At 47.5% G+C, this 144,179-nt stretch overlaps 1 protein-coding gene and 1 long non-coding RNA gene across 2 annotated transcripts; both read right to left on the bottom strand.

Annotated features, from left to right (window-relative positions):
* Positions 1-63,500: 63,500 nt before the first annotated feature.
* Positions 63,501-138,413, bottom strand: TRIM16 (tripartite motif containing 16). The gene is given in 9 exon segments (XM_072881521.1): positions 63,501-63,768; positions 63,770-63,993; positions 63,996-64,129; positions 64,977-65,069; positions 66,186-66,217; positions 66,743-66,828; positions 67,476-67,548; positions 67,656-67,741; positions 138,119-138,413. Coding segments are annotated over 9 exon segments (1,137 nt in total). The 5' UTR covers positions 138,410-138,413; the 3' UTR covers positions 63,501-63,650.
* Positions 113,861-117,597, bottom strand: LOC140660295 (uncharacterized). The gene is made up of 3 exons (XR_012045377.1): positions 117,493-117,597; positions 116,347-116,676; positions 113,861-113,953 (listed from the first exon to the last, which is right to left on the bottom strand). It is a non-coding gene; the product is annotated as an uncharacterized lncRNA (long non-coding RNA).
* Positions 138,414-144,179: the final 5,766 nt, after the last annotated feature.

The raw sequence follows: 144,179 nt of genomic DNA, 5'->3' as shown, positions 1-144,179 counted from the left end.
GCATGCACAGTTCAACACTTCAAAGCAAGTCTATAATAACAGAGTAGCACACCCATCGTGTCAGCAGCAATACAGCAAGCCACTCCAACAAAAAAAAAATCCCTAAGGACTAGAATATCACTTCTACTGTCCAGGGGCTTATAAAATATCAGTAATGGTGGAGAAATGGCTTTACAGATAGAGAAAATTGCTGGATTCATTTCTCCGCAAGCATTTACCACAATTCTTACTGAAAAATTTTATTTTCATAGATCCATGTTATTACAAGTATTTGGCACAGAGCAAAATGCCAGTGAAGTTGTTTCCCTTTTCCTCCCCTTTGAATAACCGAGCAGAAGCTTTGCTGCTCCAGAGGCCAGCAGAGCCAATACCCCTCAGCGACAATCTGCCACAGATAAATACTTAGGAAGGTCTCGTGCCACTTAGCTACACGCACACCTAGCCTTCATGTTAGCTGCACATCAGAAATACATAAATCAGCAGCAACAAACTTCCCAGGACCAACAAATCAGTGCGAGGAAAAAGAGACACCACCAAATTCCACCACGCAGGAAGATTTCTGAATCTGCCTCGAGTTTTGTGTTATTCTTTGGTTATACTGACATCTAAAGGTCATCATTTTAACTGTGTTAAACTTCCTGGCGTGATTTTTTCTGCTTCTTTTTCCCTTATCTGATCTCTTCTCTAAAAATCAATGAACGTTTGCTACATAGTTAAGAAAAATGGAAAACTGGTAACATATTAAAGACTTTCACTGGTTCAGTTTTTAAATAAAAGACATGGAAAAAAATAAAAAGCGGTCTAAGTCTATTGGTACAAATATATCTGAAGGATCAAGAAGGTAACATGGTCTATCATACATCAAAATAGTGGACCTGATCCTAGATTTACCCCTCTGTTACACCATTGTCTTCTAAGAAGAAACTCCAGGTATTCAGCAATACAAGGAAGAATGAATCTGGCCCGTAAATCATAACTTTCAGCAGTAGATGTTCCTGTTATAACAATTCCTGAAGTCTGGGCTCACGTAGACAGCTAGACCAGGATACTTCAAGAGGTCCAAAAGTGATATCTGTACCTCATACGCTGAGGAGCCAAACTGTGACAGAGATCCCTCCATGCCAGGCAGTTTACAAAACATTTCCACAAAGCTCCTGGAGCACCAGGTGAGGAGCTGAGCCAGGGATCCCATCCTGGTCAGAAAATAGGTGTCTTCACAAGCATGATGGCTTACACAGACACAGCTCACTGTAAAACTTCAGAGCAAACAGTAATCTTAACAGCCAAACCTCCCTCCATGTCACAGGAGTAACACATGCACAATGCCCTGCCCTCACTGGGGTTTGCACATGTATTTGCTACCAGCCGTGAATAATTACCCTTCTTAGCAAGAATAAAGCTCTGCCCTAAGCAGGTGATCACGGACGGCAGACACGGCACAAGAGGGCACAGAGGTTTGTCCGCACACACTGAAATCCCATTTCGCATCCAGGTGACAGGCCCTGCCATCTCTCCTGATGCCCTACTCAGTGTTACCAGCCTGCAGGGAAAGAAATGGGAAATCAAAGAGCATTTGTCTAAACCGGCCAATCACACAGGCAGGGATTAGCCAAGCTTTGTGCACATACGCTGACTGGTATCACACATCCATCAGCTCAGAGCAGCAGCAGCCCAAACCTGGATGGCTGAGCTGGGACACCCCAGCACCTATGATGGGTACAAAGCAGCTCTGCAACCAACTGGAGCAACAACAACTTGTACTGGTGGGGCCAGGAACCAGCTCTCCAGAGAGGGAGGTAAGTGGATAAAGTCACTGCCCCATCTTGGTCAGCTCAGCGTCCCTCCACAAGCAAACAACCTAGAAAATCAGGCAAATCCCCGAGGACACTTCAAAAAGAAAGGCAGGTCTCAAAAAGGGTTAAACAGAGGGCAACAAACTTATTCATACATAATGTTTCCAAAGGGGGACATCCAAATGAAACAAGCCATTCACTCAGCCTTAACCCTCCCGCCGCTCCACCGAAGCAAAACGACACCCAAGTTTCCCTTCTACAGCCAAAGCAGAGCCAAGAGCTCAGACAAAGCCATGCAGCCCAGGAGCCCCAGCCTTTGCCCGCAAGGGCTTTGAACCTGTATTATCATTATTCATAATCCCACACACGTGGACACAAAGAAGCCGTCGGCTTCCCAGAGCCAGCTCCCTTGATAAGCACCCCACACTCGAAGGGTAAACACTGGCTCTTGAGCTCCCGCAAACCAGGCTGCCCTAAGCAGACTGGCACTGAATTAGTCACTAATCGGATTAGGATAAATTGCTTTAAACTGACATTCAGGAGTGAAAGGCCCCCACCTCCTCTACAGGGGCAGAGCCCAGGGCTTTAAGCAAGCCTGACTGCTGCAGCTTCACACCCAAAGCATGAAGTATTTGCCTTATTCCAGCCAGCAGTTTTATTGTCTTAATTGTGGATTAAACAACTGTATTTGGGGCCTGAGGAAGGGGAGAGATGGGGGTTAACCAGGCAGAGCAAACGATGCTGCTCTCTCTCACAAGCAAAACACAGCATGGCTGGGGAAAATGCCCACAGTATTGAGGTGGCAGAAGGTGGAGGGGTCTGAGGGCAGCCAGGCTGAGCAGCGGTGAGGATGCCCTCAGCCCTGAAGCGCACGTATTGGAGTGGGCAGAGGAAGGCAGGGTCAGCAGCACACATGGTGGGACCTCATAGATGTTCAGCAATACCCAGCACGGAGAGCAGATGTCAGACCCTGCAAACCCAAGCAGAGATGGCCAAAGGACTGCACGTCTTGCTGCCGGGCTGTCTGAACAGCTGCCTCAGCCCTCTTGAACTTTGCTTCACACACACATATATTATTTGAGAGCAAAACCAGCAAAGCTTAGTATCCTACAGATCTGTTTCCCCCTGTATATTCTCTGATGCTTATTAAAGCCTGAACACACACCGCATTTCCTCCCTGCAGTCGCATCTTTCCACTACCCCATCACCTGCTTTAGTCAAAGAGCCATGAGCCCGACAGCTCTGGGACCTTGCTCCCTCCATCAAATCTTGTTGCAATCAGTCTGGGGTTCAAAGGCTATTTTAGAGGGCTGCAAATAGATAGCAGCAGACTTGCAAACACACAACTACATAACCTTTGTTTCCTTTGGGGACAAAACAAAAAGAATGGCAAAAGATGAAAGCAAAGAGCACAGCTGCTTTGTCCCCAGTTACACTCAAACCCAGCAACAGTCCTGCAACAATCCTGGAGAATTAAAGCCTCAATGCTGCAAAAATGTAGTTGGGTATTGTGACTCCACAGGTATATCCACCCCAAACTCCAAGACCAGAGCAGAGAGGCTGCTACAGGACAGACACCTGTTACTCCCCCAAACCATCACCCAAATAGTTAAAACAAGCAAGTGACAGGCAAAAACAGCACATCCTTTTTATTTATAAATGCCAATCCTCCAGAGACTGTACCCTTCACAAAATACAGAGGCCCAATCCTGAAGCAGTTCAGTCATTGGTAATGAGGCAAAATGTTTAGTGAGGATCACTGGGATTTTTGCCTGAGTAACACCTACAGGATTGTGCTCCAGCTGTTTTGACTTCCCTGGCAGAGACTGACATCATTGGCACAATAAAACAAGGGCTTGAGTTGCTTTCCTCGCCACGACCTCCCTTCACAGAATTAGGTGGTTTATTTGTTCTAAGATAAAGTATGGTGACACATTAAAGATGCCCCCATTTTCCCTCTTAGATCAGCTTGACATCTGGTTCAAAAATGTTATGAAACACTCTCTGAACCTGCTGTGGAATTGGATATTATGATATTTCACCAAGACGTGGTTTGAGTGAACTTTCACCTCCAAGTGAAAGTTTGAGTGTTGAAAGTGAAAACAGACCATTCGGAGCCTTTCACTGGGACAGACCTTTCAGTGACACTGGATGTAGGGAAATAATTGCAGATGGTATTGTTGTGGGGGAAATATCACCTGCCATGAAATCTCACCCTGAGCGAGCATTCAGTTGTTATAAGATCATATCATTGTGCTGCTTCGTGGTAACACATTCAGGCTGCAGACTTGAGCAAGGTCATTCCACAGGAAACCCACACACAACAACAGGGTTTTGTTCATTGTGGTTAACGATACTAGAACAGGGCGTGGAAAAAAAGAAAGCCTATCAAAATATTTTTGCTACAGATAAAACAGCTTTCAGTGAAAGGGATTGCTTTTTTCATATCCATTTACATGAAGAAATTTCATGTTGCCAATGGAGAAACAAAAGCAGCAAAAATGTGATATTCACTGAAAATGAGAGAGGGAGCTTTCTAACAAACAACTGAAAAACTTGGTATATAATTAATCAAAAAAGGAGAATGCTTGTCATCTTTGTTGAGTTTTCTCACACATAACAAACCAAGAATTTCTATGTTCCTTGCAAAAATAGCTTGCTCAAAGCCCCTGGCTGATGCAAGATTTCCACCTCTTCTTCTGTGGAAAGGAATCTGGAAAGTATGTTTTATCCATGTAGATGTGTTATAACAGAAGAGTGTTGCTTATGAAAACCACACAGGTCTGAGCTCTGCAACCTGCTGCCTTTGCAGATTTTATAGCGCTGAGAAGAAATCTTCACATAACTACAAGGCAAACCCTCTTTCCCCTCAGGTAAGGAAGCAACTTGACATGGGAAAATCAATATAGGGGAAAATTAGAACCAGGCCATCCCCTAAGCCTTGCTTCTGCTACATGTGCATTTGCAAGTCCTATTTTCATAACCCAAAAAGATTGAAGCCACCTGCTTTCCAGGTGCTGGAGGTAGAAACCCTGAGACAGAGTAACTTGTGAAAGACACTGAATGGCATCCCCTGCCAGAGCTCACCATCCTGGGATGTGGCACACACTGCAGGGGCTGAGCAGCCTCTCCTGAGACGGCCCCACAGCTAGAAGAGCAGATAAGCCAGCGATTACCTGAGCTGCATTGTCAGCAGGGACCTAGATGCATGCATGGAAAGCAAGAGGACGCTGGGGATATTTTGGTGGCCTGGAGAATGAGCAGAGAAAACTTGTAGTCCACCATGAGTGCAAAATAGAGGGTACCATGAGGCTCGTCCATGATCAAAGCCACTGCATGCAAACTCCACTTTGGACTGAGACGAGCACAATAGAAGCAAAGAGTTTGTTCAAGTCCTTGCTTCCATAACCACTAAATCTTCCTTCAAATTTCTTTTTTTAATTAAAAACACCTTTTTCTTTTTTAACAGCCTAACTAGTAATACCCCCCCAAAAAAAATTCTTAAAAATGTTTTACAATCTGTTAACAGCTAAAGAAACAGCCCAAAACAATGTCTCCACAAATGCAGACGACTATGCTTTTAATTAAGATTCACAACTTTTTTTATTAAGGCGGTCAACTATAATGAGTTCATTCATTCACAGGAGTTTGCTCAACCTGTGCTGCCTCCATCATCTAACCTCCCTGGGATAATAACGACACCGTTCACACCTCACCGCCTTCCGCTGCACAGCATCATGCAGCCCCGTAGCGAGGAGGGGTGAAGCCCTGGACGGCCTCGTACGAGCCAGCGGTGGAGCTAAGCGACACCGGGAAACATTTTTGTGACTACAGCATCGTCCCTAAGTTTGAGTCTCTTGCTCTGCATGGGAGTGTGAGAAATACCAAACTGCCCCCAAAGGAGTTGTAACATGGGATAACAAATCCTCCAACAGTCCCCGTCTGCATCTTTGAAATGAGCAGGCACCCCGGGCACATCCCTTGGGGACAGGAGCACACATGAAAACGATGGGAAAGCTGAAAAAGTGCCCCTCCCTCTCACTCACCCTCACTGGGGAGCATTAAATGCCTCTTGCTATTGCTTTTTAAATTTGTGGGTGAGTTTAATGGCCACAGGAGGAGAAGGCTGGACAAAGGCACCTCCCTGACATCACATCAGTCCTCGCTCCAGTGTCTCAGCTCATCCACGCCAACACCCTGCCCCTCTGAAGCCTCCTCCCAGGGTCCTCACATGGCTCTGGGAGATAAAACACCTTCAGATCAGCCCAGAAGCAGAGACAAACAATTGCTGACATGGTACAGATCCTAAACAAGAAGATGGAGAACAAAAGCGTTAACGTGGGGCGTTACACATGACATTACACATGAACCTCCTAAACTGAGGATAGTCTCAGGTCCTCTGAACACTGTCTGCAAATTTAGCCTATCAGTTATTGAGACCAGAAGGCTCTTCAGCCCCTCTGAGCCCTTTCCAGGCCTAAAACAACATGATCAAGTTGATGCACATTGACCTCTGCAGTCACGTATCACTGGCTTTATAAGGATGGGTATGTCTTTCTTAACGTAGTGCAGTTGCAGCCATTCAGCCTAATGATACAAGGCAAGTAATAGCTCTACAGGAGGGTTTGCAGGCACGAAAGCTTGTCTGTGTTTTCCAGCTACGTCAGGTGGACAAATAAAGCATTACCTGTGCCTCCAGCCTGAGTTTGGCCTGACCAGTAAGTCAGCAGTCTTCTTCCTGCCTACCTTCTTCTCTATCTTCTCCCTATAGTGGCTGGAAAGCATCTCTGTACATGGTGGTGTTCATGCAGAAGGAAAGAGTTTCAAATAAAAAAAGATACTAGACTCTTCTACAGCCAAAAACTCAAAGAGTCTGTATATGAAGTGTCCTGACAAGCCTTGAAAAACTAGCATTTACAGGAGCACATTTCACAGACAGCGTCCTGATTAAGACTGAAAGCTTCTAGAGTTTAAACACATGAGCAATAGAGCCTGAATTAAAACTTCCTAAGTAAGGCTGTAATGGACACAAAAATTCCCCTGAGCTCAGGTGAGACTGGGATCTGCAGTACCAAACGGGTTAGAGCTGCATTTCCGTGTCAGAGCAACAGTCAATCTGGTGGCTACCTACTGCTCCATCTCCAGTACTCACCAAGGTCAAGTATTTGAAGGAAGCTAAAAAGGTTCCTGAAATGCCACCTATGCAGGAGCAATCTGCAAATCTCTCAATTTCTAACCAGAGCAAAAGACAACTGCCAGCCACAAGAGATACACAACACATGGGCAAATCCCGAGGGAAAGAGCTGGTATGTCATCATAGCAAAGTTGGTGAGCCCTCTTCGTTGGAAAAGCCAGCACCGTGGCATCACAATTATATTGCACTTTATCAGAACTAAACCACTTGGACAGAGAGGAGGAGAAAGAAAAAAAGACTCAGTGCCTGAGCCTCCTGCAGGTGTGATTTGTGCCTAGGAAGCCAAGCAAGAAGCATACGGGTTTGCTGTGTTACGTAGCCAAGGCAAACAAGACATAGCAAGGTCCAATTCTGGCCCCCTCGGGATCCATAAACCAGCCTCTGGGAGCTGTGGGGGGCACGTTAGCCCTAATTGTGTCTTGTTTAACTTGGCTCTTCAAACAGCAAAGCTTTTGCTGTCTTGGCTAGAGTCACCCATCTCACACCTTGGTGGGACTTACCTCTTTTCTTGGATTGGCAATTAAAAAAAATCCCTAATGTTGATACATGTTAAATGGTTTTGATCAAAACCCACTTATTTTTACAAGAAATAGTTAGGATGACGTGCTGAGAACCTCTGCCCAACACATCAGGGAGAAGCACACTCTACTCACAGAGGGCGAGATCCTCCCTTTCATACTCCTTTAAAGTTTCACTGATTGCCATCACCTTTCTCTGGATTTTCCCCTCCTAACTAGCAGCAGAACAGACTTACACCCAGCAGAGGTGATGTACAAACCTCTGCAAACACAGGTATAAATCCAAACCCAAGAGGATAAGCCCCACAGAAGAACTTCCTTCTATTTGCTTGCCACCAACCATGTCAACAAGCCCAGGGATGCGGAAGCCTCAAGACCAGACAGCCTCCACAGCAGCCTGGAAGCTCTGTGAAAGTACATGAAGCTCCTGGCAGTGGGTATCTTCCAGATCAGCCTTTCCCTCTGGTTTCCCTCCACATTTCTTATTTTGGCCCAATGGGGAACACAACTGTGTTTGCTCATGCAGAACTGGTCCAAGCTCAAGAAACAGAGGATGAGGTGTGATATTGTCAAGCTTCCAAAAAGCTTGAAGGATTTGTTAGTTTGGTACAGAGATGAAGAAAACTGAGGTGGAAAAGAGAAACCAGGAGTTCAGTCCTTCCTCCCACAAACTTAATGTTAAAACCATGACATTCAAAGAGAAGTTCACTTCATGGCAACCTCTGGGCTGGGACAGGATGGCTCTTGCTGTCCCACCTCCAGCTCTGCTCATTCTAGAAATGACTCCGGTGTTACTGCCCTGCCCTGATGGGCTGGCTGCAACGTTCACAAGCAGGCAGGGGCTAGAGATCTCTTTCAGTGTGGCACCTCATCTACATTTTAGTCTATTACTGACAAGATTAAAGCTGATTTGATGGCCTTGAGGTCTACTGCTCCCCTTCTCCCAGACCCTTAATGGCTGTGTAACCCTATTCCCCCCGACCTGCAGGTTACCCAACCAAATCACATCCCTCCTGCCTAGGGGAGCTTCTTCACCCATCCCTCTCCTCTTTCTGCAGGAGCCAACCCTCCCAGCCTGCCACAATTTACCTTTGCAGTTCTACTCAACACCTGCCTGGTTTAGAAGACAGGAACTGGGGATAAACACTCCCTTTCATTCCTATAGCGAGACAAACTGTCACCTGCTTAGTTTGTGGTGTGCTGCATGCAGAGGAAGTTAAAAAATGCACTGTTTTTCCCTAAAATAACAAAAACACACCACAAAAAACACCAGCTGCTTAGTGCATTGCAGGTTCCTATCTGATCTGCTCAAAACTTTTCAGACCTGCCAACTCTCAAGCATCTTCCTCTGGCATGTGTGTCTTGGATTATCATTTCACAAGGGAGTTCACTGCTTTTTTCTAGTTTCCACCTCCTTTTCTTATTTCTGTTATGTATTTCCAGCACCTTTTGATCAGTTAATACACTGAACACAAGAAATGGCAACTGGATAAATCAGCAGCACACCTTGTCCAGTTACCCCCCATTATAACCATGTCCAGATGCTTCACTGGAAGTTGCCAGAAAGTCCACTGGGGATAGTTATCAAATTTAAAACATATCCATTCCACTCCCCCTGTTATCAAGTTGTAATATTTCCCCTTTTAACATCAAATACGTATGTAATTTGCAATACACATCGCCCTCATCCCAAAACAGCAGGGAAGATGCAGAGTTGGACATTTACAGTATCTACAGACCAGACATGACACAAAGCTAGGGCAAAAACACAAGAAAACCTGTGGCATGAGAGAATGCAAGACCTCGTCCACATAAAATAACCCTGTTCCTAATCTTTTCCAGCACCCAGATTTCTCTGGACCTGCTCCACTGGGGTTTTTTCTTTTTTGAAAGTTTGCGAGCAGAACTACACATGGGATTCCCAGATCGCATGGCCACCGTGTACATTAGTGCTTTCTTGTCGCTGCTGGTGATAGCCTGCATACTGCATTTCTGGTTATGTCGGTGTTTTGAAAGCATCTGTGATTTACACAGACAGTTCCTTCACTTCTGTCATTGACAGCCAGTGAGCCTCCAATTTACAGCAAAAATTCCTGATCTTAATCCATAAATTCATCACCTTGCACGTAAGTGTCAAACCACTTCTATTGCTCCACTTCTCCAATCCTCCTCCTCTGTTGATGCCTCCCAACAGTGCATCATCAGCATGCTCCTTCTCTCTGCAACAACTTCACTAATGGAAATATTTAATAAAATCAGCCATAAAACCCACTTCACAAGACTTCACCTTACAACATCTTTTGTCCTGACAGCTCTCCTATCAACAAAATCTGTCACGTGCCCTTTAAGCAATTCTCTTTAGACCAACTTTAAAATCTTGCCTTAATCCCTATCTTCTATGGCTAAACTAATAATTTCGCATGTGGTGCAATAACAAATACTTGGACAACCATGGATAAGATACCTGCCTTTTTCTAGATAGAGGAAAGATAGCATAGCTTACAAAGGTGTCATATTTAACCAATCCAATGCACCTAAATTGAAGCTGCATCCCATCCCACTTTCCCTGCCCCTATGTCTTTAACAATCTGTTCTCCAAGATCCATCGCAAAGCTTTTCCTGCTATTCAGGTCAGACCCGAAGGTCTATAGTTACCCATTACCGCTAAGTCTTTTGTTACAGTCACTATAAAAACACAATTAAAGCTGGATTATGGTATGCTTATGCGGAACAGTATCTTAATCCACAAATGGTCCTGTGGAAGCCACATTTGGAGTCAGATCCTAGCTGGTGCAAATAAGAAAACTGGAATCGAGCCCAGAGGAGATTAATACAACAGTACCTCACTAATTCACACTAAAGGCGAGGAAACCACATTGAATATTTCAGACTAAAAGGAGTAAGAGAAGTACAACTAAATGCATCACAAAATACTCTCCTTTTCAATTTCAAGTAGCTATCTCTGAGCAAACATCATGGTGCACTGAAATGAGAGGAGCATGCTATATATAGCTAATGAGATCTTGCTAACATTAGACATGGCTACAGCATCTGTTACTAAATCTTTGCTGGGGAGCATAGATAGACCACCAGGTTTCTAGAGAGCTTTAAGAAAAGCAATTTATTGAAGTGAAGCTTTGTCAGCTTCTATTGTACATAAATACAAAATTAAATTGATGCTTAATATTTACTGCTGTGTCATCTCAGCAGGCAACTATCATCAGTGCCTGAGGCCAGATCCTCAGGTGATGTAAAATACTAGAGCACCAGTGATCTCACTGACTGCCCTCTTCAGAAAATTTTCAATCAACACAAAGGAAATTATGCCCAAGGCACAGCTGCGAGGCTCAGACCTGCTCTCATGAACTCAGTCGGCATCCACAGGATGGCCTGTTTGAGGAGATTTTCACCTTAAAAACACTTCAGCATCTTCTGCACACTGAGCATCAATCCCAGAGACCTAGTTTGCTGGAGCGTCTTGCTGCCCATGCCCCATACACTCACTGCCCATGATCTAAAGCAAAGTTTTACAGGTGCAGGAGGAAATACCCTGCAGCAGGGCAGTAACTCTCTCCCACAAAATGTGACAGCTTTTCCTTGAGCTGTAGGTCCTCCAGGCCCGGTACACAGGGAAAACAGAGAAAGGTTGATTGTGTTTCCTCACGACCAGTGGGGATCTGCTGATTCAGTGCTACTGTCTCCACACTCTGCTGAGGACCTCACTCAAATATTAACCTTGGCCTCTGTTGAAGGCCAAACCCCTGCCCACCCCAGGCAGGCTCAGCCATTCACCTTCTTTGGGTTCGTTTTCCATGGGAGTTTACCTCTCCAGCAGGCAGGGAGGGGAGGAAGGCATTTTGCCCCAAGGATGACTTTTGCCAGCTCTGCATCCTGCAGCAACAGCCAGTCCCTGCACACAACAGGCTCTGCCCCACTCCGACATCCCAGCGCCCAGACGCCTTCGCTGCAGCCCCTCCAAATCTGTAAACCCATCTCATGACATTAGGAGAGGATGAAGGAAGAGGAAAGCAAAGTGAGAGAAAACAGAGGTCCCTGAGGATGGATGCTCCCTTGTCTCTAATGGGTAGCAAGTGCCTTTGAACAATGTATTACCTTAAAAGGGATCGGATTACTGTACATCACCCTCTTTTCCTTTCTCCACGAGGCAGGGGGGAATAACGGTGTGAAGGGGGATGGAGATCACTGGCACTGCTCTCTGGAAACATTAGCATTTGGTCTGCAGACTCCAGAGGTCGCAGGGCCAGCGGGAGGGAGCCTGCCTTGACATGATTTAAGTTGATGGCTCCAGGCTGAGCATGTTCAAGCAGCCTCCCTGCCGGGTGGGAACATTCGATGCCCTCCTGCTCCTTAAAGCCACCTCTGACCAAAACGAGCCTTGCAAAGTAGGAGGAAAGCAGCCTCCTGCTCACGTGGCAGAAATCAGATCTTTAGTGGCAGCGCTGAGGGAGGAAGAGAGTGCCGGGACAGAGCAAACTGCTGGTACTGCCCACGGGGTTTTGGGACCTCTCCACCCTGCAGCTCCTGGGCAGCCCAGCCAGACTAACTCGGGTTGCAGGAGTCATACAGCAGTGCTGGTTAGGCAGCCCTGACGGGAGATCACATTGCACAATACAGCAACATTACTTCCAGCACCCCCAGCAGCATCTGTGCACAGCCCCAGCCTGCTCCGATGGATGCCCTGCTCACCCCAGGTCTCCAGTACAGCCTCACACTCCCCCACGCAGGAACAGCTTTAACGCCTGTGGTGTGCAGCATCAGCTGCAGTGTTCAAAGAATTCTCAATCCCTGCTCAGCTTCCCAGTCCTCAAAGGCCTCCAGAAACTATATTTTTGCCACAATAAAGCCCTCAAACAAAGTTTCCACCAACAAACATAAGCAAAAATGCCCAGGTCTGGAAGCCAAGCACAGGTCAGGCCAAAACCTACCTACAATGACTCTTCATATAACAAATCCCCCCCAGAGAAAACCCTAAAGCCAGTGATCTATCCTGTAGCTGTAGGGTTTCAACACCCATGGGAGCAAGGTGGCTACAGCCCTACTCCGAGTTCCTCACTACTGGTGCAAACCCACACCAAGAGGTCAGCCCAGGAGAGCAGCCAAGGTGCAGGGAGGAGCCCTCCCCAGCACTGCAGCAACAGGACAGACACTACATCATGCCAAAAAATTATGCTCTGAGTTTAGACCGTTTTGGGGACAGAGAGGGAGGCTGTAAGATGACGTGGAGCAGAGCTGGGGACTTTGCACCTCGGACTATCCCAGCACAAAGCAGCACAGGTGACTTCCCAGCAAGAATCAGCCAGACCCTCCTACCACAAAAGGACTATCTTTGCGCAGCTAAGAGCATTAGCTCAAACCGAGCACAGCATTCATTTCTGAGGCTGATTCTTGCCTTGCCAAGCCTTATACAAGAGAAGCAAGAAAACCAAGGCCACAGGTAGGTTGTTGCATCCACTCAGGCACAAAGCCAGCAGTGGTATTCATTTAATGCAGGAGGCCCACAGCAAAATATCTAGTCCCTGACAATACCTTCTAGGTACCTAACTATCTTTCATCATCATGGCGTTGAGCAATAACAGTCAATAACTTCCTGGCATCTTGGAGAATATCCATCTGCACTTTGCTTTCTAGTGACTCGCAGCAAATTTCTGCCTCGCAAGACCCTGTCCATTTCTTGTGCCGGTTCTCCCTTCAATTTCACACTTAATTAAGTCCCTGGATCAAGTCTCAGGATGGATTGCTCACTAGACCAGCAGCCAGAATTGATGTCATATCTAAATGATGGGGCCTGAGGAAAAAAAAAATAGCAGGAGCGATAACAAGAGAGAGGGAAGGAGAAGAGGGAAAGCTGCTTTTATTTCAGGGTTAAAAGCTTAATCTTCTACTAAAACGGTATCACATGAGAGGGAAAGAGTCTCTTATCCATGTGATACTGCTGACCCAGGCTTGGTTTAGAAGCTGTAATATCATTCCAAGGGAAGATTATGTCAGCAAGTAACTTTTCTTCAGAGGCAATTAAAAGGAAACAGGACTCAGAAGGAAGACAGCACAGGATGGAAAAGGGGGGCTGAACAGTGCTCATTTGTGGAGGAGACATGCTGAGCCTCTGATGAGGAACACTGTATAACCAGACATCAGTAATGGGAGAGCCTACAAGGGCTCAGTGTGATGAAGTGCTCAAAAGCTTGGGTGTTTCCTCTGAACTTTCTCCAAACTCCTTGATTTAGGCTGAACAGGGCTGCAAACCTCATGAGCTAAACCCTTCTCAGGAGATTTCTGGAAGTTCCTGTTCTTCTTGGAAGTATCACAAGAGGGCTTAGTTTTATTGCTGCTATTTGGCATTTCAATTTCCAGTATGGTCAAACCCAGGAAGGCCAAAGGCAATGAAAGAGCAGAGCTAACAACATTTTTTGAGCATCGTAAAAGGCTGAATTCAGGTTCACACTATTAGTATTTCAGGTCAGTCTTATTCTGGGCTCATACAAGCAGGTCTTCACAGTAAGAAAAAGATTAAGTCCTCTCTTAAGACACTTCAGCCAAATAATAAGGCATCTTCCAACATATCTCAAAGACCCTCGTAGCTTATTGATGGATTGATGATGATTGATAGCAAGAGAGGACTGTATGGGTTTCCAAAGTCCTTTGTTGATTATTTATACAAACTTGTATGTATGCACTGTCTGGGACAATTTAACATCAGGCCATCATTTATATTCAAGTTAACTGGAACAAAGTACTACAACAGCTGACTGAAGAAGTTCCTCCACTAACAATTCACAACCCCCTCTCTGCCTTTCATTTATTTACTCAGCTCCCCCCTAACATGCTAGATAACGTAGATGGGATAACACATGCTAGGTGCTGCAAACACTAATCACCATCCATTACACATTACCTGCTTTTTCATCCTTTGTGACTTTGTTTTCTTCATCTATTGAAACGTCACAACACTGAATTGAGTCCTTTGGCATAAAAGGTTTGCTCGTTTGACACATGGCCAGAGCACATTCCTGGCCTCAAAGTAAGGCTACAGACTCTGGTACTAGCCACCTGTCCAGAAAAGTGAAAAGTCTTATTCATTAAAAGTAATGAGGTGGATTTAAGCTAGCCACCTGCCCTAGAGCTATAAAGGGGCTTTTTGGTTTGGTATTTCTGAATTAACAAGCAGAGAAAGAGAGGACAGATTAGAAACAGTTAGTGATAAATGTGGCCCTTCAAACAGGTTTTGCTATCAAGCCTTTGCAGTGGTATCTTTCTATCTGGTCCTATAGTTATCTGTCCATCCTTAGCCACACAGAGAGGTGGTATCTCAGCATATATGAAGGGTTAAGCCATGACTTTCTCAATGTGGCCACCATGAGGTACACCTTCCATCCCATAACTCCCTGATACCCAGAAATCTAACACTGCCAGAGCAGAGCAGATTTCTAATACAAGAATGCTGTAAAATGTTGACAGCAAAGCACCTATCCAAACTCAAAAATTCACAGTATCTGGGAGGGCTAGAAAAGGCCGTGAAAACTCACTCATAATTACTTCGGGAATTAAAGGTTCATTTTCTTGGTTTTGAAGCAAATACAGTGACAAAGAACATTTAATACCTAAGGCACACTTATCAGAATCCACTGGTTCAATGCAAATTCTGTTGATTCCAAGGAATCTTATTCCACGCTTCACTAAACCGAGGTGACAGATGCGACGGACTGAGGTGGCCAGAATGGCACGGGTGGTCAGGGTGACCCATGGACAGACTCCTTGCTCCCTTCTTTGTCCAGCTGTCTCCATTCAAGTAGTTCCTACTTCCCATGGAGGGACACAGTCAGAGATGTGCAGGCCACATACAGATGATTGTGAGAAAAAGAAGAGAGCTGCTTGTTTTCACATGTACTGAGACCAGCTGCCCAAAGCAAGTCCAGATCCCAGACGTCAGCTGGTGCAACAGCCACGCTCCATCATCTGTCTCCTCTGCCACAGCCCAGGCTCCTGCAGAAGCTGTACATTGGAGCTGTTTTATCACATGTTGTAAAAGCCTTGGGCAGCATCTAGATATTTGTCTTTCTTGAAAACAGGGAAGCCTAGAAATATACCCAACAAAAACCACAAATCTGTCCCCAAACTGGGGAAGATTAATATTCTGTGCAGTTCCCATATGAAGACAACTAGTAGGAGTCCCCAGCACAGATTACACCCAGGGGATAATTCTAGCACTGAGCAAACCCCATCACAGCTATTATTCAGGAGAAATGCTCTGATCCCAGCAACATGAGTTATTTACACAACAGCTGAAGAACACAACATGAACTGCACACAGTCCCTGTGTTAACACCACAGCATTTTGACTGGTAACTGTGGATAAACCAGGTAATAACTCACCACAAAGCTACTACAATTCTTTGCAAGAGGCCCGAGTATGGCCTCACATCACCACTCTGTCGGGGGCAAACAGGCATCGATTAGTGCCACACAGGCCAGATCCCCTGAAGCTACAGCAAGAATTTGATGCTGCATGAGATTTCCCTACAATATGCTGCTCTTTACATGCACTCACATATACAGGGAGCTGTGTGCTTATTATTTCATTTGCTTGCCTGTTTCTAGAGGAAGGGGGAAGCTTCCCTGCAAGCCATCACCTTTATCCTGACATTTGGCTTTTGTGAAAGCCATTTTGGATTGAGCCTCGAACAATGATTCTCACCGTTACGCTTGCTCTTTTGTCTCCTTGGACACATTGGCAAATTCGCTTCAAGCTAAGGCATGAATTTAGCAGGGTATGAAGGGAGCAGTTAGTGCAGTGAGACAGCTGGAGATGGAAAGCATACAGTGTGTCACAGTTTTTAATTGTTTCTGCTGTCAGAAAACAACCCAAGTACAGTAGCTCATAATATTTCCTGCGCAAAATCCTAATCACTGCCTGCATGGGATCCATCCACTGGCAAAGCAAAGACTTTCCCAAATTCTGTATTAGATTGAAAGTAAGCATCCATAGGATTTTGTCTTGTCCCACCTGCCTGCATGGAAAGCTTTCACTCAGCCACTCTGTTCTTTGTATCAAGAATTCACAACTCATGCCAACCTGCCTTCAGAAAAGAAACATTTCTAAGATCCCAAAATAAGCTTTTTTTTTGTTTTTAGACTGTAACACTTTGCACTGCCATAGCAATTCTAACCAGAAGATAAGAGCATCTACTTTGCACTTACAGAGCACTTCACATTTTCGGTGTAAATTACTGCAAGGACACCTGCTTACATCCTTGGGTATATACCTCTCTCTTCAGTACGAACCTAAATTTAAGAACATGCAAGTAAGACTTTCCACATTTTCTGAAAAACTTGGACCCAATGCAGGCACCTAAATATTGTGGCGACAAGGTTGCCCCAGCTGTGGAAGAAATAGGCTTGAATCTCCTCTGGTGGAGAAATGGATAGAACAGACCTCCCTGAACTCCGCGGACACTGGGTATGAAGGAAACATGCTTCAGCAGAGTTGCAGAAAAGCAAGGATGAATCTACAGGGAGGCTGAGAGCAAATCATGAGCAGCTATTTTCAAAAGGTAAATCTGGGCTGGGAACCATACACAGGACCCATCTAACCACAGGGCTCAGTCCCACCCAGGGGACCAGAAGCACTGACTCCATATATCTGATATCTAATTTGTTCTGGTTCCAGGGAGCACTTGAAGAAGTGAAGAGTCCCGATGTGCAGCCCTTTGGCTGCAAAGCCCACATCTAAGGCTCAGCACAGCTTACTGTCTTACACAGGCTCATTTCAACCCCAGGCTGTGCAGGAGACTGTTGTGAAGCCAAGAGTACAATCAAAACTACCAACATACAATGGTGCAAACCTGCCCTAACACAAGCAAAACTCAGTCTGGAAGTGAGAGCTGAGCCACAGGACTCTGGGGAGCTACTGCTGTTCAGTGTACTTGAATGGGAACAGCACCACTATAGGCAGAAATCTCTGCTGAACTTAAACACAAGCAGAAGACTACAGGGGTCACATTGGGTATATTATTCCATTTGGTATTCTGAGAACTGAAAATCTGACAGCAAAGTATACATACAAGAATCAATCGCAGCCACAAATCCAAGCATTTGAACTTATAACCAGCTTTTTTTGTGTTCATAAATCAAGCAGGGAGAAGTAAAATCTTTGAAGATTTTCACAGAAAATGTTATTATGGGTTCAAAAAAAGACAGAGCAAATTTCGTGGCTGGAATTGAACTTCGTGAACATACGCTGACGCAAAGGATGGGAACAATCTTTCAGTTTTCATGATTTTACCCAGCCAGCCATTTCACAGAACTGATGCAGGGAAATATAGAAGGTGGCCTGTGAGCCCCTGAAGAATGAAGAACCATGGAAGGGTTTGAAGAACTCTCCTTAGCACAGACTGGGAAACGGCCATGTCCTTCAGCTTCACAATTTAAAAAAGTAGGATCTCACAGTAAGACTAATGGACTTTAACATCAGTGGTGTGTTCTCTCTCCGAACATTTGCTCCTGTTGCTATATACGTTTGAATGCAAGAAACCCACTTGTTATCTAAGTACTTGGCCACCACATCCCAGGGGAGAGGGCAGTGCCACACTCAGCAAGAGTCACAGGAGTGGGCAACCAAGGTCCAGAAAGCACCAGTGTTATGGGAGACTCCCTCCCTGGGCAGGCAATCACACAAGACTCACAGCACTGCACAGGGAGATGCTCACCCGTCACGATAACTGCAACTCCACAGAGTCAACTCGTCTACTTTCTGGTGAGGCTCCTCCTGTTCTCCACTGACAGTCCCCTTCCCTGCTGATGGCAATAAAGCTAACAAGGAAATCTATTCCATATTTCAAAATATATTCACTTCAGTCAAGTTTTTTCCCCAGCAAGAAAAGAAAACATCCTGGGGTTTGTTCCAACACCTTAAGAGAAGCAATTCAACTCCCTGTATTTTCATGCTAATAGACTTTTTTTTGCTTCAAAAATGTTAATCTATTTAAAAGGTCACTTTTATTTAAAAAAATTCTTCATGAAAGGTTTCAGAGTGCCTTTGACACTGGATTACATCATGTTTCCTCTGACATCTGAGTCACAAAATGCTCAGAGCAGGATTTCCAAGGCTTCCCTTTATTTTCTGTTCCCATGAATTCCACTCCCACTGCGATCAATAGGATTATTGCCACAGGCTTCAAGAGGAGAAGGGCTGGCAAATACTGAACACATTTGAAGGCTATAACCTCAAAGTCAATATTTTCCAGTCAAGAAAACAGCACTTCGGTTATCAATGAATATGTCAAACAAGAGGGCCATTATGAACAAAGCAGGCTGATAAATGATCCCAAAAGAAAAAAGAAAAGAAATAATACTATAATGTAACATGTTCCCTACAGCCTATGGCAGTTCATTGTGATTAATTTGAGCTGGTTTAAGGTGCCTGTTAAGTGAATCAAGAATTAAAGCAGTATTTCTGAGTATCTATGGAAGAAGGATGAAAGGGATGCCATAAGGCTGTCGTAGTCTCCTGCTTGTACCCCAAAGCAGGATCAATTCTGCCTATGTCTCTCCTGCTACATGTTTCCCAAGCAATTATTAAACACCTTCACTTGTTCCATGCCTCTTCCAAACCTCTCCAGAGCTTTGCTACCTTCACGGCTAGACACTCCTCTCCTAAAACCTACCAGTTACAGCCCCTGCTGTAATGCAAACCTAGGGCGACACTATTAAGAAGTTCTCCTAATCCTCTTTACAACAGCTTTTACACTGATGAAGTCTGTTCCTCCTGTCTCCTCTTAGTCTTCTCATCTCTAAATTGAAACACCAGAACTCCTTCTCTTTTATAGGTCACATTTTCCTAGGTCTTTCTAAGCACTCACCTGCAGACTCTTCTGGAGGACCAGGCCTTTCTTGAATCCCTGACCATCAACCCTTGCTCGAAAAAACACTCCAGTGTTCAAAGCCAACAAACTCCTTACACCAGCATTTCCCTTGATTTTCAGGGTTCAGCCCAATCCTTGAACTAAAATCTCAGCATGATCCCTCTCACAGTAATCTCACTATTTTCTCCTTCAGTTTTGACTACAACTGGGACATCTACTCTTTGAACTGTTTCAAAGAAGATGGGTCTGTCTAGAGCAGTACCTGCAGTTTCATGATTTCATCTAAAATAGCAAGGACACTTCTGATGCAATTTGGATGTCTCACATGATTGCATAAAACTTTTTGGTCAGCACAAAACCAGCCAGGCCTGGAAGAGTGCAGTGGCAGCAGGATCAGTGCTCTTGCAGCTTAAAGCCCAGTGCTGTATGCTGTTACTCAAATGGAAGATTCTTTCAGAGCAGTATTAAGGTTTAGGACTTATAACTGAAGAACTCTAATCCTTTCCAGTAGAGGCCAATGGTGCATGTAAGAGTATTAAACTTAGTATACATTAAATCCTAAACATTTCTAAGTTGCAAGCAGAAATAGATCACAATCAAAGCCTGCAATTCAAATATGCGTACTTGAATGAGCTCAAAATCCAGGGTCCGATTTCAGCAGAACTCTTCTCCATACATCGTGAGCTCCAGATCTGGACTGAAGATATTAAATAGCAGTCTCAGTCTGTATCTTTAGCCCATCTGAAGATCAAAGAGGACAGGAAACAAAAGCATTCCAAGGCATTGAAGTGATACATTTGTAATGAGTTTCTCCTATTATTCCACACAGTTGGGATTTTTTGGGGGGAAGGAAGGAGATTTTGACAGCCAGTTAAGAAGCAAGGATGGAAACGCATTTTAACACATTTTAATACTAATTTCCTTCCCTCCTCTCCCACTTTCTGCTCAACAAAACCACTGAACAGATCCATGAAATTACAGGAGATACAAATCCTTTATCCACAGTTTGCAGTTGTTGGCATGCAAGACCCTTAATATGTAAATAAGTTGGACTGGGCATTTTTTTTCTTGTCAAAGCAGCATTGCTCAGCAGATAAACAGCAACAATGCAGCCTGTGTGATGGCCCAAATAATTAGTTCCTGCAACCAGGGTTTCTTCTTGAAGGACCTCTTCACATCTAACTGATGGGGAGCAAGAGGGAAGGGGCTGCTCCTCAGCTGTAGGCGAGACAGTGACATGGCTGAGAATGAAATTCAACTTCAAATCATCTGCCATTTTGAAAATGATGTCCCTTGATCATGAATTAGTGTCAAGGAAGATGATAAGGGATGAAGCAAGGAATGAATGAGCAAAAGAGAGCAGAGAGAGGGAGAGAGAAAAGGAGAGAGAGAAACAAGGAGATTCTCCAGAGGCTTATGAGAATCATGCCAGTGAAGAGACTGTGCACACAAGCCATCTCCTTCTCAAAGTCTGCGTTTTGCCAAAAAAATAAAAAGACCCTGATCCCTAGAAATGTTCCTGTCTGCTGGCTCCTAGAGATAAGGAAGCGATATTTCACAGTCTGACACTAATCATATTTGGGCATATTAAGTAAGGACGGTCCAGGGGCTTTCTTTGCAGCATACATATTGCAAGTTCAAAGCGAGAGCTCGTTACTGTGCCTAAAAAAATCCTCTTAACTCAGAAACACAAGACAAAGAGGGAAGAGAAAAAAGAAAGGGAAGGAGGTGCTTGGCAGGGGGGGGAGAAATGTCATTATCTTTGTATTATTCTCCCTACCCAGCCCCATCAGTGACGTCTGCTGCAATATTTTATGACGGTGGGACGCTCCCCTCTTTTCCCTCCCTTCCATGAAAACGGAAGAGGAGACTTGCTAATACACTATTCTACGGCTGTGACTTACACATCCCAGACTTCACTCCATCTAAAGGTACAACAGCCACTACGGAGCCAGCTCCTGGGGTGAAATCAGTGGAATTATCCCCATCAGAAACCTAGCCCTGTTTGCTCCTACAGCAGGAAATTTCTCACCTGGGTCTGCTGCTCCCCCTGAGCAGAAGTCACTGTCTGCCTCTCTGGCCTTGGCTCCTCATTCCAGTCTGCTGCCCAAGGCAAAAAAAAAAAAAACAATAAAACACCAAAACAAAAAAAACCCTACCCACACCAAAAAACCTTCACTAAAGCTTGAAACAGGTGGCCTCCTTTACAGGGACCTGGAAGCCAAAGTACAGCTAAAGGCAGACTGGGATGGAGAGCCAGAAGAAAACATGTCCCAGTGTGGACCAGCACTCAGGTCCCTCCATAGCACAGCCCATCCCATGATCAACCAACCCTCAGCTTCTCCCCCAGGCTGCTTCACTCCATTTCAGCTTTGGCTCACAGGGTATGAAGTCTACCAAAAAGAAAACACCTTTAACAGCTCTAGTTAGCAGAGGAAGGCTTTATCAAATGTAGCCCTCTCTAAACTAACAGTCCTTACTATGCTCAGCCCATTATTTTGTGCTGCATCTCAGTTGGCTCAGCTAGGTCCCATCTGCAGGGCTCAGCAACGGATGGGCCAGGGCAGACCAAAATGATAAAGTTTCAGCAAATAGTATATTAAAAAAGTGAATCAGTTTGGAGAAGAGCCAGGAAGGTCACTGTGTTGAATCTCAACATTATCCAGAATGAATGTTTCAACTCCCTTTTTGCCAAATTATACTTTTAGTTGGAGACTAACCTACTTCTAATGAAGAGAATGAAACAACCCCCATATGAACTTCAATTCGTTCCACCAATGATAATTCCCACATATTTCATTTTTTATTCTGCCATGCAAGCAAAAAATAAAACCCAGACTGCTGCTTACAGCATGAGGTGAAGCTACCACAAGAAAAGGACTTGCCACAAGCCTTTTCCATACCTCCCAAGCTCTTCTGAACACCTCAGACTAGGTCCTTCAGACTGATTCAATTGTGGAATAGCTCTGCTAAACTTGGAGTTGCTCAAAGAACTTATTCAATTCACTGAGATTAAACAGCTACAACTAACCATTTTAGGAGCAGCACAGTTGGTCTGTGATTCTCAAATAGCGGATTATTAAAGAGAAGAAAACTGATTAGGATTGAAGCTGAGGTAAAAATCCCACTGGTCTCTGGGGAGCTATACAGGGAAATGGCGAGAGGTGGAGGTGGATTTTTTTTTTTATTACAATAGCTGTCTTTGAAGCATTCACACGACACCACCCATCACAGTGTCTTAACAGAAGCATCAGAGCTTGCTGCCACATGCTAAACCTCAAGGGGGTTTCATCTGAACCACCACCTAGGAGCTGGTTCTGCTCACTAGGGTAGACTTGTACCACAGCCTTCGCCCCGCTCCTAAATGAAAACTAACTTGGACGTTAGTGGCTATACATCAGGATTTAACATATTCCCCGGTCAAGTCTAGGCTAATCCAGCAACACAACATCCTTCAGGGTGCCCACACTGCTCATTCCCATAAATCTGGGTGTGTAGTAAAGCACTCTGAAAGACACAACCTAATTTTTTTTTTTTCCAATGGGAAAACCCCCCACTACCCTAGGTTTATTATATTGTACAGTGCCACCCACCCACTGATCGCTCTCATTCGAACGGTCAGAATTTCCCACATCAGCTCCCCCCATTCCAAAGATCTCAGGAACTGGAAATTTTCAGGTTAGGGATGACTTTGGTTTTGTGTTTTCACTTCCCAGAGAAAAAGCCTTATGCCTTACCATGCTAAAATAAAATCATCATCTAGAGTGGTATTCCTCTACAGAAGACATGCCCTCAGCTGACTACTGGCCAGGTCAAAAGCTATAGGAACAACAGGGAGTATTACTAAACCTGATGGGAGATTTTGAAAAATTTTGGGGGACTGCAGTTACAGAAGACACCACCAATTTCACGTGGTCACATACCAGAAGGCCATAAGTGGCCCCTTGGTCTAATACCACAGGGAAAAGAGTACTCCTGTTTCCTTCTATTTAAAAGCCTACTACCTGAAATTCACTTCCTAACAAGGTAAGCCTGGACATAGCCATTCCTGTACCCTGAAGCTACATCAGCAGGCTGGACCTGGGCTATAGCCCTGCTCCTTGCTTCTTCCTTGCTCATGCAGCAAACACTGCAACAAACCTACTGTGCCCTACAGTGAGCTGTGAGCACCTTCTGAGCTCCTTTACAATTCTGCTCATCAACTAGAAAAATCAGTTTTACTGAAACCTAGCCTAACAGCTACACGGAACGCAAGGAATGAGATTAAAAGGGATTATGCATTTCTTGCAAGCAATGAGGCTTGACAGCTCAGACAGGCATCGCCTTAACACATCCTCCACTTTGTTTGAATAGTTATTACGCCCCAGCTCTTTGAGTACGAAGGTTTGTAGGGATGAGCCATATGCCATGCAATTAGGATTTCATTTCCGCTTATTGTTCACACAATTTGGAATGGTCTTTTGGATGTTCGCAGGCTGCTGACATTTTTCTGTATCTTCAGGCAACACTACATGTTTAGTAGTAAACATCCTGGAGGGGAAAGGAAAGCCTTGGATCCGAGTGGAATGGATGCTGAATCCAAACTTCCCCCCAATTTAAGCAGGGAAAATTTTCAGAATTAGGTTATCCATTACTATAACATAGTTCCAGGCAAAGGCCATTCACAAGGTCCAGATGCCCTCAAAAATGCGACACAGGCTTTTGGTTCAGACTTTCTAGTCATTTTGGATTCAATGTTCACCTGCATTGCAACAGGATCCATGTGGTTAATAAATATAACCAGTTGAACCAAATAAAATACATGTATTTTATGAGATGTCAGAGGAACAGGTCTTTTTCAGGGGGCTGTTCCAGTGACTCCTACTTGAGCAGAGACTTGAGGAATCCACAGCCAGCCATCCCCTGACACCCCACCAAGGTATCTGCATGACTGACTGCTCCACACCAGTGAAAAATGCCTGGAAGCATATACAAATACACAAGCCTTGAAAGGACCTGATCCCAGCACTTCATCTTATTGGTGATCTTCATCTTATTCTAGAATTTTAGCTGGAATGGATGCCTCTGCTCTCCAGCCTGGGGATGCAGCATTATCTCACCTTTCTGCTGGAAACACTTCTCATTTCGCACTTCTCATATCCTGGAGATACATGGCCATGATGTATGTTCTGGGATCCAAAAAACAGAAATGTTATTTTTAAAAGCAATATTTGCAGTGGCAGAACCAGAGACACCAGAAGCCTTGGCCACTTCAAACACCGCAGAATATCTGTGCACTCACAAGCACCCCATGTCCCACCTTCTCATGTTATCTCCACCACAGCGAGGCATCAAATCCAGCCAAAGCTTCCTTTTCTTCCCTTCAACAGAGGAATGCTGGAAAGGTACAATCCTTGCAATGGATGGATTGACACAATCAGAAGTAATTTAATTCACGTTTAATCTGCAGCTAATGACTGCAGGTTCCCTCCAACTCTCAGTCCCCTTCCAATTTTTCACTGGTAAATTGCTACGGTTTGCAGTTGAAGCTCTTCACAGTAGATTAGTTAACATTATGTTTTTATTAAAGCCGAAGTTAATATCCTTATTCTCTGAAGGGGACCACTGGGGCTGTTGGAATTATTTTTCCCCCTTCAGTTTTTTACTGAGAGCCTTCTCTGCTAAGTTAGAAACACAGAGCCTGCAGACCCCCAGCTGAAAGCTTAAGGGAGCCCCAAACAGTTACCTCTTAAATGATTATTTACATTGGAATATAAAAATCACTCTGCTGAATCAGACCAGGGGCCTGTCTACCCAGTATCCTGTCTCTGATGGTGGCCAGCTGCTCTAGAGCAGGGCTGGTCATAAGTTTTCTGTCAGAGCTTTACCGATAGATACATTTTTTTCATTACATAACATTCTGCACAAAAAAGCAGCCTGCTGCCTACAGAAAATGTTGACTTTGCAACAAAAGCAACAGAGGTCTCTAACCTGAATGATTTTGTATTTTGGTCATAAAGCTTTCCATTTCCTGATAAAAGATAACTGCTTTGCAGTGAAGAGTCAGAATTTACTGGGAAAAAGATGTTATATGAAATTATGTTCATATTCATCAGTATTTTCCATTAAAATATTCCCAGTTTATAAAATATTCCAAAAAATCTCTTTATGAAAATATCTTCAGCTCTGATCTGAAGAAATCCTCAAGAACTGTCAGACAGAAAATTATGGTACAAGTTTCTCCATAGAAGTTTCTCCTAAACTCCACAAGGCCAATGGCTACAATGCAACAAAGAAGGATGTTTTCTGTGTATTATTGGCCTTTTCTAAACTGACTCAAACTCATTCAAAGATGTCACGGGACCCAGTGGAGTGCTGTTGGCCAAGCAACAGAAGGTGGGGATACCTGACAGACACAGCTAAGGAGGGGGTTAACATCTCTGCCACAGGCCATCCCCTAGACAAGCAGTTTTGAACCAGCCTGTGAATAACAAGGGCTCCGAGTTACTGACCTCTCACAGGCAGCTCCAGGTGCCCAGTCAGGGCTAAAGCTCTGCTTCTTCCATGCCATTTTCAGAGCCTTCCCCCTGCTCCTTTCACGCTTTCCTTCCCCATCGCTGCTCATGGCAGGACTGATGCTTCCAAGTCCCATGTTACATCCTGCTCTGTTCACCCCTGTGCTGCAGACCAGTACTGCAAACCGTTCAGAAGTGTAGCTCAAATCAACAAATGGCTGTTTTGAAGCGATTTTATCTATGGAGGATTTCCATCCCATGCCAAGAACTCCTCAAGAGCTTCCTGCCTTCCCTTCCCGCTCTTCACACACAACTTTTGTGACACAAGAATTAGAATCCAGCTGTTCAAATATCTGGTGTCCTTTACACTGGTATAAATCACAAAAAACTCCTATAGCACCAGCCACACCACTCTGATGTGAACCCCGAACCAACATATAGCATGCCCAGTCACCCATCCCTCATGGCTTCTTCTTCAGCTGCTGGAGTTCCTTTACCCTTAGTTAAATGTTACACAGATCAATGAATTGCCTCTGACAACTGGCTGCACAGATTTAACCCCCAGCCCATCCCTGGCAAACAGGAGGGGTGTCAGGACCATCTTTCTGTCCTGGGACACCACACAGGGAAACATATTAATGAACAGTCAGAGTCCATCTAGGAGAAGCAGCAATTGGCAACACAGCTAGAAAAAAGGATTCCCTCGGAGAAAAGAGAGCAGAGCCATTATCATCTGGGGAGATTTAGGAGACAGCTCTAAATCCCACAGGGAGCATATATTCAAGTTCATCTCTTCAATCAGGAGAGCTAGAAATTGCCTTTTAAAAAAAAAATTAATGCTGAACTGTCAAATAAGCATGAGATGAGGCTTGAAGAAAAAGCCTAATTTTTCTGAGCTCTCTGTGAAAGGAAGAGAAGCTGCCACACCACACCAGAACACTTGGGAGCATGCTTCCTGCAGAGACATGGGGCTAACCTGTGGGTGTGCAGGGACCAGGGCTTGCCAAAAGGTGGTGGAAAATCTCTCACCAGGATGGACTTTGATAGAGAAAAATAGCATTTTTCAACCCTAAAGTTCATTTTTACAGAACTTCTTTCAGTTTAATCAAAACAACCAGGGGGAATGGATCAGTTCTACAAATTCTTAAATGTTTGTGGGGTTTTTTTTCCTCTGGTCCAATACTCGAACTCTGAGATGCTGAAACCTGAACAATACTTGTTCACCAGTGAAAACTGCAGAAATTGCACAGAAAAGAGTACGGTGACAGGCTCAGGTCTCAGATCGCTTCCCACCTCCGCAACCACAGCTACCAAGACAGGGAGGGCTCCTCTTTGCAGCCCAGCCTGGCCACAACTTCTAGACTTGCTCTTGCCATCCACAGGCACAAGCCCCGTGCTGAGGTTCACACATCGTCCCACGGCCCAGCTGCAGAGCTGACTCACGGTCCAAGCCCCAGGCTGCAAGAGGACCACTAGGAATCGGTGAGTTATGCCAGCAATACACAGGTTTTCTGCCTCCGAGCCCACATAGGATGCAAATCACAGCACTAGCCAAACCCCAGGATCTGCCTCTCTCCAACCTGACACTCCTGTACACTGTGTTTTTTTTAATTAACCTTGGAACAGGAAAGGGTCTTTTTTTTTTTTTTTTACCAAACACAGCCATATTTTACAGGGATGGTGACAAGCTAATTAACTTAATTCTTATGACACCTCTCTGTGAGATGAGGCTAAGGTTGGCTAGCTCTGCAATGCAGTGTTGGGCTAATTAAAAAATAATTACTACTTCACCAAGGACAAGAACAAGAAGTTAATTAAAAGAATGAGGTGTAGCCTTAATGAAACTCATCAGATTGTATTCATTCAGATGTCCCACAGCCAAATTCCCCCCCATTAGAATATAAATCCACCTTGTCTCCTTCTTCACAAGTGTTTGCAAATGGGCTCCCCTCTCCCCCTCCTCCCTTTAGCCTTTCCCTGGCAGAAATGATACGAGTTATTTCAGGAGCAAGACAGTAAATTTGGGCAGAGATTTCACATGCCCTCAGGGGCTGAAGGATAAGATATGGATCTCCGAATACTATCTGGGACTATTTGGAGTACCTCAAAAGCCATGTGCTGCATGGGGGCTATACCATTTGTTTTTACCGAAGTCCTGTGGATAATTTGGGAGCACAATGGCCCTCCACTACTGCAGCCAGGCAGAGTATGCCTCCTTCCAGACAGCATCCCGAAACACTGGGAGAATCATGCAGAATAGGAGATCTCCTTGGGGAAAATGAGTTTTTACCCAAGTAAAATTGACCCATGGTCCAGATTCAGACCTCTTGCTACGTCACTGGACAAGCTGGTATAGTAACCAAGCGAGCAAGCTTTAGCTAGGGATGAAATCCTGCTCATAAACGGTTTGGTGTTTCAGGTTGACTTAAGCCCTTCACAAGTTCAGGTCAAGTGCCTCTAATGCTTCCGTCAAGGGAAAATCCTGAAAAAAATTTCAAATGGTTATTCACTTCTAAATGAGGGGCAGGTGCCCAGAGTTGAACTATGCCAAATTTTCCAGAGGTAACTTCATTCTTTTAAATATATTTTTTAAACCAGTGTTTCACCAGGCATTAAATTAAAACGTGCTTGGCAAGAATATTTACTTTTTTGATAAGGACAAAAAACCACTGGGGTCAGACCAAAACAAAGAGTTTTCCCCATATTTTGGTGCCATCACTAACACAAAAATAAATTTTGCAAATCACAAACTACATCCCCATTTATATACAAAGGCACTGTCCCTACATATGTGCCTCGTCTTAGACATATACCAGCTCATCTCCCTTCTGGCAGGCAAACCCCAGAGGCCTCCCGCAGCACCCACTCCCAGTCCAGCTGAAGCGAGTGAAAAGTCCAAGGGATGCTCAGATTTCTCAGCACTTGGTGCATCCCCTCAGGGATGACTGATCACTGCTGGGAAGCTGCGATGATGTGAGTGATCCCAAGCACTAGCTAGATGCAGTGGAGCAGGTCTGCTCAAGCAGTATTTCAAGAGTTTGCTGGGCTTGAGAAAATTCAAAGTTTGGAAATGATGGGGGCATGACAATAACATTCCTTGGCTGATCCCCGGGACAGCACAAGTTTCCTCACACGTGCCACTGCCATCTGAAAGAGTAACCAAGGGGAAAAAAAATATAAAAAGAAGCAGACAAAAGCCAAAGTTTCCTGGCCCTGTTGTTACCCACCAATTGACAGCAGTGGGACTGGCTGCACTCACAACCCTGAGCACAGGAGTCACATGCACAAGGCACAGTGCTTCCTCCAGGACAGATCCAGTAGTCCTCAGTAAAAGAGAGAACAAGACAAAGACACAACCAGACTGGCCGTGCTACTTAATGAGAAATTAGGAGGACCTTCAAGCCACACATTAACAAATGAGACATGACACCGAGCAGACCAGCACATGAGGCGTTGACATGGAACAAGCCTGTTCAGGTGACAGCTCTCACCGAGAACCAGGGGAGAAACTTCATCTGCTGGTGGGATCTGTTACCTGAGCACATTTAACTGCTGAAAATCCCAAAGGAAGAAACAACAGGGTAAAGGGGAGAGGTGGGGGGGAATGGAGGGGTCCTTACACTGACGGCATCATCTTCCTGCACACAAGACACCATGGCTGCAGCAGACACAAGGTGCCCTTATCCAGCCTATGCTCCTTTTCAATTTTCAGGGTCCAGCAAGCATACCAAACGCTCAGCCCTCAGCAGGTAGCAGGCATAGCCCTGCCCGGAGCCCAGCAGGTATCTCCATCACTTTCAAACATCTGCAAGGCCCATACAAGGACCAGAGGGAGATCAGTAACTTCTTGCTGAAGCCATTGAACAACAAGAGCTGAGCAATCTCACTAATTTACATCATTACAAAAGGGAGTCTATTCAGATTCAATGAATATTATACCATCAGTGCTTGGTCTAGGCTTTCTGGACCTGCAGTGGAAGTATTCCCTGTGGCAATCCTGCTTCTTGTCTGTCCAGAGCTTTCCCTGAAGAGTGAAATTTCATATTCAGGCCAATTGACTCATACAGACACTGTCTGCTTCTTACCACTTCTATATTCCTCAACAAATTTCTTCTCTCCCATCTAACACCCTTTGCTCCCTGGAAAGAAGCACAACTATAAAAGCAGTAGTTTTGCCGCTACAGACATGCAGGTGCCTGGACATGCATCCACATGGTCTGACAGACATATATGCATGTAGTATGTGGATATGTGTTCAGATGCATGAAGGTATGCATGCGCCTACACAAGGAGGTGGGTCTAAGTAACATCTTTATGCTTTCAGCTGTACCAGTCTCCTCCAAAGGAGGTCAGCTAAGCCCACCCTCTTCTTCGGGTCCCCCTCAGAGAAGGCTTTTTGCTAGAGGAAACACTAATTTCTAACCCTGTTCATTTTGGGCACTTGCTGATTACTTATATTTCTTTAAAAGGGCTTTCACTTCAATAGCTCCAGAAACCAAGGAAGATGAAACAAGTTTCCCAAGGTCATTCAGCCAGTGTCCTCCAAGCTGCAGGGCTGCTGAAACCCAGTTTAGGATGCTATCAAAGAGCTCAGACCCACAGGGGTCCTAGACTTTTTGAAAGGTTCATCCACAGATCATTCCTCATTTCAGGCTGTTTCAATGCAGCATTCCTCATTTCAGGCTGTTTCAATTACTGGCTTCAGCCGACTTACCAGAGTTACATTAGTACAAGCAGGAGCAAAACTATTTGCATCACTCCGCCACAACAGGCTCACAGGAGGCTGAGCACCTGAGGTCTGAGCAGCATGGCCCAGTGGGTAGAGAGTTAGGACATGGGAAGACTCTTCCCTGTTCTCTGAGGGTTCACTCTCTGGCCTCTGCAAAGCACCTCTCTATGTCCCTAGTTAGTGTCTGTGAAATAGAGCCCACAGCATTTGATTTTTGAGATCTCCAAGGAAAGGCTGCCCTAAAGCATCACTATCAGCACAAGCAAAACACCACAGGATATGCGGCTTTGCCCTTCTATTGTCTTCGGCGTGCAGTTCAGAACTGCTCAAGCCTACAAATTCAACAGGTCAAAAAACAGCCCGTTTGAAGTCACAGCATCAGCTGAGGAATAGGAAGCTTAAGTGCACACCTCAGTACAGTTCAAGAAATTAATATTTCATTGCACTTCAAATGGGATGACGATGCAAGGAGAAGTCAGCCAAAGCTCCTTGGAAAAGCCCAGTGGTGATTATGCGAAGGGTAGAAAAAGGCTGCACAACTTTCAGTTTGCTTCAGCACTGGGTGGGAAAATCCCCAATTAAACCAGAAACACAGTACCTGTAATCATCAGGGGAGAGAAACAATAGCCAGGAATGCAAGTAGAGGAAATTGATTCTTGTTGCAATCAAGTGTCTTCCTTCTTCCACTTCCCTGCTCAAATATGATTTTTTTTTTTTTTAATTCAAGTTCACTGCAGCTTGTAAAATCTCTCAGCAGACCTGGTTTGTACTGTCCCATTTGGACTGAGGACATCAGCAAGAAAACTCAGTTCACAGAAGGCAAAGAAAGAATCAGTTTGAAATCAAACCCTTCATCCTAAAAAGGAGCATCAAAGCAATTCAACATCAGAACACCAGAGTCTAAGCATCAGCTGCTAGATGAAGAGATTTCTATCCCATTTCTACTCCATGACAGTACTAAGGGGAAGGCTGCTGTTGCTTTGGACAAGCTTTTTGTGTCTCTGCTCTTCCAGTGAGCAGAGAGCAGCAGTGGCTCCCAGCAGAAGTCGTCCTCTGCAAGTCCACTGCCCATCTGCTGCAGTTTGTCACGTCCCAGACAGACCAGGTCTCCATTTTGTTCTTTCTGGCTATCAGTATTTATTTCTGGAAAGGGTGCAAGAAGGCCTGTACTACACTCGTTCCTAATCCTGATCAACCAGGGGTTGCTTCATGCTCTGAAGAACAAGGGCTTGTGCCATTCATAACTGCTTACGTTGGGAATACTTTTATTATCCACCCAGATGTGAATACTATTGAACTAGGACTCAACCTGCCCCTTAGCTGTGCAATCACCTGGGTACCAGGCAGGGTCAAGGTAAGCAGACCTTAAGGGGTTAATCCCAATGCAGTATCAAGGTAAACACAAGGGCTTCACATGAGGGAGTCAACTGAAATTCTATTATAAATAAAAATAATAATCCTCAAATAAGCTGTTGCCAAAGAGGCTAAGCTTCTGCATCCAATTTGTATCACATTCAGACAAGTGATGTTACAAAGCTGTGTCCATATATTATACAATTACAGGAATGTGGCTTTCATTATGTGATTAAAGCACTCCTTGTTATGACACAGTCCATACTATCAACAGATGTTGGGCCAGCACATACCACGGTCCTCCACTCTTTGGGTGCCAGGTTGCTTCTGCTAATAGAGGCCACAGAAGGTCAGCGGGAAGCGCCTGCAGGCCCCCCGGCGTGTTGCTGATTGGGCTTAGCTTACACGAGGAACGGGACTCCTGCAAGACCTTTCCTCCCCAGCACTTCCAAAATGTTCTTCTCCTTGTCGGCAGGAGCAAAGCAAACATAAACCAGATGGTCAAGCGGGTATTCCCAGCAAGGAAGAGAACACATTCGCATAGGATGTAAATGAAAAGGAGCCCATATCACACAGGCTAGGCAATCATTTCCGTGTTTCCAGGAAATATCCTGTGCTCTGTGGACACATTGCTCCTCTCCCAGTCACTGACCAGAGTCAGAGATAACTATACTGAAATAACAGAAATTTGTGGTTTTGTTAAGTTATCCAATAGAATAAAAGACCACGATTGAAGCTTCAGTAGTAGAAACAGGACCTAGCTGAAATGTTGGCTTTTCCTTCCAAGAAAAGAGCTGGACCAAAAGCAGTTAAAAGTGAAATCCAAATTGCACTCAAAACTGTTTTCATGTCAATATGTTGTAAGTTACACAATTCCACTTTTCCCCAAAAGTTCTTATTTAGTATGTATTAAAAATACCCAAAATATTAAGAGGATTACAGCCCAATTTATAGGTTACATGACAGGTAAATAGTCATTTCAATATTGTTTAGATGGTTCAGATACAACCTGATTTTTTTATTTTAACTAGGCATTGCAAATGAAAATGTATTTGTAAGCAGTAATTTCCATTCAAGTAAAAAGCCATTTTTCAACAGCCTGAAAGATTGTTTGGTTTTTCCCACACACACACTTCAAAACACTAATTGGGTATTATAGATGAAGGCAAGGTTCAAAACTGAGCAGAGGCAGAGGTTGGGGTTATACAAACTTGGAGACAGCCTGCGCTTCCTGCGATATCAGAACAATGTCACGAAACTCCTGGAAAGTTCATGCAACAGGAACCATTTGGCATCCTTCCACAGCAAGGAGCAGTAAAGGACATGCTTGGATTTATACATATGCTAGATGGAGCCCTAACAGATGCCATGACCTGGAGCCATAGCCATGCACTAGCAGCCATACCTCTGCATATCATATCCAATTATACTCATAGCCCCCCTTTTCCTGCCCCAGCATGCTTCAAGCCTTCCAACCCTCTCTGGCTCTTCTCCACTTTCATCTTCACGCTCTTCTCCACTTCCACAAAAGTCCCTTTTCGTCTTCCTGGCCCATGCTGTTCCTCCACCAGCCCTTCAAATCCCCTCTCTACAGGGCTTTCTCCCTGCTACTCTACACCCCAAAGGCATCTCTGCGGGCTCCCACTAAATGCCAAGGCTTCTCTAAAGTGAAGACAAGTTTTTAAGCAATCAGAGGAGCCAATTTACAAGTCATCATATCCTTCAGTTGTCATTTATGCCCCTCCCCAGCTGCTCCAGCAAACAGCCCTTGTTGGTTGTGTTTTATTTTTGTGGTGCTCATTTAGCAGCCGCATTCAGTATCTCTCCACAAAATTACACTCATTTAATTTCCCATGTGAATCTGTTGACTGTTTGCAGGAGTTCAAAACAGCAGCACTTCTACATAGTTCATGAGCGCTTTATAACACATCTGTTGGGCACTGATGGGAAAGTTGCATCTGAACCACAGGCCCTTAAGCCTTCCAGAGAGTTCAGCTCGTACAAAGAATTCATTTTTTGTTGAAATCTGCCCTAAGGAGAGGGACTGGAGAAAAGGAACAGGATTCACCATTGCCAAAATGCCTGATGTGTTAACTGCCAGCCAAAGTTAATCCAGAATCAGAGATCATTATATTTCTAATACAATCCCCTGATGAGTTCCCTCCATTTGGGCCACTAGACAGCCCCAGCTCCTCACCACAGCACTGGGCCCAGATCCAGCTCAGGTTTCCAACTCCCATCGAAATATTTGTGTGATCCTGGGCTTTATTATTTTAGCTTAAGCTGCACAGACTGTACAATCAGCTGTACAAGTCCCATTTTCAAATCCTATTCACCAGCACCTGAAACTGGCTCTTGATCAAAACACAACCCAAGCCCAGGGTCTCACTTTTACACTGCCTTTCCCAGCAGGCAGCCAATACTCCCCTCTTCAAAAGCCATTTAATCTTTCTCCAATTCTAAGCTTAACCTAAGATTTCTTCACTTAGGAGAATTAAATAAGTATAAAACTCATACTAACTGAACAAGGATGTGCCTACCTCAAAACCATTCAGGCACCCAGCCCTGAACATGAGCTTAGACAAGCCTGGCAACGCTATCATGGAAATTCCTCTGTTAAGACATACCTGCAGGATATACACTGAAAGAAAAGGTATTTTATTCATTTGTCCAAACAGTTATTGTCTCCAGGCCAACAAGCAAGCAGCACTTTGTAAGGACAGATTAGGTGGTACTTTTATACTGTAACTGAAAAAAATAAGCTCAGTACTTTATTTCCACATGACTGCTTTTAAAACATATATTTATTTTTTCAAATGAGGGACAGAAATAGGTTAGCACACCACAATGTATGCTAAATGACAACTATGTCCCGTGAAAGCACATGTGATCATGTATGAGATCTGCACCAATACAGATACAGAAAAGAACTGAGGATGCGTACTGTAAGAAAAGGGAGGGCGAAGGGTGTGTATAATAATTCATTTAACATTCCATCCATTCAAGGCAGTTAGAGACACACGCCATTTGACAAGCTCCCTGACAGCACTCTTAATCCAAGAGCTGACTGACCAGTGCGTTCCTCCAGTTCCGATTGCCCAGACAGACACCTGAAAGGGGCCCAACGTTCAAAGGGCAAGAGCTCAGTGCTTTGCAATAAACAGCCCCGTCTAAAATGTGTTGAATGAGGCATCAAAGCTGAGGCACACAACATCACTAATTGCTTGTGAAAATCTAAGCTTCAGTGCCTGCAAACACTTAAGCACGTGTATAATAGAGTCCTCCTGTTGACTCTGTGGTTGGCCTTGCTTGCATATGCTGGGAAGTTGCTGCAAATGTACATGCTTGGGATGGGGGAGTGCTATTAATAACAATAATATTGAGATCTTACATAGCCTGGGGCACATCGGAGCTAGATAATTATACAGGAAGGTGAGTCAGGAGAAAATAACAACCTCCCTCTTTTATAAAGAGCAAATTTCACCCTGACAAATACAGCGTAGTAAAAAACAGAGGAAGTAAACAAGTCCTGAACAAATTATATCAGAAAAACTGCAGTCATTGAGGGCAGCTCGGGGCGGGGGGGGGAACAACACACAAACCACTGCCCAGTGGTAAAAATAAGCAAACTAAAGGCAAATACTGTGAAATCCAAGCAAGAGCAGCACTAAGTCATAAGATGCACTCTTGTGTACACCCTGCCCTGGTGCAATACCGCGTCTGCACCATTTCAGCCAAAGCAGAAAGGGAACAGGCAGATTCAGAAACAACTCCTGGCTAACGGGCATGAACGATTTTAGGTCTGGTGAGATCATCACACAAACAGACATCACAAAAATCAGGATTCTTTCATTTCAATTTCCTACAGTTACGAAACAGCTTAAAAGCAATACACAGAATGATGCATAGCAAAGGTGAATCCCATATCCTATTTGAATTTTGTCATTATACAAAAATGGGCCTTTTAGAGGAACTGAGGCATGACACATCTAGAAGAGCAGCTCTGAAACCAAATTCACCAACTATCCCCAGTGCTCAACCTCAGAAGCACAGCCAGGGCTTGGATCAGGGATTAACAAATAAAATACCAGGGAAAAAGCTCTTAGAACATCCTCTCATGAGCAGGGTAGATGGACCAGACACAAGAAGAGCATTTCCTACCCTGCAAAACCTTCATGAGAAAGAATTGTCTTGTTTGTGACTATTTTCACTGCCTCCTTGTAATAAATGGGAGGCAAGTTCCCAACTGCCTTGAAGCTATCAGATTTGCCCCAAATTATAGAAGATGGCTGTTGCATAAGAAACAGAGCAACAGTCCTGGGCAATAGCCACTGGATCACTTCCCCTCCCAATCTTAAAGCCCTCACAGTAAGATGAAATCATCTGTAGGTGAGTATGTCCCTCCATAGCTAAGAACTTGGAAGGATGCTATGACAGAAGTGTCAACCCTCATGGGCAGAAAAAGGTCACTAGCATTCCTCATGCCCTAGCTTTAGTACTTATCTTTAGACAACATTAAGGCTTTTCTAATCAAATCAATAACAAGCCTTAATATATCTTAATATATCTAATCACCCTTAGAATGGGGTGAATTGCCTTCCGGAGACTCCTGTGTCTCTCCCCACTAACAAGGAAGTCCACAAGACCAGGCAGCAATTTCTACATGGCTAAGATCAGCTGCATTTAAGTCCTTCCTAAATGATGAAAGTTAGCAAAATTAAGCATTCTCTGCAGACACATTACTGCAAACATTCCTCCACTAACAACTCTTTTTGGTCTTTTCTCTACAGCATCTGGTTCTGGCCACCGCTAGCAGCAAAGTGCTAGATACTGTGGAAATCAGATTTGACCAAGCATGGGAATTCCTGTGTACCAATAAGTTATCCTTTGATTCGTGGCATATTTCAGATTAAAGTTCCAAGGAGCTACAAGGGGAGAGGGAATTCTCCATTTCAGTCCTGAGGGCTGCACTGATTTATTATTTCTGGCACCATATAGTGCATTGTTTGGTTGAGATTGGCTGTTAAAATCCATACTTACAAAATGTAATGTTCCTCTGGAAATGTCCCATTCTGATTCTTTTTTTAAATGGTATTTTAATTTGGAGGAAGGGGCAGGAATGGTGGAATTAACCTAGTAATGATGTTCTAAACCATTTCAGCTGGTAAACTCAGGTAGACTAATATTTTATTTCCATTTGGCCACTTATTTCTTTAACCAAAACCGAGACGAGACCCTTGTGAGAATTCTGGCAGAATAATTAAGGAGACATGGCTGCACCTCTTCCTAATAAATTGAAGGTAAAAATGCCAAAGGAGTGGAACATGGCTCACTCCTCAGTGTCTTCTCACATTAGCACTGCTCAATAGCTAAATAAGGGTAGCTAAATAAGAGACAATCTGTACTCCAGTATGCGAGTGAGCCAGACAGAGGTTCACAACCACAGGCCCCTCCAGTGAACAGATCAGTCCAGAGCCATCTCTCCACTGGCTCAGAGGAGACCTTGGCAGATTACGCAGGCATAGGGCCACCGAAAAGTAACTGCAGAGGTTGACAGACAGCAGAACGGTGTAAAACCAGAGTTTTCCCGAGCTGTGTGCCATACCTCCATCCTGGTTGATCGCCTGCAAATCACACTCATTGCTAAGTTATTAATAACTCCTTGATTTAATTCACAGAGGCCAGATCTTCAGCTCATACTAATTGGTGTCACTTTACTGCAGTTAACAGAGGGGATGGAGCTTGCCACAGGTGAGATCCAACCCCCCGCTTACCGACAGCAACCACTGTCTGGGAAATCCAGGCAGGACTTTGCAGTATGGGTAAAAGGCAATTTTTAGGAATTGGCCTCCTTTCCCTTCAGGAGGATTTACCCTCTGTTTCCCCAGGGCGACCAGAGGGCTCCACCCTCCCGCTGTGAATCACAGGGGAAAAGGAGCTACGGACAAGCAGAGAGCAGTGACAGCCTGCTCTAAACCTGAGCTCGCTTTCTGCTTATCCAACATTACAGCCCCTACACTAAAGTATTTTCAGAAAGCAGAGAAATGCATCTCCTGAGAACAGCACTGAGAACAGGCCCCCCCCACCGGTAACTCCCCACGCCCCGGGCTGCGGGAAGCAGCGCTGCGCTCCGCTGCGGCCCCTGGGGCTGGTGACAGCTCGGGGAGCCACAGGACTGCCACCAGGCTTCAGCCAGCACAAGCGTGAGCCTCTTCTGACACCTAGTGCCCAGAGTGCTCAGAGCCTGGGCCAGGGCAGCGCCAGTCTCGAACCCCACCAGGCTGGGACACGTCCCCTGCACAGCACCCTGGCAGCCACAGGCACCAGTGACACGGGCAAACCATGTCACCTTCGTGTGCTGTGTTTCAGGGCAGTGTCAGGTCTGCAGGGTCAACCTAAATACATGCTTCAGGCTACTCAAAGCAGCGTCCGTACAGAATCTGCTTAAAAACCATGACTCCACAGAAGTGAACTTTGCTTTTGGTTTTAGCAGGGTCCAGGAACACACCTTTTCATTGTCACTCTTGCAGGATTCTCTGGGTGTAAATACTTAATGGAAATGTTCCTGGGATCACATTACCATGAAAAAGCATGATCCCAGAAACATTTGCATGAGACAACAGTCTGTAGCTTTGCAGCATCCAAATCCAGATGTTTCTGGTGAGAAAGAAATAGATGACCTGAGAATTAAACCCAGGCCCCTTGGCTCCCCTCCAGATGCTCTACCAGCTGCTCACACCAAGTCCCCTCTGGTCAATTACTTTACTTGATGCTTCTAATCAACAATATTATATATGTGATGCTATAAACTTTTGTATTTAATATTAGCTCATAACTCAGCATCCAAAACCAGATGTTTTTGGTGAGAAAGAAATTGATGACTTATCAGAGGACTGAACCCAGGCCCCTTGGCTCCCTTCCAGACAGCCTACCAGCTGAGCTGCAAAGCTAACCAGTTACCTCCCGCTCCCCCCACACCGCTTCTTTTCATGAAAGGAAAAGGAAAAGGATTTCACATCTCCCAGTGCAATGTGCAGGAATATGTGAAAGATGTTTTTATAAACACTTTTAAAACAGTATAACGCAATGTTGCTTTGAGTCAGGAGAACACACTTTTTCCCAGAGAAGGGCTTTGTAGACAAGCTCCTTTCTTTCCTAATAGCCAGTCCTTGTTGAAGGCTCATGTACAACCGCATGCAGAAGCAGCATAATAGATGACTAATTTAAATCTGAACTTCTTCAGCTTCCCCGTGCTCTGTTGAAGATGATTATGAGACACTGTCTGCAAGGCTGCCTTCAGGACAGCTCACTGGGTCATATGATATAGCAAAATGCATATATTAAAGGACTTAAAACAGATTTCTGCAGGGCTGAAAGGTGGAATGCAGTCATTTCTGATTTATGGAAATTTTATATGTTCCAACCACGCAAAGCAGTTAAGGAAGTGCTTTACTTCAAATACGTAGTAGATGCGTTGAATTCAGTGCAACTACTCATATGTCTGAAGTTAAGCACATACTTAAGTGCTGCCCTGTACAAGGCTATACTTGGGGAACCCACAGCAGAGAACAGTACTGTTCTGCTGTTAAGCTTAACCACTCAGGATGCTCTATCACAGCAATCATGTATTTATTTATTAAAGGATAGAGCATCAATTTTGTAAGTATGTATTCACAGGGTTTTGCTCTTAAATTATAGCTATATAAGACATGATGAAAAGCAACTTCCATGAAAACCCAAAGTCCACAGTCTTAAGAGCTTTGCTGAGGATTAGACAACATCTACTACAGAGAGCATACAGATCTACAAATATTTGCCCACAATTGTCAGAAACAACTGTTAAAATATTATTGCAACTGAAGGGAATCTGAAAGTAAAACCAGCATGCTATGAAAATCCATTCAAGAATGTTTTCCAAAGAAGCAATTCCAGCTTCCCTAACCAATGAAGATAGTATGCCTTTTCCAAGGAGAAAGTACTTTTTAAGAAAAGAAAACATGACCGCAAACATGCAGAGAACTGGCAGTGGTGTTCAGAGAATTCAATTCTTCTTGTTAGTTAACTTGACTAGATTTTAAGACCAAGGTCTTGCCTTAAGTTAACTTAATTATAACAATGTTGTGATTTTGCAAACTTCAGTAAGATACAGTATTCATTTGCTAGGGCATCTCAGGGTACCCAGAAAATGAAATTAGGCAAAAGTTCAGATAAATCCTATAAATGCTGGAAAAATAAATCTCATCCTCAGTGAAACAGATTTCTAAATTTGACTCTGTTCTACTCTGAAGACTCAGCATTATCTTGCCAACGTTTTCACTATAATGAAAGCAGATGAAATCAAAGCTCAAATAAAACATTCTGACAAAACTCAATGGCATAGATAACTTTCCATTCAAGAACTGATACCTGAAACAGTGCAATTCCATTGAGTCATCTTTTACCAAAAATTTCACATCTCTCTGGTCAAATTACTTCCCCAGTTAGCTTCAAGTTATTTAGGAGCATATATTATACCAAGGCTGTTTAGCTTGAAGAGCAGGAAAAGAGAATCTGCATGGTGGGAGGTGACAAAGAAAAGAAGAAACAAAGATGGAAAAAACCCAGGCTGAGAGAGCTTAACGGGCCAGGAGGCTAGAGGCAGACACAGGGGCAGGACCAGCAGGTCAGGGAGAAGTCCAGGGAGACCACATGTCTGGAATCACACTCAGTCAGCATCTGGAGTTGACCAAATCACAGCACATGCAAGAGAAGTGCCGAGAGCTGCAGAGGATCACAAACATTTCATTTTCAATAGCTGGTACAAATCATGTTGGGCTTGACCTCAGTGAGACACGAAGACCTGCAGAAGCTGATGAGAGACAAGGGCACTCAGTGTCCTCTTGGATGCTGTGCATTTAGCAGGATTGGGCCCAAACAAGAGCACTGTCCAAACAACTAAACTAAACCCCCGTGACAAGAACATCGTTAATATATTTACAAAGACCAATATATTAGTGCCTGATGCACTGCTGGGGGCAAAACCACTAACTGCAGCACCATGGGAAAAGGAGGAAGGTATGTGGCACAGGCAGAACACAGAAAATGATGAGCCACTGAGATGGAGCCTGAAGGCACAGGTCTCCAGGACCAGCCACACAGCACAAAGCATGTGTGGCCTCTGAAGACACAACTCACTCATCTAGCCTTCTGCAGAGGAAGCAACATTTCAAAGCTCTCAGTGTCTCAGCTCTCCTCACACTTACTTCCCAATGGTAGTTACCCAGCATATCTCATTGGCACAGAATGAGCTTTAAGTCAGTAGCCTTCAGCTAAGCACTGCAGTGCATTAGTATTCTCTTGCACCTTTTAATCCCCAAAGCAGCTGTTTCAAAGTATTGGTGTGACTGACTCTGACAGACTCAACCTGTCCTAAGCAATACCAAAAATTACAACACCTTTCCAGAGTTTCCAACCTTTTAACTGACAGATTAATAGACACAGATATATAAATATATATGTTTAAAAAAAGATAATTACATCAATGGCAGATCACAGAGTCTGTCCATCCTGGTTGAATGGCTACTGCAAAGGAGAGAAGACTTAGACACTTGGCCCTCATTTGGTGGTCTGAGTGTTGCAATACCCATCACCTGTGGGAACTGGGACATACATAACTGCAAGAAGCCCTTTGGGGGCTCTGAAACACCCAACCATATCTGCATGAGGAGCAAGCAAACTGGTGGATTGTAAATGCTGTTTTTCACTGGGTGCTCCTGCAAGTTTTTCCTCTCATTCAGCTGGCACAGCAACACACCATCCTGTATGCAGGCATCATCTTTCCTCTTCAGCCACATGCCAAAAGGCAAGACAGCCAAGGGGTGAGAACCTGCATCCTGTGACAGCCCAAAGACATGCAAACCAACATGACTAGGTATCATCCAGACTATGCTGTCGACTTCCAAGTCCAAAAAAAATCCAAGACCAAATGGCAAGAAACACTGCTCTTCCTTAAGATCAAACTTCAAGGTGTATGGAGGAAGGGCTAATGAAGTGCAAAACAGAAACAAGCACAGTCATCTACAAGTTGGGAAAGAACAGCGTTTCCTATTTCCTCCTTAGGTGACTGCATTTTCAATATCAGCACAGGCTGCCTTTAATTAACCATGATTGCACTGAGCCATAATTTGCAAGTTGTCAGTAGCAGCACTCATTCACAGAAAATCTACACTGCCCTCCCATCCCTTTCACAAGCCTACCTTGACTCCCAGATCATCCAGGGCTTCAGAAAGCCAATTCCAGGTCTTGAACCAGATCTGGAAGCAAAATAAAAATGTCTGGTTGTAAAAAATGAAGCTTTCCAAGGATTTGGGGGGGGGGGGGGGGGGGGGTGTGCATAATAAACCGATACACAACATTTTGCAACAGTGTATGAATATAACTCATTTTCATCTTTGCCATACATTATAGATTTTAGAGCATTGAAACATGGTCTAAAATACTTCCCTTAAAGTCTCCTCTCCTCCTCCCAGTCTGGTATCTGTGAATACAACATGGACCAAGTGATCAAATCTGCTTGTTGCTTCTTCTTTTTTTTTTAATAATTCACAGACAGGACACTGTCCAGGAAAGAGCAGCTGGAATCACAGCTGCAAAGCTCTTACTAATGTGACACCACATAATCATACTTGATAGCAGAAGAGTTCTTTGGAGGAGGAAATCACTTCAGGAGATGTGCTGTAATTGAGTGGGGCTCCACCAGCCTTCTGGCATTTGAGAATTTTTGTGCTTGGCAAGCTTTTGTTGAGAACAAAATACAGAATCTTCTACCCAGACAAATGCACTGAACTGACAGATATTTTAAACAAAAAAATAAAACAAAGTACATGCAGGTATAAAGCTGGAAGGCAGACAGAAAGTCTTGAAAGAGCAGCTTTGCTGCTAGTCTAAGTGGAGTTACTGCAGTCTCCAAAGGAGATTTACCCCTTTTCACCAGGAACTAAGTTGGCCTACTCTTAGGTTTGTGTGCCAGCCACTTACACACAAAACCCACCAAAACTGAGACAGTTACTTGCATCCAGACCCATGCCCAAACCTTGCAGCCTGCATCAACAGCTTCCCTGGGTCCTCAAGGAAAACATGCAATTTGCACATAGCTTACATAGGTGCATTTACCCCAAACAGACACAATCTCTGTATTTACTTGCAACCAGACTCCCTGGAACAGAAAAAACAACCAAGAAAACCAGAATTTTTGCAAACTTGATCTTTCAGGAAGGGAGAAAAGGAGGACAGCAGCACCTGGGTCTCAGGGCTTTGCAGCTCTCTTACCAGCATTTTGCTGGAACTTCAGCATGGAAAATGCCACGGGCAGCCGTGGTCTAGTCAAACAGAGGGCTACCCCCAGCCCTGCACAGCCTCAGAAAGCTCCCAAGTCTCCCAGCCATTCTGGGGGGGGGGGACACGACTGATCCCGCCCTTTCCTTTAAAGCTTGCAGAGCCCTGCGCTGGTTAAGCAGCCCCTTAACCCCTACCTGCCTGGTCGACAGCCCTGCCATCTCAGTTGGGGATGCTCCCAAGGGGCAAGTGAAGGCAGATCCTCCATCATTGCACTCTTTGGGGTATGGTCCTGGCTGGTATAGCCTAAATTCAGGGTGTTATCTGCTGCAAGTTGGGGGGTTTGAGCTGTATTCTCCCTGAAGCTGAGGCTGTCTGTGGTTATATGTGATCCTGCCTAACTATGGGAGAGGGAGGTTTTTAATGATCTGATGTTTGAGGACCCCTCCCAGCCTAAGATTTCAACAGTATCTATAAAAATGTAGGAAATTGCAAAACGGGGACCGAAGGACAAAGTTAGGGCCCAGGCAGGTACATGTAGTTTATAGCATTACACACATATGGAGCAACCAGAGAGAATCCTGAAGTACCTGAATGTCAGTCAGTGTGTGACACCCCACAGCTTGGGGACATAACAAGTGGTACCTGTTGGGTGCAACAGAGGGTCACAGTGGCCCTGAACATGAGAAGAACAGACCCAGGGCATGTGACAAGGGGACTAAACTGGTGCCCAAACCCTACATGACTGAGGCAGGTGACAGCCTCCCCAGGGAATTGCCACACCAGCGGTGGGAGCTTTCTGCAGCATCAGGGCCCCTTGGGGAAGGGAGATCCGGCGGTGTCCTATGGAGGGGAGGCAGACAGGAAATGCATACATTTCACGTTGGCAGGATAAGACTTACCCCTCCGTGTCTGGCTCTTTTAAGTGGCTTCGAGGTGCTTGAATAGGATGCTCATAGGACAGGCTGTCTGAAGAAGGCTGTTGTTCCCTCCCTGCAAGATGAGCCCACGCTGCAGTAAGAGCACCTGGAATTTTACTGGGACACCAGCAGAACCCGAAGTTGCAGTTGCAGTCAGCTCATTCACCTAATCCACAGTCACAGCCACACTGCAGCTTAATACCTGACAACCAGAACAGAAGACAGCAGATTAATTACGACAAGATAAGAGGGATATGCTCCAACTCACTGTTCCCCAAATCAAAAGAGCAAACACCGCTAAGAATACTGGCTTTGCTTCTCAGGAGAACAAGGGAAACCAAGGTAAAAGTTAGCTTGTGTGGGAATAAAACCCTCCTGTGACAGCCTGTCCTGAGGACCATATGCGGCATAGGAATGGAGGGGGGGACAGGGAGAAGAGGAGGGAAGATGTGTAGCGCCAGCCCCGAAGAGGGGTTCATCCCTGTTGTCCCAAAGGACTCTGGCTAGCACCATTCCTGTGAGACTGTGGCCTCTCTTCTGCTTACCCAGTGTCTGTGCCGAGTTAGGATTTTATTTTAAAGTTATTCCACACTCTGGCAGGGATGATGCAGTCTTTCTCAGCAAAGGTTTGTATGCAGCAAGGTGAAGTGTCTATAAGCAATGAGACGAGATGCCTATGAGATATTGTTTCTTTTCCATTATTGCTTCTTTCAACCTGGGCTGCAAAGCTGAACTACAGATAGAAAGCATAGAGCAAAGCATGAGTGGGTGGAGGAGCAGAAGGAAGAACACTGAAGCCTGTCCAGCAAGCACAGCGCCACACTAATGCATCTTTCTCTGCAATCCTTTACCTCAGCACACTGCTCAAAGGTACCTGGCTGCAAACTTCAGCTGATGGACATGGAAAACGTGCACAGCAGGGCTCTGTCTGTGGCCAAAGGGGGAAATTGAGCCTGGCTGCACTGTGCTCACCGCGTGTCCCTTGTCAGCCTGTGCATTGGTGAGACAGCTCTCTGTGCTCTGCCACCACTGTTTTTTTCAACTTGTTGAAAAGCACATTTATTTCTTGAAAGTCTCTGAACATCAGATGGAACTAATTAAAACCAGGAGGGCTCAGGGCAGCTAGGGGGAAGAGGGAGACATGCAATTTGGTTTCCACTTCAAAGTGCTTTAGCAAAAGAAAAGCACTCATGCCCTCTAACACAAGTGCATGCCCATGGGGAGGGGAGAGAAGGGGGCACTCAGTGCTCTCAAGTGCCCGCTCCCCCCCCATTTTTGCTCACCAGGCTCAGAGGAGCTGTTTGGATGCTGTGCCAGCTGATTAGTCCAGGCGTCTGAGGTTAATTGCAGTGATTCCTCCTGTGCCCTCCCATCAGTTTTGCAGAGCAGGTGGCACTGCACGGGGAGGAGGTGGCATCTGTGGTCACAGGCACCCACCCACACAATCTTCCCCCTTGTCTGTAGGGGTTGGGATTGCCTTCAGACAAGACAGCAACCACCACTGTGGGGTTTCTGGGCAAGTGTGAGGAAACACAGCCACCGAGCAATGTGGCCACTGCCACAGCCTGGCTGTTTGAGGGCAGAGGTTCCCTGGGACGGGCCTGTGCAGTTCCCCATGGCCCAGCATGGAGGGACACCCTGCAGGCAACCCCACTGCTACACAGCAGCTGTGCTCCGCCACAGCCTTCCCACCGCCCCTGTGGCACTGGGGTCCCCAGTGTGGGGTCCCCACACGTCTCCCCCCCACCCCCCAGGGGGTACTGAGGCTCCCCAGCCCCTTCCCCCTGCACAGCCCCAGGGCCTCACAGCACCAACCCCCTGCCCGGCCCTGACTCCTGCGTGATGCCCCGGCCCAGCCCCAAACCCCCACGGCACTGACCCCCTTCAGGGCGACTCGAGTCCCCCCATCCCCAAGACCCCTCAGGGGTGCCCTGAACCCCCCACATCCCAGCTCCAGGACCGCCTGTGCTGTGGGCCAGGCCAGGCCCAGGGAGCTGCAGTGCTGGGGGCTGCACCAGGGCCCAAAACCCACCGGCTGACCTGGCTCGGGGCCTGCCCCCTGCCCCGCGTGGGGCTGGGGTGTCCCCCGCCAGCGGGGCTGGGCCCGGGGCCCAGCCCTCACTCCACCGGCCCACGCCCATGCCTCTGGGTTCCCTCACCCAGGCAGGGCTGGGGGCACCGGCATGGAGAAGCCACTCACCAGCCCTGCCCCCTGCGTCTGCTCCACTTGGGCCTTTTTTCGTTCTTTTTTTTAAAAAACATTTTTCACCTCTCTAAACCGACATTTTAAATCCCACTCTAAACCCTGCATTAAAGCGGGGGCTTGCACCAGGCCGGGCTGGACGGCAGCTGCAGGGCTGCGTGATCACCATCCACTACTGACAAGGACTAATGGGGCCTGTTCCCACCCCATGCCACATCTGAGCTCCTTCCTCTCCCTCTCCCTCATTTATTCAACCCTTGTTCTCACTGATGAGCATCCCGGCCTGTGTGATGGTTTATACAGCAGAAGCACTTAGACCCACAGCCGGGGCCAGCAGCTCATGTCGCACACGTCAGCAGGGAGCCGGGGGGTTAATGATGCCCAACACCCCCAGCCCCAGTTCAACCAGTGACCTGGGGTGACACGCCAAGTCTGACTGCAGTCTCTCGAGCCAGCCAATGTCTCCTGCACCCGCTTTTGTTTGTTCTTCCCTCATTTTGTGTGCCTGGGGGAATGGAAGGGGAAGGAATCAATAAAAATTAATTCTGAAAATAAATAAGGAATGAATTGGCAGCTTGCAAGTGGCAACAGATAAAGTGCCCCGTGATGGCCCCATAAAACATCTCTCCACACACTGTTTATCACCAAGCCAGTATGTCTTAGCATCAAGCTTAATTTACTCCATATTAAAAGACATAAACCCGGCCTTGCAAATTTGGGAAGAAGAGTTTCATGGCAATTAAGATTTTAATGTGCCTGATGCTAACGTGCCTGTGCTTGGGGTTTTCTGTTGCTGGGGGCTGGGGTGGCTTTTGGCTGTGCTGAACTGTTGGGATGGGTCACTCAGGGGTTTAGGCTCCCTGGCACCTTACATTTGGTTGCAAAACCTGAAGACCTCTGCAGACCTGACCATCTCATGCCCGGGATACTGGGAAAGAGCGATTAGACTCGCTGCTGCGTCCGACGCCCTTGGCAGCCTCCAGCTGCTGCAGCCCCCCTGGATGCACTTGCCTGCGGCTCCGGCTCGCTGCGGCTGTAGTGCTGCAGTCGCTGCCGTATGAAGGGAAGCTTTCTCCATCCCCTGTCTGCCACAGAGAGCTATTGTGAGCGACAAATTACCGCCCCGTTGGAGCCTCCTTGGCTGCAGCACAAGAAGCGAGGATGCTGGCCCTTGAGTAAAGCTGACTGGATTTTATTCAGTTGCTTTTCTTTTAAAAAGTTTGTAATACACTGCCCAAGACATAGTACAAGCTCTGTATGAGACATGAATAACATTCACTCATGTGACTGTTTGTACAACCGAGGGCATTACAGGTCAGGCTGAGAAGTGTAAGAATGATGCAAGGCCCCCAGCCTAGACAAGCAGGGAGCATGGCAAAGTAAGATAAAGAGGCATTCACAGGGCTGTGTGGGGTCCAACACACAGAAGCTGAAGGCCCAATAGGTCACAATTTCAATACATGTTCTTGGGGCTACCCATGGGGAAACGGGGCTCTTTTCTGGCTGCACATAATGTCATTATCAAACTCACCTTTGTGAGCCAGAGCGAGACCCCCATCAGCCCTGCAGAGGCAATGAGCCTGACTTATGGAGAGGAAATAAAACAATTACATGATACACATGGCAGGGAAAACAGCTGAACCACCTCTGAAACCCTAGCTAGCCATAGACATGGCTTGTGCTTCAGTGTCCCTGCTGTATCCCCTCACACCCGCTGCCTCACCATGCACCTTCGCAGCCTCCTCGCAGGGACTAGGCTCTCCTGCACCACTCGAGTCCATCTTCACAGCCTTCTGGTGGGCTCTCTACGTCCTCAGCTGCTCCTAGTCACCTCCTCATTACCTCTTTCCTTGGCATCAAGCACCCTAGGGAGAAAAGACCACTGAAGACAGATGCAAGGAAAGGTTTATTCCAGCTTTCGACAAAGAGCCTACATCAGGTAGCCGTTGTTTTGCTTGTAATTCACAGTAAGGAGAGGAAGAAGTGGCTTTTCCCTCCCTCCACTGAAACATTTCAGTGCACATATTTTGGAGGTAGCATTTTGGCAACTAAAAAGCCCAACAGCAATACACACAGTGCAGCATAGGGGCTGTTTTCCTTTAGTACTCATTCCTGAGAGCCACTGCTGCTAGTTGGCAATTGTACAGACTCACACTCTTTATTTTTTTCCTCCCGGACCCAGTCCCTCGGTTCCTTCTGCCACCCCGCACACCCAGCCTGCCCCTTTACATTCAGCCCCCCGCTCCCCCTTCCCTCAGCATTTCTACACACAGCGGTGTTGTTCTGGTAACCCAATCCACCCCAGCAAAAACAACTTGGCTTTGGGGGTGGGGTGGGCCTTCTCCTTAATTTATGTAGGGTCAACCTCATAATTGTACCCCTTTTTTTATCCCTTCCTCCATATAAATCATGTATGTGACATTTTAGCGGAATGCCAACAAATTGAGCATGATGTTCTTATCACCAGCTTAATAATTTAATTCAAAAGGGCTTTGCATCATTGCACACCGGGATCAAGATAAAGTAAAATAAGGCCATCCCTGTGCAGCAGAGCTGCTCCAAGCTGGGCCAGCATGTCACACAACCCTGCATTCCCAGGCTGGTTTTCTTTCATTTAAAGTTTTATTTGGACTCTGGGAAGAGCCAGCTGAGTGCCCGAGCAGAAGCAAAGGCTGTTCAGCCAAGCAGTGGAGCTAATGGGCTCTGCAGTGCTGGAAGCTGCTGAAATGTCCATGAAAGTCAATAAAAAGGCATTTTTAAGCAATACCTGCAGCTCAGAGGAAGAATGGCCTTTGCACACAGTGCCCAGGCTTTGCCCATTGCCTGGTCAGAGCCGTGCAGGTATGGAAGGTGATCAGCGGAGCAGGAGGGGAGAGTCAGATTGTGTCTGCAAGTCCCTGGGTCCTTCTTTCTCACACCAAGCAATACCCATCCAACCCAGAGCAATGCTTTACCTCCCATTTGCAGGCACCTGGCCAGCAGAAGGTCACAAAAAAAACAAAAAGAAACCCCCAAAAACCCACCACCCAAAAAAAAAAGCAGGAGATTTGTTTTCAGGAGATGAAAACTGTCCATCTTTGATCTCAGGGCCTCTTCCTGTGCTCACCATTTCTGGCAAGAGACTGAGGAAAAATAACGAAGCTAAAACCAGGAGGAGTTTTGGAACTGAGACAAGCAGAGCCATGTGTGAAGGCACACGCTGAGCCGCACGGTGCAGTCGTATCAGCACGCCCCACCTCACGTGTGGTAGCATGCCTATCTGCAGGTGTTTGCCCTGGTACCAGATGAACACCCTACGTACCCCAGCCTGCCTCCCTGCCCAGGGTTTGTGCCAGCTCCCAGACTGCCGGCAGACTCACTCCACTCGTTTCCAGCCAAACAAGCCAGGCTCAGTCTATCCCTGCTGGGGAACAGGCACGAGAGCAGCTCAGCAGGAGCAGAAAGGGCACGATAAAGCGATATGGCTCTCCCCAGCATAGCTGCAGCTGGGAAAGGACAGCATGTGTGTCTCTGCATGCTCCAAGGGATGCTCCATGCGTCCTGCTTTCCTTAGGCATCATTGCTGGAGATGAGGTGACCTACAGTTGGAAATGAGACAGATTTGATTGATTACTTGGTGGGAGCTGGGCTATGAAAGTAGAAGCCCCACCAGCATGGCTGTCAGCAAAGCTGGATTTGGGCATCTGCTGGGTAAAATGGTCTAATCAACAAGGTGAGATCATTTTTAAATGGCCTTCATAGCATTTAGAGCATATCAAGAGCTCAGGGAAAGCAGCAAGTTCTCCAACTAACAGCCTTCACCAAACCCAGGCTCTGTTTGGGAGCCCCTGGCTCCCTCTCTATCCCCTACCTAACTGCAACACATGGAGCCAAAGCCCTCCACCCTACAGCCCAGAGTCACTGGGGGGTGATTTTCCAGCCTGCCCTGAAGGCACACATGCTCTGACGTGTCTTCATATCTCATGCAGGAGCTGAGAGCAGGCAGGGACAAGAGCCCCTCTCAGGTCCAAGTATTCATAGTTTACATTTCATGAGCCAGACAGCCTCCTGGACAGCAGCACGTCACCCACAGTGTGTGGGCTTGGAGAGCTGCTCAGCTGTGATCTGCAGACCACTGATGGTCCATGAACATCACCTGGTCCACAAAACAAACACAATCACAAAGCCACATACTTCCATTTCTGTGCAATGGAAAGGGAGGATCTGCTCCTAGTTGCTTTCTGTGCCCAGTTAAAGTGTTCGCAATTATAAAGAGTAAACTATGATTTAATAGGACAATGGAAACATACTTACCTAAGTGTTAAGTACTTTAGCACCCCATTTCCAACCCATCATTGGGGTTAGAAAGTAGATTTTTCTTTTTTTTTCTAAAAGGCTATGTGATCCTTTAAAAAGTTAAGAATTTCCAGGACACTTCCTGGGGCAAAGACATAGGTGAAAGAGGGGTAAGGATATGCCATGGGGGAGAAAAAAACAAAAACCAAAACCAACCAAACAAACAAAACCCAAAGACATTCCTCTTTCCTGCTTTGGCATTTCCTACCTCTGACCTGGAGGGCTTGTGTTGTGTTGCAAAAAAACTTATCTATTGGTGTAAAAAAGACTTTACTCCCAAACAGCCATTGTTGGTCATGTCAACGATTTCATCACACAACTATTTCAGAACCATTTGTTCCAAAAGCTGTTTGAGGAATATAGTCAGACTTCCATCAAAAGCAGAGTTTTAAGTTGAATTTTTCAAAGTGAAGAAAAGTTTCCATTGACTGCGTGTCCTGACCTGGAGCTAGTTCTGCCTTTGTTTCTCTGCTGCCAGGCCAGGCAGCATCAGGCAATCACACCCCCTCCCCACAGGCATCTCTGCTGCAACCCCAGGGAGATATCACCCCACAGCAAGCACCACACAGGTCCAGCTCCTCTGCACCCATGCCCAGACCAGCTGGGCTGGAGCTAGCTTGGACATCCTCTGTCCACTCCCCACACTGCAGTTTGATCAACTGTACCCAGTTACTGTTCCACCTTTTTTTATTCTTTTTTTTTCTAAGCTGTGCTTGTCTCCAACCACACATTCCTACATCTGCACAAAATGGTCCTGCTCTCAGCAAGTTCCCTCTGTACATGTGAACTAAACCAAGCCAGGACAAAGGCCTGCACATGAACTTGCAATCTATAGAGTTTGATTGTTTATGACATTCCTAACCACAGGTTTTGACCCATGCCAAGCAGCACCCTCCCGAACCGTGCCTGGGCATGGATCAGGGCAGAGCATGGGCCAGGAACTGTTTCCAGGCAGGAGTACGGGCAAGGTTTTATCAGGAGCACAGATACAGCCACCTGAGCCTCTGGAGTGGAAGAGTCTTAAAATCAGGGAGCTCACAGTCCACTGTGAATTTTGTATCTCTGGCAGCCCTCATACAGGTTTTGCAATCGAGACTAAAAGGGGATCAAGGCCAGCACCTTCTTGGGTGGCTGCAGGAACTTGTTCTCCGCCTCTGAGCTGCTGATGCATTTGAGTCCTGCCAGTCCCCGGGCGTAACCACACACCTTGCCCATATGTTGCTGCTGATATGTACCCATGTGCAAACTACATGGCAAGCAAGAGAGCGGCATGCATTACAAACGAGGTGAAAAAGAAACCAGAACCCACCACTGGATTCTTGTAGCCCTCTGCTAATTAGGTGAGACATGGTAAGACGAACCCCTGCTATCAGCCAAGCCAAGGGAATGTAAATATTTGCAGGTCTAGGTCACCAGATCCATTATTTACTGCTCTGTCATATGACTTAAGGTTTGACATAAGACTTGAGGTTTTGGGGGTTTTTGTTGGGTTTTTTCTTTTTGCTCTGAGCGTCCCTTGATTTCTTGCCAGCTAGGTAACTGCAAAAAGGGACGGCTGCCTTCAATATCCCACACATGCAAAACAATGATGTTACTGTGAACTTTGCCCATTAATTCCAGTTTACTGGGTGACACAAGGTGTTGGGTGCTATGAGCCAGAAAGGAACATGAGGCAGCACTCTCAGCCTCCTGTCCTGCAGACACCGGTGCCATGGCAGCCCGGTGCGGCCGTGCACGGCGAGTACTGTTTCCAGGGGGAGAAAGATACAGCCGCAGCAACAGGGACATCTGCTACAAAACCAGGCAGCTCCCACCCAAAATTTGGCCATGGGAGCCACAAACTCTCCTTTTCTCTGTTTCAGCAGGAACCTTCAATTTGCACATTTACACTGGACTCTGTCCACAGATTCCCATTCCCAATTCCTTTGCCAGAAAGTGGGGAAGGGAAATGGGTTTTTTGTATTTGAAGGGAATATTTCACATTCAAGGGGAAAAGCTGTATTAATCTACCCATATTCCCCAGCCCAGGTTTCAAAGCCTCCTGTCAGTCAGTATCAGGAGGTAATCAGTCAGTATCAGGGTAATATCTTTTCAAAGTTACTGATTAGATACAAGAATTTCAAAGGTTTATTTTCCCTCTCCCTAGTAATCTGGTTTTGCCCATTGCGGGGGATTACATCCATCTTGGTGCAGGCATTTTCCACTGAGCAGCCCCCCATTCCCCACTGCTGCCCATGACTTCAGGCTTCCCCAAACTGCAAAGGAGCTATGTATTGCTGAAGTCCTGCTCTCTGCTGTTCCCTTCTGCTTCAGCCCATCTCTGGAGATATAACGTCAATCATGGCTGGACCAGGAAGAAACAAGACCTCTGTAGCTGGTATATCACAGAGGTAAAGCCACCTACCTCTAACCCAGGTTCTGCAGTCTTACAGCAGCTTTGTGCAATCATCCAGCTTGGCCTGGGAGACTGTACGTAAAGAAAAACAGTGAAGGTCTCCCTCCTTTGGGGCAAGTTCTAAAAACATCAACTATTTTCCATTTTCACTGGAAATTCTGTATTTTCTTCCAAAATGCTAAAATGTACATTTCAGTTTCTGACGGGGGGCGGGGAGCTGACATTTCCTGCAAGACTTTCGTTTCCAGAGATGTGGTTTGCCCCTGAAAAAAGAGCTTCAATTTAAAACTTCCCACTGGTGCAGCCCCTGACACCCTCTGCTCCCCACCTGCAGGAGCTTGAGGCTGCAGCTTGGCTCAGTGTGAGTGGATTGAGCTCTTCTGCCACCAGGGACAGGAAGGGAGGGGAGAAGGAGGCAGCAGCCACCGAGTGGAAGGGATGGAGTGGGAGACCAAAAAGGATCATCTTTGAAACTCTTTGTGCTCTGCTTGATCTTTTCCATGGGTAAGAGGGGCAGATATTTGTTTGGCTGCATTTGGTTTGTGTGGTTTCACATCAGGAGTGGGGATGCTGGAGTGCCCTTCCAGTATCCCCCATGCTCAGAGCAGCTCATTGTGGGGGCTTTTGTACTCAGAAAATACCCCAAATCTCAAAGGAAGATCCTCTCCAAATTCCCCCGCCACTGGCAGCTCTCTACAGGTTCACTGGCTGAACAAGCAGGACCCATCGCACCCCACCAATCTCCTGCAAATCCAGCTGGCCAGGGTGCACTATCGCCTGCTGTCCTTGGCATGCCAGGCACATTCTAGGGTCATCTTAGCGCTGTTCATACCAAACAACATAGACACACCGCCGAGACCACATTGGGCTTCCCAGCAAAGCTCTCCTGACCTGGGGAAATGCTGACAGATGCCCCAAACTACACGGGGTCCTTTGCAAACTCTCCCAGGGACTGCGCGACCCCCAGGCTCTGCACAGCCCTGCACTGCTGCCCCAGGGTGGGCTGCCCTCGGCCATGGCTTCCCTCGGGGCATCAAAGGGGTCACCCCAAACTGGAGACAGCTCAAAACAAGCTGCCACAAACACATAAAGCTGAGAGGGCACAGCAAGCGAAGGAGAGGAGGTGGGGGAGTTTAATTTTATATAGTCTGTAAGAAAGGAGATTAAATGGGGAGTGTGATAACACTATAAATACCTCCAGGGAAATACCATCAAAGGAGAAAGGGGATTATTCAAATGATCTGGAAATGGTAAAACAAGGAGTGCTGGGGCCTGAAGCTACAAATGGAAATATTTCAGGCAAGGCATTAAGAAAAACTGTCTTAGAAGCGAGAGTGATTAGGTGCAGAAATCGGCTATCCCAGCAACGAGTCAGGGCCTTATCAGAGGTATTTGAACATGGCATAAGCATAAGTCGGGAGGAGATGCGGATGTGACCCAGGTGAAGAAGAGGGGTCAGACTAGATGACCTAAAAAAGGCAGTTTGGAGCCCCCTCACCCGGGATGCTCCCGTCTCTGAGACCTCACCATCAGCCTTGGCTGCACTGCCTTGGAGCAGAGCACTCGCCTGCAAAGAGCTGCGGACCCAAAGGCACCCACATGTGCCAGAGCTGCTCATCCCAAATGTATGCATTAGCGCATTCCCAGGCACTCACCTTCCTCTTCCCGTCCCATCTTCCAGCCTTCCTCCATTTTTTTGCATTCATTTCCCTACCCTATGACCCAGGAAAACAAAGGCTGATGGAGCCATATGCTGACTTTTCTGATCCAGGATAAAATGCCATATAAAATATTCCAGCCAGCTCACCACTGTGTAACTTGGCAGAGTAGTGTAAGTAGCTAATGAGTAAAGCTGAAGTTGGCTGTGTAATTAAAAGTGATATATTTTTATATATAAATGATGAGTTTTCCATCCCCAAAGCTGATAAATTTCTCAGGCTAAATTTCTCAAGCTAAGAGCCTTTTGTGGCCACTTTTTTACACAGCACTATTTTTTTTCTCTGCTCCCCTCCAAAAAAAATGACCAGTTTTCCCATCTACTTAATGGGCTGTAAATACTTTTCTGCTAAGATGAAAAGTCCATTTGATTTGCATTAAATCTTCATCATTACGAGCTCTCAGCTGCAGCAAGGCCCGGATACTGACACAGAATACTGTATCTTTTTTCTGGAAACCTCCCCTTAAAGATCCCAAGGGGGAAGAAAAAACAAAAAAGGGGCAGTCAAATGGAGAATGAAAGCCCATGGCACTTCTCGGTATTGAGACACAAATACTTGCTCCTGGGGTCTCCTTCACAGCCTCGGTGCTGCTGGGCTGAGATGCTGCCTGGTCCCAGAGCATCTTTGCTGCAGGAGTCCCCCAGACAACAGCACTGAGAACCCAGCAGGATCAAGCCACGATGACTGGTGCAACAGGACCCCCAGGCCACGTGAAAGGTAGGGCTGTCACACAGTTGTTTCAACCCTTAGGAGCAGAGAGGACCAAGGAAAAAGGATCTACCACCCCAGGGTAGCCCAGTGGGGACATCCGGGGAGCTGCCGCCGCTGTGCTCCCCATCCCAACATGCTCTGCTTTATAGCAAACACCCAACACTCCGCTTCCTCCTCGCTCCTCATTTCTTCTTAATGACAGAGACTTTTGCATAGAAACAGGCTCATTGGTGAGTGTTCAGAATTCAGGCTTTCCTGGTACTTTTTTCTGACCCAGCTTTAATGCCTGAAGTGGAACTGGCCAGATTTGTTCACAACTTCCAACTCTTCTGAACCATTAAAATACATTTTTTTTCAGGCAAGATTGGGGTCTTTTCAAAATGCTTAATTTCATTAAAATCATCATGTGTTCCTGAATTCTTTTTACACACTTATAGAATAGTACAACATCTTCAGTTTATCCTCATGCCCTGGACAAACAAGGCAGACTAGAAACTCTCCGGCTCCCATCCCAGTTCCAACAGAGCCAAGGCTGTCCATGCTGCCAGTTAAGCGCTAGCTCAGCCTTGTCTAAGGCTAAACTCACCCACCATCCACTCAGGAGCACGAAGGACAAGCCTTGATCTGTGCTCCAGAGCTCTTTGGAGGAAAGACCCCGAAAGCACCCAACCTCCTGCACATGGTCCCTGTGGGCCCCAGACTGCAACGCTGTGTGCACAAACCAGCACCAGCACTTGGCTCTCCCCAGGATTTTGAGCTGCGGAGAGCCCAATGGTCCTGCTGTCGTGCTGCCATTGTCCTCACCCTGCTCACTCTGAACAGCCTCTAACTGCTGGTCCCACACCAGGATTTATGAGCTTACCCACACTGCCCTCATCGCTGCCTGCTCATCTTATCAGCTCCTTATCATCCCATTGCTGCTCTTCCTCAGCAGGTCTGGATGGGACTTCTGTCCACCCCCATGCGAGTGTAAAGCAAGGGGCATTCACCAGCTTCAGGGCAATATTTTCAGAGAGGTGTGACAAGGATGTGGTCTGGGTGTGGTTTATTAATGATCATTGGTACCTCGCTCTCCAATCCGGATTTGACCTCAAATACTCTAGAAAAACATTCAGCAAATGCCTTTATCCTCACACCTGCAAAGTACTTCATTCCCCGTATCTTGTCCCAGCATCCTACACAGATTGTCACCTGCAGGTCAGCGCTTTTTGATTGAGAGACATTAAAGTACCCTAAAAACCTTATCTCACATGCAGAAGAGCTGGGTCTGCCCTGAGCACCACCATGGAGCAGGATGGAAGGTCCTGCCTCTGCTGCAGCTGTGCCGCTTATCTAATATTGCTGCTTCTCACCTCTTTGTCTCAGTCCCACGTCCTGGAGGTGCTCAGCCTGCCACTGCTTCCTTCAGCATGAGAAGCCTTGGCATCAGGTTCAAGTCCTTTTATTATTTCTCACCGACTGCACAGGACCCATGCTGCTCTCCCAGGCAGAAGTGGGATTTGAAGCCCCCCACCCCTCTGCTCTTCACCCCAGCATGGATGATGCTGTTTGCAGGATAGCACAACTGTCTCCTTTGAGGCATCGGACTGTGCACAGGAGGGTTTCTCTGCCTTTTCATGGAAAACAAACAGGCCTTTAGCTCTGAAACCTCCAGAGAAACAAGTGCTCCCCTGCACAGTGATGCTCACCCTGCTCTCTGCAGGTAGGACTAGCGTGATGGACCCATGGCCCCAAGACCCTGCTCTGCTGTGCAAAGTGCCAGACCTTGCAAGGGCTTTCCAGCCCCAGCATGGTAGCAGAGGGTTATTACTGCCCTTTTATTAATAGGTAAGTTGGTTCTTCCCGAGGTTATACACAGCCTGAAGCAGGGACAAGCCCTCAGCAGCTGGGCATCCTTCTGGAGACAAACACAGACACTCACACCTGAGCCACCTCCGTGCCACCCCAGCAGACACAAGCCATCCCTGCGCGGGGCATGGCGGTTTGTCATACCGGGACACAGCACTTGGGCAGAGCCAGCCCTGCAGCACGGGGCAAGCAGAGCCCCAACGCGCACCGGTGGGCACAGCGACATCCCTGTCGCTGCCACATTCAGCCCCGTGGGCAGAGCTCAGCTATCACAGGGCGCTGCTCTCTGCGGCACTGACCTGCAGACAGCCTGCGAATGACAGGACCATTCACTCATGGTTTTTAAATCCCCATGTCCCTCTGCAACCCTTAGTGCCTTTTAGACAGCAAAACGCTGGGACAGCCCCAGCCCTCTCCCCACGCAGCAGCACGGTCACTGCCCCGCTCGGGGCTGCTGGCCCCAGACCATTCCCAGTGAGGAGCCAGCCCGGCGGCTGAGGTAACTCCGCAATTAGGACCAGGTGAAGTCAGAATTTCTGCTCCAGGCCCACCCTTTGGATATCCTGTTGGCCCCCCCGGGAAGGCGGCTCCATGCTCCCCAGGGCGTCCCCGCAGAGCCGCAGCCCAGTGCTTGCTTTCCTCTCAAAACTCCCCCTGCAAATCAAGAGGGCAACGCTGTCAGCAGCAGGAACATGTTTATTAAGTGACAACAAGCCTGTTCCCTTCCAGCTCCACTTTTGACTCCTTTCTTGCATCTATTTTTCAAGTTCATTAGCTTTCTCATTTCTCCTTTCAGTCTTCTCCTCCCTCTTACAGTTCCACTGTCCAGTGAAGAGACAGGCAGCAACAAGAAGCTGAGTCCCCCATTTACTGCTCACCCAGGAGGAGCAGCTGCTGCACGCTCATGGCACCGGCTCCTTCCAGCCCCATGCCGGAGAAGGGCTGGTTGAGTTTTGGTGTTAGCATCAGGCTTAGACCAGGCAGGGAAAAGGAAGGACGAATGAAATCACACCAGATGATGGCTGGTGTTTTCCTAACAAGGCCAATAACCCCACCAGGCCACAGCAGAGCTGCCCAACTGGGTCCCTGCTAAGGGCCAGACAACTGGACTTTGACCAGGTCTCAGACATAAGATTTTTAGCACCTGTCTCTGCCCTAGTCCCAGCCCAACCAAGTCCCCGTTCTCTGTTGTTCTGTCTACATGTGTCAGCTGGACACGATCCCCATCACTGATTGTCATTTCCGTCCAGAGCTCTCCTGGGATGTGCCTCTGCCTGAGTGTCAGTGCCCTTCCCAGGGCACTGCTGGACATGGATGCTATCATCAGAGAAAAAATATCGCCAGGGACAGTACAGACCTCAGTGCAAACGGCAGCTTTCACTGGGGATGGGATAAATGGGAGATACTTCGGAATCTATCCGTTGGAGGAATCCATCTGTCATCTGCACTGCAATGCTCCACAGGTACAAACTGTCAGCACAGGCATTGGTCCGAGGTAAGCCAGAAGACATTAAATTCATTGATCCTCCAGCCCATGCACAAGCTTATAGTCATGTTCATTAATAGTGTGTGCATTGCTGTCCTTTTGGCCCCTACATACCATGCTAGGTAGTAGCATCTCTTTTGAACAATATTCCGCCCGTATCAATCCCAGCTTAAGCTTCCCTGAAACACAAAAGAGGACAGAAGAAAGTTTATCACCAACAGCTACACGCAAGTCTGGAGAGAACAGTCCTGCCCAGCACCAAGGCTTTTGATCTGTCCTCTAACGCGGGAACGCACATGCAGGCTCTTGAGCTGCCCTTTCAGCTTCGTGTGCAGCTATCGTCACTTCAGCCTGTGATCCTGCTAGGTCTCACTAGCTATGGATTGACCTGCATCAGTGCTTGAAAGCTGCCTGTTTTGCCTTTTTGTTCTCACCAAATTACAGATGATTTAGTACATTTTGCTGGTTTTTGACAGTGATGAAGAGTAAGGTCTCGAACCAGAGTGCTCTCCATGAACATGGTGCTGAGCTCAGCACAAGGCTTGCACTCCAGCCAGAAACCCCGTCCTGATTGTCAGCTCTTCCCTTGCAATTGTATTCAGATATTATGTTCTTCTTTGCCTCTTCTCCTGCACAGGCAGCACATAAAGGCTTCTATGAGCTGTTGAACTATTGTCATGCTGTAAACCAAGAAAGGCCACACTGCAGTTGTAAATAACATGATCCCAATGAATAAGTAATCCATGTTATGAACAGGACCACAAGCGTTAGCTATTGCTTGATAAAGATAGTCTGTGATCACAGTACTGAAGAGCAGGCACAGGAGAAGACCAGCTATGAAGCCTGACCTCCTGCAAACCAGAGCCCAGCGAGTTGCCCTGAGCCCCTGCCTTGGAGAGACTCCACTGCTCTGCCAGGACCCACCAGCAGCACCAGCTCTGGAACCTCAGCACCTCAAACCCATCACAAGGGTGCAAGAGACTTCCACTCAGGAGCTTTCAGTCTCAGTCTAGTGCTCAAAGACAAAACAACATGAGCAGGGAGGTGAGGTGGGCAGAGAAACCCTTTTCAGAAGCAGTTGATGCTCACCCTGGAAGGGGCTAACAGGCGAGTCCTTGGGCTGCCAGCACAGCATCCCCTCCCAGCCTTGGGTGCACGTACGCTCCCACCGAGGTTATTTGTTGTCTCTGCCATAAAAGAATTTCAATCAAGCTGGGACAGTAAATTCTAGTTTAAATTAAACAACCCCATTTACTCACAATGAAGGCTGTTCACAACCGAAACCCTGTCTCGGACAAGTAGTGCTTCAGAGCAGAGATTTGGCTTATAGCGTTTAAAGCAGCTGTCTTCATAAAAGCTAATAAAATACAGTTGGATAATTAAAACCTTTAATTAAAAATGCAAAGTCCAAATAGTTTCATATTAACAAGGAAACTTGTTTTGACATCTGAAATTGCTGCACAAGCTAAATTCCCATGTATTCTCTCCAGGCTATTTAGAGTTTGCTGCGTAGCTGGAAATGTCTCCTAACTCAGTCCAATCACCATGTGTTGCTGGGGACGTGCACCAAAAATTGATGCTGCTTGTTTTACAACTTCACTTTTAATTATCACAGTCTGAGGCAGCAGTGGGCTTATTTGCATGCCAATCCCTGAATGCAGCCTGGGGATGGAGCAGCTTGGCACTCTGGGGATAAAATACATAACTCCCAGGCATGGGCTGCCAAGCTAAAATGAGAGCTGAGCAGAGCAGGAGAGCCAGCTTTGGGTGGAGGTTTCTCCAGCTTTGTCCTTAGCTGTGGCACTGGGGCATGGGGCTATGCAGTGCCACCACCGTGATCCCTGCCTGTGGCTGGGAGCACCCACTACATGGGTGCTGGGAAGTGGATTTTGGTGCAGCTATGCTGGGGATGAAAGGGGAGCAGGACTGAGCCTGGATACAGGAGCTGTTTTTGCAGTCGAATGTGGGAGTTGGGTTCATGGCTGGTGCCACCTCTGCAACAGCTCAAAATGAGCAAGTGTTGTCACCGTTTCTCCTTTCTGTCCATGCCAGGGTGAACTGGAAGCACATCTCTCCTACATGAAATCTTATTTCTGGCAGGACAAGTGGGGGCATGGACACAGCCAGGGACATTCCAGGTGTGGGCGCAGCATGCTGCCAGGAGAAAGGAAACTTCAGCCTGCAAAGAGAGGAGAAGCAATGCTCTACCCCATCCCTGGGATTGCTGGAGACTCACTGAAGCCCCAGCGCTTCTCATATCCTCATTTCAAAGCCCCCTGAGGCCACACAGCCAGTGGGAAGCCTCTGCTTCAGCCACGCTGTCCCTTTTGGACCCTCTACAGTATCAGATCCTCTTCTGCCAGGGCTGATGCATGGGTGCGATTTACAGCCTCTTCGCTCTAGTTAGTGTCTTGGAACAAAATACTGTTGTAACGAGTACCGGTGAAATGGCAGTAAATCTGTCAGTGCACCCTTAGGATTACAGATCCATAAGGCTTAAAACCAACAGGGACTGATTTAATTGTGTAATTTGACATTTCTCATAACACAGACCAAAGAGCCTCTGAAAGCACCAGCTGTTACATACCCATCACCAAAGCAACTTTTCTTTTAGCTACACATCCACTCATTTAGCGGCCTTTGGACCGCCCCGGACCTGCTAAGGGCACTTGGTTGTTACTGCCCTCACTATGGAAATGGGCATCTCCTGTCCAGATGCCACTGTTTAGCTTCACCGCTGAGACACTGGATCTTGTTGGACCATTTTATGAAACACTAACTCTTGACTTATTGGGTCATAAGAAAGCAGATTTCTTTTTCCATTTCACATATTTTTATAGAGGTTAAATGAGAATAAACTTAAAACATTTTAATTTCAACAGCCAATGGCTTTGGTTTGGCCTTGTTCAATGTTTTATTTGTTTTTTTCTCCCCAGGAAAACTTTCAAAAATTAAAATCTGGCTTCTGGCCAACCCTTTGGTGAGCAGTAGAAGAACCGTGTGCAGATTCCCATGCCTTGTTGCCTTTTCTTTTCCTCCACCCTACCTTGCTACTTCTGTTTTTGTTTTGTACAGAGAGCACAATAAACTTTTATCTGTCACAGCCCCAAGGCTGAAAGTACCTGGGATAAAGGCAGTAACGCGGTGCTAACACTGCATTTGGCCCAGTGCTGACCAGGCACCCTGAGACCTAGATGCATTCCTCTGCTAGGTAACCGCTGGCAAATGGTTTCCCCAATCCCTGCCTCAGTTTCCCCACTTGCAGAATGGGGCGATGATCGACTCACCTCCTCTGCAAAGTGCTTTGTAAAATCTTCTTTCTCTTTTTCTTCTGGCTCTGCTGACTTCTGGAGGGTGGAAATTTTTAGTTTCTCAGCCATCCCCGCAGCTCCACCAGTCTGCTGCCTGCAGCTTGGCCCAGCCTGCTGAAGAGCAACGGTGTGTGCAGGGAATTTTCTGTGCTTCCCACCCATTTGTTCCCTGGCCCTGGGCGCAAGGTGGCTGCAAAGGTCACTTTGGGTCCCCAAAGGTCACTCTGCAGAGTGCACAGCTAAATTAGCCCATGATGGGACCCTCTCAGAGCAGTCCCCTCCGCTACTGTGGGGCTCCGAAAGCCGCACCCAAGAGCGAGTCACCAAGGGGGAGGGGAGCGTGGACGGGGCGCAGGGGTGCTGGGGCAGGTAAGACATCACCCAACACGAGAGCACCCCTCAGTCACCCACCTTTAACACGGGACCTCTGCGGGGTCCCACGGCAGCGAGCGAGGAGGACACGGCGGCAGGGCTGGGAGGCCGGGGGACAGGGAAGGGGAGCCCAGCGGGGCGTGCGGGTGCTGGGGGCCGCAGGGCCCGGTCCCTGCCACCGCTGCCCCGGGAGGAGGGCGAGGAGGAGGAGGGCGAGGAAGGCAGCGGAGCCAGCGGCGGGCCGAGAGCACCCTCCTGCGGGCTGCGGCTGAGCTGCTGCTGCTCTGCTGGGGAATGCACTTCCCTCCCAGCACGGAGCCCCTTCGCTGCCTCCTCCTGCTGTTTTCACGCTCCTGCAGGCTCTGCTGCTCCCGGCTCACCACCAGCGCCTCCCACCGCTTCCCCAGTTACCTCTGGAGAAGGAAGGAGGTTTGGGGCTGTTCCTGGGGGACGCGGCACGGGCTCTCTCCTGCCCAAAGCAATGCCCGCATCAGCCCAACCCATAGCTCTTTGCTCTTGGTGCAGACCTGGAGGTGGGAGGACCAAGAGGGACCTTTCACTGCCCCAGTGCCACCCTGGTCCTGAAGCCAGCTGGGAACTGAGCTGGGGGCTGAGACCTTTTATCCAGGCACAGCAGGGAAAATGGCAACGCAACCCTGGTCTGCCTGGCTTCTGTCTGCTCGCTTACACTGGCTTGGTAGGACCAACATGTCGGGGCAGTGACGCAACACCACCCTTGGGGGGGGAGGAATTAAAAAAAAAGGCTTTGACTCATACTAAACAGAGTATTAATGGATATACTGCTGGGAACAATCTGCACTGACCCCTGGACAAGCAACTGCATGAACTGTCAAGCCTTGTCCACCTCTAAAATATGGGATGCTCAGAACCACATTTGATTACAAGAGTCTTTATTGAAACATCTCTCCCTTCTTCACCCAGCTGGCATCACACCAAAAGCACTGGCATCACACCATAACCTAACCACTGGACAGTTCTTCTGACTCAGATGCTTTCAAGGGAGCTGCTCCTGAAAGGAAGGCAAGGAGGCTGGGATCTTCTCAGCGTCTTCCCCCAGTCACATTATCCTGACAGTTTCTTTCTTTAAAAGCCAAAAGTCAAGGTAGAGGGGCTCAACAAAATCATACTCAAACTGGTGCATCAAGGTCACATCATCATAGGTGACCCCATAAAAGGGTCCTGCTGGGGTAGTTCGGGTAGACCCCTATCCTACCAAACACATCCATTTTGAGGGGCATCTCCACATCACTGTGCCATGCAGAAAACCCTTTCCCATTCCGCAGGATGCTCCAGGAGAAGTTGTTCGCCGAGGTGCAGCTGTTGCTTTCTGAACCTGTTGCCTGGTCAATGCTTCTGTACATCATGCCAAGGTAAATGTCAGCCCCAGATATCTCGATATCTCAACCTCAGAATAGTAGAAGCTCAAGTACAAACTCTTGTCAGACATCACTTGGCATCTGTGTTCAAATCCTTTGGGATGATCTGGGTACAGCTGTTCCCATGGAGCAGTGTTGGTCACTTTGTCGTTGTCTCTGTCTCTGCATCACATGCTAAGGGACACAGAAAAATAGAAAACAGTGTTTTTGAAACATAAGAAAAGCCTTTTTTACTGTAAAGGTGATCAACCATTGGAAGAGGTTGCCCAGAGAGGTTGTAGAGTTTCCATCCTTGGAAATATTCAAACCCAACTGGACATGGCCCTGAGCAGCCTGCCCCAGTTGACCCTTCTCTGAGCAGGGGGGCTGGACTCAAAACCCTGCCAACCACAGCAAATCTGTGAAATGGTTTACAGGACTCATCCAGGAGCATGCTCCATCCTGATTACCCAACATATGAGCTTTGTATTTAAAGTTTGCACATAACCACAGGAGCATTTTCTGTGACTGACGGAAGCTACAGTCATGCTAGGCTTCAGCCACGCACAATAAAAGTAATTAACATGTGAAAAATCAAAGGCAAACTATGCAAGACACTCAAGAAAATTAACCTGAATTGATTTTTCAAGTGGATTAAGATAAGCCCCATTAAACTTCTTTGTACCATTTTTAGCAGAATTAAAATAACCGTGACTCAGTTTAGTTCTTCTTAAATGAATGAAAGTAAACTTAATTCCTTGTAAGGGTCTCCTACCAAGAAGTTTAATCCATAAACCTTTATTTAATTTGGATTTTCTTTCCTAAGTGTCCTTATGAGTGTAAGCCAGTCCCTAAGGCGCTCTCTGCTGTCAGTGGAAGGAGACAGAGCATCTGCACCACTGCTGAAGGAGGTATGTGTCCAAGACAGGTGAGATGGATTTCACTCTGTATCTCCAGAAATCTCTTACCAAACTCCACCTCCCCCTAAAAGGCAGGTCAGTATTAAAACCATCAAACCCAGGACTTACACTTGAGGAAATCACTCCTTGTCTTTGGTTGGGGGGCAGAGATGTGTTGGGGTGGTCCAACTGCAGGCACCATCATTTTGATCAAGCAGATCTCTTCAGCAATAAAAGGAAAGAAAGAAGTGATTGCTGCCCCAGCACTAACCATGGGCTGTGGTACCTGGGGCTCGCACGCCATGGAGACAGGGGCAATGGTCCCCAGCTGTGCAGGACCAGCTCCTCACATTGACCGGAGGATGAGGACCTGCCAGCCAGTGCTGCAGAGGTTTCATCCAAGCAGGGGATTTTGTGAGCACATGCAGCTGATTCCAGTTTCACGCTGGGCCAACCCCACATCGGCCTCTCAGCACTTCGGGACACAACCTGGGGTTCGGGGTGCTCCGCACAGCACCCCGTGCTACCTCCAGCCCATGACCACATACAACAACAAGGGACAGAGATCAGAAAGGACTCCCTGACCAGGATCTGCAAGCAGTTCATGCAGAACCAGACAAGAAGTGAGGGGCTGCGTGTCCCCCTGTGATCAGACACACTCTCTTGCCGCCTAGAGGCATTCGAGCTGTTTTGCAGGGCTGCCTCAATGGCCATTTTTATAATAAATTATTCCTGCCTGAAAACCGGAGAGAGGCCGGTTCAACACCCAAACGCGCTGCAGCCCTGGTGCTTGAGCCCCTGTCTCTGCTGACATTTGGGGTGCAAAGCACTTTTCGAGATTGACCCCAGCCAGCACAAGCCCTTCTCTTCATCGCTGCTGGCACCTGGTAGTTTTTCCTTTGCTGAGGATACTGGGCTGATATGTATAAACCGGTGGAATTTATGAGGCTCAGCCACATTACCTTGTGTGGGTACAAATTCGGCCAGTTTATATATTGCTGCTCATGAGATTTCTATGGGGGACTTAAAAGGAGCCGGGATAGGGACACCGATAAAGCTCAGGCTTTCCACATGCTAAATCATTGCTGGCTGACTGCTACTGTTTATCATTTTAAAGAAAGACCAGGACAAAGCCAAAGGAGGGAGGTAGAAACCCCTGGTCTTTCTTGCCCTCTGCTCTCGGGTGGTGTTGGAGTGAGACTCAGCATCCCTCCTGGTCTGGGGAATCCCTCCCTTCTCCCTTTGATCATCCCGCAACCTGCTAACGCCTCATCACAACCTGCCACTAAAGCCAGGCAAGAAACAGCGCTGTCAGCTCTGAAAACATCTTGTAATCACCAGCGTTCTCCCATTCCCGGTCACAATGAGACCTGAAATTTTTCACCAGAAGATAAAGCAGAGTTAGCTCCCGGCCTGACCCCGGTCTCGGGGGACTCACCGGGATGGTGGGTTCATGCATCTTGTCTTGAGTGAGATGAGCAGGGAGTTTGGTCTCTGTTGTTCACACTGTGAGTTCATGCCCTTTTTATCTGGCTGTTTCTCATTCTCTCTACATCTGACAAGAAAGTCCTTCCTGGGTTTGAAACGTTCTTAAGGGAAGTTTTATCAGGACATGTGAAAAGTTCCAGTTTCAGCAAATCAAAAAAATTCAAGAAGTTCCTGGCCTGTTGTGCTTGCTGTCACAGCAGCCATGTAATGTTGCAAATCTGAAGCAATGATCTTATCGCAGAGAAAGGGCAGTACAGTGGGCTCTAGCCTGGCTCACATGCAATTTTCTGGGCCTTTGCTTTTTCCACTTGGTGATAGCACAGAGCTGTTCATAAGCAAGCACATGCCCTCAGGTGCAGCTTTGCAAAAATAAGTACAAGCAGATATCAGGCTCCATGATGACCCACCTGCTTTGAGACAGTTTGTCCTTCAGCTCGATGTAAATGCTGGGAAGAGCATCCACCCTGGAGCTCTTCCTGAATTCACAGCACTCCTAGCCACAAAATAAACAAAAAGATTCACCTGTTTTAGGCTACGATACTGCCTGTTGGAGGCATTTTGCTGGTGGGTATGGCACCCTGCAGTGGTCAGGGCAGGCACTGCTCTCCCACCTTCACATCCCTCCAGCTACTGTAATGGGACACATCTCAAACTACCCGACTTTTAAGAGGCACTTGGTGTGAGCAGGCATCTTCTCCAGTTTGAGCTTATTCTTAATAAGGGCTCACTTGTGCTCTAAGTGGATTTTTATCCTTTCATAGCCATGCTCTCCTCCTCCAGAAAGGCCACTACCTCCTGCTGGGCTGTCCCCACTGCCACCAGCAGCAGCCTAAACCCTCCCATGCGGCTTTCCACATCTGAGATAGACGCCTGTGGGACAGAAGTCACCCACTGCACTGTCCTTCAAGTCGTCTCCTGCTGCCATTGATCCCTCTCCACCCCAGGGCACCTCCCCTGCAAACACTGGCAAATCCAGCACCTTTTTGGAAATGGAAAACTCAACAGCACAGAGGCAGTTTTGGCTGCAGTAGCTTTGAAACAAGGGACTGAGGCCGTTTGTCGAGGAGGTTTGTTACAAAGCTGGTCACACTAGGCAGGCACTGTGACTATTTTGGTCCTTATACTTCCACTGTGGCTCACACTTTGCTGAAGATGACAAGTGATGTTGTTAGGAGCTCTGCCTGTGGTTCTGTCAATGCCCCCCAGGAGCCACCTGATAGAAATTGGGCAGAATTGTGACTATCATCATTTTACAGGGAGACAGATCATCTGTGGCACCAACAGCAAGATGGGAGCAAACCCAGCTCTGTTCTGCCTTACCGTGTGCTATTCTGTAGTTTGAGAATTGCTTTCTCAAGAGACTTCAGCTTCCAGTCATACTCCAGGTGGGTCTGAAGAAGGTCATTCTGTGAACAAACCAGAGAGTCATCATTGACCCACCTTCTCTGGGGTCAGAAAACCAAGGAGAGGAAACTCTCTGATCCCTGTGGTAGGTGTTGGATGCCTGGAGCTGGAGTGGAGTCCTCTCCAGCAGAAAGGACCAGGTCACCATCAACTTGGATGACTGCACCTTTTTAACAGCACCAAAACTCATCACCCCATATTGTCCAGCTTTACTTTCTTCTCTCAAAGCTTGAGAAAGTTCTCTGCCAGCACAGGAAATAAAACATTTGTTAATAAGTGAACACAGGCAGTGTGCCCATAAGAATGCAATTCTGCCATCCATGATTTTAAAAAGTGCTGGAAGAGGAGGATAAAACAGCCACCCCATCCAGGATTTCACCTGGAGGGAGGGATTCAGACCCTCCTTCCAGCCTGAAAACAGGAGGGGGGTGGAAGAAGAGCTGCCAAGCAGTCAGTGCCCAGCCTCAGGGAACCGGTGCATGGTCCAGCCCTGCCAACTGCTCTAGAGCATCTCAGGCCAGGCACCTAAAACTGGGCAAGGAGGATCCCCGCTGGGGTAAGGTCACTGGGGTCTCTGAAGACCTGGACTCACACCTCAGGCTGTTTGACCCTCACACGTGAGCAGAGCTTTCCTGGAAGCTGGGGCGGCAGGCACAGCGTGGGATGCCCTTTGCACAGCACCAGCCACAACATCTGGTAAATGCACAGGACCAAAAGTTTTATTAAACTTCCCATGCCCACTCTGGCAACGACCACTTGGTTTGGAAGCAGAGCCCTCCTCCTCCCAGGGCAAGAAAGTAAATCCATACAGAGAAAGGACGAAGAGCATTGTTTTTCAAACCTCACTCTTTCTCACTTACATATCAATGTTGCTTCTAGGGTTACACCTGAAAATATTTACTCTTCACTTACCCAGGCTGTTCACTCATGACCAGGTTTCTGGTTATAGAGTTAAGTGCTCTAACCCACAGGTTGGCAGCTCGGTGCCCTCGGAGGGGCTGCAGGTCCAGCGGCTCCACAGCTCGCTGCTCCCCAGGGCAGCCTGGCGATGCTCTGGGCAGGCGAGGCAGGGCGTCACCACTGCCGCCTCCTTGGCCAAGCAGCAATCACAGTCAATCTCATCCTTTTTGCTCTCCTGAGCACTGGCTGCTTTCTGAGAGCTGTTCAAAACCAGCCTGCACAGGGCAAATCTGGGTGCACTATCTGCTTCGCCTTCCCCACCGACGATGTCCTCCGGGCCAGCTTTGTCCCCAGGGAAGGTGCTGCCCTCATGGCCCCACGCCGCAGGGACGGGACCCTCCGGCCACAGCTTTGGAGGCAGCTCTCCTGAGACAGGCATTTCCTAACCTCTCCCCAAAGCCTGGCAAGCTGGTGCTGTAGTCCTGGAGGCCAGGAAGGAAAGCAGAGCCACACCTGAGCTCCCCCAGCAACACTGCGGCTTAACTCTTTCTGTCCTCGCCACAGCAGGGCAGCTCTGCGAGGAATCTGCCTGCTTGGCCCCATCTGCCCCCCAAGCCATCTCAGCCTTCCCACTTCCACCTCCATCACTCTCTGTGCTTCTACCTGCAGCAGCTGGAGCATTTTTCTCCTGTTTTAACCTCACACAGAAAGTAGGAAACATAAGGGAATGGCGGCTGGAAAGTACCAAAATGGGAAAAAATAACCTCTCTTTCCTGTTGTTTCTTGCTGACATGATGTTTGGCAAAAGTTCATTTTGGCAAAAGTTCAGTTTTCAAGCAGTTTTTAAGCAAAGTTCATTCCAGCTTTGCAAAAAATAATTTTACCAGTATTAGTTTTCACCCATTACTCAGAGCAGCACGCGTGGACGGGGCTGGTCAAATGCCCTGATGTGCCCTACCTCCAGACAGCCCTGGGCCTGGGCATGGCCTCAGCAAATTCTGAGGAAGAAGGTGAGATTTGGCTTAATAATCACACTTAACACCTTTTTTTGACTTTTTAGACCTGGGCTGGTTGTAGCTGAAAGTGAGAAGCAGATGGTTTCAACTGCAGAAATAAATTACAGCCCACTCAGAGGATGCTTTTCTGCATAAATTGTTGTGAAAATTTCTGTCTCCTTTTTTTAGAGCCAAGTCCTTCCATCGCCCAGGGCACCCCAACATGATCCCACACAGTGATGCTTTTCGTTTCCTATCCCGTGCTCAAATCATCAACCCGTCCCGAGCAGAGACTTGCTGCCCAGCTGAATTTCTCCAGCAATCATTTATTCTCTCAGAAAGCCAAAGCCGAGCAAAACTGGTTCTTCTGCAAGCTCACGTAGCTAGGGAAGAGAGAAAAACATGCTGATAAGCATCTCTGATGGCTTTGGGATAAATTTATATCTTATATTTTCCCTAAGACAAAATATTTCGGTTATTTTCTCTCCTCAGCAATTGTACATTAAAATGAAAGTTAATGAGATGAGGATTAAATACCCTCAGGATGGGGAAATAAACCTTGACTTTTGGCAAGATTTGAGAGGTTTTTTACAAAATAAAGTCATGTGAACAGCAGTGTAAATGGTTCAGCATGAGATTTCCCACAGCACTTTTTATCTTAAAGCATATTTTACGTGCGAGGACAGAGAAGCACTTACCCGTCTCCGTCCTGTGATGTGACATGACTGAGCCCTGAAGCCACCGGACATCCCATAGCAGTGTTAGGATGTTTTACTGTGACCAGGCTAGAACGAGGGACCAGCACTCTCACATGGGGCAGGAGCGGGTGCCCTGGGTGGGTGCCAGTGTGCCCAGCCCCAGGGCACCTCCGCCTGTGGGTGCCGTGCTCTGTGCCAGTGATCATAGGGACAAGACCACTCAGGACACAGGGCAGGTCTGAGTCGTGGTCCCCTCTGTCCTCGATGATACTTTGGCATGTGCAGAGCTTCCCCGCCTCATCCTACAGCAACGGCCTGAGTTTGGGTAATTTTGGGTGCTCGAGACCAGCCTGTTCAATGCTAGAGGGGTGATAAAGTGATAACAGCCCTGCATGCCAAAAGCTGGGCTCCTATCACGACGTAGGAGAAACACAATGAAATGAAAAAATTTAAACTACCAGGGAGGGGAATGTACAGCGGGCAATGCTAAGGTTAGCCAGTGTCACCTGTCACCTCCAGAGGTTACCACTGTGACCCCAAGGAGCCTCCTCCAGCTCCTGGGTTCAGTGCAGCATCGGGATACGGAGCCACAGTTACCAACCCTGTGTCTGGGGCACCATCAGCGCCCTGCAGCTCCCAATGCTCTTGTGTATCGAGGCCGATGGCAAGAACGCTAGGCCAGGATATAAGTTGACATTAATAAGCATTATTCACCAGCAGACATTAAAAATTACTTATTTTAACAGGACAACTCACTGACCTGAGATAACGTTTGGAGAGCAGACCATAAGCTCCGACCAGAAGCAGAATAAGGGGGAGAGCAACAAACCCAGGGAGCCGCTGCTCCCCGTTCCCCCCTCTCCTCCCCATCCAGCAAGGACGCACAGCACCGAACCCCCTTGCAGAGCTGCCATCCCAGAGGTGGACCCTGAACGGAGGACACGTCTCCACGATGATGCAGCAGCTCCTTATTTCCACTAGCACGTTCACCACCCATCAAAACATGGTGCATTCAGCAGGAGGCTTGGATAATCATCCACTTCAAATTCCTTTTCCTGCTCCAGTTAGGATTAATTTCCAGCAGCTCTACCTGAAAATACCAGTCAGCATCAGCCTGCAGGGTCCCCCCCTCACCGGTGCTCACCTGAGTCACTGAGGCTCCCACAGAGGAACTGGGGGAAGATGCTGGTGTCTGTTTGGCCATGAACAGGGCAAGAAACAGTCCCGTTTGTCCCACATCCAAATTTCCCAACCCACTCAGCGCACTGTGTTACAGGTTTTCACACACTAGATGTCAGCAGAAGAATAAAAATAACGCAGAGAGGTGTCCGTGCACCGGCCTGAACCTGGCAGCGATTTCCACTGGGCCACTAAAACTCACACTTGTGCAACTTGACACCAATAAATCCATTTGCTGCAGCAATAACCAGACTGCACGGAGGGTGGCAGGGAAAAGCCACCCAGAAGAGACCTGGTGCCTCTCGGGGCACCTGTGCAAGTCCTGGACGGGGCAAGGTGCAAGTCCAGACTGACCCGTCCGTGTCAGCAAAACCCTGAGATACTCACAGACCAGCAAAACAGCATTTATTTTGCATGTACATTTTGGGAGGGGGGCTTGGTGGGGGATATGCTGCTGGCCCAGGGCCCAGCTTCTCCAGTACAGCCGATTTACACGCCCAGCACTGCTCCCCGCCTTCTCCTGCAGACACCCCTTTGAAGCCAGGGATTAGGCCACATGGCCCACAGGTAGGACCTGCCCCTTGCTCCACCAGCAGAAGAACAAACTACAGTATAAAACACCTTTCTGTATACCAGGAGAAACGGTCCCGTGCTATCAGCTTTTCTATCTTTATAGTTGTAGCAATAAAATCAGACTGCAGCCCTTGCAGTGGAGGGGATTGAACCTGTGTGATGACTGGCCCCAAGGCTTTACCTGCCCTTCCTGAGCTGCTGTCTTACCCTCTCCCAGCAGCTTTTACCCACTTTTTGGACAGGACTGACTGCTGAGAGGTTTGAGGTCTGTGCTGGCCTCTTTGTACAAGACCAGGAGAATGGATCACCAAGCCCTGGGAAAACCCCTGCCCTAAAATCTGTCCTCACACCCTACAGATTCAGCTGTGTACATTCATTGCTCTCTTCTTCTTTACTTTGGGCCACCTGCCCAGTCTGGGCAGCAAGCATCTTACAGCAAACCCTGCAACATCCTTGTGGGGTTCCTAAACCCAGAGGTGGCTTGCAGCCACGGGGTCCCCTTCAAGTTACACTGGTGCTTTCAGATTCCCAGTGCTTTGGGGCATTCATAGTTTTCCTTCTAGACCACACTCTTACCAATAGCAGCTAAACCAGCCAAAATAGCATTGCATGTAGGGTAGAGGCAGCCGTGCAAAGACAGAGCACCCCAACATCAAATTTGCTCTCCTCATTTGCCCCAAGCCACCTCCATCACTCTGGAAAACATGGGGCGCTACTCGCCCCCAAATTCCTCCTCCCAGCTAATGCTCTGGAGATGGATGGGCTCTGCGGGCTCTCCCACCGATACCTCTCCCAGGCAATCGGTCTCCCCTTTCCCAGGGTCTAGGATTTCAGACCCTCCCCATCCGAGCCCGAGGTGTCTCCCCACGCTGACCCTGCAGGACACAGTTCAAAGCCTCCAGCAGGAAAAACAGGAAAAGCCACCCTGGCTCTCTCCGTTGACATAGTTTCGGTCTAGTTCTTGGTGTCAAAGGAGGTATTCACCTCCGCCTCGACTCATGGGCCCTACGCGCTGCCTGGTCCCACTCGGCAGATGCCGGGAGGCCCCCGAGGGAGAACAACCACCGGCACGTTCAGGTGTGGCCACGTGTCAGGGAGCTGCTGAAATGTGCCATAAATCCCTTCTGGAGCAGGTTTGGGGGCACCAACACTCTGCCCCGCTCCGGGAAGCAAACACCGTGTTTTAATTGGGATGTGCAAGGGGAAATATTTCTTCTCCTCTCCATGACTCAGCACACCCCAAGGAGGCACCGGAGCCCATTAAGCATCCCCCGACCACCAAGGTAGCAACGAGCAAACACCGCAAGGCTGCGGGGTGTGAGACGAAACCATCTGCTGGGTTTACAGCCAGGAGATGGTGACTCAGCCCACGCAGGGCAGCAGTATTTGGGAAGCATGGAGCCTCAGTGTCTGCAGCACCGGGATGGCCTCCAGCGCCATTGCGTTGGCAGGGCCACGGCAGCACGGGGAGCCCAGGCACTTGGGCACGTCCCTGGCATGTATATGGAGAGCATAGTCCCACCACCACCAGCTTCTGGCTCTGGTGGGGAACAAGGAGGAACCCAAATCCAGGATCCTCCACCCTGCTCCATGTGGCATACGAGGTACCATGCTGCAGTTAGGCAGAAGTTTGGAAACTCCTCCTGCAAGAGGTCTGTCACCATCGAGAGTGCCATGTCCGCCCATGTCTCACCTCCTGGCTTCCTCGCTGTCAGCACTTACCATCTATTAATCTCTCCCTGGCCCAGCCCTGGCCTCAGGCCAAGAGGTGGGGAGCAGATTTCCATGACACAGAGGAGGCTGCATTTCCTGTTGAGCAGGTTCGTGGTTCTGCTCATCCGCAGGGCATTAGCTGGTGCACCCAGGATGGAGCAGGGCAGCGCCCAGGGAGGGGACCCAGCCTGTCTGTCATCCTTGGGTCATGTGGAAGGGTGACACATTGGCCAAGTCGGGACCTGAAAGAAGGCACAGAGGCCACAGGTCTGAGCATCCCCACGAGCATGGCGTCAGCACAGCATCCTGGCCAATACCATGCCTCCAGTGATGGTATCCCATTAAAAGGTGCCCCAGTGATGAACCACTGATCCCCTGGAGATCAGGAGCTGTGCCACCCCCACCAGGGACACAGGACAAGTGACACACCCCCAGGACCCTGCCAGGCTCCCCGAACCAAAGCCTCAGCCTCTCCAGGCTGCGCTAAATGCCTTATTAACACCCTCGCTGAGATCCCAGCCCCACTTCCAATCCCTCACCTACTGATTTCCTCCAGCTGCTTCACACATGAAGCATTTCAGATCTGAACAGCATGGGCCTGGTTTGCGCTGATGAGCAGGAGATGCATGGGAGTGGGTGCAAGGCAGCCCATCTGCGGAGCAGGGCCGGCAGCACTGCCTTTGAAGAACCTCACTCTGATTTTTGGCTTCTCAAAAATGCAACCACAGAAAAGAATTTTTCTCTCCAGGCCTCATCTGGTGGGGTCCTTGCTCTGAGGTCTCAGCTTCCAGCATAAAAGCAAGAAATTATTCCAGTTCTAACACTGTAACTCCCAGGGGCAGATGCAGCATGAAGTGGGCGCATGCGAAGGTCCCCTCTGGCTCTGTTGGCCACCGCCCATCTCTCCAGATGGCACAAATCCCACCTTCTGAACACTCCAGATGCTTTCCTGACTGCCATTGCAGAAGATGCTCCAGCTCTCTCATGTCTTTTGCATCTGCCAGCTCTTTCACACATCTTGCCATTTCTTACACTGCCATTTGCTGGGTCTGTCACCAAATCCATCACCATCACACATGGATGGAGATTTCCTGTGGGTGACGGACATCCTGTTGTTGGCCTCATGCTCAGCCTCCCTGCCCAAGCACACAATGTCCCAGCACTCAACAGCATCTGTCCTTCAGAAACCACTTCCACAGAGCATATCCAACTGGGACCTTGTGGCATTCACCATACATCGACACAGGCCAGTGTGTCCTCAGTGTTTGCAGGCCAGTTGATCTGTCAGCTGCACCAGCTTCATGACCAGACTGTAACGGTGCCCAAGTCATGCCCAGACCAACAAGGCTCCTGTCCAAGGATGCTCTCAGCATCTGAGCATCTGAGGCAGCTGATATTTCCCTCCCAGATGGAGGGTAGCCAGCCCACCCAATGCACTGGAGATATTTCTCCAGGGCTGGTAGGACACAGAGCCATGGTACCTCTCTGAAGCCTAAGTCAGGGCAATGCTACATAAATATGCTGTTTTGGACCAACTCAAACACCCTCTTCCAGATCAAAGCAGCTGTGAACAAGCTGGGGGACAGCAGGGACACGTTGATCCCACTCTAGAATCATGCAGGGGCAGTCAGGAGAGGGTCCTGCAGCCCCTTCCACCCCCCTGCCCGGCAAGGAGGCTCGGAGGGCCCTGCTCAGAGCTGCTGTTGGCAGCAGTCAGGGTGACACCAATTCTGCCTCCACTCCTGCCCTGCTCTGGCAGGGAGGCGAGGATCAGAGCACAATGCCGGACATGGAGAAATAGCCCCTTCCCCGTCCTCCCCCCACCACGGGGCAACACAGCAGTTGCTTCACGGCTTAATGTGAACCAGCTTTGGTAAATATAATGAAATCATAAAAAGAGGAGAAATCTTAGCACTCCCGCACCAAAAGCACTGGAGACTCTCACGCAACTGTACTTTCCCCTCAGCTAAACTGCCGTGAGCGGTGGATGGACCCTGATTCCCATGGGAACTCATCTACTTGCTGTTTATCTTGAATGCAATAAAAATGATATTAAAAATAGACTGTGGAGTAGAAGCAGCAGAAAAAAAATTGACACCTGATACTGTTCCTCTCCGTTGTCTGAAATCCAATAGCTGAGGTCTGGGAACAGGCATGTCCGCGCGATTACAGCTCAGACACTCCCAGACCTTGTCTCAAACAGGAGCTGAGACCAAATTATACTTCTAAAGGGCTGAAACGTTTTTGTTAGGTTATTGAAGTGGCAGGTATGGCACTGCCATCTTACCCTGGGACCACAGCCGCTTCACTCTGTTCCCTGCTCATGCAATGGGAAGAACAGATGAAAATACCAAAAACCACAAGGCATTAAGATATCGCAGTAAACAGCAGCCTTATAAAAACCTAAATGCTGCAGGAAAGCCTAGTTTGGAAATATTCAAACATTCTCCAAACTACATAAAGGAGGGCAAGCTGTTGTAAAACGCTGTTTGAACCCAAGCGCCAGGTGGACAGGGCAGTGCCACGGCTCTGGCCGTGCCCCCAGGCAGGCTGAGCTGTGCAATGCAGACGTGTTTCCAGACTGGCTTGCTGAAGGAGAAGTTTTGAGTTAAGACTGGAGGGGGGGAAAGCAGCAGGCTTGGAAATCACTGCAAATCAAAGGTGGGGAGGGAGCGAGGTGCTAGTTCATCCTCTTACTGAGCCTTGGGTTCAGGTCCAGACCAAACATTTCTCTGCAGTTTTGCCAGGCACTGTTTGACTGGGCAGTGCCTTTGCTGTCACGAAAGTAATGTTTTTTCAGTCATCATTCACTTTTACTCCTTTTTACGTTTTAGTAACACTCCCATAAACAGGTTTTTAATGCAATCCATTTTCTCTGACACACTGCATGTTAAAGATTAGCAGAGGCATTTTATTGCAGGTAATAAAGAACTCTGATGTCAAATATTTTAACAAGCCAAGTGCTCCATGGGAAAAGCCCAAGGGCTCCAAACGCATTTCTGCAGCCTCTGTCAAGGAGAAGGGGAAGAGATAGGGAGATTTCTGGGAAAATATCTCAGATTTTATCTATTTTTTGGAAAAGAAGAACCAAAACCACAGTGACTCCAACCACATTGGCTATTCAGTGCTGCTGAACTCAGGAGCAGTTATCTGCAATGCTTCCCAGCCAGGTATTTCCCATGCTCAATGCAGAGCTAGCTGTTCCTGCCAGTATCTTCGTGGATTTGTTCAAGGGAGACACAATCTTTTAAGAAAGAGTGAATTTAGGTTTGTCTTTGGAGAGCTGCAGTTTATTCTCCCCAACACATCCGCCCAGACCTGCCCGCAGCCAAGCAGGAACAAGCAGCAGGTTGATGCTACAAGCACCACAGGAGCCCGCAGGGACGAGCCCACGAGGGTGCTTTCTTCCCCGAGCGATGCTGCTGGCTGGAGGTGCCGCATACCCCTGGCTGCAGGCAGCCGGGAGGAGGAGGTGGTAAAACCCAGCAGCAGAACAGCACGTCATCACACCACCCTTGTAAAACACAGCAGAGAAAGTGCCGCTCGCCAGGGCACAGCGGGACCTCAGCCCAGCAACCGCCCTGGAAATGAGTCTCTGCTACCCTTTGGTCAGAGCGTGGTGGGTTCTATATCAGGGACAGCTGCGGGGAGCGGGGCTTGGCAGCCCTGCCCGCTGCTCTCTGCAGCATCAGCTTTTCCCTGTTTTGCCCACTCATTTGGACACCCAGGATCCCTAATTGGTACCGCGGGGGGAGCAGCACTCGCGCAGCATCCTGCACCCAGCCCCAGCGCAGGAGGGGGAACGCGGTGCTGAACATCACGTTGGACTTGCAGAGGAGGAAAAGGGACAGGCACTATCCCAAATGCATTCAGGGACAGGCACGCTGCCCCTGTGCAGGATTAGGTTTCCACACCTCGGCTTGCTTTCAGTGCAGGGCCACAGCCTGAGAAACCGGGAGGGGACACACGCACACGAAAGCAGCCCACGCCGTCAGCAGAGCAGCTGCCAAAATTATTGCTGCCCACGGATTGAAGGGGAAGAGCCTCCTGCCGTTCCCCAGGAGCCCAAACCCTTTTTCCCATTCCCTTTCCCCTCTCTTCCCCCACACACCCATCCCTCCTGGCCAAGGCAGAGCGTTGTGCAAGGGCTCACCCAGGCTGGCCTGGGAAGGGTTTGCACTGCTGGCCTGTGGCTCCTCTCATGGGCAGGGGAAGGCTTCAAGCAGAGCAGAATATACATTTGCAAGTAAGCAATGCTCCCACTGATATTGCCTGCAAAACCAGGCCAGCCCGGGACTGCAGGACGGGCTCACAGAGATCCGCAGAAGCAACACTGCACCCCACCACAGAGCCACGAGACCCTCGGTGCCCTCCCTCCTCCTGCAAGCCCCACCGAAATGAGCAGAGAGGTTTCTTCACTTTCCCATGACCGATTCCCCCCAAAAGCAGCAGAAAATACATGTGCTGCTGGTAATTAATCTGACAAGAAGTCAGGAGACACTGATTAAATGTCTCATATCACTGGGGATCACGGATAATTATAAAGATAGACTCCTTTACAAAATTGGCAGACAGTCTCAGTGCGCATTTAGAAGAGATCAAGGGAGAGATAGCCATGTTCATAGCTTGAGATTCACCACAGTCTCACAGTGGTGATTCCCCACCACTGCTGGAGCACACACAAACATGCACACACCTCGTGTTTTGTTCGCAGGGCTCCCCATCCTGCTGGGATGCCAGGCAGACAGGCAGATGTGCCTGACCGCTTTGAGCAGCTGCCCTGGGGGAGCATGGGGACATAGGCACGCTCCTGGGAAGGGGAAACGCATTTCCAAATGCTCTTAGCACTGGCCCATCTCTGGTCCCAGTGAGGTGAATGACCAGAGTGGGACAGAGGAGTTATTTGGCTACTGACCTCCTACAGCAGCGATGCCCCGGAGCCCGAGTCCCTCTTGCTGCAACTCTCCGGCTGTGCCCCCGAGGGTCTCCCCACTCAGCGGATGGGACCACCTTCCTAAGGCCTCTGGAGGGTCATTTATCTCCTTCCACAGACTAATTCAGGAACTTCCAATAATGCCATACATACATACATACATATATATATGGTTTGTAAAAATGCAGCCACAGCCCAGCATGGCTGCAACCAAGTTTCTTTGGGAGTACGTCAGCAGCCACCAGTTTCTCTGCCATCCAAGTCCTGCATCGCAGATCTCTACAGATGGCTCTGATTAAGCCGATTTCTCTCAGTACCTAAATGGTAGTGAAAACGCTTGGAAGTCGTGTTACGTGACACCTTTTATTAGGTCCTCAGCACCTGCTTCAAGCCAATCTGAGGAGCTCATAAAAATCCCCACGTTGTGATAGCAGAGCAATGCTTGCTGCTTTCCACGTTGATGCTAGATAGGAGATGCTCTGAAGGTGGACACTGAAGAGTTGGGCTGTTTGGCCACCTGTTGACAGCAGCACAATCTTGGAAATGGAAGAAACAGTGTCCTTGAAGAAGAGCAGACCATAGATGATGAAGTGTTTGTGTAATGAACATGGGCAGAATACAACAACCAACCCTCAAAAGAGCAGAAAATTGGAAAGCTTTGTCAGGAAAAAGATTTTCCAGCAGCATAAGGGAGTTGCATCCTGGAAGGCCATCAAGACCCAGGACAGGAAGGCAGAAACAGGATCGCAGTGCACTGTCGGAGCTCATTGCAAAGCCCAAGGAGCTCAGAGGAGCCACAGCTGGAGCCCAGCACCATCAGCAGACATTGCAAAGATTTCGCTCCTTATCTCCAATGCAAAGTGCCCAAGACGCCTATCTTCACAGCTTGAGGCCAGCAATTGCCGAGCTGCAGGGTTCATGAACATGAGAAAAGTTGTTCTTGGGAAATCACCCTGCACCTTCCGGCAGGACCTCAGACCCTCAGCTGTGCCACAGGTACGGTACCACCAACCTGCCTGAGCAGATGGCCCGGTGTCACACTACAGAAGCTATAGCTGTCAGTGGGACAGCTCATGCAGGTGAAAAGGGCCCGTCCTGTTCAGACAAACAAAGCATCGCTCGTGTTTCTTTTTGCTGGGGCAAAGGAAGGATTTCCACCCTCAGTTCAAACCTGCTAAAATAACCCCAAGAGCTATCTTCCAACTCCCAGCACCACTCACCAAAACAGATCTTGCTGGTTGTTGGTAAGCTCTTGCTAAACTTGTTTGTTAGAGAAAAAAATGCCTTCCAAATGGGCCTGGAAAATGAGGGCTTCGGAATTTGTGCACTTTTTTTGCATACACACAAAATTGTACAATAAATATAAACACTGCCGTACTGCACTGAGCTGACTCAGCCCAGAGCCCTGGTATTGGGGTTTGGACAATTTTCATTAACTAAGGTGGTTTCGAGGATCCAGTATCACCCAGTCTCCCACTGGTGTTACAAAGGGACATTTTTGTTTCCTTGGAATAAAACTAGTGGCCAAATTTTTAATTGCCAGCAGATGGCAAGAAGAACAGTACGTGAGCTTCCCACACAATATAACTTGTTGCACTGAAGTAATTGGATCCAAACGAGTTTGCACTTAGTGATGGTCTCCTCAGCAGTCCAGTGCTTCCAGTTGCCACCGCCTTTGCAGCTGGGGAGCTCTGGGGTCTGTCTGCACACACCAGCTACCAAGGACAGCCCTCTCCATGTCTCATGTGAGATAATGTATACATGGGACATGTATGCCTATGTCAGCTATCGTGACTGCAGCATAAATATATTCTCCCCAAGATTCAAGCTAACACAAAATCCTGAAAGACATGCTAGGGGACAGAATTCAGACTCCGGATCCAGCTGATCTCAGCGAAGCACTCAAGCACATACTGAATTTCAGATGTGTTCCTAATCCCCTACTAAGCAGAGGGGCTGCAGCACGTACCTCCCTCTGTTCCTGAGTTTGCATGCCTCTTTTCACCATATTTGATGGTTCGGTGTATTTCCAGGTTCAGGAGGGTGATGCTTGAGCCATCACTAGCAGCTACTAGAACAAAATGCAGGCTCAACTGCCCACCTGAGATATAGTAGATATTCTGCTTTTAGCTGCCAGTACAACTTACTTTCTAATTGTTTTTTCTAGTAGCAGTAGATGTATGAAGTAGACACTTAGTAACTGGAACTGCACATCATCTTTTCAGGATAATCCATGAATCCATTAAGACTTTGCAGCCAGTATCCATAATCCCACAACCCATGCCCAGGTCCTGCATCACCACTGCTGTGGCTGCGTCTTTAGGAGGACTTTCCTTTTTTCTCTTAAACATGAAAAGCTGAACGTGGATCGGAGAGGTTGTGCTTTAGCTGTGCAATCATTAGGGTTTACTGAGGCTAAACAGGCCCTGACAGCAAAAGCAGAGACGCGTCTCTGAACAAACCAGCCTGGGCTGTGGCTCATCCCTGAGCAGGGGGATGGCTCCTTACACCGCAGCTCTCAATTCCTGTTAATCAGCACAGGGATAAGCTGACCTCACTGCAAATGCAGTCAGTGGCATTTTGATTTCAGAATTATTAAGGGCATTTGCTGTTCAGCACCAACTGGAGCAACCTATCGATTTTCTTTGCTCAGAGCTGTGGGGATTTCTCTTCCTTTCAGATCTGAGTCTGCAACAGGCAGAAATTGCCCAGTCTATGCATCTGAAAGGAAAACTTCAGGAGAAAGGGCTGAGCAGAGCTCAGAGGTGCCAGTGGGTCCTCTGTCCCCAGCGTTGGAGGCTGCCGGACGAGCACATCTGACTCCCCAGGACATGGGGAAACCCGTTCCTGTCCAATTCGCAATTTCTCCCACCGACATCCCAAAAACAGAATGAGCATCTGGTCTAAAGCAGAAACAAATAAAGAACTTCAGAGGGCTGAGTGCTACATTTGTACACCAGAATGTTTTTAGAGACTTCAATGCCATTTTCTTTCCTAAAGATTTTATAAAAAATTCACAGTGAAAATTACCACATCACTGACAGAGAGTGGGAGGTGAAGTCCCTTCCCTTGAGCATGCATCTTCCCCTCTTCAATGATGCCCTTGGGGAACAAAGGGTACGCAGCCTTACTTTGCCTCCCCTGGCCCCATGTCCCTCTGCCAGCAGGAGCCACCCTGCGATGCATTGCAGGGGACCACTGTCACCCTTTCAGTGGGAAACCAGAGAAATGCCCTTCCTGGCACAACCTCCTCCTAACATTCATGCCCAGAGACATGAATTCCGTCAGTAGAAATTTAGACTTGTGCTACCAGCAGCTTTGCCAGCATCACAAGGAGCAGGAAAACACAGTGTCTGCTTGGGCGTGAAAATCCAAGCACCTGCCTCGCTGGGGAGCAGAGGGATCGGCAGCACCCAGGTCTGATGGCTGGTAATTACACCCCCCACTTAAATCACAGGCTAATTTGTTCGTGCTGCAGGATAATCAGACAATGTGACTTTAAAGCTGCCTAGAAGGCAGAGTAAACCTCCCTGCTAGGCCAGGCTTTCTGAAGCTTTATTGTCTTATCTTTTTTTTTTTTCCTGTTCTGGTGCTTTATTGCTTTGGGCATGGGCCAGGTCTCCTGTCTGCATAGGGCTTCCCCCCCTTGAAGTTTTCTCTCCCCGAGTGCTGAGATGGAGAGATCAACTGAATTGAAAAATCAATTAAAACCAGAGGTCAGTGCTGTGCTCCAGGGAGCCAAGTCCTCCAAGGGAAGGCTGGGCTTCAGCCACCACCGCCAGGAACCTGCCAAACCTGATGGCTGCAATTCCCAGAGGCATCTCCAAGCCGATTTCTCTGCAGGGAGCACCAGTGCGGCTGCTGCCCTGCTTTCATCACCCTGACTCAACCCCTCTACCCACTGCCTGCAAAGGAGAGACCGTCCACCAGACTTTCCAGCCTGGCAGCAGCACGCCCAGTGCCCGCGGTGTTACCGTCCCATTCCCACCTCTAGGAACGAGCTCCACCAGTAAAGCACCCTCACGACATTGCTGCCATCAGTTTGCGTGGCTTTGATTACAGCCAGGGCAAACCAAGCGACCAGAAGCAGTACAAAACCACCACAGAAAAGACATCAGGACGTGCCTGCCCTTGCCCTGCATCCAGCCACCGTCCCAGCTTGCTGGGATTTTCTGCTCCCTTCACGCAGGGGGCAAGAAAACAAGAGTGAACCAGCTTTACCCAGGAACACCACACATGCCTGGCAGCCTCTCAGTGAGGCACGAAGGTTTTGCTGCTCCTGTTTTTTGGAAAAATACACTGAGAAAGCAGAAAGCTGAGAACTCGCCCAAGGACGTGCAGAGTTCACAGGGGTCTGGGGCAGCGGAGCTGCCGTCCCACTCCCGGCCCTCCAGCAATACTTTCTCCTCTAAAACCCAGCACAAGAAGGAGGAAAACAAACTCCAACGCATCGTTAGAGACCCAACACCAATCTGAGCTGAGCACAAAGCAGCTTCCCTCTCTGCATACGGGCTCCACAGGGCCTTGCAAAGGTCCTCTCCCAAAATCAGAGTGAACAGCTTCTCCCTGCAGCCAGATCCCACCAGCTCTTGGTCCCACGTTCCCGACCATGGCCAAGCAGGGATAGCACAAGTATCCCAGGGTCGGTGCGACTCAACTGTTCCCAACGTGTCTGTCCACAAACTCTGCAGCCGCATGAAATTTCCCCAGAAAGCTCTTTTCCAGGCTGGCCAGTAGATGGGGATGGAAGAGCAGCCAAGGTCTGATCCACCGGCGACCGTGTCCCCCCAGCCTGGCTGGCCTGATGGCTGTCAGGGCTCGGGTCACGCCGGCTGCTGCGCTGACCGTGCTGGGAGCAGGGCAGAGCCAGGGGCTGCGTGACTGGGAAGCGGGGGAAACACCTGAGGGCTTAAGTCCCTGTTCCTAGGGCAGCGAGTGTAGGTGATAAACTCTAAATAGCTCCACCAGATGTCCCTGGGGTCTGCCTGCCCCCTGATAGCCCAGGACGGGGACACCCGTCCTCACCATCAAGGGCATCAAGGGGGACCAGAGAGCAGGTCCAAGACCTCATCCTGCCTGCAGCACCACTACACGATGAAACTGTACAGCCAAGTGCGGCTCCTTGTGGGAAACAGAGCCCAAAGAGCCCATCACATGCACCCTCTTGCCTGTACCTGCAAGCTGTACCCCCCCAGAGCGTGCTCAACCCCCACCTTCCAGATCTGCTCTTGTTCAGCCAAGACGCTGCATGGAGGGGATGTAATTTGGAAACCCCAGAAACAGCCTGGAGGTGCAGAGGAAACACCCTCAGCTCAAAGAGCTCTGCCAGGCTCAGCTCTGCCCCATTGACAGGTAGCCAGCCATGGTGAATTCCCACCGGGTCCTCTCCTTCGGGATTTGCCCAGAGGATGAAGGCAGCGGCTAGCAGGACAGGCAATAGGAAATGCCAGGAGACTTCCCAGCAGAGCAAAGGGGCGTTTGGGTTTCTGCAGGGTGCTGGTGCCTTCCGACCCAGTGCCAGTGCACAAGGCTTTCCCCACCGGGAACCCAGCAGCCAGCTCCGAGCAAACCCCAAAGCTGCCTGCTTTCACGCTCCAAAATAAAGGAACAGGAACGAACAATGAGTGACACTCAGTGCCCTGCCCCGAGCTTTGCCATGTCAGGAGCCGTCATTATGTCGATGTGTAATTATACCGTTAATTACTGACCATAAATCTCTAAAGAAAACAGATCTGAAATGAATATAGCGCTGGTGCAAAGTCCTAAGAGATAACTCTTTGGCTGCTAAGGTAATGTAGACCAAGCTACATTTTCTAAATGAAAATTGAATTTGCAATTAGCTCTCCTTGTTGCCTAAGTCTGACAAAAGACCTTCCTGCATTTAATACCGAGAAGGGATGTCTCTGAGCTGCCATCAAACGACAGAGGCTTACAAAAAGCCAACTGGAGCAGAGCGGAGGGACCAGAATCCCAAATGTCTCTCTGGGCTGAGTGAGGCTCTTGTTTGAGTTTGGATTTGCCGCACACTCAATGTACATATCCGAGCAAGCCACTTAATCTGACCCTGGCCCAAAGTTTAGCTGTCTGTCAAATGTTAGAAAAGGGCTTTGTCTCCCTCACAAGGACTTGGAGGTTTAATTACCAGCTGTGCCAAGATGCCCTTAGGTGGAAGCTGCAATGCAAATGCAAAGTATCATTATTAGAGCTTAGCAAATAACTCAAATGTTTTTCTGCAGCAACTCCCTCGAAAAGAAATTAGATTCCTTTCTGGTGTATTTGGGCATCTTTCCAGGCTCTCTTGTTGTGACACTCGCGAATGAGCAGAGAATTAAGAATATGAAGGTAATTCACCAAAAGTCAATGCCCAGCTCCTAAACCTGAGCCTTCACACGGAGCCTCGCTCCTGCCACAGCCCTTGTCCATACGCCCAAACTTGGCATATGATGGGGTTGCACCCAGGCAGGGTGTCCCTTCGGCAGCCTGCGGACGGATCCAGCCCATCCAAACAGGCTAGGGTCTCTCAGGGATGTGCGGACATCAGCCATGGCCTCCCCACATAGGGTCCAATGCAGATCCCCTGGGACGGCTCCCACCCCAGGCAGTCGCAGGGCCTTGCTGAGCAAGGTGGGCATCAAATCAAACAGAAAGAAGGGAGAGAGGTTTTGCTAAAAACACTTTCAGAGGCAGCTACACAACCCAATCAGCTCATGCTATGCAAATCCCAAGGATTTGAACCATTTCATACTTGCCTCTGAAAAGTCTGGGATGAACATTTGCATCATAAATTCTTTGGGACGGCTATTCTCAGGGGTTGAGCAGTTGCCATAAAGCTCTAAGAGTTTATGAGGATCTGACAAAACCTCCCAGCTCCTGCTGTAACCACTCAGTACCTTCCTCAGCACCGCGTGCCGGACGGCGGCTGCCCGAGCCCCGTCCCAGGGAGGTGCGGGAACATCACCACAGCCCTGACCTCCCTAACAGTCTCATGTGAGTGGGAACAGTGCGGAGGAATATTTTCAATTAGCTTTACAGAAAACATTTGCTTGAAACTGGATGCTGTGTGAAACTCCTGAACTCTCCTTTTGCTTTCAGAGCTGGGGGCGAGGGAAGGGGTGGGGGGGGGGGAATTGGAGGAGCTTTTTACTTTTTCAGATTCGAGCTGCACGGCTTCAGAGCACATGTGGTTTGGCTGGCCGGAGCCAAAGTGTGATTCAGAAGCCGGCGGCTCCTGCAGTGCACCACACCCAGGCTGCTCTGTGGGACCGGACCCAGGACATGAAAGCAGAGAGCCTGGGTGCCCATGCAGGAGCCAGCCCGCGGGCAGGAAGCCCTTGGGCTCAGCCCACACAATGCTTGCATGTCACACATGGGCCACCACCATGATGCACATTACCCTGTCGGTTTTGGTGCTGGGATGCGGATGCAAAGCAAAAAGTGCAACAGGAGGAGGGGAGCGGGACCTAACAAATGCCAAACACCTCCTGCATCCCAACACCTTCTTGTTACCCCAAGGCTAAATCTGCCGGAGCCCAGCAGCACCCCAAAGCCCAGATCCTTCCCCAGGGCTCTGATGAACATGTCCTCGGTGCGAGTGAGTCAGATCACCCCGACAGCCCCAATCCTGTGACAGCATGTCCAGACAAGGATGCCCTGCCCTCAGTGCTGCCTGCTGCAGCTCTCCTGCACCCAGTTACCAGCAAGCCCCACAACACGATTTATTCCATCTAATTAACTTCTCCTTCCCTCTGCAGCTGATTTCTGCACTAAGTCAGGACTCCATGGCTTCTCCAGCCTGCTGAGTTGGCAGCACAGCCTTTTGTTTCAGCACTTGCCTTTCCCTTTGCAGAGGGCAGCCCGTTTTGCTTCAGTTCCCCCCAAAGGCACCAGCAGCAGCGAGCCCAAGCGCAGCGTTACTAAAACCAGTCAGGGCTACAACACCGCAAGACTGAGCTCCTGTCCCACCATGAACGCCTTTGAGGTTTTTTGTTTGTGGTATTTTTTGAAACACCAGGAATTAGGAAAACAGAAAGAGCTTTTATTTAATTTGTTTTTCCTCCTTTGGCTGGGTGTTTCCTCCCCAAATGCCACCCTACACGGGTGCTCCAGCCCCTGCACCGCTCTGCAGGCTCCAAAACAGTTGCAGCCTGCATGGCAGAGCAGAAACTCTGCTGGGGAGAGATGAAGATGGGCATTTTTCATCTGCAGCTGATGACTCTGGCTGCAGTATTTGGGACTACTTGGGTGTGATTTTTCAGCAGTACTGAGCTTCCATCCTCTTGCTAAGAGCTCCGCACACCACTTTTCTCTTTGGTGTTCCCAATGCACGTCTGGTCCTCTGCCTGCAGATGTCCTGATGCCTGTGTGGCCCACGCCTGTGCTCCCAGCTGAGCCACAGCCTTTACAAATCCCTCACGGCCTAGGCACGTGGTTTCTAAAAAGATGTATCTGCCACGCAGACTGTGATGATGTGAAACAGTAAGAGCATTTATAATTAAAGAAACCCACTGCAAATTAGTTAACAGCATAAGCTCGCACCAAGGCCAAAGCTATTAACAGTTTGAAGCTGTTCAGCCAAGCCACATTCAAGCCATGACAAGTCAAAAAAATAAAGTTAATAAAATATCCTTGAAATGAAACACAGGTCATGTACTTGATTGCATATTTATAAAAGCCTAGCCTAATCCAGCCAAACTTTCCAGAAAAAAGTTCTCGCTGGTCTTTGATCCTGCCTGTGCTTCCTCAGGGAATATCAGTTTACCTTCAGCAAAGTTAGATGGGATTAAAATTCACCTTAAAAGGAGCGAGATCCGCACTGGGTAGGGAAGTGACCAAGAGCCGTCTCTGCGAAGCTGCACAACGCTGACCGCGCACAGCCTGCACCACGGGAGAGCTTTGGGCACACTCTTGCAGCACTTTCAGGGCAGACTGGCTTTACGCCCCACAAGCCTCCTGGCTGAGGTCTGGGCTATTGCAGCACCTGCCAGTCCAGCGTTAAAATCCATGATCAGATGTTAGAAGCTCAGAGCCCCTCTGCCCCCAGGGTCCAGCTCAATCTGCTGAAGTCCAGCCTAGAGCCTCATGGCAAAACACGAGACCTTCTCTTGGCAACTCTTTTGCCCAGCACTAGATACTGAGGTTTCTGCAAAAATCCCGGCTCCCACCTTAACTTTAGGGAATCCCCCTCACACCAGCAACAGGGGGAGTGAGGGTGAGCAGCATCCCTGGGGTTTCACTCCAGGATCGATGCTGCAGGGTGAAGGCAGCCACCTCCTGGATCAGATTATCCCCCGCTGCTGCTAAAACCATGCTCGCGCAACGCCACGAGGCTTGGTTTCCACAAAAAGCTCAGCACAGGCAGGGCTGGGGAAGGCAGCCCCCAGGCAACGTGGCTTGTGCCTCCTCCCCTGAGAGCCCTGGGGAGTGCCAAGAGCTGCAAACCCCCTCCGTGCCGGAGCACCTGGGTAGCTATAAACACTGTGAGTTGTCAGCAAGCTCCCTCCCAGTAAAGTGAGGGATTTGGCAGGGCGGGTGTGAAAGAGCGTGTCGCAGGCTGGGAGCTTAACAGCTTCACCCGGGCTCAAGATTCAGGAGGAGGAAAAGTCTCCGAGTCTTCAGGACTTGGAAGTATAAGATGCTCTTCTGCAATACCAGGGGCTGAGAGTTGCTCCATATGTTTGGAGATATAAATACTTGTGCAAACACAAGAGAAACCACAGATATTATCCACCCAAATAATTGCCCAGGAAGTGGCTCCGGAGATTATCATCTTGGCCACAGGGTAGTAGGAAAACATGGTTTCATGCCAACAGGACCGGTGGTCTCAATGTGTTGAGGTCAAGCGGGGGGAATAAAAATGGAGGAATGATTAAGATAAAAAACAATAGTTATAGTAAAACCTCTTGTCTAGACCGGGTCCTGCATGGGGTGGCTTAAACCCCTTCTCTTCGTTCTGATCAGGATCAGCAAACACCATTGCCACAGAGCTCTACGAGAACCAAAGCAGCGGCACCAAGCCCCGGCCCAGCTCCCCAGTTAGGCCAGTGCACATCACCAGTCTGGAACTGGCGTGACATCGCTGCCTGCTTGCTGCTGCCGCCAGCCTGAGCAGCGGTCCCTGCTCTGACCGTCCTGTCTTGCATTTCCTGCAAGTGCCAAGTCACACACACTGGGTGATAACCAACTTCCAGACGAGATCACAAGGGATATCTCGCTGTAGCAAATGCCATCTGGAAGTCTTTGCAGCCCTGCAGATAAGGTCTGTTGGCAGAGTTCAGGCTCTGGCTCTCATCCTGACTTTGAAATCCCTCCCCATCATCCAGTGTCCCTGTGTGAGTCAGTGCCCACACGTATGATGATGAAAACAATCCTTCATCCCTCTGGCAAGTGCCTTTGCGCTCTGGAGACAGCGGATTGCATGCTGTCACCGCGCAAATATGCAAGTTTCTCACTCTCTTGGCTGTGAAGAGAACACGAAGTGAGTGAGTATCACTGAGGCTCAGAAAGCAGAAGGTAAATCCAGGGCAATGAGCACACGCACACTCACCAGCCTGCACGCACACTTGTGCTTGCAGGCATGAGGGTATCCATGGGCTTTCCGAACTCTTTCTCAGCAGTACAGTGGTCCGGTCCGAATCTACACTCTGCTCTCTGATCTCTTCCATCCCGTCCTCTCTTCTTTCATTCTCCATTTTAATATATTATCCATTTTGATATATTAAAGCATGAGCTTTAACCCCCCCCCCCCATGTGCAGTCTAACCCACACCCATCCCTTGGTCCCTGCTCAGGCCTGGGGCTGGCGCATTGCAGAACAAAACATGGGCTCCAGCTCTACTCACCAGGGAGAAAGGAGTAACAGGGCACCCCAAAGGGGCAATCAGACTTCTCACCTCCCCAAACCTGGCCGAAGACAGTGGTGACCCAGAGCCACTGGGGCAAGAAGGAGTTTGGGGTGGTGAAACCATCTGTAGCAAGGCTCAGGGCACCAAGCGTCAGTGCCAGCTGGCAGCAAGGGACCTGCCAGGCAGAGCCAGGCTCCAGCTGGGACCTCAGCTAGCCAGGGCAGCAGTCAGGGGACGCTGCAGCCACCTCCTCATCAGAGAAGATGGCACAGGTACTCGGGTGCTTGGAGGGCATTGCAAGGGCAGGGAAGACCAGCAGCAGGCTGCAGTTCAGCCTTGCTGCCCAGCACACTGTGGGGATAAGGCCATGTACACATGGAGACTTCTCCACCCAAAACAGGGCTCAAGTCCTGGGTTTATGGCCATAGCAGTAGGCCAGAAGGAAAGCAGGGATTTGCCTGTAGTTACACAAGAAGTTTGTGGAGAGGAAAGAAGCCCAATTTTTCCAAGTACTCGATTAGCCTCCCAATAACGGGATGCACAACACTTCCTCCGCAAGCCACAGAGATGGTTGGAGGCGGAAGGTGCCAGGTCTCTCCCTCCAAGGTCAGGGAAACGCTGGAGGAGTTGAAAGCCTCCCCCTGCTTTCCCACCTCTCCTCCCGGAGCACAGGGAGGCGTGGGCAGGGGGCTGCCCCACCGCACCCCCACACCCCGCAAAGCCCCATCCTGAGTCACAGAGCGCTCCAGCCCCAACACATTATATCAGGATGAATCACTCGCTGACCTCTGCCTTCCGCAGTGTTCGGTTTCTAATTTTATGGGCTGTATCAAGGGGGTTATTGAATCCAGATGTCTGCAAAATGCAACTGCAGCACACAGAAACCCACAAGGAAAGGAGCTGGTGGCGAGGACCAGGGCACGTGGTTCATTTTTCATAATCAAACCCTGGCTTAGGAGGGAGAGGAAGGCATCTCATCTCCCCTGGCTGCCTGGGGCTCTGCAGGAGCAAGTGGGAGGCTGTGATCTCCGCAGGCCATCTCACATTTCTCTCAATAAGTGCTCCTTGCACTCCCTTTTTCTGAAAGCATCTTTCCCCCAAGGCAGCAGCTGCACAGTTGCATCAGGCTTGGACGGGTCCCACCTGGGGGATCTTTGGGAGATGCTGCAGAAATGCAGGTCCTGCGTGGCCTCAGTGTCTTGGCGGGGACACCAGCACTGCCATGGGATGAGCACTGGACCAGAGCAGGGCTTTGGCTTTCCCAAACCAACCTCTCCAGCATGGATCAGTCATGGCATGAGCTGGCCGGTGGCAGCAACACCTGACAGCCGTCTGCAATGGGCATCTGGTTTGCATAAAGCACAGCTGGCTCCAAAACAACAGGAGTGCATTTGTCCCAGCAAGGCAAGTAGTAAAGAAAAAAAGAAAAGAAAAAAAAATACCCAGACCTTGCCTAAACTTCAGACAGAAACCTGCTGAGTGACCTGCCTGGGACAGGGCTGTCCCTCTGCGATAGGTAACCCATGGCATCGCCCATGCTGCATGGGTGATTCCTGAGCATCAACACAACTCAGGACCAGAGGCGCCATGAGGTGGAAAGGTTTTTTATATATATTTTTTTTTAAAAGACCTTCCTGCCCTTTCCCTTCTCTGCAGTTCTGACATGGCAAATCTGACCGCAGTCTCTCTGAGCTGGGGATTCCCAAGAGCTGCGTGTGGATGCACATCCCCGAGAGGGATGCTGCCCAGTCCCCTCCATCACCGACAGCTTTCTGCAGCAGCGCAGACCCTGACGAGAATGGGCCTGGTTGTGTACAGGACCTACGCTAACAGTAACAGATCACAACACAAAATAACTGCACTTTCTGCTTAGCTCTGTTGAACAGTCACCCCAAACAAAGAATTCACTTCTAGGCTTTAGTTTACCTGACATCTTGCAGTACATATCTCCACCTTTACAAAAAACACTGACCGCCAGGTGGGATATTTCTCGTGGTGGCTCCCTTCATCCTAACGGGAAAAAAAATGCTTGCTTCTTGCTAACCAAAAATGATTGCAAACTGTTTTCAGGAAATGAAAAATTTGGCCATCTTGTCCACACCTTGGCCTCCAGTCCTCCTGAATAAGCCCCAAGAGAACATCTGCCTTCTGCAGAGAGGCCAGCACTGGTCCTCTGCACCTCTGCACAGCTCATGAGAGGTGGAAGATATGCCAGTGCTTCATGCTGAGCTTCTCCCTGGTGATGCTGGGGTGGCACTGGGGAATTTCTCTGCACCCACTTTCTTTGCTACTGCTGCAGATGCTGCCATGTCCCACACTGCACACTCAAACTGAGCAGAGACCTGGCTGGTAAAGGCCCTCTTTGCTCTCCCCTTTCCCCTGCAGCTTCCACATCTCACTGCTTGGGACAGATGGAAGTTGTGCAGAGACGCACAGATCCAGGAACACATATGGATTCTCATTTTCTACCTTGTCACCTTGGAAAGAGCAAAATATAATACACAAAACAGAAGGAGACAGTAATAAAGAAGTTGACTTTCACACTGCTATTCCAGCTCACACGGCTGCACCTATGACGAGTCGTTCCTGCCCTTGGCTGCTCTTAGGGCTGCTCCTGCCTTGCAATAACGCTCCGCTGTCTGCAACCCAGAAAGGAGCCTTTTAGGGCAGTCAATGAATCTGTGCTGATATTTCTCTTGTGCACAAGCCACGCACATGCACTTTTAGAAAGCTCAGAAGACCTGCAGGGGATGAGTTTAACATACAGAAGTCTTGGTGCCAAGTTTCAGGCTAATGTGAATCACAACAGCTGACTTACAACACCCCCCCTTTAAAGCCAGGGTTTATGGGGAGGGAATCCCTGCCAGAACCAGAAACTATAACAACTGCTGTAATAAAATAGCATTTCAGTGTAAAGCTATTTTTACAGCATATTGCCACGTTCGTGGCATGGCATTTTCCAGCGTTTTTCAGATGTCTGCTGCCAGAAGATTTAGTTGGATTATTTTCTTAATAGTTAAAGAAGGAAGGATCATATTGGGTTGTCAAATACACCCCTTTCCCTGCAATGGGAAAAATTATATCCTAAGAGGTGATTCATAAGGTATTGAATTCATATAACACTTGATCTCGACTGACTAAAAGGCTAGGATTGCCTCAGGGCCCAAACCTGCTCGCATTGAAGTCAATATGACTTTTGCAATTGGCTTTGGTAAGGCAACTACAGACCAACCCATGATCAGACTTGCCTGAAGACTAGAAACCCATATTCACACTACTCACATTATAAGCAGCAAAGGGTTATGAGCTGTGATAGATTAAGGTTTATCCCAGCTCAGCTGAAGCTGATGCAAATTTTGCCACTCATCTGAATGAGGCTAAGATTCCAAAGCCATTGGACTTAATTTCTGGGCAGCACCATTTCTTCCTGTCCTCTGGTCCCATGTTTGCCTCTTACGCAGTTCTTTGGTCTTTTCTGTCGTAGGAAAATTTATTTCAATATTAATGAGGGTGGAAAAGATGGTCCTATGAGCAGAAGTCAAGTTTTACTGGTATCTAAAATTAAGATTCTACCAGTGGACAGATAAATTGGTCCTGCTTCACCACTGACAGCACAGGGGGGAAAAAAAAAATTTAAAAAATCAAATGCTATTTCAAAGAGATGCTGATATCAGATCCAATGCTACGTTAAACTACTGTTCAGAGAATTGTTCATTCCTGCTAACTCAATACAAGTGATCCTGGCACCTCCAAGAATATAAAAGACTAACAGCTGTAACTTGAAACAGGCCTGTTCTGGCTGGTAATGCCAAGACACCTGAAATAGGACCAGTAACCTCCCCAATATGCCAAGTCCACGTCCTATACTTCATCCATGGCTTTCACCATTGGAGACCCATCTAATTTACCCCGTTCTGGGGCCCAACCTCTCTCTGCCAAGGTATCTTTTAAGTAATCCACATCCTCTTCCCACAACTAGCTTTGATTTTTGTCATTTTATGAAAAAGTTTGGACTCTCACCATGTTTTGCTGATGCAGCCCAGGTTTCCCCAGCCCCATCTCCTCTCCTACCAGCAACGCTTTCCCCACATGCCACACTCTGCCTGCTGGAAGGTGTGCTCCATACCTATGCCACCAAAATCATCAGGCACCACCTGATGGCTTAATCAGGGTTGAGGTTTTGCACAGACCTTGCAGTCATCTCGTCAAAACCCGTCTGAAGCTGTGGCTGATGGTAGAACTGCAGCTACTCCCATTTCGGCTTCTGTTAGTACAACACAGGTGCAAAGCCAGATGAAACCAGAAGCGACCATCCAAAGGAGACAAATTTGGTGCAAACTTTGTGTTTCCCAAGAAACATTACCAACGTGTGAGGCTTAAAGTGAGGGACAGATAACACCAAGTACACACCATGTAAAACAAAAGGACTTCGGTGCCCTGCTTGGTTTGGAGGGGCTCGTACCTGCAACAAGCACACCTTGGGCAGCCTGAAGTGAACAAACCTCAACACCCTTCTTATTATGTGGAAAATACATATCCTGCTTAGCCTCTTAAATAAACCCATGCCTCACTAGGCTGTAGGACTGGCGAGGAGAGCTGCTCTTTTGCCGAGTGTTTACTGGAGTCTTTTCTGCATGACTCTGTTATATTGCTTACACACATAGTGAAACTCTATATCTGGGTAGAAAATGAATGACCCATGGGTACAAAACACTTATTATTGGTATAAGCTGTTCAGGTCGGCTCTCCAAGCCAGACCATCCCAGCCCTCACCTTGTTTAGCTACCCAAGGCACCTGTGAAATGCGAGTGGGAACCATTATACACCCACTCGGGACAGGCAGGAATGACACCACCGGGTGCAGAGCAATGGAGAAACAGGCGGGCGAACAGTCAGCCTCACTCCCTTGGGCGACAGTTCCTCATCTGATACCAGGAATTACAGCCCAAAGAGCAATGCCCAGTGTGGAAAAAAATTTGAAGATCTCCAAATCTGGTCCTCCTACCGCACCAGAGCTGGTAGGTCTGGGATGAGCTGGGAACCCATGGTGCAGTCGGACAATAATCCTGACAGCAACTGCATGGCTCATGGGCATCCATCACCCAAATTGCCTTTCCTCCCTCAGCTTTGCCATCACCCTCACATTCACAGCACGAGCTGAAGATCACTCACCGAGCACCATCTCGTGATGGCAGCAAGGGTGACAGCACTGGAGGATGAGAATAAAACCTGAAGGCACCCAGAATTAGAGGCAGCTTTCAAAAATATCAGCTTTAACCCCAGTGTTGTTTTGCTACTATGTAAAATGAGGATAATAAAACTTGCTTGCTGCCCAGGGGAGGAATTGAGGCTTGATTGGGCAATCTTTGGAGATTGCTTTGAAGATGGAAAGTTTTATTGTGTTAAACTGGAACATGTTGTATCCGTTGATCTGAAGCTCTCTACACAAAGAGATTCAATTAATTTGAAAACTGTAGTCATACTTTACAAAATTACCTGCCCGTATGTAAAGCTGCAAAGTGGATGTCTGGGGGCACATCTCCAGCTGGTGTAAAATAGCTCTGCTCTGACCGACTGTGACAAAACTGTCCTGATTTACACCAGCCAGGAATCTGTCTGTTTCACAAAAATGGGCCCGTTCCTCTAAAATTCATAAGGCTGATCACCCAGACATTGACCTATCTTAGAAGGGAGGAATCATTATTTTCATTATTTAACAGATTTGGAAGTAAGACAAGGAAAGAAGTAGTGAATTACCTAAGGTCATGCTAAATGTTGGGGGTTTTTTTACTGAAGTCTCCAGGGACATCAGCCACCTCAGCCGTTACCCTTCCCCTTGAGCCCATCTTGTTGGCTGATGCCCCAAGCAGTCCCATGGGTCAGTTTTTAGCAGATTGAGAGCAGAACACAACCAGTGTTTGCCCAGGGAATACAACTAGCACTGAGGAAACTGAAGGGGGAAATACATTAACCACATAGAAAAGATAACAACACCTTCAATGTTGACATGCAAATACTATAAAGGCGAAGAAAAGGCACTCCAACATGGAACTACATGGAACAAAGATGTCCCTGTGACTGCAAAGCAATGCCTGTCACCTCCCCTCAGCCATCACCTGTGGTTTTCAATGGAGAACATTTTTGCATCTCACTGCTGTTTTCTGATCTGGGTTTTTTGCCCAAATTCTCCCCGTTTTGCACAGCCAGGAACCCCATCCTGGCCTGGAGGCAATGACTCATGGTAAAGCCCAGGGGTGCCTGCCTCCCCAGCCTCTGTTTGGAAGAGCCTTCGCAGCCCAGGTCCTGGGCTGAGCACAGCCCCGCAGTGCTACCAGGACACAGCTAAATCCGTACTGAGCCGAGAGCACGGGGAGCCGCGGAGCTGGAGAGGGATACGTGTGCTGGCCCAAGCCCAGCCTGTCCCCCTCGGCCATGGCTCCTCGCCCTTGGCTTTCTCTGCCATGAATTGCTTCACAGCCACGCAAGAGGCCAAAGCAGCAAAGGCAGAGCTGGAATCAGCGTGTCCAACACCTGGGATCTGCAGGGGAGGGAGACCCTGCCAAGAATTATTTTAACCTTCAATATTTCTGGCAGCAGAATATCAGTCAAATGGTTCCTACTGTTTTTTTGGGTTATGTCACTTTGACACAAGCTGGTCCAGACCAAAAAGATCCACGTGCTCAGAGCGAGCAGGGTTTGTTTTCCATGTTAACGGGCTTTCAGTAGCAGGGGGGAAAGGATGCCTGAAATAATAATCCTTAATAAATTCAACAGTCTCAAGAAGGAAAATCATGCTAGATATAGCTAATAAAATACTGTACAGATGCAGTGTACATTTTTCTCCTCCAAACCGCCAGTCAGAGCAGCAGTGGGGGACTTTCCTCCTGCATCCCAAGTCCTCTCCACAGAGCCAGGTGGAAAGGGTTGTCCAGGGACTCATCCGTAAGCCCACAGCAGCAGAGGCAGGAGGGTCTGAGAGAGCCCCATCACCTGGCACAGCAGCACCGTGGCCAGCAAGGGAGCTCCGGCTACTCCGAAGGAGCACAGTGAGAACCCGGTTCCCTCCAAATTCTCTTGGGAAGGAATTTTAGTATTCCCCAATTTTTCCATTTAACTTCTTTCTCGAAGCTGAAATTGGCATTTTTAGTGCAAGTTACTTGCTAAGAGAATTTGTCCCTGAAAAAGTAGGAATCCAAATGAAAGATTTCAACTGATGTGAACTACATTGTTTCCAGCTCACCATAAAATTTAAAAAAAAAAAAAGGAAACCGTGAGGTTTTGGACTCATTTGGAAAATCTTAGGGAAACACCCACCATTCGGCAGGGGGAATACCGGCTGCATGCCATTTCTTGTGGCTTTCTGTGCGTTTGTCAGCGCAGACAGAGCTGAGGCTCATGACTGGGCACATGCCCGTAGCAGAGGGCACCCACGCCGAGAGCCAGCACAGCTCGGGGGGCTTGGGCAGCTCATTGCACCGTGGCAGCTTGGCAACGTGTCTGGGCCCAGAATCAGAACTAAACTGTCCCAAGGAGGTCGACAATAAATATCCCCAAACCATCATACTCAGACGTACCCATACGCCCTTGCTGAGCCGGGAGCAGATTTTGAGCTCTTTACAGGTAGATGCAAATCATGCAATGGCAGAACCCAAGGCTTGCCCCGAAGGCGGTTTCCAAACCAGTCTTCATATTCTCTCTCCCCCCTTCTCTCCCCTCTATTTCTGCAACTTTGGGTTAAGGTGAAAAACTAGCAAGCGTTGCAAAACATCCATTCTGACAACAGCATGGATCGTATTGACAAATGTGCTTGCTTTTGTCTCAATATAACCTTACTTAGGACTAATTCAACTCAGGTTTTCCAAAGATTTGTTCAGAAAGCTGGAGAAGGTGGGGGTGATTTTCCAGGTTGTTACATGAGTGGCATTCATCTGTAGAGAAAATTTCTGCCCTGTTGGAGAATCCTGGGAGCTGTACCTGGGTTAAGGAACTCTGCCTGCACTGCCATGGGAGCAAGGGAGAGATGCTAATGCACTGAAATTACTTTTAAAAATTACTTTTAAAAAAAAATCATGTGAAAAGCAACAAGAGTGGCTTTTTTCATCCCATTATTTGACTCCAGCTGCTGACCTTGGCTCTGGGAAAATAATTATTCTTGACTTCGAAGTGGGGAGTTTTTTTGCGCCAAAGGCAAATGTCTATAGATTTATACTATTTGGAAAAATCAAACGGCTGTGAGCCAAGCCATCCAGCTTATAAAACACAACCAACCCTCCAGGGATAATTTAAAGCTGACCCTGCAGCACTAAAGTTCCAACCATAGATGATACAAAATATGACTCGCACCATTTTCTTATCTGCTGGATGCTCCCATTAGTGTGGGCTTCAGGGACAAAGACCAGCTAGAAGGAGAATGAAAGAAAGGAACAGGGGAAAAAAAGAAAAGGTTCCAAACTAAGTTTGTGCTAATGAAGGCGAAAAGGCCTGGCGGGCCAGAAGGCAAACTTTGTCATCCGCACAGCCGAGAGTTGCGAAGGTCCATGCTTTTTCCATTGTGCTCTGCCAAAATAACCCTCAAAATTCTCCTGGGATGAAACACAACCCACTCTCCGCTGCTCAGGCAATCCAAGCTTAGATCCTGCCTCTGACTAACAAAACTGAGCTGCAGTGGTTCATTCCTACATAATTAGGATTCATCCGCTGGTGATTTGTTCCATCTCCAGTCCTCAAGCCTTTAAGCACAGCTACCTAGCCAAGCCCCTTTAAATCTGCGAGACCTCCTATGGCCAGAGGACCATCCAAACTAGGATGCAGAGGCACCTTGTCCCAGTGCCATCACTGATATCGCTGCTGGTGGTGAGCCGGTTTGGAAAGACAGAAAAAGCCATTTACTGGGGAAGAAGCTCTTGGGGAGCCAAGAAGCTGGAGGAGATTTGCCCGTTTGCGCTCCTCACAAGCAGGAGCGTTATGAGGAACATAGCCTGCTTTGGCGTGGACAGGGCTTTCCTGCGACTAGGGTTTAGGCTACCAGTGTGCTCTGCCTTGCCACTCACTGCAATAGGTTTGTGCTTCAATTCAGCAAGACATGGTGGCTTCTCTGTAAAACAATTGGTACAAGGCTCATCCAGAGCAAACAGATGCAACCAGCCTGACAGTAAAAAAAATATATTCCATTGCTTCAATAAAAATAGAGCAATAATTGCTCCAACATCAAACTGTAAATAAGGGCATAGTGATGAGACATCAAGACTGAGACATCTCAGCATTCAGCAAATCCCCTCTCCGAATTTGCACCACACATTCCTCTACCTGCCATGAGAACCTGACTCACCACGTTTCAGATGAGAGTTTCAATACTTTTTAATAAGAGAAGCTTCACAAGACCAAATCCACAGCTCTCCACCCATCTCTGTCCCTAAAATAGTAAGTTGCTGTTTGTGAGCCTCTGTGTGCGTGTGTACACACAAGGGTGTGCGTTCACACCTCAGGGATGACAAATTCAATAAAGGATAAGTTTTAATTTCAAATTTTCAACTGGCTTTGGCCTCCAGCCTCCAATAAAGCAGAGAGTGGCGTGCTTTAGCACTTCGCAGCTGTAGAGACGGGGGAGGAGTCAAAAGCATCATCTTGCAGCACTTCAAGTTATGATTGTTAAATTACCCCATATGCTGCATGCAGAGTGCAAGCGGCTGAGATCACCTCTTTGCTAATCCCCCTCTTTTACCCACAAGTCCTTTGCAGATGTAAGAGCATGCTTAGGTTTTGCTGATCACTCACAGTGGGAAATTTTGAGAGACTGAGCTTGTGACTCAAATATTTTTGCCAAGTAAAATATTGGCCTGCAACGATGTCCTAACAATACAAAGTAGTCGACACCATAAAATAAACAATTGCAGACAGCATAGCAAAAGGGTATTTGGAACCTCCAAGGATCTTGCGGAGGTATTACTAAGCCAGTCTGGAGTTAGCAAAAGCAGTTTTTACAACAAAAACAAGTGTCAGTCTTTCCAACACCCCAGTCCCCACATAGAAAGAGCATCTCTGCCTAGAACAGGCCAAATTGCTGGCTTCTGTCTTCAAGTTTCATAAGTTTTACAGCCTGCAGTAATAATAGAAAGAGTGAAAATACGATCAGGGCAAAGTACCCATAAAAGAGTGAGTGTACATATGGTCACACACCCCCACACTTGGATATACAGCTACAGATAGGAATGGCAAAAGGAGAATTACAGGCTGCCATGTTCTCTTAATATAATCACAAGAAAAGCATTGTAATTCCAAGCAGAAACTTTGTTTGCAAAAATCAGCTGGGCTTGATTAGTGACAGCAGTATAGCTGCCTCCCCATCACACTGAGAACATCAGCAAATAGAGAGCAAAGAAGGAAAAAAAAATTAAATACATCATTATTTGTCAACATAACCAGAAAAGCCCTTTCCAGTTAGGATTTCCAAAGTCTCCTCTAATTTCTGCTCTTTGTTGCCACTATAAAGAGTGCAAAGATGTTCACAGGTACTAGTCAGCCAACACCGAGCACATCTGTAAATCTCCCCTACTGAGCAAAAGGACGTGAACATCCTAGAGCACACTCCCCAGGTGCTTGCCCTAGTCACAATTTCCATGGAAGAAGTCATTTGCACTTTATTTTCAGAGGCAGATCAGATTTAGGATGCATCTAGCAGCATCCTAACCCCAAAATCGGCTCATCACCTTGATCTCAGTCTCAAGCTGAGCTTGCTGGTAGAGATAGACTGAAACCCTGCACTATAACACTTCTGTTGTGGAAGCCAGCACTGTGGACTAGACCAGCTTGAGTGGGATTCACCTGCCCTTAACAGGGTGTCTACAAGGGAGATGATCAAATCTAAACAGGTCACCCTGTGCTCTGTTGAAGTCCATGGCAAGAAGCAATCACCCCCAGAGGATGGACCCCCAGATACCTTAGAATGAGGTACCTGTGGAGGGAGGGGTTGCTCTATTTTTGCCTATTTATTCTGATTATAAAGAGATCTTACGGCAAATAGCTTAGCCTTGGATATTTTGTAGACAGCTACAGTTTGGTGAGGTGAATCCCAGCATAGATACCGTATGAAAAGCTGGCCCCTCTTCAGATCCTATATTCTTACAGCCTCTATTTACCTTTAGCGCAGGACCCCCACAGGAACGGCAGCAGCATGGCAGCAAGCCCAGCATCTGAGCGCGAGGCTGGGGAGAGGTACCCAGGGCAGCTTGGTGCTGGCAGGCCACAGTAACCTCCCAGATCCTCCCGTCGCCTCCCAAGAGGGCTGCCCAGTGCACTGCTCCACATTCCCACGCCTTGTTTCAGCACATCTTCAACACCCCACTCCGCAGAGCGCAGCCTGGACATGGTTTTGAAAGTCTTTCGTTGCCAAGTGAGGGATATTTCTGTGACCTTTCTCACCATTTCCTATAGCAATAGAATGCTAATTTAAAATGTCATGCCCTGTGGCTTCCCCATAAAATAAAAAAACCAAAACACAAATAAACAAACAAATAGACCAGATGAGGTTTTTCTATAAGCAACAGAAATAACACAGGGTAGTTTCCTGGGGATTTCTGCATTGTGGTTGGATTCTCTGGTGCACAATAAAGGATGTGCTGTGATTGAAACTCCTTCTGTGGTTGCAGCATTTATAGCATTCCCCTCTGTGGATTCTCTGCTGTCTACTAAGGGTTGAGCTTAGATGTCAGTCTTCTCCTCACTGCAGCTATTAATAAAAATAAATGCTTTTCTCTTTTGAGCTGCTTATGTCCACACAATTTTAGAGGTTTAAAAATCTTTGAGACCACTATCAAAATGTCAGATTTTGCTGAAATTGACCCAGGCGTCCAAAAACTAGCATGCAGGAGTGCATGTGGATGGATAAACACAAACAAACACACATACACACAGCCCCATATGAGCACACCATCCTTTTCTCCTTAGGGAACTAGGTTTAAAATAAAATTAAAATACTATTTAGAACTTTAGCTAAGTTTTGTAAAGAAACAAGTCTTCTGTGACCGCACTCACTGCAAGTCTCCACACCCCCAAAGAGGTTTGTATGCAGTTGGCCGGGACCAGGCACATGCAAGACAAGGGTGCAAGTCTCCAAGACTGAGTCCCCACATGTTTTCTGAGAAATCAGCACCTGGGTAAAAGGAAGAGAGACCCTGGATCCTGGCAGTGCCGGAAAGGCAGACAAAGCTGGTCACCCTGCCCAGCCAGCACATATGCACGGGCTGACCAACAACTCCATGCCCACTTCTACGAAGACATTTCCAAAGGCAAACTTTATAGCTGGAATTTAAGAGGGCAGGATCCAAAAGAAGGGCCAGATTTCCAAAGGGCACCGAACCCCAAACTTGCATTTTGGTGTAATCCCACAGGGACTTGCTCCTTCCTTTGGGACAGGGGTGCATACTCGCTCATTATAGAAATGTTGCGACACAAATTAGTGTCCTTCTCTCTAGAGGTGGTAGATGCACAACTCTGAATCTTGGCCTGTCCTCTCTACAGTAAAAGCAGTTTGTCGTCTTGCTTTCCTCACCAAAATGCATTTTGGCAGCCCTTGGGTATCTCTTTCATATTTGAAAAGCAGCCCAGTTTGTTTCATAGATTGATAATGCATCCGCTTCCCTTGCCTTGTTTGTCTAATGGTGTGCTTTGCAGAGAAATGGGTTATTTTCAAAAAATAGAAATTACTTCTGTATATCACTCATCGTGTCATTGTCATCAGCCATTCTCCAGAGACATCATCACATCAAACTCTACCTCCATTTCAGGCTTTGAATGGTAAGACAGTCCCATTTAGCAGACAGAGCGCTATAAAGGAATGTTAAGCGCAGTACACAAAAATCAGAGAAAGGCATATTTTTAACACTTAGCTCAGCCACAGTTTTCAGAAGATACCCCAGCTGTCAGCTCCTGGAGCAACATAAGAAAGCAAAGCTTTGAACAAGTTCCATCTCTTCTTATTGATCCACAGTGCTGCTGAGCCAGGACAAAGTTGCAGACACCCTCAACCTCATCACACAGAGACGAGCCAGCAATCAAACCACCAGCACAGACCAGGGCTCTTGCTATAACCACACTCCAGCTATTGAAAGGTGTCTCCATTATTGATAAAATGGTGGAAGACCTCCACAGGACCAACGGCCAGCACAGACAACGCCTGCTGGGTGACCAGCCTCCCAGCTGGTCCTTTCAAAGCAGGTATGAAGTTAGGCAGTGCGCGTCCAGATCCTCCTTGCTTGCTTGACACAGGAGGCCGAAGGCAAAGCCTCCTTCCCCCGCACTATCAAGGCTGGGCTTCTGTCACGCATGAAAAATTAATTTCAAGAGTCTGCTTTAAAGTTGCAGCGACAGTGTGCAAGCAGCAGGTGCTGAGCTGTTTGCTTTTGCTGGCTCTGAAGTAATTGCTGTTTGCGCATTTCAAGATGCTTGAAGTAAGCAAGAGTGTGACACATGAATCACAGCGCATGAAAGAAATAACTGAGCCTTAAGAGGGCCATGGCAAAAACAATTACAATCTCTCCCTTTCTGAGCTGAGCAGATGTTTAAAATTATGTCAGTGACCTCCAAACCGTAAACATTTCTCAGGAAAATGTAGATGTGGTTTGCAAAAAAAGGAGATGTGTCCGATGTAAAGCAGAGGTCCTTGCTAAGCGAGCCCCCTTTGAGCAGTGGGAATGTCAAACATGCTTGACCTCCAAATCAGCAAATAAGCACATTATAAACAACATTATTAATGGTTCTGCTTTCACTACAACGAGGAGTCTCCCTGTTTGTTTAACATACAGCAAGCTGGTTAGAGTGTACATAGTTTCATGGCCAAACCATATTAAAGCAGTATAGGGAATTTGCTCCTATTGTTTCTAGCTCCACTGCTGTGAGACTGCAAGTGGTAGGTGGCAGGAGAGGAGAGACACTGCTAATCCCAGCACTCTCAGGATCACTGTCGTCATTTCATCGTTTAGATACTGATACTGTGCCTTGAATCACCAAGTAATCACCACCCAACAGTTAAGATAGATGGGAGAGGTCATCAGCTCCTCTATGAAAACAGACAACAGTGTCCAAGCACAACACGAGTGGATGTCTCCATCCACATACAAAGTCTGCTGAGGACTCAGTCAGCCCAGAAAAAGCTGCTTTTGCCTCACGTAGGAGGACAAGAAACAAGTGAGGTGCTCTACCAGGACCTGGTTCTCTTCCCTGTGTATTCCCACTCACAAAGCCATATGCTTACAGCCAGTGTAACTGTACTACATTTCCAATAGAAACATCTCAGCGATCCTATAACCTTCCTGCAAACAAAGCTGAGCCTAGGCAGCCGGTCTACACCCTAACTATATCCCAAAGCACTTTGGAGTTTGTCCATCACACACTCAGATTCACATTATGCACCACTCCAACCCGACTGCCAGGCATAGGTACCACCCCAGACAACCGCGTGGCACAGCAGCAAATGAGACGGGAAATTTCAGCTCAGGTATTGAGTCAGAGATGTGCAGAGTGACTCAGAGACTAATATTATGTAGACTCGCCCAGACATCAGTTTCTAAGATCCTCCTTGACATCAGCCAACATTAAGCTGCGGGGTTGCCAATGGACACGTCTCCTAAAGAGCAGCTCTGACAGCAGCAGAATCATTACACGTTTCAGGCCACCAAGGAAATCCCTAACAAAAGTCCCATTGCTTTTAGTCATGGCTGACCCAGTCCATGTGCTGTGTTCCTGTAGCTGAGTGGAGCTGGCTCTGATGGAAGCAGGAAAGGGCTGAGCCAGTTTTGCTGTGGTTCATGAGTCTAAATATCTCAAAGCTGATCCTCAAACCGCTAAACCTTCCCAAGTGACCATGCTGCAATGGCCAAAGATCTCAACATAAGGAGTAAGGAATGCAGGCTCACATTGAAAATGCATTAGATCAAGGGTTAACGCAAACCCAGAGAAAAAATGCAGAATGAAAGGAAAGAGAGTTGTCCAGCAGCCTTCCTACCTGGGCAAACGAGTAATGATGTCCCAAGCACAGAGATAAAGAGCAAAGACCCACCCAAGGAGCAAGTCAACAGTAACTGCAGTACAGGGAAGGAAATGGAAGGATAGTTCCTGAGGATTAAGTATTCCTACGCTGAAAGTCTGCGCTTTGTGATGGACTTTCCTGCATGACCTTGGGCAGGTCACCGAGGCTAAGCCAAAACTGTGGGATCCAGGGTGGCCCTGGGAGCCCGACCTGTCCCGCAGGGCAGACAGGCAGTGATCTTTCCACTTCTCAGCTCTTTCCAATGACAATGATAAGAAATCCCTTTCCTATTTCACAGGCATGTTGAGAAGATGCACACCAGCATCCCCGAGATGAGGCTCTCGGGGACTGTGGTAAGGAGACCACACTGATAGCCAGGCTCTGACAGCAATGCTCAAGTTCACGAGCATTTTGTTTTATGCAGCTGACTGATCATTTTTACCACTTAAGGACTCATCCACATCTAATGAGATTCCTTCAGATCAGTCTGATTTTCTGCACTGATAAATCACTTCCCTCCACCCCCAAGACATCAGTTACTCTCTCCCTTATTTTATGAGCAGAGAAAAAACCCACAGCAGACTAAACACCTCCCTTGTCTTGGAGACCGTGTGGAGCATCAATTTGCCATTAAGAACAAAACAAGCTGATAGCCCAGCAGCATCCAGGGAAATGAAAAGCAGATGAAGATACAGCCCCTATAAGCTCCAAAAACATCCAGACAGGCACAGGAGAGGTGGCGGGGCATCGTCACTGTGAAAGGGGATGACTCTCAGGGACCCCCAGAGGCAAAGCCCACAACTGTGATTTATACTGAACAGGTACTGGGCTAAAACTCAGTATCTCAATCCTTTCCCATTAGCAATACCATGCACTCGCAGAAAGCTCCTCTCTGCCTCTGGCTTCGGCCATGTTACGGGGGAAGTCGCAGGGACCGAGGAATGTGCACCAGGGAGAGCAAATAAACAGAGGTGTGCAAATCTGCTAAAAATAACCCAGAATTGCGGCTTTTGGAGGGGAACACAGATACTCGGTTGTTCACCACTGTCTACCACAATTGAGGCCTTGTCTGAACAGGTGGGTGGCTTTCCTGGCAAATCCTATCTTAAAAAAACACCACACAGAAAAATCCCTCCTCAATCATTCCTGTGGTCCCTCTGTTTTCATCTAGATTCTTGCCAGAGGTTGTCAAAACAAGAAAGAAAAATAAAGCTCAACATGATTTTTGCTGTTTTCCCGCTGCTTTCCAGGGCATTGATGTGTTGTTCCAGGCAGCCCAAAAATACCAGCGAGCGGGTGACAAGGGGCAAGGCTGGCAGGGGACACAGCAGTCAGCAGCGCCAGAAACATGGAACAACCTATTTGAGACTCCCATGCAAGGAGCCCTTGAAGGAAAAGACCTCGAAGGGTCCAGCAAGAACTGGAAATAGGATTGAATTATAGATCCCTGTGTGCCTGAGGTCTCAAAATTGAGTAACACAGGCATCAGCCACAGCAGGAGGAGGGGAGCAGGGGACTGCGTGTGATGGAAAGCTCAGCAGAGGGACTGGAAAGATCGGGTTGTGTAAGACCAGTAAAATGCATCTCCTGCCAAACATGGGGGTTGAAAACCAAACCCCCTGGTAAGAAACCTGAGCACTCTGCTGGTTTTTCCAATTCCAGTCTTTAAGCTAAGTACGGGTAAATCTCCTAAAGTCAGGAGTGATCTCTGCGTGTTAAGAAATCGCCTTGCATCGAAATGGCCTGGTGACGTCTTCTGTTTGTTTGACTTCTCCCTTAATTTAAATGTTCCAAACCCAGATAACCCCCAGTCTCTCAAAGCGGAATCTCAAAGAAAATATTTCTCTCGCCCTTTTTTTTTTTTTTTTTGCTTTTTGGCCATGCTTCTTGGAAGTCTCCTTCACCTCACTCAAATCTGAAATTTGCTGAAAGGCTCCTTAAAGGGTAACTCTCCAGCACTAAGCATGTTTCCCAACACCAGAGAGCACATGCAGCAACAGGAGAACAATTTTTTCCTTCTTTCACTTTGCAGAGTGTAAATCCAAGCTTAGACCCAGACTAGGTGATCTCCACTTGGTGCAGAGGATGGGCATAATGACCACAGCCGTTATCTTTGCTCTGCTCCAGCCCTTCATTGGAGATGGAGGCAGGCCCAACTCCTACACTTTTACACCCTCATTTCTGGAGCAGACACGATGGATGGCAGGAGCCCAGCTCCAACAAGAGTGGTGGAGCTCATTGGAAAGGACGGCACAGCCAGACCGGGCTGTGGGGTGTGACACAGAGCACGGCACTGGCAGCAGAAGGATGTGTGACACCAGAGCTGTTAATCACCTTAGAAACACAGCACTGGTGCCTCCCCATCACTAGCAGGTGTCAAACACCATTCTGTGCAGCATTTTACGCCATTTCACATCTGGTCCACAGGAGTTGGTTACTACAGCCTGTGTTGTCAGCAGAGACCAGGTAACCTGCCCACAGCCTACCTCCCAAACGCACTGGGGTAAACACGGCAAGGCTTGGGGGTCTCACAGGGCTCTATGTTGTACCATAGCCCAGTGTTGGTTTGAAAGTAGTTGAGCGCCACTGCTCCGATGGTCTGGGACAGGGGGCATCCCCTGCTCCGGTACACACCGCAGCAAGCCCAGGAGCGATTTGGGTCCCTGTGCTGGGGCACTGTGGGGACTCCAGGCACCCAGGGGCCAGTTCAGTGGAGGCTGGACAAGTATCAAGAGATTCCTCCACACTTGGTCCTGAAGACAAAAACCTGTACCTAAGGACACTAAAAGAAAGAGCAGGCCATGCATACACAACATGACGCCCCAGGGAGACTGCATCATGCTCTGTGATACCCCACCCCAAACGCACGCACCCAGCACGAGGCAGATTGGGGTCCTCCCTCACAGTGCAGATGTGCCTAGTAAACTCAGCGTAGCTCCCCCGAGCCCTCCCATTCTTGGCCACTGATAGAGTCAAACACAGCAGTATCAGTCCAGCTGCTTTCTGACTTGCTTCATGTAACCTCAGCTCGAGTGCCTGATAAAGATAATCTGCATTCGTGGCTTCCTCTGGGTCACTGGGAATCCTACAGACCCCAGTGAAAGGGCCCCTGAGCTCAGCTTCAGATCTGGCTGCTCCTCTGCTGCTTCAGCAATACCAGCAGCAGGAGAACAAGTCTGGCCTGTGCCAGGCTGATACTAACTGTAAAAATAATCTTCAGACTGCGTAGACATAGGAAAGTCTTTGAAGGGAATAAATAACCAACTTCACTTGCAGAGGCACATATTTGACCATATTACATCATCTCAACTGCAAAATATCCAGCTCACAGCTGGTCCTCCTGATTTCTTCCCCTTGCAAAACTGCATCCAGCTCCCCCTGAAGCTGACTTAATAGCTTGTTTAACCAGTGATGTCCTTGGCCATTTGCTCCCTATTTTAGGTGAAGAAAGTGAGCCTGAAATTTTTTTATGTACCACTCAACCATTTTTTTTCCTTGCTCAAGACACCTGGTTATAGCATTGTGATTTCATAAATGCAATAGAGTAATGCCTCTTTATAGCAGTCAGAGCGGTATTTTTCTGCTTACTTAGACTAGTTTTCAGTCTGGTTAAGCTCCAATTACTCCAGCAGTTACTTTTATTTGCAATGCTGCGTGCAAGTCAGCTCAGAAACTGGCCTTATGCTAGTTATACAGTTTCCAGGCACTTGGCCTCTGCATTTCACAAAGTTATGGGTAGGAATGGTATTCAGAGAAGGCTTCTGAAGAAAAAAACAAGGCAGCAAAGAGAGAGGATGGAATAACATGTCTTTCAACTCAGCAGTTAATGTCTGGGGTTTTAAGTTTTCCACCAATGCAGGAAATAACATTGGGAAGGTTCAAGGTAATGAGGATACAAGAGTCACTCTTCCCTATCTTTTGTCAGAAACTGGTCCAAAATTTGCTGCTCCTATGTACACCAAGGAGTGGTCTAGGAGGAAAACCCCTCTCCTGCTGCCTGCCCTGCAAAGCGCTGCAGGAAGCCACCCTCCTAAAGCGACCACGAGCGCTGGTGGGAAATGGTCCCTTGGATGAGCAGGGATCGCTGTGATGCAACATCACCCATCAAGAACAGACAAACTGTTGCAACCCTCGGCTTTGCAGGGTTTCTGCCCAGCACAGCTATAGCTCCGTCTGCCTCACAGATAAGGGCTGCCTATAGAGACCCCTAAGAGCCTTGGGTATTGGCAGAGGAAAACTGAGATTTATCACTTGGATTGCTCTTTCTTAACTGCACTGCAAAAAACAGAGACAGCATTAACATAGGATTCAAATCTACTGTCAGGTACATGGTTAGAGCTCTCAGGACTTCTTATATGCTCCAATAAATACATCTATGGCCTGAACAAAGTTATATGTCAAACCAGATAGTCTCCTGCAGAGAGGTAATTCTGCATGTACACTGGGCAGGAAGTCAGCCCTGTGCCATAGTCTCAAATAAGACACTTGCAAAAAACCCAACATAGCTTAGCTAAAAAAAAAAAAAAAACCACAAGGCTTTTTCATCTTAAGTAACAGAGTTAGAGTTCTTTTTATTTGCCTTCTGGTATTTAGTCTACAGGGTGAAAAAGACGCATTTTCCAGGTTTTCTCCGACTCCAAAAGGTAAAACAATTTTCTCACATAACTTTTTAAACCGGAACTCAGATTCCCCCTGAATCTCAGAGGGGAAGAGGGGGTGTTACGGAAATCATTAAAGTTGCCGGGACTGTGATAAGGACATGGAAGCAGACGCAGCCATCCTGGCATCACGGATGGGAGAAGCAAAGCAGACCAGTGACTAATACCACATCCAGCAAACACAATCCAAAGTAATTCAGGTCAAAAGTGCTATGTTTTCCTCTTTCATTTAAAAAGCAAGACAGGAAATGTATAAAAGCTGACAGGATCATTAGGGATTTTATAAATGCTGCTTCCTGTGGTACAGAAAAAGGAAAGAAGAAAGGCACGGGGCCAAATTATGTGCTAGAGTAGAAGCATGCGACTGCAATGCAAAGCAACGCGCTGCCAAACTGCCGGGCCTACACCCAGAAGAATAAGGTGATCCAGGATCTGTTCAGCAGTGAAAATGGGGGCAAAGCTTACAACCCATCCCAGAGGGCTGGCGGCGAGGTGGTGCTCGCTGCGGGTGAAGGCTCTCCGGCACCTGTGTATTTGATGAGTCAGCAGCCCTGGCCCCAACCTGAAACCGAGTGAGGCCCCGGGACAGGAGGGGAGGTTGATTTTGTTTTATTTTCTCCAAGGCTTTCTCTATGAAAACATAACCTCCTACCAACATCAGACTGTTTTACCGAGCCGACAAAGTTAAAAAATGAATTTGGCACTTTCCTTCGGTGTCCACTACGCTGCTCCGAGTCACGCGCTGGGAAGTTGGGGGGAGAAGGGCTAGCGGGGAGGCAGGCTCATGTTTGTCTTGGAAAGCTGCACACAAGCCCAACTTGAAGCATCACTCGACAGCCTGCTCTTCGTTTTGCTTCCACCCTCGCAAGCAGGCAGGGAGCCCAGCACGCTGATCCCTGCTCCAAAAGCCTCGTGCCTTCGGTACCCATATTCCAGCACGCTCAGAAAAAGAAAGTGAAAAGGAAGGGGTGGCATATGGATTTGTTTAAGAAGAAAGAAAAGAGCAAAGAAACAACACTCACCACAGGACAGCATAGCTTTACTAGCATGCTATGGGGCTGGAGGGGTTCCCGTTGGGCATGGGTAGAGACCACTGGCCAGCCCAAGTCCCCCAGTCAAGGCAGGCATGGGAGCTCCTTAATTACCAAACAGGTACTTTCAAACCAGTTCAACATTGTCAAGACAAGGAGCTCCTGTGCACGCCAGCGGCAAAACTTCAGCTTCAGAGGGACTTCGGTGCTGGATATCGAGTATCAACACACAAGCAGTGTCTCTGGGGGGTTTAGGAGTTTTGGTCCAGAGCATCTCAGTCCTACCTCAATCCCTTTGTAGGTGCAGCCAAGAGCAATTAAAGCAGGGAGAGTGGGTGAGGCGTGTGTAAATCAGGCTGAATCACAGCCAATGGCCTGGGTGAGCTGTAGGGATGCACAGCACCTCGTCGGGGCCCTCTGCACCCAGGTGTATTTGACTGCCCATTAGGACAGATGGAGATGAGATTATGCCAGAGGAGCTGCTGGCTGCGACTCTGACACAGCTTTGAAACAAATGCAGATAAATCCACCTTGCACAGCAGAGCCGAAGCTCTCAGTGGAGTGTTTAGATTGTTTAGCAGCCAAAGCAAATACATTTGCTCTGCAGGTTATAGAAGGCTGTTAAACCAGCTGCGCAACCAACTCCTCCAAGCCAAAAATTATCTTCTTTATACCAGAGCCTAATACCTACAGTGACCCTGTTAAAGTTCACCGATTCTCCTGCTGCCCTCAAAAGATGCACGTTATAAATAAACGGGTAAATACTTTGAGAAGCCGCATTCTCCAGATTCAGTCCAAAGTCTTCCTTTTTTTTTTTTTAAATAATCGGCCCATTTCAACTTGTGATTGAGCTCAGTTTTGCCCAAAACAGAGGGGAGAACAGCAAGGATTCTCCCCTAACTCTCCGACACTGAAAAGAAGCCTGATACATCACTACAGCAGAAGACAAGGGCTAGAATAAGGAGCAGAAATGGTCTCTGGGTTTTATTCAGGGTATTGTCCCGCAAACACCTACTGCTCAGCACTGCACTTGTTCCCCCAAAGAGTTTCTCTGGGATTTTGCCTCCTGAAGGCTGGTGAGACAGGGTCTGCACTGGCTTGCTTGAAAGATGGTGGCAGAAAGCCACTGTGGGTTTGTTGCAGGAGGAAGGGAAGAAAAAAAAAAAAACCCAGATATCCTTTGCTCCTCTCTTTGCACAAGTAATGGGTCAGCTGCAGGTGATGGGGACCACAGGCCCAATGCTGCCCATGAATCAGATGCCAGGGATGCTCAGCAGAGGTGGCACATGGCAGAGCAGGTCCTTGAGGCGGCAGCCTAGTAAAGCCACTTCCTAGGCACCGGCTGGCTTGATAACAAGGGAGACTTGGAGGATTATTAATTACAGACCACCTATCTCATGAGGGTTTTTTTAATCTCCAGTGTACTTTGTGACTAATGAGTCATGTTCAACTTGTAGCACCAACCTCTACCCTAACTCCAGCAGCATTAAATTACTGCTTTGGTTGCACTAAGCCCCAGTCCAGCCCAGCGTGCCCTGGCCTAGGTGCTCTAATACATTCAGCTCACAAGAAAAAATGTCCCTGCTCCTTCTCTAAAGCAATTTGCACAAAACACATGAAGCAGCTCCAACAAACCCCGCATCTACAGCTCCAGAACGCCTGTTGTAGGAGTGTTGTTTACCTGGACAAACAGCTCTTATGCCATACACTGTTGCAATACCTGCCTATCTCATCATGATCTTCACTTCTGTCAGCAAACAAGTCCTAAACACCACTTAGCATCCACACAGCATCCTGCTTGCTGCCACAACATCTTACACAGCTCCTTACGCAACAACCAGACAATCTGGATTACTCACTGGCACATGGTTTTCTCAAGATTCATTGCTTATCGGAAATCAAAGAAGGATTTTTATGTTTGCCAAGACAACAGCACTTAATGTTACACCAGGTAGGCTTATGTTTGTCAGGGTTAGAAAGCCTTCAGCCTTCAAGCCATAAACTAACCTTTAAGGGATTAAGAAAAATCTTTCCCCTAAGTATAGGGTACTCAGCACTTGCTGCCAAGAGATTTCTTTCCTCTTCCTCAGAAGTGTCCAGCCAGTCAACGCAGGAGCATGGTGACCGATGGCCATGGGACTGTGCACTGCCTTACTCAGAGGTTTGGGGGAGCCAACCATTTAAACAACAACAAAACCCCCCAGAAAACAAAAACAACAAACAAACCCCACTTTCGTTTATTTTCCCCTTCACTGGCAGCAGAAACACACTGCAACTGCTCCACAACAGCACTCTGTATACCCAAATTATTTCTGGCATTGTTTATTTACCAAGATTATAGTCATGCCTTGAGGCCTCATCTTTGATGTCTGAACCTTTGTGGGCAAAATTTTCTGGAGGAAGATAATGACTTCCAGTATTCCCCATCCAGCTCTGTGACTTGCCCAAAGTCACACAGCTGGGCAGTGGCAGAGCTGGGACAGCGCATCTCTGCATGGGGCAGTCCCCGGGGTGACCTGCCCACACTCACGTTCCTATTCCAATTGCACAGGCACTAAGGACCATGTCATCAGGGTGAAATCAATGATAAATAAGGCAGCTAAACCCTGCGTGGGATCTTGGCTCACATCCATTCAGAAAAAATTGGAAACAAAGTCAACTTCACTGGGAGTAAACCATTTGCTCTACAGCTCTAAGAAAGCACGTGAATGGGAAATCAAAGAACCCCAACAAGAAACTCTACAGTCAACCAGAGAAAAAAAAGCACAGGAACATTTGCACAGCAAAGGACAGAGCTACCTACAGTTATTGAACTTATTTTCACACAGGAGGAATAGGATAGATTAACAGATATAGCAGACTGAATTTCTTCAGTGAGTACAAGAATCAAGTAGCAGCAGTACACACTAAAAACACTTATTACAGGTTAATGAACCTTCGGCTTAACAAGGCAGTAGGTCAGGAGAATATACATGTGATTCCCCTACAGGAAGGCCAGATGCTGAAACAGGAGATGCCTTTGCAAGCTCAAGGGAGCCCTCAAAGGACTGAACATAGCCCACATCTCTCTGGCTTAACAAGGTCCAGGGACACGGCACAGCAAATTATAGAAGAGCAACTTTGACACCGGCTGCAGGGCAAGGAGGGAGATTTCACACCAATTAGGAAATGCTGTGAAGAGCAGCCTAGGCAGAGGGAGTAGAGTTTCAAAAACCCATGCTATGCCAAGTCACTGATTGTATCCAACTGGAATATTTTAGGCAAATGAAAGCAGAAATGCTAGCGGGAATTTTGACATGTATAGCGAACGGGAAGAATATTGTATATTCATCTGAAGGGGTAGGAGAGGAAAGACAGCCAAAAGCAGTTTTCTAAACAGAGCGCCAGACAAAATAATATATTAGACCCACGTTTTGGCAGCAGGAGCCAGACTTCAAGGGTCTCAATAAAGGCCCAGAGAATCTTTCACCTTTTCAAAGCCCCCAGTCCAATCTCCATTTAATGCCACCTAAAACTCAGTGATCCAGCTGAATCCCCCGTTATAACGTGAAGATACCACATGATTTACCATGTAAAGATGCCAGCTTTGTTGTCGGAAGTCAAAAGCAGGGAAGACACAGGCTGTGCTCAGGTTTAGGCTCGTAGAGTTTCACATTGACATTTTCTCAATTCCTGTTTGTTTGGGTGGGATCAAAACACAGAAAAGTTTGGTCAACAGCTTACAATTACACCTGGTTTCTACTTAAAACCAAATGGCCTGCACCAAACTGATTCCAGGTTTGCTCTGAGGACTTGCAGCCTTTAAGGCATCAGCCAGGGAATCTGTATGAAATTCAAACTTGAGCCTGAGTCTGGCAATGGAAACATGGCTCACAGCTTTCAGCAAAGCATCATCAGCCTCCTTCAGCCTCACTCCATCCCCATCCCAGTGCCTGTGCTGCAGGGAAACACTGCAGCAAGTGTGCTCCAGCATGGGTGTGGACAGACTGCCGTGCGTGGCTCAAAAGCTACCATAGACCCACATACTGCAGATTTCTTTCTGCTGACTTCTCCTTGGCATGTCCTACAGGAAAATAAGTGGGGAAGCAACTTGAGAGCAAGGATGAAAGCAGAGACCGGCTAGATCCCAGCAACTGCTGCACTGTCTGCTGGACTCTCACAAGGCAAATAAACCCCAGGAGCATCACCTCTGCAGCCATGCAATGATCATGAGCACAAAAGACACAGATGAAGCAAGGAATTCGGGAACAAAGAGTGGGCATCTTGGTGATGTAGGGAATGGAAATAAACAGCACGTTACACTACTCAAAAGCTATGCTGAATTTCTCCAAGGGCCATCCTAGATCCAGCTCAGTTTTATGATATATTGCTTTTTAGGATTCACAACTGCATTCCTGAAATAAGGCCCTCGAACCCTCTGAAGATATACCAGCACTATGACTGTTCTAAGATCAAGAGCAAGTTATTAATACATAGCAGAAGCGTGTGAATTGAAGGGGCAGGATGAACTGCCTGCAAATAAACAAAATTATAATGTTCTATTTTGAAGCACAAGTTGAGCAGATTGCAGTGCTGGAGAGGACCCTGTCAGACCCTTGGATACAGCCCAGTTCAATGTGAGAAGTCAGAGCAAAGATGTCTAATAGTTTCTATTCGGGGTACACAGAATGAGGAGATGGATTGAAAGTTTGCTCTTCCATGTTCTAAAATCCCCAGGACGATGTCCCCCATCCTCCCTACAGGAATTTGAAGAACCACAGAGTGAACTGCTGTGATTTCTTACCAACTCTGTTGGCACAAGGTTAGGATTTTGGTGAAAGTGCCTTGGAGTGTTGCTGAAGCAATCTTCAACTTCAGGGGCAAAGAAAGCCAAAGGAATTTGGTTTCTTACAGGATTTGTCCCAGTAGGATAAAGTTTTCTCAATATTTGCCTGCCCAGTAGCTGAAATTATGATTCTTTTCTCTTGTGCAAAGTCATAAAACAAAGGGTGACAGGCAACAGGTTGCACTTAGCTTCTGCAAGAAAACACATTTAATACTTGCCCAAATATCAGACTTAAGTAGACATTTTCTGCATTTCTCATTAGATTTGTTCAATCCTTGCACAACTGTAGAGTCCTGATACTTTATTCTTTTTTAAGAAAACATTGGGCTTCGTGTACAAATGGGTAGTTCCTGGAGGTATTCCCTCTGGTTTGTTAAGTTCGTTGTGGGTCTTGGGACCCCATAAAGGGAGAGCAGACTCCCTTCTGCCAGAGAGTTAATAACCAGCACAGAAAGCAGAGTTGCTGCTGACAGACATTGTTTCTATAACCTACAGACAGAGAGGGCAGAGGGGACGGGGGAGATCAATAGACCTGGAGTGTGTGTGTAAGTCAGCGTGTCTCTGATCAGGTTTCCTCCAGAGGCTGGATCTCCATTTCTTTTCCTTACCAGAAAAAAAATCTCCCAGCCTGAAAGAGTAAGTTTGGACATAGATCTCCAGCCGTAACAGAAAAAAAAAAAAAAAGGCTTATTTTTCTCCCATTTACACTGATGTGACACCAAGTGATCGGTTTACAGTGCTGTGACTGCAAGTACAGATTATTTTATTTTACATGTTTTCATCCAGATTAATGAAGCTTTCATGCTCAGAGCATTTTGGTCAACACTTAATATTCATATCTCATGTTTAAGTGCTTGTAAAAGCATTTGTAAAACGATGAGTAGGGTTGTTATTTTTACAGCCAGGATTCCTAAGAAAATGAGTCATATGCAGCAGCACTGCCTACTTCTTTGTCCCTTCCTCTCCACCACTCCTCCCCTGAAGCTGTTGAACCTCATGGCCCATTTCAACCACATGTGATAAAGGAATAGACCTCAGAAGGATATTCGGACTCTACCAGTTCTGTAGTTTCCAGAGCCTCTCCAACACCCCGAATTGCAACAAGGACTCAACCCTCACCAAATATCAGAGAGCTCAAGTAGGCGTCCTCCTGGCTGCATTGCTCCAGCTCTGAACTGCTTCTTAACACATTTCTATGCCTACATATGGGTGTTGGGGAAAACGAGGTTATCAGACTCACCAGATCCAGTTTCTGCCATGGTTTGTCCAAGGGCTTCTCCTGTCTCTGAAGCAGACCCAGCTGCTTTTCTTGCACAGACTGGTGCAAGAATACCCTAACACGTGCTTTTTGGCGTAGCTTACATCCCTTACCACTTTCACCCTATCCACAAAAGCAAGCTTTTGAGACTGCTCACATCTTTTCCTGAATCTTACCATGAACTTTTGGTCCTCAGCATGTTTTGCACATCAGCGAGTGCTGCTTGTCTCGCGGGTGGGCTGGTCCCCCTCGCCTGCCTCCACAAGGCTGCCCTTATCTCCCCAGCAGCCACACGGCTCGGCCACCGCAGCACTGCTTGACAGAAAGAGTGTCAGGATCTGTGCACTGTAAAGGGCTCTTCCTCACCAGCAAAATGCCATTATTCATGCAAGGCTTAAACACTGGACATACAGATGCCAGCCACAGACCCTCAGACCTGACATTTAACATCCTAAAGCCATTTATCACTCAGCACCCTTATCCTGGTTTAAAATCCCCAAGTCACAAGGCAAACAAGTAAGTGGTTCATTTTTCTGTGCTTTTGTACGTTTCTGACTGCCTTTCTCCTTCCATCTATTCAGCTACTTCAATTAGCTTCCCCAGCGATCCCAATCTCTGCCGCTCTCCTCAGTGCCACCATTGTGTACCCACAATACCTTTGGGTCTGCCCCATCCAAGCATGTCCATACTAGTTTCCCCATCAATTCCTCCACAATTTAGCAGTGCCATCTGATTCACAGCTTTTATATGTTCCCCGATAGTGGAGACCCCAGTGAGCTGCTCTGGCTGCCTTAGCATTTTAAACAGCTTTACCCTGAACTGGTCAGCTGAAAAGCACTTATTTCTACAGAAAAGGGGATGACATCAGCTGATGCGGGATAACCATGACAACCTCCCCAGATCAGCAGGGCCACATGCTATTTGAATAAGTAAGCAAAGCTTAACTCTCAACGACTTTCTAGGCAGGACCTCCACTTTTAACTGACAGAGTGAGTGCCTGTATGCCTTTGCATGCATTTCACCTGTGCTCCTACCAGCATTTTTATGAATTAAAGAGTCCTAAGATCTGGAGAAGGTAGTACTACTGGTGGGAGGAAATATTTCCGAAACAGCATTTTGCATTCCTACCTGACACAGAGTTGACATGCAGATGAAGAGGATACTAGCCCCAAAGCTCCACTTCAATTTGTTTTCTAACAGACTTGCACCAGCATCAAGAAATTGACAGTTTTGCCTAAGAAATGCACTTTGGGATTTGGCACATGATAGAATATCATGAATCAGGCTCCTCGTCTTTAATCTGAGAAAGCAGAGAACTGAAAGTATTTCAAAGCTTGGATTTGGATCCAAAACCACAACAAACCCATGTTCTAAATGCTATCTTCCTATGGGAAGGGCTCCATACCCAATTGGTATTTTCTTGCTCAGAGTGGTCTGGAAATATTTTTAAATAGGCTGGCGTGCAGAATGAAGAGGTAATACGTGCTGGATCCAGAGAGGTTAATTCTCCACTGCCACAGTTTTGAAGCATGGTTGCATTTTGGAAAACCCCACACTTACTTTCTGCACTGTTGCTTTCCAACATATAAACTCTTTATTAAAATAAATAAGTGTAGGAGGATTAGCCTTCTGGATCCAGAATCTCTTACTCCCCAATTCTTCATAATGGTGTATTCATAAAACACATGTGTCCCATTTTGGGGCAATTTAAAGTTTGCCTAGTACATAAATGCTTCATTAAAACAGCTGCTCACAATCTGTTAGTATAAATATTTTCCACCCCTTTCTGGTCATCATGAAAGGAGGCCAAGGCTAGAGCCATAGATCCAAACAGCCTGCACGTTGGAGGTGTTCACAATTTACATTCACATACATACTTTAGGGCTTGAGCCTACTACCCATGGCTCCCTTCCAGGCTCTGGGAGTGGCTATTTTGCACCACTTTGGTCCTTCCAGATGGAGAAACCTCCAAGAGATGAGGACAAAACGGAGTCCAGCTGGGTTTGCAGGAGCCCTCCTGAGCATTTCTGTGCAGCAGGACTTCACTGGGTGCAATTACAGGGAAGTTTTAGTCCAGCGTTGACGTGTCCGCTGCCGAAAAGGAGTGGTCCCTTCCCCACCGCATGCCCCTGCCCACCTGCTCCTGCTCCAGCCCTACTGTTCAGGTGGCCCTACAGCAGACTGGATCAGGAAACTGATTCAGCTAGAAAAAAAAAATCCCCCTCATTTTCTCACCCCTGCTTCAAGTACTTCTTACAAGTTAAAAAAATGCATCTGAGCAGAACAAAAAAAAAAAACCAAACATGAAGGATGCAGCCTAGATTGTGCAGCTCCAACCCTAATAAACACTCCCAGCCTGAAACCAGCAGGTCAAATACAACTCACATACACAACGAACATCTCGTCACCTATAAACGACATCCTAATTTGAGATGAGCAGGCCCCAAGGGGTCTAGCCCAGAGTAGGGAAGTCTCCTCCTCCTAACACATCCCTGCCAGCATTGAACAAAGACTTGTTCACTGGCCCAAAAGATCTGTTTGACTTGGAAAAATTAATCATGCCCAGAAAGCCAGTCTCCTTGAGATCAGGAGGCTCAATTCCACCTTTCATTAAACCCCTGCCCTTCTGGAATAACTGCAACCAAGTCAGCAGGGTCACATCTGACTCATACTGCGACTGGGGATGAAACCTGAACTGCAGGCTCAGATCATTAATCCTGTTATCTGGCTGCCTCCCTGCATCAATCCAGAGAGGAGGAAGCCTCTTTATCGCGGTTCTATGCCTCACGATGAAATAATTCAACTGGATTAAATAAGCTCTTTGGGTGCATCAATCATGCTATTGTCCCCAGAGCAGGAAGTTTCCTCCTCAGCCTTTAGCCACCTCTGCCCTGACCCATATTCCAAGGACTTCCCTGCACATTTCGCTCATGCCTGTATTTTGCATTTACTTACACAAGCAGCTATGTCCTGTGAGCAAGAGCAATTAAAAAAGCTAATAAACAATAAAGTTGATAACTCAAAGTCACATAGGGTCTAAGAGATGCAGACAATGATGCCTAGTGAGATTTTCAATAGAAGCACCTTGTAACTTGCTAAAAATTTCTCCAAGTAGGGTGCTTTGGAGCTTTTGAAACTCCTACTGAGCACCTACCTGAATTGAAGTCTCACCCAGGGACTCACATCTTCAAAAAACGTTGACTCCCAGTAACTCTGTAAGACTTAGGCAGTATCAGATGCTGAATATCTCCAAGGCTGCATCAGAGCAAGGCACAAGGTAGATATACTGTCCCTGTATACAGGTCTACATGTAAGAGCTGGGAAACCCAGGGAGTACAAGAAGCAGACAGGGCAACAGCAACTGTAGTCCTTTGCCAAAATCTCTGAAAACATTGAGTTCTCCAAAGGAGAAGCTTTTTCTCTTAAAACTGTTTCTTGCCACAGAGATGACAGCAAAACCCATGTCCTACTTTTTGACTCAGTTGATATGCTATGAGGGGTTGCAAAAAAGGCAACAGTGGAACAATTTTTCCTCCAACTTGTAACTTGTGGGGATGCTGCAAGACTCACAGGATCAGTTTTGGGGCATCAATGGTGCTGCTCATTCAGCAGTGCAGTTAGAGGTGGGGAAAAAGCATGGGAGCAGAAATTCCCCTGGGATCCTCGCATCCAAAAGCACTTGCGCTCTCTGAGCAGGAAACATGTCCTCCTTCACAAAATGAGTCCAGAGCTACCAAGGAGCCTCCTCTGCTCTTCACTAACCCTCATCTGAACTCACGTCAGGGAATTAATTGCCTCTGTTTAGCAGAGCTGCGGCGCAAAGGGACTCTGGGGGAGGGAAGAAAAAGTGATCAGAAAGGATCAGTCGTTGGGCTACGTGGGATTTGGAATTTGACATGTGAACTTTATAGCAACAAAATAGGCTTTCCATAGCATTATTTACTCTCCCGATACAGAGATAAACCATCACTTCCTTGCATTACCCTCTTCCAAGTGAGAGCAGTGAGAAACATGACAAAAAAGCATTCCCATTTAAATTCATGCTCTTCTCCCCCCGCCCCCCCAACACACATTTGCTTTGAGCCTTAGGTTAACAAAAACCACAAAGCCCCACTTAGCCAAAACCACAACATTTTCCTTGATTTGGGGTCAAAGCTGACAAGTTCTGCCTGTTTTCCTCCTGCAACCATCAATCTTCTCAGGTTCACTTTCAGAGCACCTCAGTTATACTGAAAAGTTCACAGACCTGGCACAAGTTTGGGATTTATTATTAAACCTGCCAGATTTCAGGTTTGATTTATGACTCTTTCATACAGCCATGTTATCGAGTAGAGACAGGCCCTGCAGTGCATGCTGTGAGGCATTCATAAAGCTATAAACTTTGAAGCCAAAAGGGACCACTTAGATCTGGTCTGACCCCCTGTATAAATGCAGAGCAACCACCCGCCAGGAACAGGGCCATAGCTTTTTAACAATACTTTTATATTTTCTGTTTCTACACCTCTCTGTGGTTTCTAGAGGCTTCTTGCAGCAGAAAGGACCCCATGGAGCAAAGCAAGAGGGGAGGGACCCCTTGCTGCGCCCTCGGTTCTCCTGTGGCTTGGCAGCTTTCTGCAGCAATGCTGAACGCTGCGAGAAGAGCGCAGGAAGGTGAAGCTGTTCCTCTTATCAGGTTGTGAGTTACAGACTTTCTCCCCCAGTCAGAGCGTTTCAGCTCCATGTACAATCATGGCATTGCTTTTTCCACTTTGGTTCAGAAGGATCGTTGCCTTTTTGCATTCGACCTCATGCCTCTGCATTCAGCAACAAGAGTCTTTCCCCAGGTCCCCCCGGGACACCCCTAACGCACAGGGACAGGGCAGGATTCCTGCTGCATTACACCAGCTCTGCTGCTTTTGGGCACCTCCCTGCTGGGTCTGAAAGTCACAACTTCAACACTTCCCCAGGATTACAAAGATAGGGAAGGGTTGTACACACACAGCCCCGTTCTTGAAGACCTGTTTGCAATCCCACCACTCCACACAGACTCAGCCCCATCCATGGAACCCACCTCCCCTTCAGCTCAAAGCCTCACCGCACATCTCCCTCCTCCTGCAGCCCCCCAAAACCTCCCCGCGCACAGAGTCACCCTAAAGCCGATTCCCCCAGCCCAGTAATTCGGAAGGAACTCTTTGAGACAGGTCGAGAGGCAGCTGCGACGCACCAGCATGGATCAAACCCCACAAGTCACTGGCACCAGCTGCTCCGCAGCAGCAGGGACCCAGCACAGCTGCTGCGCAGTGGGGCTGGATGCTGGAGAGCATCCCGGTGGTCTTAAATAGGCCTGAATTAGCAAGCACTTGGTTTTCACCAGTATAACTCCCTGCAAGCCTCAGGGTCTCTGTGAACAAGCAGAGCCTTTACCAGCCTTAGTTCACCAATGCACTCACTACCCTAAACGCAACTGGAACCTCAAAACTCCCTATTCCTTTGCACATCCTCCCAGAGAGGCCTGATCTGGCATTGAACATTATTTGATATGTCACAGCCATAGCATTTACTTAACACATACTAGCACCAGCACAGTCCTAAAGACTAGGAACTGCTAGAGCAAGGGGTGCCCAAAGGCTGCTGGCCAGCTGTGCTGGATGCTGCAGAGGAAGGCAGAAAAAAACCAACCAAACAAACAAAAAAAACCCACCACCACCCCAAAAAAAAAAACCAACCACCCTCAGGATTCCTGTCAACATGACCCATAGCAGAAACAAAAAATTGGGACCAACTGACATCAACCCAGAAGACAAATCTCCATTGATGTGAGCTTCCAGAGGTTTTGGAGAGATTACAGCAAGTGTGGAGAGGAAATAGTAAAAAGCACACACAGGAAACCCTGACGTTTTGTCACTAAGCCATATGTCCAGAATGAAACGGTTAATAATTTTTTCTTGGATTTGCAAGGTGACATTTATATTATTTATATATCTATTTTTAATATATATATAAAATAAATATAAATTATATATTTTATGTTTTAAACTGCAAAGATGTCAAAGGCAATCTGCAGAGACAAAGGGCAATTTACTGCCAAGGTTTCAGGAGCAGTCCCAGGGGCCCCATTTGCAGTTATAACAACACATTTTATCTTCTGCGCAAGCAGGAAGGGGGGGGGGGGGGGGGGCGTAGCAAGACAGAGAGACAGAAGTAAGTGCTGGCAGTGAATCAGATGATGTATATTAGGGAGATAATAAGCAGAGATTACACACTTGGCAACTGTTTTGCACTGTGCCCTCAGTTTATAAAGCTCAGGTTCCCCCGCCGGGAATACTTGCTGTCCCATAATGCCTGAGGTAGTTTAGTCTAAAAGCACATCCTGCCAGGAAGACCTGGTGCGGCCGAGCTGCCTCATGCTCTCCCCTTTCGGTTTCGGTGAAACTCTCGTCTTCAGTAGAGGTTCAGCACAAGGCTGGCGAAGCACTTCAGTCCCAGCCCTTCACAGCTTCCGAGGACTCCAAGTGCTGCACATCCGGCTCTCCAAGTGGGTGGTATGCCCGACTGCCAAGTTTTCATGTTGAATAGTACCATTCCAGTACTACTTTTTTTTTTTTTTTTTTTAAAGGCAAACAGCTGCATGGCAAACACCCACAAGAGCTCAGCTGGAGCCACCACCTTGCACCAGAGCGCTCCTGGCCGGCGCGCGCAGCAGCCTGCTCAGGTAGCAGTGTAGCGTCTAACATGGCGCAAACTGTTCGTTTTGGACGGGGTCTTGGCTAATCCACACCCTTGCTTTAAAATGCCTGGAAGGCTGGCACAATACTGTTTCCGATTCAAAGTTGCTGACACTAAGAAATTATTGATTTGACACTGTTGCTTAGTGAAAAAGCAAAAGTATGACTCATTCAAAGCTTTTTCTACAGTTTCTTGTTCACTTGAAGAGAAGATGGCCAAAGCTTTATAAGTTACCCAAGTGAGCTCCGAGTGTTGTAGTTCATTTCTTAGTACAGTGAGTCTCAACCCTGACTCCCTCCAAAACTTCAAAAGCGTCAGAGAAACAGCACTTTACTCTAAAAATGTTTGCTGTCTTACCATAGTGACTCACTATTTTTATTCCAGTAAATGGTCACAAACTGTTTGTTTTTGCAGACTCTCTCTGGCTTCTCACAAGCACCACTCTGCCCTTTTTGCTTTGGCACTTGAAGGTTTTCTTGCAGCAACACATGGTGCCATGTCCTCCCTAGGTAACAGCTAAATTCGTCAGTGGTAACAGACCTGCGGTAAGCATAGGACCAAGGAAAATATTGTCCCTCCTCTGCTGTGAGGTTTGTCCACCTGGTTGCCTACACTAGAATCTTAATTAAGTCAGGTACAGCTGCAGGAGAAAACCAATGAATCAGCAACCCCCCTACACCACCAAACAACTCAAAGCACAGAGCAACAAGTGTGGGAGGCAGGGAGGAAAAACCCAAACCAATCATTTTTAGTAAGGACTTTTTAGATGGTGTGACCCCAACTGCCCAAAACAGGAAAGTAATCAGCATCATCTCCAGCAACCAAAGCTAGGTCTCTCTAATATATATGCTAAAGCTTCAATAAGGAGATGCCAAAACCAGGAAGTGAATTTCTTTGGCCAGCGTCAGGAGGAAACAGTTAGATGGCTGGAACAGGCACTTTCGGACCCAAATTTGGTAAAACCATGAAAATGCTCAAGTATTCACTTCAGCAAGTGCTGGAACACTTTGTTCAGTAGTTATAACTTAGACAGATACTGGGCTAGCGCTATTTATATATTAAAATCCTTCAGCTATTACTCATTTCTTTTTAGCTCTCTAGCTGCATGGCTTGCTGAATTAGTTTTGTCCCAAATATGACCAGATTCTCATCTGTTCTGTACATTAATTCTCAAAAGAAGCTTCAGTAGAGGATTTCTTATCTATGCATTCATCAGTTCAAACTCCCTAGTGAGGTCATTTCCGAAGTTTTTAATAAAAAGAGACTTTTGATTCTTGGGGTCATGTTGCAAATTATTTCTTCACTAATCTAGCAGAGGTCAAAAAAGAAGTTGGAGTCAAAGAGCATCTCTGACTTCTCAGCACACGTGTGTCTTGAGGCTTTTAAAAATATACAGTCCTGCTGTTATAAATAGAGCATTCTTCTCCAAGGTCAAAAGCTTTCAGAGTCCAGGAAAACATCCCTTTATTTCTTTTTATAATTGCTGTATGTTTTTTCTCCTCAGAATAAGGGTGCACTAAACTGGGACAAGAGTTGCTCTTGGGGGCAGCGTTTCATCCCAGCTATTTTTACATTGTTGGAGGGTTAACATGAACATCAGTGTCATTTCCTTTGTCAGGCACTTCAACAGCACACCACCAAGAACAGCAGCTAGCTATTTAGTCAAGAAGAGAATAACAGCATGGAAGTCAAAAGAGTGAAGATGAACTGTTTTTTGCCGAGCCCTTCTCAAGGACACGAACACAGGAAGGTGTCATGGTAGGGTAAATCCCATGCTTGAGGCCGTGATCAGTTCTCTTATACTAAAAGGTGCTTGAACATGTAGGAAATGGCAGTTGCCCCACAGAGGCAAGGCTCTTCCACATCCACAAACACAGCTGGCCTGACTGATAAGGACACACAAAAGCAAAAGAGCAATTTGGATGATGGGAAAGCACTCTTCAGAAGTACTCTTATTTTCTCACATCCCTACTCAGCAAACACGTGCTTTAAGGTAGACTTATGCTGAAGCTGTCCTTCAAAGAACAGGAAGTTTCACCTATGTTAGCAGGACATAAGCATTTTTCCTTTGCCGAATCAGGGTGCCACCTTGCAAGTTTGACTATGTATTCTGGAACATGAAACCCAACAGGACCATAGTCCTACTGCAAGGTCTTGGTTGCTATCAATCTGCAAATAATCGTGCAAGCCAGCAGCAGCCCACCCTCACCAGGTGTTACACTGCTCACATGAGTATTAAGAAGTAATATCTACTAAGTAACTACACAAATACAACAAACCAAACACTATGTGGAAAGAAAACCAAAAAGTCAGTCAATAGTTGAGATGTGACAAGACTAAGGGATCCTTTAAAAAGGTATTTCTTCACATAAGAAATATTAGGTACTTATTCATATTCTTCTTTGTTCTCCAGATGCAACAGTCCCTGTGTCTCCAGTACTTGGTGATTTCCTTGGGGATTGATGAAGAGAATGACCTCAGTTAGCTCTCTAACTGGCCTTACTCTGGAGTGATCTTGTACAGCAATTCATGCCTCTACATCCAGGATCTCTCCTTTCTGGTCAGCTGAAACTGCATGAAGACAACTCCTGTGAATATGTCCCCAGGTTCTGCTTGGAGGGCTGTAGAATGAACAGGACAATGCATTTGCATGGTACAGAAATCCAGGTTTTATAAAGAAAATTTAGTTCTTCCAGGGGTCATCAGACCTGCAAACAGAACCTGCAGTGTCCAGAAATTGTTTTAGCTCCTACTCTTGAACAGCCAAGATACAAAGCCTGGTTTGTTTGAAACAAACCAGTTCACAGGGATCTGTCATGGGGTTGCTCATGGGGTTTGGCCATTATATTGTCTTGGGTTCAACCTAAAAAAGGTTAGGTTGAACCAGATAGCATCTGGTTCAGATAGCATCAGAGAGCATCTTTTATCTTACTATCACTTCTGTGTCAGGCTAAGCTTGGCAATCACTGATAGAGAGATGGTGGGATCTTTGAAATAAGTAAAGCACTTGCACTCTTCCAAAAGAGCAGTAACAGGACACCATAGGTTTACTGAGGGACACATTACTATGCTGACCTACTAGTTAACTTGAGGTTTAAAAAAATACTTTTTTGGAACAGCACAGGGAATGCTTTTAGGACGTCAGATTTTGAGGAGCTGCTCTACAATGTGATAATGTACATGCTTTCTCCAAGCTCTTCTGTTCCTGTATTGATGCCAGGAGATTAAAAGGGTGTTGAGTGGTGCTGAGCCTCTTGAGGGGTCATTAACATCACGTGCAGTACTGGAGTTATTTTCATTGGCTCAAACCATGCTTGCCTGCTGATGAGCAGGCAGGGGTCAGAGGAAGTTGCTGTGGTCATAGAAACACATCCCTCAGGGTCTATCTTTCCTCTCCTTTCTCCAGGACACCTTAGGGCTCTCAAAGCCATTTTTCCAAAGCCCTGAGCAACGTCTCCTCATGGTTGCACTGTCATCATCTCCATGTTGCATCTCCATCATCATGACTGCTTTGGAACTGCAGTAGCAGTGCAAGGACTGCATTTGGGGAGCTATCCTAGCAGAGCCCTTGGCAATATGCACCACATGTGAATTTTACCAGTCCCAAGACCAGTGTTCCTTATTCATAAACATGCCATCTCCTTTCACATGCTCAGACAGCTTCCCCCTGAAAGCACTCTCAGCTTTATACAACCCCAGGGCTCAGTTGTTCCACAAAAGTTAACACCCAAGGGCCACATGAATCTAACAACTTGTGCATTAGGCAAGTGTGGAAGTGAGGTGCTTTTCCCTATGCTCCTCCTGCTCTAATTCTGCCCTGGCCAGTCCCTCCAGTGTTTAGCTAACTCAGCTGGCAAGGAGAACAGCTCCTAGGCTTAGAGACAGGCCCTGGGTTGGAAACAGTAGGATCCATCCCCACCATTACTTTTGCCAAGGGTCATCTGAGTGAAGTCTTTCCAAATTACATTCTCGCACTAAGCACAACAGCAATGGTAGGTATGCCACCACCAGTATGCCACCATGCATGGGAGAAAGATGGGGTGGCACCTCCCTGTTGAGAACCTCAGGAAGTAAGAGCCATGAACAGGTATGGGGGGAGAAGAAAAACAAGACATACAGTAAGAGCAGGGCTCAAAAGGACCTGCCAGTGCAAAGCAAGAGTTGCTGCAAGAGCGTCCCTACAAGCAGCCCTTGGCCTGAGCTCAGCATATCCCACGGGACAAGTTTCAGTCTAAGGGCAGGGTGAGTCTCACCCTGGGGACAGTGGGGTCCATTCCGCCACCTCCCATGAACTTTATAGCCTTGACTCCTTCCAAGCCTTATTTGCCTTCTCTGCTAAGCACTGATAGCGCCCATCTCAGCTCTGTGGCACCCTGCTCACAAGGATGGGTGGTACTGTGGCATGGGGTTGTATAAAAGCTATTTAGCAGTTAGCCTCTCCTTGAAAGTTCACCTTGACGCATCTAGAGTGTTTTCTCTACCAAAGACTTCCAAAACCTCACAGTCTCTCCCTGGCATTTTGTCTCCTTCCATAGCCTGACCTTTCCACATGAGTGAGGCAGATTAAAAAAAAAAAAAGTCAACCTTTTCCCCCCTTTCTGAGCAGTGAGTCCAGCAGAAGATCAAAGAGCACATTAATTTAGCCCATGGAATAATAAAAGTCAATGAAAACAGTGTGCTGCTGATGGGAGAGTTGTGCCATGCTGCAGCAGGGAGGAGGGCCCAGGCGAGCCAAGAGCTATTCAGTGGAGCTGAAGAGACCAGACAGAGAGCAGGGGAAGAGGGAGCTCGTTTGTTTTAAGAAAGTTCTTATTTTTAAAGAGGGCCCATGGATTAAACCACAAAACCAACAATATGAATATTTACAGGCCCAAACTCAGCAATCCCATACCCAATAAGTTTTCCCACTAGCTTTAATAGGTACTTTGCTTTCCTTTAGGTAAGCAGCCCCTTGCCACCATGTCATACTGCACTGTTGAGCGTGGTTGCCTTCTCCACTGCAGGGACACTTGCCCTTGCATTTGGAGCTGCTTCACCATTTTGTGAATCAGCTCCCCTTTCTGAGCTTCCCTCAAACAGGGCTTGTGTAGGTGGAAAAGCCTTTTGGAATCTCCAAATGGAGAGCAAGAGGAAAACAGAGTGTGGACTGTGGAAGGTGACGGGTCCAAGTTGATGGTCCTTCCTCTGCTTCCCTCCTGTTTGCTTAGAGAAAGCTCTGTTTGTTCCAGACTGGGAATGGTTGGCCATCACCTGAAAAGCAACTGAATGAGAACAGTTACATAACCCCAACCCCCCCAACCATCAAATAGGAAAGAAAAGTCAAATTGCAGGACAGAGTCAAAAATAACTTCCCAGCTAGCAAAGATAACATCCCAGTCCCCACCTCCAACAAAAGGCATCATCTCAGCCGCACATGCTTAATTCCACATGAATTTCTTGTCTCACAGAGCAGGGGAGGAAACGACAGCTCCACAGCTACCAGCCAAAGCAAAGGGCTAATGGGTTAATGAGCTACCTCCAATATGGCACACGGAAAGGAAGCAAAGTTTTCCTTGGCTCGCTGCGGATCCCAGGAGATTCGCTGTGCCAGAGAAAGCCCTTCTGTATTCACCTTCCTCCTGTAACCTCTGCTACCATCATGCCAAGCATGTGGGGAATGGAGCAAGTGAGCAGAAACACTGGAGTGACAACCCCTGGCCAAAGGATGATAATTAGATCAAGTTCTCATCAGCACACGTCCCTCATGGTTACAGAAACCGCTGGGGCTTTCAGAAAGCCAAGGCCACTCCAATAGTCCTCCCATTTGGCCAAAGCAAGTGTGACCTGATGTGTCTGTTCACTTCTGCCACAGAGGCTAACCGGTGGGTTGAAAGACCCCAGAGAGCCAACACATAACCACTTCACTTGCTCCAAGGAGGAACCCAGCTCCACTTCTGTCGCTCTGACAGAAGGTTGGAAGCAGAAACACCCAAACAAAACAAACATCAAGTTTGGGTCTGACCTTATGATTTGGACAAAATTCAAGCCATCTCCTGTCCCTCTGTCACAGGAGGAACACAAGGTCCTCAACACAGCTTCAGAGGCCTGACCAACTCTCATGGCAGCTGCACTATGATCAGGGTTTGGTTCCTGGCATCTGCTGGGGCCTCTGGTCTTGGATTCAGCAGATAAAGCAACCAGCCCAAAGCTGAACCAGCCAGACTCAAGCCAACCCTTTACTGAGGTTTGAAGACATCAAGCTAACATTTTCTTGCCATGCTGTATTTTAGCATTTCTGCACATCTCTGCATTTTGTTGGCTTTGGCATATACCTGAAGCCATAATACCACAAGAGAAGCTGATCTCTTCATCCCTCCACTCTGGCAAAACCAAGGAGCAGTGCAAACCTCATACAAGTTGCTTCTAATTTTGTTAAGTTTCCAGATCTCAGTCCAGACCAAGAGCTTCTAATGAGTTTGGATAAACTCTGGATAATCCTCTGACCTTTCAAATGCCTCAGGAAAACAGAGTCAAATACAGTACCTGGGACTTTGAAAGGTGCCTCAGAGTTGGGTGCTCCTGGACCAGCACAAGGATTAGAGATGTGATACCTTTGCATCCCCATGACTGCACCCCAGCCTTTCATTAAAGTTAAAAAAAAAAATTTAAAAAAGAGAAAGAAAAAAAAACACACACACTTTGTTACTAAACTGATGGGAAAGAAAGGTAACCCAGATTCTCTTATTTTATACCATTATATACCAGCCTAAACCTGCAGGGGAGTTTACAGAGGCACACCAGAAAAGTCAGAACAGATTTATCAAGCAGGTTTAAAGAAGGGAAAGGATGAATGACAGCTCCTTTCTTGAAAGGGAAAGAAAAGAAACATTAACTCCTGGTGTCAAAATGCTGTAAAACTGGCTTTTGACTCAGCACAGCATAACGCTGCTTGTAAGTGGGGCAATTGGTTTGTGTGAGGTCATGAAATTAAGCATGCCTACGCTTGCCCAGCCCCTGGAGCAAAGTCAGCTGCAAGAGAACATGATGCATGTACAGCACAGGTGAAGGTAAAGAGATTCACGTTTCATGCAACTCATTAAGCAGGACTAAAACATATTAATAGATTTAAATATGTGAAGGGCTAAATATCTGATAGCTTGAAATTCCTGTACACCTGGGAGGGACATCATGCCCATTAGCTCCATCTTTCTTCAGAAGTGCGGTGCCCAGCAAGTGCACACAGTTCCCTCCTGCTTTGCAGCTACATTTCCTGGTTAGACATGCTTAAATCCAAACATCAGAACTGAGCATTCAGCAGAGAGCAATACTGTACTGGAAATAAGAGACAGGCAGATGTTGGAAGGGTGGCAAAGCATGGAACATGCAATGTGGTTCAAACATTTAGACACTGGAAGAACTGCTGGAATCCCTTCTGTTTATGTTTCCAGACATCTCCATCAAGTAAGGGGTAATTAAACACTACAGCAATTGGGTGATAGAATGATTTATTTCTAAAGCACCCTCACAGCCTGAGGCTTTGGGAAACACATGGAGACATGAACCTTACTCCAAGGAGGAGAAAGAGAAGAGCACTACATGCAACCTCGACTGAGGGCAGGCAGAGGTTCAGGAAGGAGGAGCAAGCAACAGGCCGGCACAGAAAGGTGACGTAGATCTTTGTTTCACTGTCAGCTTAGGTTCTTTAATCTTTGCAGGGGTTGTTTATGAGTTCAGGGAGAGATGGGAGCTGTGCCAAAAATTTTTTTTAAAAGATTAAAAGTTACATATTCCAACATGAAGCGTCCCACTTGGAAAGCAAAGTCCAGCACACAGAGAGGGAATCCCAGAGAACATGACTGCTGATGAGTAGACAAAAATGAAAGAGCCAAACCAAGATGGAAGAATTTACCCAGGGTCACCATGGCAGGTCTGGGGTAGAGGCAAGGGGGGGATTCCAGACTTCTGTCCATTTAACAGCTGCACTTCCCAAAAAGTGACTGCTCCCTGGATTCCCTCGCTTTTGAGAGAGAAGAGACCAAGGGGAAACATAACAGTGCTCAAGCATAAGAGAGCTGTGACAAAGCACGAAGGACTTATTCCAGGAGGGACAAGCAGCAGGGGCAAAGGCTGCAGCAAGGGGGATTGAGGATGGACATTAAGAAAGCCATTTCTACCACCTGAATGTTAAGGCCTGGAGGTCCAAAAACATGAATGACATGGGACCTTTTGGCTTCAGTAGGAGCTAACCAGTCCCTGGAAGTCTTTTCTGGTTTTGCTTGTCCTGAACCCCTTCCCTGTAAAATCATGGAAGTGGGAAAATGACAGCAGCCTGTCCATCTGAAAGACGTGGAGAACTAAAGGCATCCTGCCCTGCCATGGAGGAGGTCAGACCAGATCCTCAAAGCCAAGGACCACGGCAATTCAGCTTTGTATTCAGTCCTGCTTCACAGTCCGTTTATTTTACATGTTTATTTAACATCTACATGAATCAAGGCAATATTATTTCATAAAAAACAGAAAACTTGGCTTCACTTATTCAAACATTTGGACAAGGAAGGAAGAAAGCCCAGCTCAGGATTTGGCCAGTTTAAAGAATAGGAATATGCAGTGATTACCCTGTTGTCAGTGGTTCAAAACCAGCCCGGTTGGAGGAACTGAATGCAATTGCCATCTGGCAGTTGTTGGGGAACCTCCCTAAAAGAAGTCATGGCCTCAGCTCAGATCCAAGTAGATAAGAGTCCTGCAAGGACAGGGAGCAAGGCAGCACCTTAATTCTTCCTGGAGAACAAGGGAAGCCACAGACCTTCTGGAGGTGCAAGTGTCCCAGCACGAAGGTGCTTAGACAGCTCTTGCGGTGCCCATTTGTGACTAAAAGAAGTCAGACCTGCACTGAACCTACCCAGACCCACCACACTTTTACCTACCCGGCATCTCACAAAGCATGTAAGTGCCCAGAATAACAAACACCTAGAGCAAGGGCTGGTCAGGAAAATGCTGCTAAATGCTGGAGTATAATACCAACAGCACGAGGTCATAAACTAGAGCTGCCAAGACATTAAAACAAACTAGCGTTGTTGTTTTCCCTCCCCTCCCCTGAGATTAATGTTAAACACCAAGGCAGCTCCAGAAGCCTTATTTTTCCAGGAATTCCCAAGGCAGCTACAATCCCTTGCCTTTAAATCAAGGCTGGATGGATTTTTGGAAGACACACTTTTGTCAAATGCAAGTTATTGGGTTCAATAAGGGTTGAAATTCTCTGGCCTGTGCTGTACAGGAGGTCACAGCCTGGATGATTTAAAGTTGCTTTTGGTCCCGGTATCTATGGAAAAAACTACGAAGCCTCCCATATTAGAAATAAAAGAATAAGCAGCAGCAAATAATAAAATTGTCAAATACAGACAGCCTTTGCCCACAGAATAGCCACGAGCAAGATGAAGGCTCTTTGGCTTTGCTCATTAATCACAAGGATTCAGATTCATTACTAAGGTCTTTTATCCTATTTTTCCAAATGAAACAAGGTTTATGGAGTCACACTGTACACACATTTCATCATATCTAACATTTGAGGCCGTTATCCACTTTTGACAGGGACTAGAGATCAGAGATATTAACTTACTTCAACTTTGGCAAAAGAAAGTGGGTAGAAGGAAAAGAGCTCAATTAATGTTCCCAGTGAAAGAAAGGCAGTAGCATAAAAATCAATCCTTCGCACACCAGAAAAATCTCTTCAGGCAGGGGAAAGAGGTTAGGAGTGCCCCTCACCATGGGGAGGAAAAAAAAGCTTTGATCAGGATTGTCATACCCTGAGGAACCTACTCAGGCAACATTTCTTACTAGTCTGGATTTTCTTGCATCTAAGAAGGACAGAGCTCATGCTGCAGTTTTAATACAATTAATAAAACTTGAACGAGCCACCAGACACTAATCAACAGTAAACTGAGCTCTAGCAGTTTCAATACTCATAGAATTACTTTTATTTATGGTTAATAAGCCACAGCATGGATGGCAGAGCTTCAGAGCAGCTCACAAGCCTCCCCATCACATGGCCTACAGTCCGGATACCACTGGGAGTACCGATGGGCTGGGGCCAGAGCCTTTGCAAGCCCCCTATATATGCACTCCTAATGAGCAACAGAGCCATCTGTAAGTCTTATATAGCCTCCATCAAGACAGAACCTAATTTAACAATTTATTCTATCCATATTCTGCTGGGGAAGGGGTCACGGGAGAACAAACAGACCCAGTGCCATTTAGAGCTTCCCACTTGTTGGTTATTGTTGTAGTTTTACTCTCATTGCTCAGGCACCCTATGCAGAAGACAGAATATAAAGAATTTCTGCAGTGACCTCATCCTCCTGGTTGGCAGGCACTGCTCTCACTTTGTCCTTGGGTGGAATTCAGCGTGAATATGGCTTTTGCTTATGTCCTTGTATATGCAACACCAGTGACATCAGCGTAGCTGTGGGAGCATGGATTCCTCCCTAGCAGTGATTGCAGAAGCCCAATAATGTGAAATGGCAATTTATATAACGTCCTATATAAATTTCACCCCATCCCTGTACTATTTAGCACTAAAACTCAAAATACCTCTTTTCATACAAAATCAGATATAGCTTTGTTATAGTTTTATTGGTTTTAATCAGGGATAAAACCACAGCACATAAAAATTATTTCTACATACCTAGATTCATCACAGCCTTGACTAGAAAGCCCAACAAAATCAAAGGATTAAATGCATCTTTCTGGCATAAATCCAGAGTTAACCTAGGGAACCTGTAGGAAATGCCTATGTTTGGTTTTGACATGCAGATCACCCAGGATAAAGAGATGTCAGCAGGTGCAGGTTCACTGCAGGGTTTTGCTGTAGTTAACACAGGACAAGCACATTTCAAGAACAGAAACAAAGAGCTCTTAAAAATGACATTTTTAAAAAAAAATATTAACACGCATGCCTGACATGCACCCCACGATTACTTCAGTGGAAGATAAATTTAGTTTCCAGAGATAACACTGCTCTGCATCCAACAAACTTAACATTTGAGCACCTCTGAAATTCCAATAATTTGAGGTGTTTATCTGAGTAGAGGTGATTTAATGAATCTGGCTGTGACTGCTGATGCTTGTCATTTTTGCAGGTTTGTTCCATCAACATATAACACTATTTGCTTTCATTTGGGCAAAATCCAGTTTCCTTCACACCAAGTCATCTGGACCAGCCTTCAGAAAATCCATCCTGGCCAGCTACTGTGGAAAAACCTGGGTTCACCTGGAACTAATGAATGAGTGAAATAAACTGTGAATGGGACAGTCAGTAGTAACTGTTTCCATAGAAAATTCCAGCATTTTAACAACCAGGTGCCAGAATCAGCCCATAATCCTCCTCCAGGCTGAATCAGCCACTGCAACAGCACAGTCCTTTCTTATTACCAAGTTTTCCCTTACCTATCCTAAGCCAATAATTTTTTTTCCCCTCCTCCTGATGTTTCTCTCATTTAGTCTCTCATTCCTGCATCTGTAAAGGCCAGTAGGAGAATCATACCGAGGGTGTTATATTTAGATGCGAGAAACCAAATAGTTTTCCTTACTTGAGCTCCTCCATATGCAGAGCTTTGCTGTGCCTAACGCTGCTCTGTACAGCCCATGGGCTGGCAGGTGCTGCCTGCTGAGGCAGGCACATTTTTCCTATAATTTGTTCCTTTACTAGGTTTCAAAACATATTTAAAATCCAGCTGACATGACTAAATTATTGATTCCATATCAAGGTGTGGGTTTATGGCTTATTTTGAGAGCTGCAGAGTCTGATTTTAAAATGTGCTCTCTGTGCACTTATACCCACATAGAAAATTAAAAACTTTGGGGAAAAAAATAATTTAAAAAAGTCAATGGAAAACAAAAGAGACAGTTTTACACTGGTTCTAGCACTACTAAGAAATAATCCCTTCAGCGTTGCACGGTTCTTACACAACAGATCATGGTTATCATCCTCATCTTGCCTTACAGCTCAGGCACTGAAGAGCAGCACACCCATGCAGGATGCCCATTACAGAGCCAAGATCATATAACGAAATCTTGTCCGCTGGTCCCTTGCCACTCTAGCTCAGCCATCTCACTGAGCACATGTGCCCTCATTACTCCAAGCAAAGAGCTGCAATAAGCAGATTAAACGCCAAACATCCACTTTGCAGACCTCCAGCCAGGGCCAAGGTCCTCGTCTGGCTGGCACGCACTGGGGCTGTGCATGGGCAGACCATTGCAGTAGTCCGGGAACCGGGGCTTGGATTCGAATTAGAAAACAGCAAGAAACTTTCAAGCCAAGAACAACAATACAGCTGGGAATGGTGCGATGCTTTACACTGAACAAACACAAGCCCATTTATCAGAGCATTGACTCCAGCTCCTTTCTGAGATAGCGCTGGCGGCACGTCTGAGCAAAGGCAGACAGAAACAGCAGAGGAGAGGGTAGGTCGGGTGAATTTCCCTCTCTGTGCCCTAAGTAGCCTTTTTAGAGTGAATTAGACTAAACCAAAACAAGAACAGAGGGCAAAATGCTTAGAGCTCCCTTTGAGCTTTGTTGTTGACTGCAGACAGGGTGCACTTACCCCAATGGACCTAGGCACAAGACAGGCACTAGAATCAAGCGAGTGAAAAAAAAAAAAAGACATAGATGCATATAGAAACACACACTGCCCTGCCTAACTATGCCAGGGTACTGGACACACCTATCCTTTAAGAAAAGTGCAGCTCAAAGTAATTTCAGCTTGCTGTAGGTCCCTGTTTAATTTTATCTTGTTTTTAAGTTTGCCCTGGTACCACTGTTGTACACAAGTTGGCTTAAATATAGGAGGACGGTACACAAAGCTCTAACTGAGTGCATTTACAAGCGAAGAAGGAAATGCAAACAGAGCTGTTGGATGTTTCCAGTGTCACAACCCCTGCCCTTTCCTAGCATCGGTCAGAGGAGCAGCATGAGGCATCAGAAACCTTCAGAGATGGCCCGTTTCTTGCAAAACTTCTCTTTTGCCAGCTCTAACGTTCCCGTAAGGATCAGGAAATTTGGGTACTTATCCAAACCACATCTCCAAGCCTCTCTTTCTGTGGTGATTTCAACAGGATTACAAGGCTGTCAGTTAATGACTGAATGATTGAGGTGACTTGTTCACACGCCAGCACGGCCAGGCTCAGCCTGGCACAGCCTGTGCCACCTCTCTCAGTCACAAGTCCCTTTGGGCACTGCAGGGACACGTCCCTTACTGCTGGGCTTATATTTGTGCTTAGTGAAAGCAGAATGTGATAAAATGTGTTTCGGTGGACTTGGCAGTGCTAGGCAGTGCTAGGTTAACAGCTGGACTCGATGATCTTAAAGCTCTTTTCCAACCTAAATGATTCTATGATTCTAAAATAAATAAATAAATAAAACCTCTACTTACTCTCACTACTTGGGAATTTTTGCTTCTTTAACAGCTCCCTTATTATTTCACCAAGTCACCCATATCTCTTTACAAGTAAGTATATGCTGCCCCTTCATTTCCATAGGGGGGCGGGGGGAAGAAAGAACACTGTTTTCTCTCTGCAGTATCAGTTTTCAGTGTGACACACAGTTCACTGCAAAAAACAAACAGCCCTAATGAGAGTGGTTGTGCAGTTGCTGCACCCAGTGTCAGTTACTCGGCTCCTGCGAGCAGCACCGAGTCCTTTTGCAGGGTCAGTACCGAAGGGAGTAGGGAGCAGGACATGTCCCCCATCCCTTGCAGCTCCCACCATCACCGCCAGCAGGTCCTTCTTGCTGGGGGACGGTACATGGGAGCTCTGTGCAAACCCTGCTGCGACCTGCTGCAGCTGAGCCAGGGTCACTGCACCCACTGCTGTATTTACACCATGTCAAGGGTGGAAAAGTGACATTGTATGACTTTACACCCAGAGTGGCAGTGTGCCAGGGACCCAGATAAAGGGGTTTTCTAAATTTGGATGGTGTTTGGATGAGAGAGAGGCCTGGGGGATTTCATTAAGTGCCTCAGGCTGGGGTCAGCCCTTGCAAGGGCAGTTAGGTTGTCCCTGCACTGAGGAGTCAGCTTGTCCTAAGGAAGCTTTAAGAATAGCAACCTGAAAGGACTCTATCCACAGAGCTGGCAAGCAAACTCTACAGCCATTTGGAGCATCTCCTCTAATCACCGACTGCAATCATGGCATCTGCTTCCCATGGACCTTGCTGGGCACTGGAGAACTTGCCCAAAGCACCACACTTCCCTGCTTACCAGAGGTGGGTCTGAGCAGGCACCTTCACATGCTGCTGAAGAAGGATCCCAAGGAGGAACCCGCTCCAAAGGAGTGAGCTGTAGGTTGCATTCAGTCCTGCCCATCAGGCTCCGGGACCCCCTCCAGGCCCTGGCAGAGGACAGAGCTGGCCACCACCTCCCTTTCCCCTCCCAACAGGAGGGGTCAGAGTTAGTCCCATCTGTTCGCTCCCAGTTGCCTTTTCTCAGGCTGCATTTTTCTTTTCACTTTTGACCAACAACCCCCATTTTAATTAGACGCCAGCCCCATCACAATTATTTCCTTATACATCCTTGCCTTTTATCTGCCTATCAGAGAGCTGTCCATCAGATTTAGGATACCCCACAAAGCTGCTCCTCAGGCTTTGAGTGTCCTCATTGACTCAGGACAGGATCCCAGGCTGGGGAAGCCACCATCAGATCCTCATTCTTCACCCAGCTTTAATTTACTCCTGACACCAGGAGTCCCAAGCTTCTCCTCTTTACCTTCATTGTGGTCTCCAGCCACTGCAGCAGCCCCACTCGGCATCACAGGCTGAGGAGGAATGACACCCGAGGAGCCGTTGCCATGGGTGCAGACGGTGGTCCCTCCGGGTTCCCATGGTGCTGGGCAAGACACGCACCGGGGCGACGAGAGGGAAGAATATGCACCAGCCAAGCTATTTGTAGCCCATCTAAGCATCTCGCAAGTTAAACAGTTCGCCTTTCTTCCCCCTGCTCCCAGCAAGCTTGGGGGGCTCCCCCACCCACCAAGGCAGCGCTCGTGGTGCACAAAAGGCTAAATAATTGTCCTGACTGACCTGGAGACAAAAATAAAATTCACCGCGGGTGCTCAAGCGTGGCCGAGGGCAGAATTTGGCTCCAACGAGCTGCCTGTTGGCTGGTTTGCGTTTTGCAGTTTTTGGCATGAAGTCCTCATCTTGGCCTTTGCTGCAGGCTGGGGTAGGGCAAGGGACTGTGCCCCAGAGCTGGAGTGCAGCAGGCTCCTCAGAAACCTGGCGTTCCGCCCGGCCCCCCCGGGAAGCGTGTAACACAAGAGTATTGCAGGATGGATGGAAGGAGGATTGCCCTAGACCTCGCTGCACAGCCATGGGAAGGACGTGGCAATGGAGACGGATCCCTCCAGCCAGGGACAAACATGTATGGGACAGCTCCCAAGTCACCCTCTCCCTTGCAGGCAGGCTTGAGTAGAAGAGGTCATTTGCCCAATCTGGAGTGGTTTTCACAGATGGAGAAGCTTCATCCAGCACTTCTCACAACCTATAGAAAGGTTTCTGCCGATCTCCCTAGGCTGTGCCGGCAAACCACTGGTCACCCTGCCAGAGACGAGGCTTCATCAGCTGCCAGCACTCAAGTATTGTATCATTTAAAATTCACTCTGATGTCCCATTTCACTGGTGATGTCAGCCAAAAGATATTTTAGCAGAGGGGGGAAAAAAAGCCCAGCATAAGCATAGGGTGTGACTAAAGCCAGAATAAGCTTTGCCTACAAATTAAGCGTCTTCCTTCTTTAAACCGATCCCCTCCTTCTCCAGGCCTTCAAACTCATATCACCCCTCAGATCTCCCCACAAGCAGGGGAAATCAGCAGCAAACCAGTCAGCTGGACATGGTGGTGAGAGCAAGAGGAATTAGTCTCCATAATATACGAAAAGAATTAGGACTATTTAATCTCCTTTTCCCCTTATCAGTAGTCTCAAATGTCATTTTGACAGGGAAATGCAGTGGAAATTCCTGCAAATCTTTCCTACAATTAAGGAATTGACAAGATTTTTCAGCTTTTTCTCTATGTGTTTGAAAAATTACTACATAAAGGAAACAATCTTTGCAGAGCATATAACTCACAATAGGCTGAAACATTATCTTAAACTATTCGTCTGCTTCCTGCTTAAGTAAACATATTAGGAATGTGTGTATGTTTCTTGGGCAGCTTAAAAACAAAAAGAAAAAAGGTATATAGTCTCTTCTGCTTTTGAGTAGCACATTGTTTATGTTGTTATAAGCACAGATCATATTTATAGCTGAACACTGTGTGAAAGTGCAGGCAAGCTGGGAAGCATTTGTTAGGTTTAATGATCTTTTATTTAACTGGTGCAGAAAAATGCATCTCTCTGGATTGATTCATGACAGGAATTGTATAGAAACCTTCTTCCTCAAGAAAAGAAAAACCTCAAAAGGTCAATCTGACATTTCAGCTCTCTCAAATATCCAGCAGAGATGTTCACAGAGCAAAATCCCCAGCCCAACAAGCTGGATGGGGTTAGAGCAGGGCAAGGATAAACCACAGCTAGAGATACATTTCAGGACAAAAAGCAGAGCCATTCAAATCACCTGGGCTGGAAGGGACCCATCCTGCACCGCAGCAGCCCCACTCCACAGTTTATGAAATTCATTGCACTCCTCAAAGCACCCCGAGCCAGAGGCTTTGCAGGCTGCAAGGAAGGGGCTGAGGAAGCCTTTTGGCTGCATGGCATCTCCCCCATTCAACCAAGAGGCTAACCAAGGCCCAGCCCTCCTCTCAGGCTCAGCCACCAAGTCAAAACCAGAGCTGAGAAGATCTTTTCTCAACTCCCAGTTGTCTGCGCTGGCTGCAGCAAGCTTCTGCTGCAGAAAGCAAGCCCACATGGGCAGAGAAGCAGCTCCTTCTGCAAGCCCTCGGTCAGGTAGTCATGGGTTTTTACAGTTTGACACCTCTCACCTTGCCAAGGGTGTTGCATCTCTGCACTGTTGCAGAATTAACTCAACCCTGGACCAGCCTTTTCCAAGCAGAGCAGTGACCCATCACAGGGCTCTGCAGCCTGCGCTCAGCTTCCACCACTCCACCAGGGCAAAGCATGTATGCACACATGTATGTACTAGTATTTGTTGCCATAGGGGTAAGGGCTGTCTGAGAACGGCTTTTGTGGTCATAGAGAGGGGATAACATGCAGAGAGAAATGCACCGGAGCATCCCCATGAAGCCTACTGCAGAGCCAAGCAAGCCCAAGGGACATGGTGGAGCAGAGGCTCCCTGGGAGCTTGTGCCCACCCCATGAGATGATCACCCCTGCAGCCACAGGGAGCAGCCAGTGCTCCAGCCAAGTACATCCCTCTGCTTGCAATTTTTCATGAGCACCCACCAGTCCCACACAAATCACTTCCACTTAGGGGCTTGTCATGGTTTAGCCCCAGCCGGCAACTAAGCACCACGCAGCCGCTCGCTCACTTCCCCCCCGGTGGGATGGGGGAGAGAATCGGAAGAGCAAAAGTAAGAAAACTCATGGGTTGAGATAATAACAGTTTAATAATTGGAACAAAATAATAATAATAATAATAATAATAATAATAATGAATTATAATGAGAAGGAAAACAACGAGAGAGAGAGAGAGAGAGGAACAAAACCCAAGGGAGGGAAAAAAAGAAAAAAATTATACAACCGCTCACCACCCGCCGACCGACGCCCAGCCAGTCCCCGAGCAGCGATCGCTACCCCCCGGCCAACTCCCCCAGTTTATGTACTGGGCATGACATCATATGGTATGGAATAGTCCTTTGGTCAGTTTGGATCAACTATCTTGGCTGTGCCCCCTCCCATTTCTTGGGCACCTGGCAGAGCATGGGGAGCTGAAGGAAGACAAAAAAAAGTCCTTGACCAATGTAAATACCACTTAGCGACAGCCAAAACATCAGCGTGTTATCAATATTATTCTCATACTAAAATCCAAAGCACAGCACTATACCAGCTACTAGGAAGAAAATTAACTCTATCCCAGCTGAAACCAGGACAGGGCTGAACATTGATCACTCATTAGGCATTGTCCAGGTCAACCCAAGACATTCCCCAGTTTTTCCCCATACAGCTGGGTGCTTTGTGGAGGGAGCTCCTAAAGCCCAGGACAGCAAACACCACCAGTCTTGCCCTTTAGAATCATAGAATCATTCAGATTGGAAAAGACCCTTAAGATCATAAAGTCCAAATGATCTGCCAAGCCCACCACTAAACCATGTCCCTAAGCGCCACAGCTACATGTCTTTTAAATACCCCCAGGGGTGGTGACTCAACCACTTCACTGGGCAGCCTGTTCCAGTGCTTGACAACCCTTTCGGTGAATAAATTTTTCCTAATATCCAATCTAAACTTCCCCTGGCACAACTTGAGGACGTTTCCTCTTGTCCTATTGTTTGTTACTTGGGAGAAGAGACCAACACCCACCTCGCTACAACCTCCTTTCAGGTAATTGTAGAGAGCAATAAGGTCTCCCCTCAGCCTCCTTTTCTCCAGAATAAACAACCCCAGTTCCCTCAGCCGTTCCTCACCGGGCTTGTTCTCTAGACCCTTCACCAGCTTTGTTGCCCTTCTTTGGGCACGCAAAATCTGTACTGCAAGTGCCTCAGGCCACCGTTGGTTTCCCAAAAGGAACAGAGAGAACACAAGTTTGGTACTTGCTAAAAATGCTTTAAAGGCAGGAAAAGAAAGGATCCAGAGGTGACCCAGGAGAGCAAACCTCTGGGTGAAGGGAGCAAACACTCATCTCTTCTGCTCTTTCTCTCACAGGTACAGCTATAGGTCTCCAAGCCTCTGAAGTTAGCTTTGTATCCCACAAGGGGTTTGGTGGTCTGTAGCACATGTGGACGAGCAATTCCACAAAGCCAGCAAAGGGAGGCTGCTGCCTCACAAAGCTGACTGCCCTCACCCACATGCTCCCTTCCAGCCCTAAAACCAGGTAAGAGATGACCACGGGCCTTTATTTGCTGCTCCTGCCTCTTACCATTACCCACAGCAGGGCTCTGGGGTAAGGAAAGGCAGGACAGCAAGACCTGCTTCACACTGGCCATATTCTAGGAAACCCTCAGGTTTTTCAATACTTGACAAGTCACAAGTTAAAGCAGCAAATAAACAAAACAAAGAACAAAACAAAGCCCTCATCTCAGCTACATTGTTCTTATCTGCTTCAGGGGAAACAAGCCCACAGGCAAAGGGAAGTTATTCCAAGGTGCCAGTTTCATCCCCAGCACCACTCTGACCCTCCCCACACAGACAGCTCTCACATGGATTACACAGCATCTTTGAAAACCAGCATCCTCAGAGAAGGCAGCCCTAGGGCTCCTGCCCCAGGCCTCGCTGCTATCGAGTAATCAAGTAAACTTGATTGCTCCTGTTAAAGTACTGCTATATCGCTTCTCCTCTGAAAATGGTATCAGCTTCTCTCACCCCAAGCTACCCACCCTCCAAACCCCCACCACCACTGCCTGACCCTGCCAGGTCCCCAACCGAACCCCCCCAGACACACAGCTCCCAGGCACTTGCCAGTAGCACCTCTCTGCAGTGAGCAAGCAGGGATGACCTTGCAGGTGGGATGGCTTAATTCATTTAACAGACCTGAAGGAGAGGAGTGGGCTCCCACCTCCTTCCCAGGTCCCATGCCCCCCACCTGCCCTGCTCCTGCGAGCAAATGGCAGCACAGCCCGGGGCCAGCAGCACTCTCAATCAGCGGCACCTTCTTGGCACATCACAGGGGACTACAGAGCAACACTAACATGGCAGGACCACTGTGACAAGCTTAGGCTGAAATTTTCTCCAGAAAGAGCTTGCTTAGTCCTACCTACAGTTTATACCAGCTCAGCAAACTAAATAAACTCTTCTGGCAAAGTCTTCTGCGACAGTTTAGCTGGAGCATTTCAGCTCTCACTCATTTGCGCCGACTCAACAGCTGCAGTGTCTTAAGGCACAAACACACACACCTGCTCTGTGCAACCACTCCACAACTTGGAGACATTTGCTCCCAAAGCAAAGGGGAGCTTGTGCTTGCCCCTTAGCTGCTCCTGCTTATGCGGGGCACTGCAGCACCAGCCAGCCTCCTTGCAGGGGGAGTTAACTGCTGGAGGTGAGGAGCAGGAGGAGCCAAGGGACAGAAATCCTGCTGGATGTGTCCCTAAGGAAAGCAAAGGCTTCAGCATCTGCAATGAGGCTGTCTGTCAGAGCTCTTCGTCTATGTGAAAATGCCACCAAAGAAACCCAAGGCTCCACGCCCCGACTGACATTACTGTTCTGGCAAAAGCTCCCAGGGTGGAGTTCACCTGAGTCATCAGTTTTCACGTTTGAGTTTGATGAGATAAAGAGCTAATGTATGATTTGTGCGAACCGAACCCAACGCAGCAAGCTCCGTCTGTCCTTCGCTGGAAGGGCAATGTTTATCCGCACAGAGCAGCTGCCAATGAACCATTAATTGTGAATTGCATAAACCAAGCAAATCTCACAATAGATCTTCCTCGTGCTTGTCAAATGACCTCCCTGAAACTGGAAAAGGCCCCCAGGAGAGTTTGGCTCTTGCAGGGAGCCCACCCCGCCATGCCCCTCTCTGCTGTGATGGACAACCCCTCTTTGCCAGGAGGATTGCAGACTGGCACCTCTGGAGGTTTGCACTGATGAGCCTCCTCTCCTTTCACCACCAGAAAACGAGATAATTTTCACACCCTTACATCTAACAGCAAAGCCTCTGCCAGGCTTCATGGCTGCAGCATCCAAACCCCTGATGCAATTGTTGGCACACCTCTGAGGAGGTGCTGGAGATCTGCATGCTCCTTACAGGGCATTGGGGCAGCAGAAGCTTTACAAAATGCCACTCGCCAGCAGAGCTCAAACCACTGAGATACAATGCAGTGGTGCTGGGGGACGTGTCCTTCACGAGGATGCCAGCAGGGCATCTTGGGGGCTGGGGGTGGCATTGTGATCGGCTCCAAGGAGCTTGTTTTCCAAGAATCTAAGAAACAGAACGAATGCTTTAAAATTCAGGTCAGCAACCTTTCTACAAGGAGTTTTATTACCCCCCACCAGCCAGGGCAGAGAACTCTTTGTGTTGGCCTTGCTCCCCACAGTGTAGT

Source organism: Ciconia boyciana, chromosome 16 (assembly GCF_034638445.1).
Source record: "Ciconia boyciana chromosome 16, ASM3463844v1, whole genome shotgun sequence".
Classification (NCBI taxonomy): domain Eukaryota; kingdom Metazoa; phylum Chordata; class Aves; order Ciconiiformes; family Ciconiidae; genus Ciconia; species Ciconia boyciana.
The sequence above is the reverse complement of the archived record's forward strand: the minus strand, read 5'-3'. Positions and strand labels throughout refer to the sequence as shown.